General features: G+C 37.5%; 2 protein-coding genes and 2 long non-coding RNA genes across 4 annotated transcripts; all 4 read left to right on the top strand.

The window, feature by feature from the left end:
• The first annotated feature begins 21,065 nt into the window (after window positions 1-21,065).
• On the top strand, window positions 21,066-24,135 carry LOC140145262 (uncharacterized). The gene is made up of 2 exons (XM_072167028.1): window positions 21,066-21,210; window positions 23,372-24,135. Exons 1-2 carry the CDS (start codon window positions 21,066-21,068, stop codon window positions 24,133-24,135), a joined length of 909 nt encoding a protein of 302 aa, XP_072023129.1.
• Window positions 24,136-31,094: 6,959 nt separating this feature from the next.
• Window positions 31,095-111,874, top strand: LOC140145260 (bactericidal permeability-increasing protein-like). Its single transcript, XM_072167027.1, has 7 exons — window positions 31,095-31,144; window positions 32,218-32,385; window positions 32,499-32,566; window positions 33,400-33,442; window positions 34,297-34,360; window positions 107,629-107,705; window positions 109,969-111,874. Exons 2-7 carry the CDS (start codon window positions 32,239-32,241, stop codon window positions 110,017-110,019), a joined length of 450 nt encoding a protein of 149 aa, XP_072023128.1. The 5' UTR covers window positions 31,095-31,144; window positions 32,218-32,238; the 3' UTR covers window positions 110,020-111,874.
• On the top strand, window positions 42,680-50,153 carry LOC140145264 (uncharacterized). Its single transcript, XR_011858013.1, has 3 exons — window positions 42,680-42,816; window positions 46,274-46,584; window positions 50,119-50,153. It is a non-coding gene; the product is annotated as an uncharacterized lncRNA (long non-coding RNA).
• On the top strand, window positions 71,664-87,380 carry LOC140145263 (uncharacterized). Its single transcript, XR_011858012.1, has 3 exons — window positions 71,664-71,748; window positions 77,206-77,511; window positions 78,803-87,380. It is a non-coding gene; the product is annotated as an uncharacterized lncRNA (long non-coding RNA).
• Window positions 111,875-124,277: the final 12,403 nt, after the last annotated feature.

Raw genomic sequence — 124,277 nt, 5'->3', positions numbered from 1 at the left:
TGGTATCACAATATTGATAAGAACAACACTTATTATAAATTGTATTGCAACATTTATTTGGGAAAGCTTCCTTCGTTGTGTTATTGAAGACACGTAATGATTATTTCCGATTACCAGGCGTGTAGATGGAGTGTATGATATTCAAATTTTAATTCAAAGTAGAAATCACCCTGAAGAGGGGAATAGTCCAAATTTGACATGCTTTCGTTTCCATTGGGGAAATACAGTTGCATCGTTTCAAATGAGGTATCAAAACACGCAGAGCAAAATTATCCATCTAATGACTACTTTATTTGGTAATTTAGGTTAAGTGTCTTTAAGATATTGCAAGTGTTCGTACGCAGCACATTATTATGAAGCTATGAATAAATATAGTTGCAATCTACTGCAGATATGATAGCTATAATAATTAATATAGTTGTTATCTATTGCAGATAGGATAGCTATTATAAGAATAATAAATAATACACTAAGCCTAAAACGAAACTTATAATTTTTCACAAGGTCATAGCTTAAAATCCTGCCCATCAAAATGAACCAAAATTACACACAGGAACAGCTTCATGGACCACATTCACAGCCCAATAATTGGCACCCAACATAAGAAATCTGTATGTGGAATATTGTGGAACAGTACCTGTTCCTTGAAGAAAGTGTGTGAAACGCAGAAATCAGCCCCGTTCCACACTATTCCACTTACGCTTTGGAAATTATCACCTGTGTAAGGAACTTGTACGCATGTTCATAGATTTCTTTTGCTGGGTGCCAATTATTCGCCTGTGAATGTGGTCCGGGAAGTTGTTCCATATCAGTGCATTTTGCTGTTGTATCAGTTGGACAACAGCTTGGTTACTGACATGTGTTTAGATTAGAGTATTTAGGCAATCCTGTGTGTAATTTTGGTTAATTTTGATGGGCAGGATTTTAAGATATGACTTTGTGAAAAATTATAAGTTTCTTTTTTTGGCTTAGTGTAGTTGCTATCTACTGGAGATAGGATAGTTATAATATAAGTCGAGTTTGACATTGCCAAATACTTACACATCTTCAACCCAATTATAGTCAAAATAATTGGTCTTTTTGAGCGTTGTAATGAAGTATAATGATTTGCGTTTTGTAGCCATTGTTATTAAGTAATTACAAGTATGAACAATAGAAATTTTGCATTTGTACCCCATGACTTACAAAATTTCTGTTAAATTTTACATAAAATTATTAATCTAATCCAAAATGTCTTTAGTGGTGTTAAGTACTGGAACGCTTTTTTCCAGTCTCTCTTAAAGACCCGTTCAGTGATCACAGCGAAAGTGTAAAAAAAATGTTATTTGGTATTTTTGAACTGAAACATTTGGCAAAATACAAAGACAACAGCAGTACATGTAGCTCATTTATATACGGTCAGTATATAAATTACAGATTCATGTAAAATGTCTTTTGTCTTAAATACACGGCTTTCGGCTGAACTACTAGCAGGCTATGTTAGCACATCTATATGACAATAACAAAGGTACCGAATTTTGATGATTTTTATGATCGTCCGGGTGAGCAAATCACTGAATGGGCCGTTTATTCTAGCTCATGTGTTAATTTTCCTCGTACATTATAAAATAAAATTAATTTTCTTGAGCACATTTATATATATTTTAAAAAACCCCACACAAATCAAAATTAAATTAAAAAAAAAACCACCAAAAACCAAAAAAACCCCCAAAAACCCCACCAGACTACAACTATTGTATTTTACTACAATCGCGTGCCTGTTGTCTTTGTCACCTTTCATTTCTTCCCTATATTTTGTTCTTATTCTAATAAGCCAAATCTGCAATAGAAGTTTGCAATGCATTGTGGGACAGTTTTTGCAGTTTTGGGACACTTTGCCCTCTGACCTATTGGGAAAATTCAGAAAAATGGCTTTTTGTGCGTACAAAATAATTATAATCTAAAATGTTTTACAAGAATAAAAACAAACCCAAAAAACATCATTAATAAAAAAGTAATTATTTGAATATTTTTAATAATAACATTTTGACATTTTACAAATTAATTAATAACAATTACATCAATTTCCCCGATATGTCAGAGGTTAAAGTGTCCCAAAAACCGGAAGTTAGGATGGCGATTGTGCTTATTCTTAATGTTTCTTTGGTTTCTATCTTTACAGGTGCCCTTTATGACGCTACGGGTAACTACACCTATTCTTTCTACTCGGCTGGGTTTGCTCTGTGCCTTGGTGCTATTCTGATGCTGGTTGAACCGTGTATGAGAAGACTTTGCGCTAAGATTAAGAGTCTCCACCACCAGGAGCAACCAGCTTGGTGCTGAGAAGCAAAATCCAATAGCTGCATATACTGCATATCGTCACCCTGCTACGACAATAGACCTTTTCAAATCAAGATCGAAAAAGATCGGAAAACCGCAGTATTTATTCAGTAAGCTAGAGGGTCAAATTGGTGCACAATGAATCAAGCCGAATCACGTACCCTTTTGAGTGAAAATACAACGTATTTAGCCAAAATCAACATGAGTCACCACAGAGAAATATTTTCTAAAGGTATTGAACTAACACTTCCACTTGGCACTTCACAATGTGACAGTAAAAGAAAGAAAATGCAATCTTCGTGTGGTCTTCGCTATATATAAATATCAATCTCTTACACACAAACCATACACAACGCTTGACCGTGTCTTTCACGCAGATTTGTGTTCAGGGGCGCAACACTAAATAAGCGTCCCATAGGATAACGTGTGATTTTGGCCTACTTCGAGCGCCATTCCTGGCGTCCCTGCAATACTTTGTAAAATAAATTTGGTATCAAATTAAAGCTCTGTTTCTGTAGATTCCAAAACTTTTGTCGGCATATATCGATGACCGTTGACTTTTTTCGCTATTTCGCGGTGCAAAAAATATGGCCTAAAAATATACTAAATTCACCACTCACATTTCAAAATCGGAAGTTGTCTTCATCCGCCACAGAGAATTGCTTTTGAGATAAAATGTCCGGTTTTTTTCTGCATGTTATCATTGAAGACACTTGTCGAATTCATATGAGCTGATATTGAGTGATTTAAAGTGAACATGTCGGTAGATATGGTCGCTACAATCTCATACTCACTATGGACTATATTAGCCGAATTTCGTTCTTACATAAAATGCGTAGTGATTTAGTGTTGCGCCCCTTATAAGGATTTAAAAGTTTTCAAAATCCACATTTGTCACTTATTAATTAAATTAGAGAAAATTTGTAGCTCAACACCGAAAATTTCATGTCTCTGCGGCATTTCGTTCAAGAGAAATGTTGTTTTAAAGATCAGTGCCGAAACGCGGAAAATCGCATATTTCGACTTTTCCTCCAATATGCGAGAGTTTGCACAAAACTCACTAAACTAGTGACAGACAACAATTTAAGCACGTCTTTGAACCAAGTTTAATTTCTTTTCTAGATTATCAGTCTTGCCATTTTGTTTTGGAAAGCACTTGTTAATGAGTATGAAGTACAAACCCCCCACCCCCCCTGTTTCAGTAGTAACAATTATGATCTTTTTGCATAGGCCTACTGAATATGCAGCAAAACGGCTTCATGCAGATTAATAATGCCTATTAACTTTAAAACCCATTTTTGAGCCTTTTTGAAGATTTTTGGATACAATTTCTAGACTTTGCAGGCGCCTGCTCGCCCAATAAAGCATTTTTCCCAATAATAATTCATCAGGGTGACTTTTCGTAATCCTTGTTTATCATCATGATTAAAATAGAACACATTTCATGACGCGCATTTCTTATTTTACGCGAAGAATGTAAAAGGAACGCGTTCATAGCGACGGCCGTTACAAGGGGCGCAACACTAAATAAGCGTCCCATAGGATAACGTGTGATTTTGGCCTACTTCGAGCGCCATTCCTGGCGTCCCTGCAATACTTGGCAAAATAAATTTGGTATCAAATTAAAGCTCTGTTTCTGTAGATTCCAAAACTTTTGTCGGCATATATCGATGACCGTTGACTTTTTTCGCTATTTCGCGGTGCAAAAAATATGGCCTAAAAATATACTAAATTCACCACTCACATTTCAAAATCGGAAGTTGTCTTCATCCGCCACAGAGAATTGCTTTTGAGATAAAATGTCCGGTTTTTTTCTGCATGTTATCATTGAAGACACTTGTCGAATTCATATGAGCTGATATTGAGTGATTTAAAGTGAACATGTCGGTAGATATGGTCGCTACAATCTCATACTCACTATGGACTATATTAGCCGAATTTCGTTCTTACATAAAATGCGTAGTGATTTAGTGTTGCGCCCCCTTCAGACGTAATAGTTGCGTTTGCGTTGTCGTCGATGACCCGGAATTGTAAACGGGTTCATCCATAACAAACTTCGGAAAACTTCGATTTGAAAAGGTCTAGTCTATTGCCTTACTTACAGTGAGTAGGCCTAATACGTGAACCGTGTCCATTCAACCTAGACAACTCGGCTGTCCTACTTTTGCCTTACTCACAGTGAGTAGGCCTAATATGTGAACCCTGTCCATTCAACCCAGACAAAGGTCTAGTCTATTGCCTTACTCACAGTGAGTAGGCCTAATATGTGAACCGTGTCCATTCAACCTAGACAACTCGGCTGTCCTACTATTGCCTTACTCACAGTGAGTAGGCCTAATATGTGATGCGATCAAGCAAAATCAGTCGGAACTCGGAAATATTGATTTTGAGATATAGGCATACAAAGGAAACATTTCCTTTTGTTTCCTGTTGTTTTGGAAACTCTTTAATTGCTTATATCTTTGGAACTGGTTGTTCAATTTGGATGGTGTTCTCTGCAAAATCCAGATTTGTAAATGCTTTTTACTATCCTATAAAAAACTGAAAAATTAATATTTCCGAGTTCCGACTGATTTTGCTTGATTATGTGAACCGTGTCCATTCAACCTAGACAACTCGGCTGTCCTACTATTGCCTTACTCACAGTGAGTAGGCCTAATATGTGAACCGTGTCCATTCAACCTAGACAACTCGGCTGTCCTACTTTTGAGACAATGGCCTTTAAACGTGTTAAAATATACATATTGTATCATGTGTAAATTCGTATTTTTATTTTATGTTAATGATTTCATTTTATGCGTAGTCATATTTGGATTCATTGAATTCGTTGTAGAAGGTACAACGCTATAAAAAAAAATAAGCAAAATCAGTTTTTGAGTTTTACATTGATTAAAACAATTAATTTCAAAAGATCACTGGTTTCAAACCGAACAGTATGTACATATGGGCGTTGTATCTTATTTCATGCAATAGTTGCAATCTAAAAATATTACAATACTATTGAAGTTTATTTCTTCCAGTTGTTAATTAAGATGTCGTCGTGAATACCGCATTCGGACGAAGCTGAATTTATACTCCATCGCTGAGCGACGAGCGATTGGTTTCTAGCAAATGGGGTATCGCGTTTTTCGTTGCGTTGGGAAAAGCGCGCTACCTATGACGTCACTGGTCAAACGTCGCTCAGCGATGGAGTATAAATTCAGTTTTAAGCAACGGTTTATATGGTTACAGGTGCCCGTTTATACAGTTGCAAGTCTCCGTTTATACGATTACATGTCACTGTTTATATACGGTTACGGGTAACCGTTTATACGGTGTATAGAATAATATATTTTCGTAATTTGAAATTATATTTTTAATAATGCTCTACATTGTATATAAAAAGGGTTTCGAGAAAACGAGAAAATAAATTGGGCTTCCAGCATCTTATTTGTAAATAATGAGTTTTGCAGTTTTGTTTATTTGTATGTGACAATTTTTGCGAAATTAACTTTTGCATTATTTAGGATCCTATAGCAAAGATGATTGAATTGTGTTAAATACCATAAGCCAATCAGAAAGCTTTCATTACAAAACCTTGTATGTTGAATAACATACACTAGTTTCAAAACCAAATTATGTTCATCCCGGCGTACATACGAGATTTATCATAGCCTGGAGTGTGACCACATATTTATAAGGAATCCGCTGTGAATGAAAACGTCATTGGAAAGAGCAATTAAAAAACAAAACAAACTAGACTTAGCTGTGGTCTAAGACCACGAACACAGCCGTGTTGTGACCCTTAATGACCTTTGACCCCAAAATCTACGAAAACCCCACAGGCGTTGCGTTATTTCAATGCATGTGTGCACATAGTATCACTTTGCAATGTTATTTGTGACAGAAGGGACATTTTGAATTTTTTCGTCTAGGACCGGAAGTGACCCCTTAATGACCTTTGACCCAAAATAAAAAACTACCGCATATACAATAGGTAAACATAATTCATGTGTGCACATACCGTCACTCTCCTATATTTTTCTCAGCTAATAAAATTTTTTGCAGAAATTTGGTTTTATACCGGAAGTGGCCCCTTAATGACCTTTGACCAAATGTAATGGTAGGCAGAAAGAAAGAAGAAAGAATCTGTAAGAAAAAAGACACAGCCGTGACTAACGTCACGGCTGTGTAAAGAAGAAAGAAGATCCTGTAAGAAAAAAGACACAGCCGTATGTCACGGCTGTGTAAAGAAGAAGAAGATCCTGTAAGAAAAAAGACACAGCCGTATGTCACGGCTGTGTAACAATACGTGTACTGTGCTGCGCACAATACATAATCGATTTTGACTGCATCGTTATATCTGTCCGAGCAATGTATAGGGAGCCTGACATTTTTCTTGTAGGCCTATAGTTCCCGGGGTGTAGACGTTGGATTCCACCTTTTATTCAAGATTTTTGCATAGAACCGCCAAGATTAGTAAAGAAGAAGAAGAAGATCCTGTAAGAAAAAAGACACAGCCGTATGTCACGGCTGTGTAACAATACGTGTACTGCTGCGCACAATACATAATCGATTTTGACTGCATCGTTATATCTGTCCGAGCAATGTATAGGGAGCCTGACATTTTTCTTGTAGGCCTATAGTTCCCGGGGTGTAGACGTTGGATTCCACCTTTTATTCAAGATTTTTTCAAAGAACCGCCAAGATTATTTAAGAAAATGGAAGATAAGATTATCATAAAAACAAAACAGTAATCTTTGTCGGGGTTTTATGTAAAATAGTGGCGGCACCAGGAATTTTGCAAAATTGCCGGTGGAAATTGTTTTTTTTTTTTGCCTCAAAAATGTGTGTGCGTGTGGTAGGAATCGAGAAACGTATGATCGACATCGATTAACCCCCTATTCGCCGTTGTGACGTAATAATCGGATTAACTACTATAGCAATGGATGAATACAATTTTTGAATATATCGCCCTGCACTACACGCAGCTTGCACTCATCACATGTGTATGTCTGTGATTATAGATTGAATACAATACCGCTCTTTTCAAAGATACTAATCTTGCACTGAGGTGCGAGTGATTAGCATGATATGAATATTCTTGAGAATTACAATCCAGGTCTTTATCCCTGTTCCTTGACATCTATGGTTCAATGCAGAGGTACCCTGCATGCACTAGTGTTGTGCGATATATTCAAACATTGTTTAAACCTATTGCTATGGTAGTTAACCCTGTTACATCATCACTTCTAAGGCGAAAAGTGCAGCATACGGGGGCTTAACGTGCATCCCTGGGACTTTACCAAACCAACCTTTTTCGGTTCCTTTTAAGTCACATCCAATTTAAATAAACAGACTCCAACACATAATGGCATCATATTCATAGTTTTAATTCTACAAGAATCTTTAATTTTTAAAAGGTTTACATGGTTATTATAATACTGGTATTATAATATAATAACCAGGGTGTATCTCAAAAAAATGTTACAATTTTAAATTACTGGCATAGAGAAAATTTTAAATTATTTGTGTCGGCTAGAAGAAAAGGATTATTTTTTCATTGGTGGTGTGTAACATGATGTCGCCGACACTGGTAGTGGCATGTGCAGCATAATGTTGGCCAAGTATTTTTTCTGTGTGGTTTAGAGCTTTCGTTTTAAAGTGACAGTCAATTTAATTAGGCATGCTCAAGTTCCTCTTGTATAATTTATATAGGCCTACATTAGGCCTACATTGAGCCATTTAATATAGAGCTTACACCTTCTAAGTATTATGAAGACTTCACAAAAAACAAGCTTTAGAACTATCAATCGTATTCACAATTATATTTTAACATAGAGAAAAGGGTGGTTTATGTACGACCATTTTGATACCCCATATTTCAAATTTCGTTCAATATCAACAACACAGCAATTTTGTTTAAAATTGCAGTAAATCGTAATGCAATTCCGGCAGCGCGAAGATAATAGCGGGTTTTACAGGTCAAAATGCTCGTACATGTTGTTACGAGTCGTACTTGACTCAAGGCCAAAATCACCTTTTACCCGAAATGCACAACACAAATACACTGTTCGTTTAAGCTAACAAAATCTAAGTCTTTAATTGAAAGCAAGTTTCGTTTGGTACAATATAATGACTACAAATGCACATATACATTAATCAAATATAATCACTCTTTATCTATTTTGTACTTAGCCAGCATTCTTCTTCTTGGTGATCATAAAGTTCTTGTAATGTTCTGGACGACTGATGTAATATATCCCTATTCAAAGTCCTGCGACAATCAGCGAAGTCCTTTGTACACTTGCATTGATAACTCCTTGCGTATAAAATCCTTACACGAAAATGGTGTTCTCCAAACACATTTACAACTCCTTGCGCAATTCTCCTATACTAAACTCCTTGCGCCGTCCTCCTATGCTAAACTCCTTGCGCCGTTCTCCTATGCTAAACTCCTTGCGCAGTTCTCCAAATTTAACTCCTTGCGCTGCTTTCTCCAAACTTGGTGCTATTTCCACCTTTCACACAATATCTTCAGGAAGCAGGACTGCGATGCAGTTGTCCCCACTTATTTTGACAGTTGCGTTGAATCAAAATACCAGACTTCAGCAAGTCGACAGAAGAATATATTTCCTTTCTTGGAAGAATAACGTTCTTTGACGTATTCTAGATCTTCTCCGACAACACTGGTAAATAGTAGCACTTTGACTACATAAAATATTTCTGGTTTGTAATTTCCTTTTCAAGGAATTGGACTGTAAGCATAGCCCAGATCAACACTATCAACTGTGAATCATTGTTTACATTTTCTTATTATATACCAAGCTTGGGAAAAACCCCATTCTATTCTGGGCCATTTACTGCCTTCACATTATGCTCAATCTGGGGAATTCCAAAGTCTTAATTATAACATAAACCTTTCACATGACATCACTTCCTGAGGGGAAATCCCATTACATCACTTCCTGAGGGGAAATCCCATTACATCACTTCCTGAGGGGAAATCCCATTACATCATTTTCAGGGGGTTTCCAAATATTCCAAATTAGATATGATTCAGCTTGTTTTGCTCAATTTGAGAGGGAATTCCCTAAAATGTCATCACTCATGTAACTTTGTAAACAAAGATAAATCATCAAATTAAATTACTCAGGGCACATCACACCTCCCCTTAAAAGAAGAAAGTTTGAATGTAATGAAAACTTTCTTAATTGTTTTCTTCTTTTACATCAACTTCAACTTAATGTTAACATTGAGTGCTTAACTCAACATACACAGTGACTACTTGTCACACAAGTTCCTTCTTAAAGGAATTTTTGTTTGTCAGTTTTTATGCAATTCTGGACAAGGCATCAGCCATTACATTGTCTTTTCCCTTAATATGTTTGATGTCCAGATTGTACTCTTGCAAGGTCAAACTCCACCTCACCAGTCTTTGGTTTTTGTTCTTCATCCTGTTGATGAAGGTGAGGGATTGTGATCTGTGAAAACAAGCACAGGGTATACTGTGGTACCCAAATACACATCAAAATGTAGCAGTGCTAATAGCAAAGCTAGACACTCCTTCTCAATTGTGGAGTAATTTCTCTGGTGCTTGTTGAATTTCCTTGAAAAGAAACAAATGGGGTGATCTATTTGATCTTCACCCTCTTGCATCACAACACCTCCACAGCCTATGTCACTGGCATCAACAGTCAACTTGAACTGCTTCTGAAAATCAGGTGCAGTAAGTACTGGTGAACTCATGAGTATTGATTTGACTTTGTGAAAAGCATTTTCACACTGTTCTGACCAAATGAATTTTGCATCTTTCTTCAACAAATCAGTCAAAGGACTTGCTATCTCTGAAAAGTTTGGACAGAACTTTCTATAATAGCCAACCATTCCTAGAAATCTCATGAGTGCCTTCTTGTTTACAGGTGTGGGGTATTGCTCAATTGCTTCAACTTTGGCTTTGATAGGTTTCACCTGACCTTGACCTACAACATATCCTAAGTATGTGACTGTGGCATGGCAAAACTCACTTTTTACCAGATTGACTGTCAATTGTACTTCAGACAGCTTCTTAAACAATTGTTGGAGTTGTTCCATGTGTTGTTCCCAAGTTTGACTGTAAACAATCAAATCATCTACATACGCTTCACATCCCTCTATGTCTGCCACAATTTGATTTACCATTCTCTGAAATGTTGCAGGTGCGTTTTTCAACCCGAATGGCATAACCAAATGGTGTACAAAAAGCAGAAATCTCTTTGGCACGGTCTGTGAGTGGAACCTGCCAGTACCCTTTCAATAGATCAAATTTGCTAACAAATTTTACATTCCCAATTTTGTCTATGCAATCATCAATTCTTGGAATTGGGTACGAGTCTGTCTTTGAATGAACATTTGCAGCTCTCATGTCTGCGACCAATCGGTATGAACCATCAGGCTTGGGAACAAGAATACATGGTGAACTCCATTCACTACTACTTGGTTCTATGATATCATTGTCTAGCATATAATTAATCTCATTTTTGAGATGTTCCATTTTCAATGGATTGACTCTGTAAGGATGCTGCTTGATTGGTTTTGTATCACCAACATCTACATCATGAAATGCAGCATTTGTTCTACTTGGCGTATCAGGAAATATATTGTCAAATTTGTGAATCAAATTTGCAATTTGACTTTGTTGATCTTGAGAAAGATGACCTAACTTTGAGTCCAAATTAGTGAGCACATCAGAATTGTTCAATTTTACATTATACTCTTTGTGCTCCAGCTCTTTATCCTGGTCAAATGTGACATCAGAATTGTCATCTTTACTCTTGTCTACATTGGCGATTTTGTATACATCGGCATGTTTGTCTACATTATCAGTATGTTTTACTGTACACACAGGTTTTGGAATGCCACTGTCACTTCTTTCAACATACTCTTTGAGCATATTTATGTGGCATAACTGCCTGCTCTTGCGTCTACCAGGAGTCTTGATAATATAATCTACTTCACCCACTTTTGACTCTACCTCACATGGGCCATGATATCTGGCTTGTAATGGGTGTCCTGGAATTGGAAACAGTACTAGAACTTTGTCACCTGGTTTGAACACTCTCTCTTTGGCATGTTGATCATACCATTGTTTCATTTTGGCCTGACCCTGTTTCAAGTTTTCTTTGGCGATATCAGTTGCTCTGTTAAGCCTATGCTTAAAATTGGAGACATAATCCAATAAATTGATATCTGATTTCTCATTGAGCCACTTTTCTTTCAACAACTTTAAGGGTCCGCGTACTGTGTGTCCAAACACTAACTCAAAAGGACTAAATCCTAAAGTTTCCTGAACAGCTTCCCTTGCAGCAAACAACAACAAGTGTACTCCCTCATCCCAGTCCCTCTGAAATTCCAAACAGTATGTCCTGATCATGTTTTTCAATGTTTGGTGGAACCTTTCTAGTGCACCTTGTGATTCTGGATGGTATGCACTTGAGGTATACTGTTCTATACCTAATTGATACATGACCTGCTGAAATACTCCAGAAGTAAAGTTTGACCCCTGGTCTGACTGTATGGACTTGGGGAGCCCCACAAATGTGAAGAACTTAGTTAAAGCTTTCACTATAGTCACTGCTTTAATATTTCTCAAGGGTATGGCTTCAGGAAAGCGTGTTGACGCGCACATAATTGTCAGGAGGTACTGATTACCTAACTTAGTCTTTGGTAGGGGGCCTACACAATCAATAATAACCCTACTAAATGGTTCATCAAAGGCTGGAATTGGCTTTAATGGAGCAGGAGGTATTTTCTGATTGGACTTCCCTACTACTTGGCATATGTGACATGTTTTGCAATATTCAGAAACATCTTTTCTGAGAGTGGGCCACCAGAAATGTCTCAGAATTCTTTCATGAGTTTTCTTAACACCCAAATGCCCTGCCATGGGACTATCATGTGCTATGTTAATAACTTCAGTGTGGTAGACTTTTGGTACCACAATTTGGTGCACTACCTTCCACTCTTCATCGGCAGGTGCATCAGGAGGGCGCCACTTTCTCATTAGCACATCATCTTGTTTGTAAAAACAGACAGAATTTTGTTCTGCTTCTTCTAGGGTCAATGCCCTTTGATTGATCTCTTTGAGTTCTGGGTCATTTTGTTGCTCCAGAATTAGCTTGTCATGACTTAATGGGTCTCTCAATGTTTCCCCAATTTGTTCATGCTCAGAGGCTGTGTCATTTTGAGGGGTCTTTTTATCCCCTGGAGAAGGAAGTTTATCTTCTTTCTCATTCAACTTTGACACAAATGTGTCTTCCAAACTGTAGCCTATGTCATCAATTTGGTTGTCCTCAATGGTTTCTAATGAGGCTCTCTTACTCATTGCCCGTGTCACTGCACATGCAGGAAATATCTCCTTTTCCTCACTATTATCATCCTGTAAACAGGGCTTATCTGTGACTATTGGGTCAGGAAAAACCTTCCCCCTGCCAAATCATTTCCTAGCAACATGGACACTCCCTTGACTGGCAATTCATGTCTAACTCCTATGGTTACAGGACCAGAAACCAAGTCAGATGTCAAGTTAATTTTGTGGAGAGGTACATTAAGTATTTCCATCCCAATACCCTGGATCAAAGCATTACCAGCTGAACTATCCTCATTAAAGGGCAAAGTTCCTTCCAGAATCATAGACCGTGCACAACATGTGTCTCGCACTATCTTAATGGGCTTTGGACTACCATTATCACCTAGTGATACTACTCCCTCTAACACAAATGGTTCAAATTCTTCACACACCTTGTCTGTCTCACCTCCCTTTTGTGGGAATTCTTGTTTTTTGATTTGACTGACTTGTTTCTTTGACTCAAGTGACACTGCACATCCTACAGTATTACTAGCAGTTTGCTGCTGTTTTTGTGCATCTTGTTTGGCTTTTAAGCTCCGACACATGGTCACTGTATGCCCTGGTTTCTTACAGAAATTGCAAACTAATTGGGATTTAAATTCAGTCCCACCTGTTGGTCTGGTACCTGAACTCCATGGGGTCCCTCTACCACCAGCACTATGCTGTGAATTAGACCAGGATCTGTGATTAGACTGAGATCTCCCTTCCTGTGTACCACCCTGATTTGCTCTAGGTTGGTTATGGCTGAACCTGTTTGAATAACTTCTGTTATGACTAAATCTACTCGCATTCAATTTGTGAGTTAAGCCATAGTCGTCCGCCATTGTCGCCGCGTCACTTAGCGTTTAAATTTTGCTAGCGCTTTCATCCAAGTGGGTTTTAATGTCAGCGTGGACACATTTTTTGAACTCTTCTATAAGAACCAATTGCTTAAGTTGGCCGAAATCATCTTTGACTTCTTTTGAACCAAGCCACCTGTCAAACATGTGTTCTTTTACTCTAGCAAATTCTACATGGGTTTGATCTGCTTGCTTTCTTGAATCTCTGAACTTTTGTCTGTATGCTTCAGGCACCAGTTCATAGGCCTTAAGGACTGCCTGTTTGACTTCTTCATAATTGTTACACTTCTCTATTGGTAGAGCTGAGTAAGTTTCCTGGCCTTCCCACAAAACTACTTTGTAACAGTATGGTCCAATGCTCTGGAGGCCATTTCAAATTTGTAGCTAGCTTTTCAAAATGTTGGAAATACTCGTCAACATCTTTCTCTTTGAATTTAGGCACAAGCTTTACATACTTTGTAACATCAAACCCTGACTTTGAGGAGAAACTTGATGAGTATTTGTCACCTAGCTTTGCCAACTTCTCTTGTTCAAACTTGTACTTTTCTTCAATTTCTTTTTGTTTCAAATTTTCTTCCATTTCCAACTTTTGTTTTTCAAGTTCCAATTTTGCTACCTTTTCCTTTTCTTCTGTTTCTAATTTGTGGTGCTCAAGCGCCATCTTTTCTTGGCGTGCTTTTCTTCCATTTCTAATTTCTTGTTTTCCATGTCTAATCTTTCTTGTTTTTCTTTATTTTGCATATCTAGCTTTTGCATGTCCAACTGCAATTGCATTTTCATTTTTTCCATTTCCACCTGAACTTCTAGTTCTTTCAACTTTACCCGATTTCAGTTTTGACCTCTTTTCTCTTCTCCAAAATGGATTCTTCAAAATACTCTTCATCAACCAAAACTTCAATCAAGGCATTTTTGATTATTTGTTTTCTGTTGGCTTGCTTTACATCCAATTTGTAGTATTTTGCAAATGCTACTAAATCAGGTTTCTTCAACTTATCAAACTTCTCCCAATCTATAGTTTCAAGAAACTCTTCTGCTTTGAACTGTCATACTGTACTTTCACTTTCAAGACTCAGTATAATAATGTCAACTTTTTTACAGTGTATATCCCGGACGACGAGCCCCCAATTTTGTTACGAGTCGTACTTGACTCAAGGCCAAAATCACCTTTTACCCGAAATGCACAACACAAATACACTGTTCGTTTAAGCTAACAAAATCTAAGTCTTTAATTGAAAGCAAGTTTCGTTTGGTACAATATAATGACTACAAATGCACATATACATTAATCAAATATAATCACTCTTTATCTATTTTGTACTTAGCCAGCATTCTTCTTCTTGGTGATCATAAAGTTCTTGTAATGTTCTGGACGACTGATGTAATATATCCCTATTCACTTGTCCTGCGACAATCAGCGAAGTCCTTTGTACACTTGCATTGATAACTCCTTGCGTATAAAATCCTTACACGAAAATGGTGTTCTCCAAACACATGTACAACTCCTTGCGCAATTCTCCTATACTAAACTCCTTGCGCCGTCCTCCTATGCTAAACTCCTTGCGCCGTTCTCCTATGCTAAACTCCTTGCGCAGTTCTCCAAATTTAACTCCTTGCGCTGCTTTCTCCAAACTTGGTGCTATTTCCACCTTTCACACAATATCTTCAGGAAGCAGGACTGCGATGCAGTTGTCCCCACTTATTTTGACAGTTGCGTTGAATCAAAATACCAGACTTCAGCAAGTCGACAGAAGAATATATTTCCTTTCTTGGAAGAATAACGTTCTTTGACGTATTCTAGATCTTCTCCGACAACACTGGTAAATAGTAGCACTTTGACTACATAAAATATTTCTGGTTTGTAATTTCCTTTTCAAGGAATTGGACTGTAAGCATAGCCCAGATCAACACTATCAACTGTGAATCATTGTTTACATTTTCTTATTATATACCAAGCTTGGGAAAACCCCCATTCTATTCTGGGCCATTTACTGCCTTCACATTATGCTCAATCTGGGGAATTCCAAAGTCTTAATTATAACATAAACCTTTCACATGACATCACTTCCTGAGGGAAATCCCATTACATCACTTCCTGAGGGAAATCCCATTACATCATTTTCAGGGGTTTCCAAATATTCCAAATTAGATATGATTCAGCTTGTTTTGCTCAATTTGAGAGGGGAGTTCCCCTAAAATGTCATCACTCATGTAACTTTGTAAACAAAGATAAATCATCAAATTAAATTACTCAGGGCACATCACAATGTTAAAATAAACATATCAAAAAAAGTAACTAAACCCCCTTAAATAATGACCATTATTCAAAAACGGGTGATTGTATTACAAATCTTTAAAATGTGTTGGAAGCAGAATTTATTTCTGCACATTTTGACACCTCATTTGTAGCAATTGACTAAATATTTTGACGTCACATCGTACATTTAAATCAATGTAGCCCAAGATTTGAAAGTTGCAATAAATTCTATTGATTTTGCATTCAGTGCAATGGAAGGAAATCTGTGTAATGATATCTAAGTGTTTTTGTATTGTAAAAATTTGTATGTAAGTGCAACTTTCAAATCTGGACCTCACTACATTAAATTGACCGGTGATTTATTGTTTTCTGGGCTATCGTATCAAATGAGGTGTCAAAATGCGCAGAAATAAATTCTGCTTCCAACACATTTTACAGATTTGTAATACAATAGCCCCTTTTTGAATAATGGCCAATATTTAAGGGGGGTTAGTAACTTATTTTGATATGTTTATTATGAATACGACATGGTTCTAAAGTGCTTATAGGCGTAATTGTTACGAAAACAAATAAAGGCAGCGGAAAATCAGGGGACAATATGCGAAATATGGACTTTTCCGTTGCCTTTATAAACACGTTCATTTGTTACGTTACGGCTGTGTTACTTTTTGTGAAATCTTTATAGGGATAAAATAGACCAACCAGATTTTTGGATGAATATGCTAAATGAGATGGATATAAGCCATTATTGTGTTGGGTTATTATTTTGTTTGAGTAAACAAAAAGGGCCTTGTATTTTTACTTTTTTTTTTTTTTTTTGATTAATATAACATTTTTGAGATACACCATTTACATCCCATAATATACATACTGTCCATAATATTGGGATCACCAAGATAGACGTTTCCTGATAAGGCGATCGGAGGGGGACATGACCTAGCCATGTTGCACTCAATATCAAGACAAATAAAGCTGACACACACACACAGGAATTTTATGAATGAACACAGGGTTCTATAAAATAGATCCCAAGGCTTGATATAAGCCCAGATGTATGATTTTTTTCGGAATGGGAAAAGGCTCTTTTTGTTTCGATATATTATTGGCTTAATTCACGAACCGCAAGGCCTATGAAATTATAAATGCAATTATTGGCTTGCTCGATTTATTTCCTAGTAGGCCTACTTAGTAATAGTATAAAAGAAGGCAAAGCAAGAGTCTTGCTAAGATTACGAGACTGGAAAAGACTGAAAATCGTAATCTGCAATTAGCATGCACCTGGCTACAACAAATACAACAACAGATAGGCCTACCAAATTTGTATAGCGCTTGAACTCGATCTCTTTGTTTAAGAGTCTATGCTCAGCTCATCTTGTATTGTCCAATGACGTGGTTGAAGTCTCGTAATCATGGTAATCTTTTGCACTCCTTCCTTCCTTCCCCCCACCCGAAGGTTTTCCTCCGGCAACCACTTCTATGTTTAAATGAAAACCTCTATTTTGAAGATGTTGCAATATTACGGTCAGTATGTGTAGAAGACTTTATTATTAAATTGTACTACTTTTAAACGTAAACATGGTAAACGAGGTGCGTTGTCGCTCCTGCTTTTAGCTGTCCGTGGATGAATGGCGCCGTGGTTCCACCGTGTCACGTCACTCACCTGAAATTTAAATTTGACACAAACATTACAGTGAAGACAAACCACAAAATAAATAAAAATAAACATAATATTATTGAATAGATAAGCATATAAACAAGAACATAAGGTCACATGTCACTGGAGAAAATGTCCGAAGTTGCCGAAATCGACAAAACTTTATTAAAATTTTACAAAATTGGAGCGATTGCCGAATAGGGTGCAACTATACTCTAGTCTTATTACAAGACTGCCCTACCCCAACCCTAAACCCCAACCCTAAACTCCGTAAACGAGTACTGGACTCAAGTCTAGCAAGTTTCACTTTTTATTTGCTTTTTTTATTTCATTTTGTTGTAGCCAATTACCACCTTTTTTTTCGAACGACATTTTTTAGCCCCCCCCCCCCCCCGGGCCAGCCATAGCAACCAATCTTACGCTACCTTTTGATGAGAGATTTGACACCAAAAAGAGTATCATCGTGTATGAAATATAATAAATCAAACAATTCAGACGAGCATGAGTATAATTATCCGCAGATACTCGGAGTGCCGAGGCGTAATTACTTTCTGCAACCATGGGCCGCAACAGCTTAAACTGCACGTATGAGTCATATATATTTACATATATCGGTCCATTTTGGTTGCAGAAAGAAATTACGCGTGCCGGAACAGGGCTTTTAAATAATAGGGCCTACCAACCATAATTGACAGCTGACCATAACCTGTGTACTTACCAATTTTAGAAGGCATTACATAGTGCAATGGACCCCTGCTTCACCAACACAGTTTTCAGATGTACCATCATGTGTGCATTCATCTAAACTATTTTCTGTACCTGCACACTGTATTACCATCAAGGATCCATGGGCCGTGCTCCACTGCATACCCCACGCATCACTAAGTAAGGTGTGTCCAAGTTGACGACAAACTACTACTGCTTCATTATAATCCCAGGTGTCACTACACACTCTACCCCAAGCTCCATTGCAAAATACTTCCACTACGCCGGAATCGGTTGGGTCACCACCAGCAAGGCGGACTGAAAGAGGTCCATAATAAGACATGTAGAAGGAGCAAGATGACATATTTTGGAAAATAATAGACTAGATAGGGTTATGTTGGTCTCATATTAGGCGCGCCGTTGATTGGGGGAGAATAGAAGAGAAATGGAGAAAAATAGAACAGAAAAATAAATAGAATAGAAAAATACATATCCGTTCCGGCCCAGTGGCCGCTCTGCCCAGAGAAAAAGCATTTTTTTTATGGATAGCTAACTGTTGGATCAGAACAGAATTGGTGGCCTTATAAGCTTTCCATGGTTAGAGGGATGATATTACAAGTAGTTATGTTGGTATGACGTGACCGGCGCAGCGGGATCGGGAATAATTTTGCGAGTGGGCCTATTTTGTATGTTTTGACCCATGTGGCCAGCATGTTCCACCTCTGACCAGAAACTCCAGGCAGAAACTAGAGATGAAAATTTGGTGTCAATTGAAAAAATAATTGCCACAGTCAGCGAAGAAATATACAGTCCACAACTTAAAAGTTCCCTCCTAATACTTTTTAAAATAAGTCGAAAAATATTTTACGAAATATAAAAATGTAAAAAGATATGTATAGCCCTATTTGTTTTACCCCTGTAGACCAATTTATAGCGTCACATATGATTGCGTTCAGTCACAATGACTAATTGTGTAAGAAAAAGAGGCCGTTTTAAAAGTTGCACCTGAGTCCATAGCAGTCAGGTTTTCTTTATTAAACACATGAATAGGCCTGACCTACTGTATTGTTTGAGATCTGACTCCTATGGACTCAGATGCCACTTTTAAGGGTACTTGCCCATCAATTTCATTCAGGGGCGTGTTTGGAAAACGGCACAGCGCATTAGTAAAAAGAATAAAAAATACTAAAATTTTCACCGGGGTTCGAACCACTGCCAATTGCACTATGAATGCTAAAGATGCCTACTGTGCCACGGTGACTGTGGTTAACATTCGGTGATTTTCAAAGATATACATATCAACCATGTCAACACGTTTCTAGTGTATTGAAAATCAGATGTTGGCAGGAATACGGTCATAGAAAGACATATGACTCTACTTGTCTGTTTGTTTTTATTTAATACAAATTAATTTTGATGAATTGAACTGGTACGACTCTTAGGACTCGTGATAAACGACGATTAATTTAGTAATAATAAAATGAAAACGCTGGGTCATTCACGACATCATTTGTAATTCATGTCAAAACCTGGGGAGGACCACACACATCCGTGTTGCATGTATACGTGCGCAATCGATACTCAATGATCCAGACAATAGCGTTTGAATATACCGCCCTTATGTATGCACGGCTTGACACATCTTGTCACTTGCGGGAAGATATACTATAGGCCTACCCTAATAGCTTACAATAGATACCCCACCGTAAATAGCTCTCTTTATTACCTCGCTGTGCCAGTATACACGCGTAGAGTACGCACTTTTGAACCATATTTTGTTCAAAAATGATAGGAAGGGACTGTTTTCAGCTAAAATGTTGGTTATCAGCAAATGCTTAATGATACCGGGAAGTGTTGCAGAAAGGTAAGCGTACTCTTTATTTATTCAAAATATCACATGTCAATGAATTTAAATTGGAAATCCAAAACGGAAATGTCAGGTCAAAATTCTCACCTTAGAATTATTGTGAAATAAGGGACCGATCGTTATTTACGGCAGGGGGGGGGGAATGGGTGTTTTCGCAAAAATATCGACCAAAAATTTCGCGTTCCCCCCTCGCGTCTGCTCAAAATTTTCGCGTTCCCCCTTGTTTTCCCAATTTTCTCCATTTAAAATTTAACAATCTCCCCTCCTGGTTCAACTAAAAATTTCAGGTTCCCCCCCTCAAGACCACAAAAAAATTTCGTGTTCCCCCCTAAATTTACCCATTCCCCCCCCCCCTGCCATAAATAACGATCGCTCCCTAAAATCAAACCAAATTTAGGCTCCGCAAACAACGTCCAATTATCCCCATTGGTGTTTGATACACGTGCATATAATAAATTATGATTTGGGGCTAATTTGAGAAGAGTTAATGCCTCGAGTTTCAAAATACACCAAGTGATGTTTTTTGATCAAAAACATCGACAATTCAAGACTCTGTAAAAAGAAATCAAGAATTATCTGGGATAATTGCAACTAAGTATAGGCCTAATGAAAGTTATGATCTAAGCTACTAGATGCATCATTAATTTCCTGACTATGATATTTAGTTGTGGGAAAAGATTACTTTAATGTTTTGGCGGGATTATTTCCCGCCAAAAATTTCAACCAAAAAGAGCATGTAGCCTTAACACTGTTTAAAACAGTCTCTTTTTTACATAATGAACCATTGTGACTGAACGCAATGGCATGACGTGTGACGCTATAATTTGGTCCATATGTGTAAAACATATAATGTAAAGGCTACTTATATCTTTTTACACGTTTGCATTTCGTCTAATATTTTTCGATTTATTTTAAAAAGTATTTAAAGGGAACTTATAAGTTGCGGACCCTATATTTTAGCTTCGATCTGGTATTAGAATTTTGTGCGCATTTGTTCGTATAAAGTTATTTTGGGAGCGCGATTGAAATATGGATAGCCTATTACAACACCCTCGGCCCCAATGTTAAAAAAATCTACGCCACTAACAAGTATCCCCACAAGTGGCCATGGGCACGGTAGTTGCCTCAGTGTCGCTGCTGCCGCTGCTGCTGCCGCTGCTACTGCCGCTGCTACTGCTGCTGCCTCTTCTACCGCTGACCTCGCAGGTGAAGACAAGCACAAGGCAAAGCACTAGATGCCACAGTAATGTGTTTTACCAAACACGAATATCTATGCCCGTGACCACACCTAACCCCCTTCCCCTATTCACAAACGAAAACTTGGTGAGCACCATGTGAAAGCACTTGTTTTAAGCTTTCATTTGATATACACGTAATGCTCATAACACTGGACTGGCCCACACTCTCTCTAATAACCTACCAAGCCTTCACTCTCTTTTATACCCCCATCAGACCATCACTCTCTGTAAAACACCACCAGACTGGACCATACTCTCTCTTATACCCCAACAGACCCTCACTCTCTTATACTCCACCAGACCATCACTCCATCAGACACTCACTCGCTCTAAAACATCACCAGACTGACCCATACTCTCTCTAATACCCCACCAAGCCTTCACTCTCTCTTATACTCCACCAGACACTCACTCGCTATAAAACACCACTAGACTGGCACGCACTCTCTCTTATACCCTACCAAGCCTTCACTCTCTCTTATACCCCATCAGACCCTCACTCTCTCTAAAACACCACCAGACTGAACCACACTCTCTCTAATACCCCACCCCTTAACCAACCACACCCCTTGTCCCATCATGACAACCTTTTGAGGTGGTCCAAGGAACCAAAATCAAAATGCCTAAACATTCCCTTTTAAGGGAGTTTTTGTCAAGTGACCAGTTTCCTTGACGTATGATTCAGACCTTTATCATTGCAAACACAGGGAGCTAACAAAGTACTACCTATTAAGCTACATTGTGTTAATAGGTCGTACCTATTTTGCTTTTTAAAGCCTTTAGACTTTGACCTCTGGGGATGCGGCTAATATGGAATACATCAAGGGTCATGGGTCATCATTGTATCAAGTGAGAACCCTGAGGAAGCTGTAGTTCATGAGCTAGAGCTGTTTGAAATTTTACACATATTGCTCATTGTAGCCCATGACCTTTGATCTCTGGGGTCGATGTTACTACAGGAAATATCTAAAGGTCATGGGTCATCATTGTACCAAGCAAGTACCTTGAGGGTGCTATAGTTCTTGAGCTAAAGTGGTTTTTAAAATTTACACATATTGCCCCCTGTAGCCTGTGACCTTTGACCTCTGGGGTCGTGGCTACCATAAGTTACTTATTGGGGTCATGGGCCATCATTATACTAAGTATGAACCCTGAGGGCGCTATAGTTCTTGGACTAGAGGTGCTTCAATTTTACACATATTGCCCCCTGTAGCCCATGACCTTTGACCTCTGGGGTCGGGGCTACCCTAGGAAATTTTTCGGGGTCATGGGCCATCATTATACCAAGTATGGGCCCCGAGGCTACTTCAGTTCTTGAGCTAGAGGAGTGCAAAGGAAGCGTGAGAAGAAGGAGAAGGAGAAGTCGAAGACTAAACACAACAAATACAATATCTATGCCCCGTTACACGGGCATAGATAATGATACGCATAACGTCCATCTGGAAAATAATCATAAAGAAAAGTATTTCACACAAAGCACTAAACGGGGTACAGTGGCAGCACCATGGGGGAGGGGAAGTGGCGCCTGAGCCAAGGGGGTGGGAAGCTGCCCCCTGTAAGAAGCCTTGCCCCTTTCTACCCGCTGTGGGATTTTTTTCTGTACTTTTACTTAGCCCATTTGTGACCATTTTTGTCAAAGTTTTCCCCCTACGCCACTATATAGAAGGGGAGGGTCAAAATGAATGCATAGGATCTGATCAAATTTAACGTCTTTGCCCAAAATGCTGGAATTATCAGTGATTTTTTGTTTTAACTAGTGGAGCACCCAAGTTTGGGGTGGGCTGGGAACCCACTGCATGATTTTAATGTGCTCTTGCAAACGGATGCTTGTACATACTATGTCTTTCTTGTGGAAAATATTAGGGATAGGCCTAAATAAAATATTGTTTCTTTTTTTGTAACATGCCGCAATGCCAACAGAAGTGACCGGTCGCCTTATTTTGTTGTTGTTGTTGTTGTTGTTGTTGTTGTTGTTGTTGTTGTAAAACTGACGTGTGTCTAGGTAAATTAGGTATTAATGTTTCGGCTGTGGTCTAAGAAGCAAAGAACTGCAAATGCTATGCATAATCAGTAGTGGATTGTCAAAAAATGAATCAATGAAAATATCATATCCCTGTTATGTTTTGAAGGGAAAAAAATACAGTCGGGTCGAGAACTATCTTTTGTGCTCCGTGCATCATCAGACACATTACCAACAGAGGTGAACCTTCGCAGGTGGAAGATCCAAACTTCAGCTGTTTGCTGCCTCTGTAGTCAACCCAACCCAACAACTTTTCATGTTCTGAATGGCTGCCAGGAAGCACTTCAACAGGGTAGATTCACCTGGAGACATGACTGTGTCTTGTCATCAATTGTTCAATTCTTGAAAGACAATGTCCAAGATGGCAGCACAATATATGCTGACATCCCTGGCTTCCAAGCAACTAGTAACCCTCCTTCCACGGTTCCTCCTGACATTTCGTTAACCTCGGCAAGACCGGACATTGTGGTCATCAATCGCAATAAGAATCGTGTGACTCTGGGAGAACTAACTGTTCCCCACAACTCTAAGCAAAGTATGTGCAATGCCAAGGACAGAAAAGCAAACAAGCCAAACTATCTGACTCTTATCCAAGAACTGGGTGAACAGTTTGATAATGTGCAATATGTGACCATTGAAGTTGGATCTCTTGGTCATACAATCCAAAGTGACTTCCATGCTAGTCTGAAGTATCTGTGTAATGCCAATGTCTCCAAGCAGTCTCTGAGAGTCATCATGCAAGATGTTTGCAAAACCGCCATCACCTGCTCGCAGTCAATGTTCAGTAGGCGCAAGTTGTCTGTCTGGTCTTCTCCACCTCTCTCCTTCTATTCCCATGGCAAGTTTACCTCTCGGGTTTACAACCCTCCATAATCATGTGTGCCTGATGGCTCCCAGAGACTAGTTGCTTCTTCCAACTGACTTGATTCAAATGTGACTTTTCCAATGTTGTATACTTGTATTTATTTATGATGTGCAATACGACCATGATTTTGTGCATTTGCTTTGTTATGCAGTTATAGGAGTGTGTGGGGGTGAGTGTGTAGATTTGTGTTGTGAATGAGTGTAGTCAGGAGCAGGAGTGTGTAAGTGTTTAGTTGAGGTGTATGTGCAAGGGAGTAGATGAAGCATTAGTGGGTTGAGTATGTAAGTGTGGGTATAGGTGTGTTTGGGTAGATGCTGAAGAATGAGTTTTCACCATTGGTTTTGGGAATTTATTAACCTTTTGCTTTCTTAAATTTTAAAGTTACCTTGCCTTGCCCCCTGCTGGACAGGGTAAGCAAGTTGTCCTAGGTTTAATATCTCTGTTGTGTAATTAATATTTTTATTCTTGTGTATTTCATGTATTTTTGATGTTTCGCAAATGTTAATAAATGCGGTTTGATATATATATTGTTTTTGAGGGATTTTGTGGTCATTTTTTTCAGCCCCCCCCCCCTTAGGAGGGTCAAAAAATTTCAGGGCCCCCTTTTTTTGCATCAGGCCCCCCTAACAAGTGTTTGTGAACGGTCCCTTGGTATAGTGATGAGTACCGCCTCCTCCCGGGCTCTGAATAATGTAAAACCATATATCAACTGGTGTTGTTTCCTCGATGTTTTACAAATCCTGTTTATACTAAACAAAGACAAATATGTCACCAGCAGCCACGACCTGTACCTTTTAAGGATACGATACATGATTTACCGACAAGTGACCCATTTCGGAATGCGATCATGAATTTTGAAGAAAAAAAAGTTTCCACAGGCTTCGTTGGGACTCGAACCAGCGATTCTAAACTTCCTTCGATTACGCGTCTAGCGCTTTACCACTCGGCCACCGTGGCAGTTGAGCGGATTAGTGTAATGATAAAAGATAAATCTCATAATGCCATCTTTAGCCTTTCGTTTACTAAAAAAAGACGCGTTTTGTAAAGATAGATTAGCCGTTTTATGCATAAATAGCACGAACGTTTGGGAAAGGTTTCAAACAAATAATAAAGACACTGATGTGATGATGAAATTGCGTAAGTCGGGAATTATCTGCGTCGCAATGTTTTGTTTTTGTTTTGGTTTTAGGAATTTGACCTTAAAATTTACGACTTCGTGACATTATCATTCGAAATCAACAAAAGATATTTCAACACTATATGTCCTCATTCTTTCTCTAGAATGTTTTGTACATGTATGTGAAATAGCTTCAACAATGGTTCGCTGCATAATGGTAAAAATAGCATTGAACTAAAAAAGGGCGAGAGGTACCATATTTACGGATTCAGGCTAAATTTAAAATTGATATAAAACGTTTGTTTTTTGATCGATTACAAAAATAAATTTTTGTCGTATAAAGAAATTGTATCTGGCGTGAATTACACTACAATTTTTATTCCTAGGGCTCTTTGACTTCAAATAATTTTTTTAATGATAGAGTGAATCCCCTGGCCCTCTATAATTACGCACAAAAGATCGACCCCCCTTAAGTCGGATTTAAGACCTCATTTGTTGAAATCGATTTAAGAAATAGTGATCGAAACCCAAGGAATGATAAATTCCAAAGTTGCACTTTAGTGTTGTTATCAATGGAAAGTACGGCACTCGTTCTCTTGTTCGGCAATACACTGTGGTTCGAGAACGCGTTGTGTACAAATCAATATTCGCCGTCGATTCGCAATAAATGAATAAAATTTTTGAATAGATCGCCCTATACTACAAGCAGATTGCACTAATCACCTGTGTATGTCAGCAAACATAGATTGAATACAATACCGCTCTTTTCAAAGATACTAATCTTACAGGTGCGAGTGATTAGCCTTTCTTTGACATATGGTTCAATGCAAGTACCGCGTGAACATTGTAGTGCAGGGCGATATAGTCACAAATGTATTCTATTGCTATGGTAGTTAATCCGATTAACTGCGTCACTGCGACGGCGAATAGGCATCAATGGGGCAAACTGCACCTTTCTTGGGAATTTACCTTTTTTACATTTGCACCTTTCTTGGGATTTTGGATAATTTTCTGACAGATTCAACGAATCAGGTCTTAGATCCGACACCTAAAGGATGCACCTATTGACTGCTGGATCTAATTATGATTTATCTTGATTTATTTAGGCTATATAAGCAGGGGTGAACCACAGATGGGTGAACATAGTCCGAATAATCAGTCCCAGAACAAAATATTCATTTACTGACATGATCGTGTTCTGGGTCTGAACTGTTTGCATTCAAAATCGTGATGGCAAACTGGCCAATAGAAGCACATGGTACCACTTTCCAGCTTTTTAATCCCTGTTGCGTGAATCACTCTACTGTGGACCATCCTTCTGATACTTGATTGTTGACAGATTTGACAGGCCCTTTATCTACCTCTCTGTTTGTAAACAGACAAGGATGTAAAAATTGGCAACCTCTACGAATAGGAAAGGGAACAGCGTTAGTACGGGACTGAGGTGAATTATTTTGCAGTCTGTACAATATGCCCCTATATCCGTACATCCAAGTAGAAAAACACTGAAATGCTAATTGCACAAAAACATTGTAAATTGAACAAGTATAAAACAACAATAAAAGGCGTATAGTTGAAAAATGTATAGGGCTGAAGCTGTGTGCGACACGTTCGTTCTTGCATTGCGTGCCTAATTAAAACAATAAAATACAACAGCAATTGTACCCTTCTTTTACCAAAATCTCATTATCATTATTATAGCTAATGCATACACTACTATAAATAACTTCAAATACCATATTCAAATGCGATTAGTGGGAACCATATGCCCTAATGTATTAGATATTTCTGTATAATTTATTATCATCAAACCAAGATATAATATACTTGATAACATCACAAATACTCACCGTTTGCAATTTAAAAAACAATGGTATATAATATTTGGGAGAAAACACACTATTTTTGTAATTTAGGTCCATTTTTGAGCACACAAGTTAATTTCACATTGTTTAGAAAAGTATACAATGTATTGCAAAGGCTAAATGTAAAATTGATATAAAACGTTTGTTTTTTGATCGATTACAAAAATTAATTTTTGTCATATAAAGAAATTGTGTCTGGCGTGAATTACACTACAGCTTTTATTCTTAGGGCTCTTTGACTTCTTCAAATGATTTTTTTAATGATAGAGTGAATCCCCTGGCCCTCTATAATTACGCACAAAAGATCGAGTCCCCTTAAATAAAGAAAGAATGCCTACTACTTTGATATGAGTAGGACTAACATGACAAATAATTATCCAAAACAGGTTTGATACTGCACGTTGGAAACAGCTCGCTAAATTAATGACTAAATCGGTAAATTTTATGGCGATAAAAAGTTATCTATATAAATCTGTCGGGGTGTCTGTCAGTGTGTCTATCTGTCTGTCAGCCTATTTTCACGGAGATTAGGGGTCGCGCGTTCCTCAAACTAGGTGGGTAGGTGCGACTTGGTCCGAGCCAGACCAAGTTTGCATATGTTAGTGGATTACTACCCCGGGGACCCCATTCTGGTGTCTTCTCTTTTACTCCCGATAGGTTACCATGAACACACGAAATTTGGTGGGAACGGCCAACGATGCCAGACAAAAAAATGTCAAGGTCATTTTGGGGTAATTTGGGGTCATATCGCCATAAATTGTCGTAGGTTCATGAAATTTGGTGAGAACGACCAACGATGCAAGTCAAAAATGTCAAGGTCATTTGGGGTCATCCAGGGTCAAATCGCCATTGCTTGTCGCAGGTTCATGAAATTTGGTGGGATTGACCACCGATACAAGACCAAAAATGCCAAGGTCATTTTTCGGTCATTCGGATTTATCCGAGGTCAAATCGCCATATATTCTCGCAGGTCATTTTGGTGAAAACGACCAACGATGCCAGACAAAAATGTCAAGGTCATTTTTGGGTCAAATTGCTATAGATTGTAACAGGTTCATGAAATTTGGTGGCATTGACCTCTGATGAGAGAAAATGCCAAGGTCATTTCGGGTTTGCTATTAATTAATATTCAACCAAGTCCACGACTGTACTATAGTTTGTAGGGATACCAATTCAAGTATTTACGAACGATCCGGCAGAAGCTTGATTGGGGGATGTTGGGTAAGAGATTGAGCTGATCTTGCTGTAACGCATGTCTAACTCTAGCAATGTTCACTTGTGATCTAGCAGTTCGTGGTCTGCCTGAAGCTTCCGGCTGTCTGTTCCTTAGTGTTCCATGCACATTGAGCTTAGTTGCTGCTTTTGTTTTAAGTGTTCGGATACTTTTAGTGCCCATCATATTTTAAAAGCCATCTCTGCTTACCATTTGCTGATATTAATTTCGCCTTTAGATGGTTTGAATAATCCACCAGGAAATATACCAAGTCTACCAGTTTTAAACTCTCTGAAACATTCAAAAACAAAGTAAATAACTAGTGTCTAATAATAATAACAGCATACCAAACTTTATTCAACTTGACCTGAAGTAAATGTTTAGAAGAGAACAGTTTAAATTAACTTTTTATTATTAGAGATATTAAAAAGATGTGATTAAATGTCAAGAGGGAGGTTTTTTTTATTCATACTGCAGTTACTGTCCGTTTTCCTATACACAATACACAGTGCTCTCACCATTGACGCGCGACCTTTACAAATAGTGTATATTAGAAGTATATTGCATTTGCCCAGTTAACATCACTGTGTGAAAAATAACCGGCCAATATTTAAAGTATTCTCCAAACTTCTAGCAAATATATTTCTCTAACATGACCTAAAATTACAGCTAGGTTAGATGTTCAGAAATAGTCGCACTTTCGTAGAATATGAGTGAGGGCAAGGCATAGCTAGCTCATAGCTAGCCAACTCCCCGTGTTAATTGAATGGAGATTTGACCGAAAATATTGAGCTATATTGGTAACGGACCGCTCCGTTCTGAAGGATGCCACAAAAAACGGTACAAGCTATACATTTAAAGTATTCTACGAAATTCTAGAAAATATAGTTTTGTAACATGTCCTAATTTTTTAGCTAATTTAGGTGTTTGGAAATAGTCGCACTTTTGTGTTTTAGGAAGGATATGTAAACGACAGATAACACCAAAAATATGAAGAAATTATTTCCAAACCGTGTTAAGTCAACAATCATTATGTTGCTCATTTTCAAGAATGCTGGTTAACAAAAAGCAGGCCATTGTCTCATTTCGTGAACAAAGGTCCACATACCATTGTTTCCTTGCGTATCCTTTATAATCGGTTACCGAACTGAAGCTGTATTATAAGCAGCTCATTGCGATACCGCACATATAAAACAGACACATGTGCACAGCCAGAGAAGATCCGATTTAATCAGTTGAGCTGTTTCAATGAGTGTTATCTTGGTTTAATAGCTTTTAATGGGGTTTAAGTCCTGCAAAGGTCGAGGTGAATTCTACTGTAGACATGACTGCATCATGTCCTATTGGAAAAACTTACAGTGTTAGTATGAATGGAAAATTCAACGATCCCGGCTCAATATGGTCAAGTTCTTCGGAAGAGAGGTACCTTTCGATGGAAATTAAACATGTCGATTAGATAAAGAATTTTATTTCGTGTATTAAATATACAGCCAGCACAATAAATGAGGTAGCAGTTAATGAATACATAACCATAGTGACCGCAATGATGTTTTCTTTAATATTAGTTATGAAACTAAAACTGATAGAAGGTACAAATTCATACGTTTCTAAATTAAAATCAATGATTTTCATTGTACCACCCCCCCCCCCACCCCTTCGTGTATTCGTGTAACAAAATAAAAGTTGATCTAGGGTTAACCAGCACTAGTATACAGGAATAATAATGTTCATATCAAATATCATATTATATATTACTAGTAGATATCAACAGTGTTAAGGTGAGGGCTAGCGAAACCTTAAGGGTGACGGGCTGTCTCTTCTAGGTGACGGACTGTCCATACCGAAAATTACAATTTCATACTTTCAATCTTTTTTTTTTACTTTTACCCCATAATTTCCCTCATTCTTCAGACCCTGCCCTCTATCGGTGGCTAATTTATAGTTTAAACTTGTTTGCTATTGATTCTTTGTAAGCCTGCGGCGCAACTTTGAACAGCCAGCCCCATACCTCATTTCAGTTTTTCACTCACCAAAATTCTGCTTTTTATATTCTATAGCGTCACATATAGGCCTAAACTCAAATATTTATTAACTCCGTAATAATGAAACGCCGGAGTCTTGATTTTTGCAGGGTATATTGGTTTAATAAATTACAATTTAATCGTGTAAAAAAAGAATTTTAAAAATTCAGTCCTCCTCAGTAAATGTTATAATATGGCTTTAATAAGCGACATGTTATTTTGCATATACTTACAATTCCACAGTATTTGGGGGAATGTCTGTTGGCAGGTCCTGGTCCTTAAGTTGTCGAGAAGAGCAATTGATGTACGCACTTTCTGCAATACAGCTACAGTTGCACACACCACTGTCTATGACCTGACACATTGTTTTATTGTTGCTGCCAGCAGATAGCCTTTGCTGTGTCACATTCACGAAAATCAGAAGTGTTACCAATAAACCTGGTGTAGCCCTATACTTGACGTTTACTTGCGTGGTCATTTTGATACCGTGGTCACTATGCCAAACTCTTTTAAAATTAATTAATACTCCGTTTATGACTATGTGATATTGCGAATCAAATTATCAATTTACGCTCCAGCTCCATTAACAACCTTGTTCATGTTGTCAACTGAAACACGACGTTGAGATAGTACAATCGTAACTTAACCTTTTATATATTCCTCCGCGTGTGAGGATATGGTTATACGCAAACTTAGTTCCTTATTTGCCCAATTATGACTAATGAAATTACTTTAATACTCCCAGGTAAAGAGCTTAGCCTAAACACCTCATCATTTTTGGTCCAACATACCATTTCAGAGGTAAGCTGAATAAAAATCTAAGAATTTATCGAAATTAATAAATGATGTTGATTAGCAAAAGATCTGCGGCATCGATATATTTTGCAACCACTGAAATATATCAAAATCGTTTCGCTTCTTCATGTATTGTTCAAGGTCCAGTGGCGTAGCGAGGTGGGCGGGGAGGGTGTGGGGTTGGTCCCACGTGCCATGGGCGCCACCCCGAATTGACCAATTCAGCATTGATTCTGCGCCCCTCCAAGTGATGAAAGTCAAAATACATCGCGCGCGTTTCAGCACAAATAGTCATTTGATAGATCAATTTAAGATCGAAATTCAACTTCATTATAACCAAAACTAATTAGCGGTGTTTGTGCAAATTTTATTTCAAGAATGGGGCATTATGAATCCTTGTCCCAGGGCACCACAACGCCTATCTACGCCACTGTCAAGGTCTGTAAGGGCCCAACACCGATCCCCACCAAGCCAAAAGATTATCTCCCAACAGCTCCTCACTACATCTTGGTGGTGTGACACAAGAGATTTAAAGCTACTTGTCCAAGTATAGGTAGCAGCATCATCGGCGCAAGTTGATGCCTCACGAGCTGAAACTACATTATAATAAACCAAATCAGTTGCTTCTTCGTCCCCTTCTCTCGGTAAAATTTGTACAAAATGTACAAAATTATTATACATTACAGTCTTCTCATGCGCAACCATTTCTTCTGCGTATGTAGTGCGTACTGCAGCAACTGCTCAACGCAATGCTATTCCTCCCCGCCATTATCATTCCCCTCGTTCATTCCAACGATACTCTCACTTGTGCAAGGTTTCGGCTTGCACAATTAGACAAGCTTAGGCTCCAACCTCCCGTGGCGATTCCCCGGACGAGCCCCCAGCATGTAGCCAATTCAGCAGCATGGTCCATTTGTCCCACAAACGGAACGTCTTTTATATTTTTGTACGCGATAAGGTAGATTCTTAGGCTTGTGTGGGTTGCTCCATAACTTACCGTTATCTTGTTATATTCTAAAAATAATTTTAAAATTAATTACTTCCACATCATACCATCCTTGCGATTTTATCGTTTAAAGTTGAACAAGCTGTTTCCATACATGCTGTTGCAAGTCAACGTCAAAGCCAGTCGCTCTCCTGAAGTCATCATGAACCAAGACGCTCTTAATGGTACAGCGCAAATGGATGCCAAATTCTTTGTCCAGCTACCCAATAAGACACTGCACTATATCTGCACGATGCAATATGTAAGTATATATAGAAACAAAACTAATAGTCTTTTGACTGTTATTGGATTGCATTGGTAAAATGACTGACAAAAAAAGTACCTATTATTTTGTCATACTTACTTCAATTGCAGACTGCGCATGCTTCTGCCATTCTTGGTTTCCAAGGTAATAACCTCACATGGCACGCCACATATATCGGGTAAGTGAAGAGGTTTTCAAACCGAAGCATTTTGTGTCATTAGGACTTTTAATACAGTGCACTTTTGTTGCTAACATTTAATATCCATCTTACAAGATAAAAAACGTATCAAAAACTCTCAGACATGCATGTAGTAAAAGTGCCATCATTTTGTAATTATTCACGCAAAAGACATATAAAAGTATACATTTTCGTAACGGCAAGACATCATGTCAAGGAATCTTAATATAAACACAGATTTGGTTTAAAAACAACAATTATGAAGAAACTACAAAAGAGGTTTTTTTTGGCATTTTTTATTGGTACATCATAACTGAAAAAAAACACTCTTTCCAATTTTTTTTTTTAAATCTTGAGACTCCAGTCCAGAAACGTTTTTTTTTAAAATATTTTTTTGACATTGGCCTCTTTTTTGATATATTGACCATATAAGGCATTATTAAAATGAACTTTTTAAAATTCACATAGGCCTACGCAAATCTGCACAAAATGATGCCTAAAATCCGAAATATATCAAAATATACACAAATGAGAAAACCTTTTCTTGAGCCGATCTTGCTTTTTGCGATGAGTAGATTTGCTTACCTATAGATGCTCAGTGAATTTATAGAGTTATCGTACCAAAATTGGAGTTTTGATGATTTTTACGATCGTCCGGATGAGCAAATCACTGAATGGTCCTCTAAATACGGATTTTTTTTATTTACAAGCTAATATCCTATGTTAATAAAAATAACTCTAAATGAGTTCTCATTTGTGGATACTTTTGACACATATTATGACATCCAAACCAAAATAAAAATTACACTCTTCCTTATTATTTCAATTTTAAGCGTGGACGTGAAACTGGTGGAATCCAACATTGGGAAGATAGATGTAAGTAACTTTGCAAAGATACTGCGCTGATCAAAATTTCTCAACATAATGCCAAATTTATTATCTATTAAACTCTAGACTTTAGCTCTTCGTCGCCTTGAATCTTACACTGTATTACTGTAACATGGGCGATGTCATTTTACTCTTATTTGTTGCTATGCTTTTGCAGCCTTTGAATACACGGTACAAATGCTAAAATCATTAATAATCATAATATTCAAACAAATATCTGTTCGGTAAGATCACCATGCCAAATCGTTTATGGATTAAGGACTCTGATAGTGATAGCGATGTTTCCACGTTGTTGTTTTTTTTTTTTTGGGGGGGCTGAGAGCATTTTGAATACGAAGAATGTCCTTCTGATATCAATTTGTTTTTAATTCGCGATATAATACGCATTTTAAAGCAAATTATTACAAATTGATATTTTTGAAATTTAACAGTCTTCGAAATAAATTGTATAAATCTAATGATATGCACTTTAAGTTTATGTAGCTGGAATGAAAAGCGTCCATCATATGAAAATTTTCGTTCCCACGAAACACCAAAAAAATTTAGGTCTTTTTGGGAAAAAATATATATCTTCAATATGAAAGGTTAAAATTTTCAATTGATGATCGGCTTTTCATCCCAGCTACATACACTTGAATTACATATCAATTATAAACTGTGCAAAACGTTACTATCCGACTCCTTCAGGGATTATGAATTTGGTAATACATAATGTATTTTTTAAACCCGATTCATAATTATGTGTGTACAATTGGTCGCCTGATTGATGATATTATATTCTGAATTGTATAGAATTAAAGTAATATGAGCTGGTAATAGCAACTGAAATTTTGCATTTACAGATGAAATTCATGAGAGGCGGCGTTGACGTTGCTATATCAAGAAAACTTATGCCATGGCTAAATGGTAAGCGTTTTATATCATAATTATATTTTGAACTAAACTGTAGTTACACAGCCGTGACGTTAGTCACGGCTGTGTCTTTTTTCTTACAGGTTCTTTCTTTCTTCTTCTTCTTTCTTCTGTCAACCATTACATTTGCTCTAGCACTCACATGCTTACATCGATTTTGACCTAACTTGGTCACAATGATCATTGACCGTGCCCCTACATGTCACATGAAACTTGTGGGGTCAAAGGTCATGCAGAAGTCACAGGGGTCAAAACGTGATTTCAACTAAAATGCATCTTCTCCCACAACTTATGTTGGACAGTGACCCCGCTTGCACACATGCATTGTTATTACCTGGTGTGGGGTTGGTCCCACGTGCCATGGGCGCCACCCCGAATTGACCAATTCAGCATTGATTCTGCGCCCCTCCAAGTGATGAAAGTCAAAATACATCGCGCGCGTTTCAGCACAAATAGTCATTTGATAGATCAATTTAAGATCGAAATTCAACTTCATTATAACCAAAACTAATTAGCGGTGTTTGTGCAAATTTTATCACGTCATGCAGGGGTCACAGGGGTCAAAAACGTGATTTCAACTAAAAATGCATCTTCTCCCACAACTTATGTTGGACAGTGACCCCGCTTGCACACATGCATTGTTATTACCTAGTGTCTATGTGGTGTACACAGATTTGGGGTCAAAGGTCATTACGGGGTCATTTCCGGTATAAAACGAAAAACCTTCAAAATTTTTTATTAGCTAAGTAAAACATAGCACAGTGACGGTATGTTCACATATGATCTGCAGTCACCCAATGTATATGTGGTATTTTTTTTATTTGGGGTCAAAGCTCATTAAGGGTCACTTCCGGTATAAAAAGAAATACCTTTAAAATGCATCTTCTTCCACAGATTATGTATGACAGTGACGCCTCTTGCACACATGCATTGTTATTACCCAGTGTCTATGGGGTGTACACAGATTTGGGGTCAAAGGTCATTAAGGGGTCACTTCCGGTATAAAACGAAAAACCTTCAAAATTTTTTATTAGCTAAGTAAAACATGGGACAGTAACGGTATGTTCACACATGATCTGCAGCCACTCAATGTATATGTGGTATTTTTTTATTTGGGGTCAAATCTCATTAAGGGGTCACTTCCGGTATAAAACGAAATACCTTTAAAATGCATCTTCTTCCACAGATTATGTAGGACAGTAACGCCACTTGCACACATGCATTGTTATTACCCAGTGTCTATGGGGTGTACACAGATTTGGGGTCAAAGGTCATTAAGGGGTCACTTCCGGTATAAAACGAAAAACCTTCAAATTTTTTTATTTGCTAAGAAAAACATAGGACAGTGACGGTATGTTCACACATGAATTGTTGTTACCCAATTCATATGTGGTATTTTTTGATTTGGGGTCAAATGTCATTAAGGGGTCACTTCCGGTCTGAGACGAAAAACCTTCAAAATTCCCCTTCTGCCACAAGTAACATAGCAAAGTGGTGCCACGTGCACCAATGCATTGACATTAGCCAATGTCTATTGGCGTTTTCATATATTTTGGGGTCAAAGGTCATTTAAGGGGCCACAACACGGCTGTGTTCGTGGTCTTAGACCACAGCTAATTCTTTACACAGCCGTGACGTTAGTCACGGCTGTGTCTTTTTTCTTACAGGTTCTTTCTTCTTCTTCTTTCTTCTGCCGACCACTACATTTGCTCTAGCACTTACATGCTTGCACCGATTTTGGCCTAACTTGGTCACAATGATCATTGACCATGCCCCTACATGTCACATGAAACTCGTGGGGTCAAACGTCAAACAGGGGTCATAGGGGTCAAAAACGTGATTTCAACTCAAAATGCTTCTTCTCTCACAGATTACGTAGGAGAGTGACACCACTTGCACACATGCATTGTTATTAGCCAGTGTCTATGGGGTCCTCACAGATTTGGGGTCAAAAGGTCATTAAGGGGTCACTTCCGGTATAAAACGAAAAACCTTCAAAAATTTTATTTGCTAAGAAAAACATAGGACAGTAACGGTATGTTCACAAATAAACTGTAGTTACTCTGTGCATTTGTGGTATTTTTTTCATTTAGGGTCAAAGGTCATTAAGGGCTACTTCCGGTATAAAACGAAATTCCTTTAAAATGCTTCTTCTTCCACAAATTACGTATGACAGTGACGCCACTTGCACACATGCATTGTTATTACCCAGTGTCTATGGGGTCCTCACAAATTTGGAACAAAAGGTCATTAAGGGGTCACTTCCGGTATAAAACGAAAAACCTTCAAAATTTTTTATTTGCTAAGAAAAACATTGGAGGGTGATGGTATATTCACACGTAAATTGTGTTTACCTATTGTACATGTGGTATTTTTTCATTTGGGGTCAAAGGTCATTAAGGGGTCACTTCCGGTCTGAGACGAAAAACCTTCAAAATGCCCCTTTCTGCCACAAATAACATAGCAAAGTGGTGCCACTTGCACCCATACATTGACATTAGCCAATGTCTATGGGCGTTTTATATATTTTGAGGTCAAAGGTCATTAAGGCGTCAAAACACGGCTGTGTTCGTGGTCTTAGACCACAGCTAAGTCTAGTGTTCTTCTCTCTCGTATCGCGCGTCTCTCTCTCTCCTCTCTCTATCTTCCTCACCCCACCTCTACCAGTGTCTATTCGTAATTCGCTCAAAACTCAAGCCTTTCATTCTCATTACAAGCCGTCGTTAAAGTTATTGAAATGATTACATACTTACTGTGGCGTATACTTATCTATAACTTTGATTTAATTACCATGATTACTACAAATTTTTAAATAAAATCTGACAAAGTATTTTTATTTAATTTATCTTCTTTATGTCATCAAATCGTTCCAGTTCTTTTAAAATTAAACTGGCACTGTATAAATGTTTATGATTGAAACGTTTCACTGATTACTTGCTAAAATAAACTTTCGAATTAATATTGAACATTGAATCAATACATACACACTGTTTGTCCACAGAATATCTGTCATCACGGTTAAAACTAAATATTTAGTAAGCTGAAAGTTAATCTTTAAAACAATTGAACTGTATTCTTTTGATTCGAAAGATTTACATTTTCATTATTGTCATAACAAAAAGCTTCATGATAATAAGAACATTTGTGTTAAATCCGAACTTTGGTTACACATGGGCAAAATTGAAAAATAAAACAAATGCTGGTCATCTCTTCCTTGTTGTTGTAGATATCAAAAGTTTTGGAAAATTATATTTGGATATGAAGTTTAATGGATAATAAACATGTATCAAATAATAAAGCAATTTCACCTAATATTGGTCGATTGGTCATAATCACCACATAACGTGAATACTATATTACTGCCATCCCAAGAAAAAACTTGAAGACAGTGTATGCTTTGTTAATTAGTAGCTTATAGTGCCTTTACTTTGGGAGCACAATGATCACAAAGACATACCATATGCCCCATGTAAATGCAGGTTTGACTTTATGATAGTGATTTAAACAATACCTTCCTCCGATGTAAAAAAAATACAGCATCTGCTTCAGATTCGGCTTTAAGGGGTCGAGCAGTCTTGTTTCAAATATCTCCGAAATGAGAGAAATTTGCCATGTTTGCTGTGAATTTTTGCCTAGCAATATTGATCATAGGTTCAAAATTGATGGTGCATATCAATGACCAAACTCTCTAGTTATATATTTGAGCCTGATCACTTGTGTAAGGTCTTAGGAAATTATGTAAATAGGCGTGTATATTTGATGTTACATTATTGCTCACGCACTTTCTAGTGGCAACGAAGATTTCATGAATTTGCTTTTCGTCGATTTCGCCAGAAGTTCGCCTTAATATGTTGGACACTCTATATAAATAATTACGGTACTTACTTTCAACTTGAGGGAAAGGCATGTGCCTTAATTGGTATCGTTTGTACTTGTGCACACAATTCATCGTGATTTTGCAAGCTTGGAAACGCCTATTTACACAGCCGTGACGTTAGTCACGGCTGTGTCTTTTTTCTTACAGGTTCTTTCTTTCTTTCTTCTTTACACAGCCGTGACGTTAGTCACGGCTGTGTCTTTTTTCTTACAGGTTCTTTCTTTCTTTACACAGCCGTGACGTTAGTCACGGCTGTGTCTTTTTTCTTACAGGTTCTTCTTCTTCTTCTGTCAACCATTACATTTGCTCTAGCACTCACATGCTTCCATCGATTTTGACCTAACTTAGTCACAATGATCATTGACCATGCCCCTACATGTCACATGAAACTCGCGGGGTCAAAGGTCACGCAGGGGTCACAGGGGTCAAAAACGTGATTTCAACTAAAAATGCATCTTCTCCCACAACTTACGTAGGACAGCGACCCCACTTATTGCACACATGCATTATTATTACCCAATGTCTATGTGGTGTACACAGATTTGGGGTCAAAGGTCATTAAGGGGTCACTTCCGGTATAAAATGAAATACCTTCAAAAATTTTTATTAGCTAAGTAAAACATGGGAAAGTAACGGTATGTTCACATGATCTGCAGTCACCCAATGTATATGTGGTATTTTTTCATTTGGGGTCAAATCTCATTAAGGGGTCACTTCCGGTATAAAACAAAATACCTTTAAAATGCATCTTCTTCCACAGATTCTGTAGGACAGTGACGCCACTTGTACACATGCATTGCTATTACCCAGTGTCTATGTGGTGTACACAGATTTGGGGTCAAAGGTCATTAAGGGGTCACTTCCGGTATAAAACGAAATACCTTCAAAAATTTCTATTAGCTAAGTAAAACATGGGACAGTAACGGTATGTTCACACATGATCTGCAGTCACCCAATGTATATGTGGTATTTACACAGCCGTGACGTTAGTCACGGCTGTGTCTTTTTTCTTACAGGTTCTTTCTTCTTCTTCTTTCTTCTGTCAAATTTTACATTGCTCTAGCACTCACATGCTTACATCGATTTTGACCTAACTTAGTCACAATGATCATTCACCGTGCACCTACAAGTTACATGAAACTCATGGGGTCAAAGGTCACGCAGAGGTCATAGGGGTCAAAAACGTGATTTCAACTAAAAATGCATCTTCTCCCACAACTTACGTAGGACAGCGACGCCACTAGCACACATGCATTGATATTACCCAGTGTCTATGTGGTGTACACAGATTTGGGGTCAAAGGTCATTAAGGGGTCACTTCCGGTATAAAACGAAATACCTTCAAAAAATTTTATTAGCTAAACAAACTATAGGGCAGTAACGGTATGTTCACATCTAAGTTGCAGTTACCTAATGTATATGTGATATTTTTTTATATGGGTCAAAGGTCATGAAGGGGTCACTTCCGGTATAAAACGAAATAACCTTTAAAATGCATGTTCTCCCACAAATTACGTAGGACAGTGACGCCACTTGCACACATGTATTGTAATTACCTAGTGTCTATAGGGTGTACACAGATTTGGGGTCAAAGGTCATTAAGGGGTCACTTCCGGTATAAAACGAAATACCTTCAAAAAATTTTATTAGCTAAGAAAAACGTAGGACAGTAACGGTATATGCACACAGAAATTGTGGTTGCCCAGTGTATATGTGGTATTTTTTAATTTGGGGTCAAAGGTCATTAAGGGGTCACTTCCGGTATAAAACGAAATACTTATAAAATGCATCTTCTTCCACAAATTACGTAGGACAATGATACCACTTGCACACATGCATTGGTGTTACCCAGTGTATATGGGGTGTACACAGATTTGGGGTCAAAGGTCATTAAGGGGTCACTTCCGGTATAAAACGAAATATCTTCAAAAAATTTTATTAGCTAAGAAAAACAAAGGACAGTAACGGTATGTTCATATATGAATTGTGGCTACCCAGTGTATATGTGGTATTTTTTTATTTTGGGTCAAAGGTCATCAAGGGGTCACTTCCGGTCTGAGACGAAAAACCTTCAAAATGCCCCTACTGCCACAAGTAACATGGCATAGTGATGCCACATGCAAATGTACATTGACACTAGCCAATGTCTATGGGACTTTCATATATTTTGGGGTCAAAGGTTAAAAAGGGTCACAGCACGGCTGTGTTCGTGGTCTTAGACCACAGCTAAGTCTAGTTCTTTCTTTACACAGCCGTGACGTTAGTCACAGCTGTGTCTTTCTTCTTACAGGTTCTTTCTTTCTTTCTTTCTTCTTTCTTCTGTCAACCATTACATTTGCTCTAGCACTCACATGCTTACATCGATTTTGACCTAACTTGGTCACAATGATCATTGACCGTGCCCTACATGTCACATGAAACTTGTGGGGTCAAAGGTCACGCAGAAGTCTGAGGGTCAAAAACGTGATTTCAACTCAAAATGCATCTTCTCCTACAAATTACGTAGGACAGTGACGCCACTTGCACACATGCATTGTAATTATCCAGTGTCTATGTTGTGTACACAGATTTGGGGTCAAAAGGTCATTAAGGGGTCACTTCCGGTATAAAACGAAAAACCTTCAAAAATTTTATTAGCTAAGTAAAACATAGCACAGTAACGGTATGTTCACATATGATCCGCAGTCACCCAATGTATATGTGGTATTTTTTTTTATTTGGGGTCAAAGCTCATTAAGGGGTCACTTCCGGTATAAAACGAAATACCTTTAAAATGCATCTTCTTCCACAGATTCTGTAGGACAGTGACGCCACTTGCACACATGCATTGTCATTACCCAGTGTCTATGGGGTGTACACAGATTTGGGGTCAAAGGTCATTAAGGGGTCACTTCCGGTATAAAATGAAAAACCTTCAAAAATTTTTATTTGTTAAGAAAAACATAGGACAGTAACCGTATGTTCACACATGAATTGTGGTTACCCAGTTTATATGTAGTATTATTTTATTTGGGGTCAAAGGTCATTAAGGGTCACTTCCGGTATAAAACGAAATACCTTTAAAATGCTTCTTCTTCCACAAATTACGTAGGACAGTGACGCCACTTGCACACATGCATTGTTATAACACAGTGTCTATATGGTGTACACACATTTGGGGTCAAAAGGTCAGTAAGGGGTCACTTCCGGTATAAAACGATATACCTTCAAAATGCCCTTCTGCCACAAAAAGCATAGCAAAGTGATGCCACATGGACACGTGCATTGACATTAGCCAATGTCTATGGGGTTTTCATATATTTTGGGGTCAAAGGTGATTAAAGGGTCATAACACGGCTGTGTTCGTGGTCTTAGACCACAGCTAAGTCTAGTTCTTTCTTTCTTCTGTCAACCATTACATTTGCTCTAGCACTCACATGCTTATATAGATTTTGACCTAACTTGGTCACAATGATCATTGTCCGTGCCCCTACATGTCACATGAATCTCGTGGGGTCAAAGGTCACGCAGGGGTCACAGGGGTCAAAAACGTGATTTCAACTAAAAATGCATCTTCTCCCACAATTTACGTAGGACAGCGACCCCACTTGCACACATGCATTGTTATTACACAGTATCTATGTGGTGTACACAGATTTGGGGTCAAAGGTCATTAAGGGGTCACTTCCGGTATAAAACGAAAAACCTTCAAACATTTTTATTAGCTAAGTAAAACATAGCACAGTAACGGTATGTTCACATATGATCTGCAGTCATCCAATGTATATGTGGTATTTTTTTTAATTTGGGGTCAAAGCTTATTAAGGGGTCACTTCCGGTATAAAAAGAAATACCTTTAAAATGCATCTTCTTCCACAAATTATGTGGGACAGAGACGCCACTACCACACATGCATTGTTATTACCCAGTGTCTATGGGGTGTACACATATTTGGGGTCAAAGGTCATTAAGGGGTCACTTCCGGTATAAAACGAAAAACCTTCAAAAAATGTTATTAGCTAAGTAAAACATGGGACAGTAACGGTATGTTCACACATGATCTGCAGTCATCCAATGTATATGTGGTATTTTTTATTTGGGGGTCAAATCTCATTAAGGGGTCGCTTCCGGTATAAAACGAAATACCTTTAAAATGCATCTTCTCCCACAAATTACGTAGGACAGTGACGCCACTTGCACACATGTATTGTTATTACACAGTGTCAATGTGGTGTACACAGATTTGGGGTCAAAGGTCATTAAGGGGTCATTTCCGGTATAAATCGAAATGTCTTCAAACATTTTTATTAGCTAATAAAACAATAGGAGAATGATGTTATGTTCACACAGGAATTGTTATACCCAATGTATCATGTGGTATTTTTTTATAGGGTTAAAGGTAATTTAGGAGTCACTTCCGGTATAAAATGATGATAGACATGTAACGCCATTTCACCTACCACAGGGGTGCTCCTCTTTAAAACGGGCTCTCCTTCAAGCACATGATACAATGACAGCCTACGTGGAAAGTACGTACCGAGAATCGCGACGTGTTTGGAAGGTATAAACATTGTTAAAGGACCCAAGCCTGGTGGTGAGTGTTGACTAAAACACATTAGTAAAATTTTAAGGTCACATACATGTATAATATTGAGAACCGATTGCTAATTGTAGAGGTTTATACATACATGTAGACGCGTACCGGTATTAAAAGTTAGCAATGTGAATCGCATGCAGTGCATGCGGTAAGCGTTGGATTCCTGCACTTCGAAGGAGGTCATGAATATTTATGTTATGACGTTTTCAATAACTTTGGAAAATTTAGGGGTGGTGCAATAATTATGTGTACCCCTGGGGGGGTGAATTCTCAAAATGGTCTGCCAAAAATGCTTGCCCCCCTTTGGCCATGCCAAAAATCTTTGCCCCCTTTCGACATGCCAAAAACCTTTGCCCCCCTTTTGACGTGGCAAAAATCTTGCCCCCCCTTACACATGCAAGATTTTGGGGAACCCGAATTTAAAACCTTAAATTGTCTTATCATATAATGCAGCGCAGTGACAGGAAATTTTGCATATTTGAATGTGTTCCTAACGTTTTCCTATGCCTTTTTAGGGCGTAATGTACATGTAGAAATGGTACCCAAAATATCTGTGCCAAAAATTGCTTGCCCCACCCCTTTCCACCTGCCAAAAATCGCTTGACCCCCCTTTTGACCTGCCAAAAATGCTTGCCCCCCTTCTGGCCTGCCAAAAAATCTTTGCCCCCCCTATAATTCACCCCCCCCGGGGTACACATAATTATTGCACCACCCCTTAGCTCAACTTAAAGCCATATGTGACCGTCCACGGCGAATGAGCCGTAAATTCCTCCCCCGGTCAATTTTGTTTTATTTTGTGTTAAAAAAATAAACATCATAAACTTAAAAATGGTAGGGGCCTATATCATTTGACTTCAAACAATATCCAGAAGCGAGGTTATGGTTTGTTAAACTTTGCTCCTTCAACAAAATATATATCAAACAGTCATAATTGGCGGTCATTTCAAATCATTTACTAGGTATGACAGGGAAACCTCAGTTAATGCTGGTTTCATACTACCCTGCCGCTTGCCGCTGAGCAGCGTGGCATACGCGTATTGCAGACAAACGGACACAATCAAGGCATGTCATTGGTTGAAACGCAAACAAAAGTATGCTGGAGGCTTAACCAGGGCTGTCAACTTTTTGGAATTGCTTGGCGTGAGACAGAGGCATACCGGGATTTGCCAACTCAAAGGCAATGTTCATTTTGTACCATGATTACTTGAGCCACGGCACTCGAGAATGTGAAAACCGGGGGGTAGGAGCAACAAATTATTCATGACGATGCGTGAGATTTTACATTTTTACATTTTCGAGCTTTTTGCGTGAGATTTACTACCTAGGCGTGAGATTATACTACCTTGGCGTGAGAAAGTGACCCAATGCGTGAGACTAGCGGGCAATGTGTGAGAGTTGACAGCCCTGGGCTTAACACATTTGCTAGTCAGCCAAAATGGCCAAAACAGGCAATACAAATTTACATTGAAATTTAAAAGAACCGCTTGCTCAAGGAAACCTTCATAAATATGTTGTCTATACTTCACTTGACCCAAATATATGATTTATTTTGCTGATGAGAGACTCGCACATGGAATTTCAGAGGGATTTTGATAGCAGTTCAATTAAAAAAAGCTGCTATCGTCATGAGACTAAGATCTAGAAACACCCCCGTAATGCTGTTTTTGGGAATTTTGCTAGCAGAATCTTTTTGATGAAAGTCAATCTTTGACTAGAGCCTAACTTTGCTACGGAAAGTGCTATGACAAAAAGGTTTTCAGTGTTGGCTTAATTTCTTTTATACTCAAGGGCTTTAATTTGATATATATAAAATGATGCAGTTTGATGGCAAATTTGAATTCACCTGGCATACATGTACCTACATTTACTGTCAGATATCACTGAGATATGCATGTCCCTTTGAGCCGAACAAGTGAGGTAAAGCAAAGAAAATTGGAATTTACTACTAGCGCCAATGCATGTTACTCCGGTGGTGAATATGGTACGATGATACCGATCCTCTGGCATGTGTGTGTGTCCCGCACGCCGTGTACATTGTACGTAGGGGTGTGTTGACATCGAATACACTTCGGTTCGAGTAATATTTCCATCGTGGTTTATTCAAAATCTCGGATATGATTTTGACAAAACTACAGCACCTGAAGTCTTTTTTGCAGACAATCTTTGTTTACTAAAGTACATTACAATTGTGCAAAAACCTGAATTAATATTTTTTTGAGGGTGTTCTTCCCAGCAAATGTTATAATATGGGTTTAACTAAATCTTAACTAAACCTACAAAAGTCTTGACAAAATTGTGGCCTCTGTTATAATTATATAAATATCATCAGACCACCCCCACCCCTACAAATTACTCATCATACAGAAATGTTTGCAGCCGATGCTCAGAACCAGGACAGTGACGTAGTGTATCAATATTCATTACCTCCTTCTAAGCGCAGGAATCCAACGCTTACCTGTGCATGCAGCATGTACATGTAGGTATGCCAGGCAAACCTTACCACATGCTAGTCAGCCAAATTCGCCTAGAACACACCTGGGGGCACATCAAAAAAATGTTCTCCCCGGAAATTTGAGGTGGTGGGTCTTTTGGAGCTGCGAGCAGTCAAAATCTAGGGTCTTTCTTGGCTTCGTATAATATGACGGGCAAACCTTAGTAGTTAATACATTCGCTATCTTGTATTTGTAAGATATTTGAAAAAATAAAAAAATTCTGGTCAAACTCAAAAGTGTTAGCACAGCCTTAGACATGTTGTTAAGACTAATACTATTAAATTTGTGTACATCGTGGAACATTCAACTATGCTTGTAACTCCGCGACTAATCATGCTAAGTACATGCGCTTACAGCCGTACAACGCTACTCTACGCGTCCATATAGCGAGGCTATCTGCGTATAACTGCTTACTATGCACAGCAAAGAGTATGTTCCACGATTTGCATCATCAAAGATCACATTTTTCCCCTTGGTTTTTGTGATGTAATCATTTGGTACTTCAAAAAATGCAAAATGCAGGTTGGGATGATGATGGCTCACAATGTTATACATGTACATTATGCACCTCCAAAGTTTATCATTAAATTTGTAAGTAAGGCTCAGAGAGGCTGAGATTTCATGATTTTTTTAAGGTGAATGAGGGCGCTGTGCACGCTCATACTGTATAATGTATGTGAGTTGTTGGTGTTAATATTTAACAAAATAATTTTAAACTTTTTTGTATCACAGATCCGTACATAATAAGTAAGATTGGCCCTTAAAAACTTATGAAATGTATCTTCCGTTCGTGAACTTCATGCACATTTAATATGCGATCTTTAGTATGTGAACTTACGTGGTGATTACATGTGCTTGTTTGCGTGTTAAGAAACGGGACGCATAAGCGGATTATTTATGTGAGTGATTGGAACAATCACATTTAAATTGTAATTTAATTTTTATTTTCCCTTCATTCACAGGCTAAAATATGTCTGGGCTCCTTCAGCATCAGCAAAATTTGTAAAAGGTGTGTAGGATGTGTGGCAGAGATTTTCGTAGGCCTGGATCAAAGTTGGCTGGAACAAGTTTTGACAGTAAGGGTGTGGATAAGTTATCAAACATCACTTGGAATACAAAACTGACATTGCAATACAGCAATGTTGACATTACACATAACAACATTCACCCACCACGGTTTTGTCATAACTGCGTCGATTTATGAGAACCTGTGAAAAGAAGGAAGCATGTAGACAGACGTGGATATCAAGTCGCACATCATCAGGCTATAATGGTGAGTTGCTTGATAAGCCTACCTTCAAATACCAGTTGGCTATATCGAAGCCAAAATGACTTTTTGGTTATTTCTTGTTTCTAAACAGTTTTTTTTTGTCCTATATAATCTATCTCAACATGAAATGACAAAATTTTTGGCCTCGTGTCCGAGAAAAAAGTGTGCAGCGCCCTCTTGTGTCACCATACCTCATCAAGACCCAAGATAACAATATCATTAAAATCCAAATTTAAACATGAACAGGGTATTTAACATATATGCGTAATGCATTGCAAAAAATCGCAATACTGATCTACCGAAAAACGATAGCTTTGGACTCTAGTCAAAACTATTGTGTGCAATTTTGAAGCTGGAGTTCTCGAGTAAGGTGAGTGTCTGCCATGTAAACGTCACACTGCAGGCACATAGCACAAAGAAAGAATTTAAACTGGGCGCCCATAACGGTCACGGATATCTGGTTTAGCAATATGCACAAGCATGTATGATGTAGTCAATGGTTCCAAAAAACTAAGTCCCCTGACATATTTGGGCATAACTAAAAAAACTGTTAGGCCCCTTAAGTTGATTTAAAGTGTGAAATGTAGCCTGATTAGTTACACATTACATGTGAGTTACTTTTTTGTTCAACATTTTGTCGTTCATCAGAAAATACAGCCATTTATGAAATTTGAGGCCCAAAAAAGCTACATTTTTTACATTGGGATTTCAAGTAGGCCTACTCACATCTATGCATTTCCCTTAAACAACTTTAATGACAAGAATGTTGAAAGCAAACAAATTTGATGAAATTGCTATCATTATGGTTTAAAATCATGGCTGAGTGGTTATTGTCAATTGAATGTGATTAACCAGGTTTCGAATGCACTGCCGGTCCAGGTGATTCCATGAAGGAATTGAATGAGTGACTGGAGTGCACTGCCAAACCCCATTGGACATCTTTGAGACCATCTGAAGCAAGCTGGAAACAAGAATGTAAATTACATGACAACACAACACTGCAAGGGTTGCTGAGAATACTGTAACGTGCATGGAGTCACCTGCACAGCAATGCATTCGAAACCTGGTCAATAGAATGCATAATCGTTGCAATGAATTTGGTGAGAATGAAGGTGGACTAACACATTACTAATAAAAATTCCCTTTAAAAGGGAAAGCCAGCCTCAATGTAGAAGAGGTCTTGTAATAATTAGTTTTGGTCAATGTGAAAGGCATTTTTAGGATCACGCTTACATCTACATGACAGTCCACCAAACCATCAACGATGAGAACATGCACACCAGACAGGGTCTAATTCTGCATAAAACCGGGCAACGTTATTTCTATAGATCTGCTGCGCATTCAAATTGCATTGTATTGCATCGTAATTTCATTTGTGTCTATGCTAATTATGTTTACACAACATGAACTCACGTGTTTTCAAGCAAATTCGCCGATAATAGGTGATCAAAAGCGATCGGAATGTTACAAAAGTACAGATCGCATTCAGCTTACTTCATATGAGATGATCTTTGGAAAAATACGGCATAATTTGTCTTGGTGTTTGCGGAATTCCATGCAGTAAAATATTAATACGTTGCGGCAATTCATGATTGACAACTAACAATCGGCGTGTCCTTCGTATCCTCCACTGTCAATTTCTTATCCACTCACTAATCCTCACAAAAGCTTTGTGTTGATTACGTAATGTGTGGAGGCAAATTGCAATAAGTACAATGAAATAATGAGTAGGGCGGGCTCCGAGGCGGGTTTCTTTTTCATCTTACGTAACAGTATTGTTCTCCCAAAAAACCCGGAAGCTTGTCGTTTGGAGCTCTAGCTGAAATACAGCAAGATAATGTAAGATAGTAAATGTAAACCTGTATTTTAGCTAGAGTATCTCGAGCTAATGCACACTGAAACAGTAGAAAACATTAATTCCTAATCTCATGTCAACTCTTTTAATTCATTACTCCAAATTGTTCTGGTCTGGTTTTTGTTGTTGTTGTTGTTGCTGCTGTTTTTTTTTTTTTTTGTCTTTTCAGCTTTTTACCCATGATATCTCAATTTCCAATTTTGTATTACCAGAACTTACGAACTCAATATCTTCGCTTAGGAATGTCCGATTTCACTGCTTTCGATATACCACTTCACAAATACACTGCCGGTTTGAGTTAACTTACATGTACATTTTATTTTAAAATAACTTAATTAATTCGCAATGTATAGTTTAAGCCTACTATATTATAATAGATAGTGGCCAGCACATTTATAAAGGACTGGTTACTCACTACAATCTTCACTCTTAAACTGTGTTTTTCTGAATGTGCTGATCATGTTGATTGCTAGTCGGAAACTCCTGCGAAGCTATGGACATGGCATCTTACCTACTCCATTCTATAATAGTCTGCCTAGTGCCTTGTGTGTTTTCTCTTCAATCATTTTGTTGAATGTAATTTTATGAATCAAATAGTTATGTGTCATTTTATTTATAATAAAGAAGTTATTAAATTAATAAAGTAAGACAATTTATTTATCTATAAGTACATGTCAAATGGGGTACATTGTTCAATACTATAGGCCTACATGCATAAATTATGCCCATATTATAGCTAGGCCCTAAAAACTTTATTTTGCATCGGATTTTTCCCGTTGAAAAGACAAAACTAATATTTATGATAGCAACCATTACATCAATAACATTTTGAGTCATTTTTATCCATAAAACGACACAGGATATGATAGATAACTACTTTCACATCAATATGGTCCATATGATCACAGATTGTTGAGAATCTGTGATATGATCCGGGATATGATGAAGATTTTGATTCTATAGATCTGTTATCAACATGATATCACGCTGTTCAGTGGTCAAGGAGTAAGGACCCCCGGTCAAGGACACTGATATGACATCATAGGTGATGTCAGATTTTCTTCTGCTGACCATATGATGCTGTATATTAACTATTATTGTTACATTTAGGCCTATACCTAGAACTTTTAAAGTCATAATTAGTTCAAACATAACTTTGGTAATACTCACTCGTTTTCATTCGTTGAAACGGCAAAACATACTTACTTTTCCTTACAAATCGAATAACAATAATTTTAAAACATTCCACCTCAAAAAGTAAAATAAAATAATTCTTACCAATACCAATAAAGTTAATCTCTTGAGCATACAAACCCAATCTCAGAAATAGATACCAGCCCGCGTATGGGCTGGCGAAAAGGAAAACAAAACTTTCACATTGCACAAGTCACTTTGAACCTTTGTCATCTTTCACATCCAGGGTCAGAGTTTTGTTTCACAGCGCGAGAATCAATCTTGATTCTGGCAGAATAAATTTGCGGTAATCATTTGATTCTTGCAAATCAACTTCTGTGTAAACTACAAAAGTTTGTGAGAATTTACTTTGATTCATGCAAATCTGTTTGCCAGAATGTTTCCGAGAATCGATTCTCGCCAAAATTCTGACCCTAATTTCCCACTTCTGAATATGATGTTTGTGTTTTGTTCATAATGTAGTATTATTATCTTTTGTTTTTACACAGACTGCCCAAGTTGACCAGACAAACCAGGACACTAGTTTCTATTATATTATGTTACTCAGGAACCATTCAGACATTCAGAAAAATACTTTCTAGCATCCAACATTCCATATGAAGCAGATTATGTTCTGTGCATGGATTTGGTAATAGCATTTGCCAATATTGTTGATCAAAGAGGCAGCAAGATTCCAAAGGATCACAGCTGCTGTGTTGTGTTCACCTTTTTATAGTGAAACTGAACTGTTTGGATTTTAGATTTATTCTCTCAGTAAGCAGCATCTATAGAGAATAGAGATTGATATTTTGATCGCATTATTAAAGAAGCAACAGGATTCTCAAGGATGTCATCTCTTTGTGAAACTGAACTGTTTGGATTTTAGATTTATTCACTCAATAGCATGTACAGAGATTGCACCACCTTTGCCAGGCAATGGATCATGTAAAATAGCACAGAATATCTAGATAGAGATGCTATAATATAGCAGGCCGTTGCAGCACATGCCTGCACCCTCAAACTATGCCTATGAAAGCTTGCTAACATGAATGAATTACATCAACAAAACAAATTAAGAACTTAGTTCATTAAGGGGGTACTACACCCCTGGCCCAGGGCCTAGATTTCGCTCCTGTTTGCGAGAATCAAAAGCCATCAGAGTCGCTTCACTTACTGCATGATTCAATGAAAGAAATTGATTCTCGCACCAAATGTTAGGAGAATCATTAGGAGAATCGATTCGGTGATTCTCGTCGAATCTGAGGCCCTGTGGCCAATTTTGTGCCTATTTTTGCATTTTTATCAAAAATTATAGTGCATTGGTGACAAGTAAGATATGTATATTATAGGGGCAAGGACTACAACTACTGCACTGAAAAATCAGCAACTCAAGTCAAGTAGTTATTGATTTATTGATCAAATATTGGTTTTCCCTCATTTTTGACTGTTTTCTGTGCTGACTGCTGAAATAAAATTTCCAGTGCAGTAGTTGTAGTCCTTGCCCCTATAATATACATATCTTACTTGTCACCAATACGCTATAATTTTTCAGAAAAATGCAAAAATAGGCACAAAATTTGGCACAGATATAGTACTGCCTTAAGTATCTGCTAGCCCATTCATCATGTGATGCATTCAAAACCAGTAGTAACTAGTACTACATTTCAAACAAAGCAGTTGCTGCTGCTTACTCCAATAGTACTTTCAATATAGATTATCAGCACAATTTGCTGAGCAATGAAATTTACAAGAAACTGAATGAATTCCGAATTTAAATAAGACTAAAATCATCAGAAGATATATGTCTGGCTTTAAGTGGCGACATCAGTACATTAAAGTCAGGCTTTCACTTTAGAATCAGGTACATGAACCATGAAAGTACATACCTAAGCCATCGGTCACAAATACAATTAGTTATTTGTTGATGATCACACAGTTGAAAAGAGTAATGTGTTCTGTTAACCATGATTGTCATAACCTGGCCTCTATATTCACAATCTTAAGATCAGGCTGCACTCATGGATGAATTGAAGTAATTCTGATTTTCAATCAACAGCATCACTTTATTAGACGTCCATACATAAAAAGGCACATAATATCGAATGAATGCTTCGCCCATTGTGTTTTACCATGTACACCGCTCTGTTAGAACTTAGAAGACATAATAACGTCCCATGATGGTATAGAGCTGATGTTCTACGCTGATGATACACAACTGTTACATGATCTTCAATCAGTCAGAGACTTCAACTGCCATCTCCAATCTGGAACACTGCATCCATGATGTGAAAAACTGGATGTGTGCAGACAATTAGATGAAACTGAATAGAAGCAAGACCGAATTCCTGCATATTATTTCCAAGTTCTTACGTAAAAGTAATACCATTCCACGTCTTCATATTCTCTCGGAATCTGTTCATGCAGTTTCTTCAGCACAGAACCTTAGTGATTAGTGTGACCATTGATAAACACCTTAGTATATATCCGCTCATGTGCATAAAATCTGCAAAGCATCTAACTTCGCTCTACGCTAAATTGGTCAAGTTCGAAAGTACCTCGATCATGCATGCACTGAGAAACTCTTCCATGCCTTCGTGAGTTCACTCTTAGACAGCTGCTGCAATAGCATAATTCTTTATGGACTACCGCATTATGAAATCGGTAACTACAGGAAGTGCAGAACACTGCAGCTAGGATGGTACCTCGTGTGAGAAATTATGAACATATAACACTGGTTCTGCAACAGCTTCTTTGGTTACCAGTACGGAAGCGTATTATTATTAAGATCTTACTAATAACTTACAAATCACTATGGGTTTGCACCAGACTATATCTCTTAGTTGATTGTGGAATACAAGCCCACTCGCTCGCTCAGGTCCGGTGCCAAATACTTACTCCAGTGAAGACATTGAAATTGTATGGAAGCTGGTATTTTGCTGCTACAGCACTAACGCTATGGAATTAACTGCCTTTACAAATCAAATGTTCTATGTCAGTGACTAGTTTTAAAGCATCTTTAAATTAAAAACATACTTTCATTTTAATTATAAATGTGTTTCAGTGTTTTTACCTGCTGCATGTATGTATTGCCTATTGAACTGTGCTGTTTTATATGATTGTTTTACTTGCTGAGTTGTTGTATCACTAATTGGGACCTTTTCATGTTATGCTTTTTATTACTCGTGTACCGAAATGTTATGCGAGGCCCACTGACTGGCTCCCTGGAATCATGTTAGTGGGTCCTAAGCTTCCCCTGATGCTACTGATTGTGTGTGCTTGAGAGAGGTCTCACTTTGTGCAATGTTTTAATATAAAGAATGTATTATGTGTTACTTTGTATGTGAGGTACACCGACTGTCCCATCATCAGTGCTCAGTCGGTGCTCACTCGGTGGGCTTTTCATACATGATCATATTTTTTATTGCCATTTATAAGAAATATTTCCTTATAAATGTCTTAATTGCTATATTGTGTATTAATTTACTCGATTTGGTCCTGCGCCATGAGTTGGGATACCTAATTTGACGTTGGAATAACACTTTTCCAGTGATGATTATGTCATATTTTCCATAATACTAGTTATACAATAATAAAGTTTGTGTCATTTTAAAGAGTAATCTATACTCTTTCCATCGCAATAAATAAATGCTTAGGAAAACAAGCCTCATCAAGTAAGATGTTAAGCCATTGTAATGTTCAAAATTTCCCATGTGTTACCGAAAGGGGTCCCAACTTATGACACATGACCATTTATTAATTTTGTAATTATTGTTTGATGAATGGGGGCTATGCGAGGTGCACTGTTCCTGCTTTCTTGGAGTTGTGATAGTGCCCGGTGATAGTGGGCCTCTCATTTCATGATTGTTGGACTCACACAATTACTTCCTAGCAGCTATGTTGGGAAATGGTTGTGTGAACTTAGAATTGTTTCTGCTCTGTGCTGAAGTTGTGTTTTTATTTGTTTCTCACATTTTGTAATTGTTGTTGCACTTATCTATTGATTGTTATTATATGTACACATGTTGTGTGGGATGCATGGCTGTAGCTCTCAGGAGCCATATCTGTGCATCTACACTGTAGAACTCATGGTATGGTGTTTGGGGGTACGTATGCGCGGTTGTATACTGTCGTGTCCCAGCCCTTTGTTTGGATACGGTCGTGTGCATTTCACCACTCTGTTATGATCATTGATATGATTGTATGTTTTGTCTATAATTGATCTGGTTTGAATGACTTTGTAATGCTTATTTATTATTAATATGAACAAGGCCATAAGACAACTACATCATTTGCAATTTCGTATTATTAGATGTCAAATTCATGTAAGTTTTTGACATCAAATTTGTCTTGGGGTGTTTTATATTAAAATTATAATTTGGTCATATCCTTACTATGTCAAATGAATGGAGAATATCTGTAACAATTTCTGCATGTACATGTAGATTTATACCCGCATATCACAAAAAATGGCATTTTGAGAAAATTACATTTGGAAATTTTCCCATTTATGTAGATTCGCTGGAAATCACTAAAATCAGCGTCAATCCAACATTGACCGAACTCTTAGTCCAAAAAAAAAAGAAAAAAGTTTGTCTCCGGACCACACGCGCATAGCTTTTAAAATGAGATTTAGCACAATGCGCCAGTGCATTTTTTTTAAATGATAAAATCATTGAAGTTTTCAAGAAAAATAACATTTTGGGCACAAAACAATTTCCAATCATTTCAGACAAAATGTCAAAAATAAATACTCCAAAAACTGTATCAGAATATCGCTCTGAATATCGATCTATTGAAAGAGCATACAAGTCTTGGCTCTGTGATCGAAATAGCGGGAGAATCAACTCTACTTATAATAGATCTCCGCCTTGTATAACACCATCAATTTTTTACTGCTCGATTGATATTGGTAGAGGAAAGATCACCTTTTCACTCATTTTCATGTCATGCCGAGTAAATATTAGGGTTTCCTCAACACATAAAAGGCAACTTTTTGTACTCCTACCTCGGTAATGTTTTAATATAGAATAAAATAACAGTAAATTAGTGTCGCACATCAACATTTGGGGTGCTTAATTTTGTACCATTGACATTACATTGTCACATTGTGTGATCTTGATTTTTCAGAACTTTGCAAGTTTTTAAGGGTTTGAATTATTAAATGTTTGAATTATTTAGCAGATGTGTAGTTTTAGGTCAGGGTTACAGTTTAGTGAGCATAGGTTTGGGGTTTAGAAGTGACAGTTAGAATAGGCAAACTACATTTTCGTAGTAAGGCATGTGTTCTGCTTCTTGCTAAACAAAAAGCCCTAAAACAGGATTGCAAAAAAAAAAAAAAAAATCACAAAGGACAGCTTTTTAGCCAAAAGGTCAAGACAAACTTTTTTTGGCCTAATACAGATGTAATGTGTGGGCCAACATTATTAATCCATCCATTGACCCGAGTTGATCCAACCGTTAGCCAACGTTGACCCAACCATTAGCAAACCAGCTCAATGAGACAAAAATCTTTTTTTAAATGAGTTATTAGTGTATACTATGCTTACATTTAGTCTTATATTCTCTATTTTACAACGAAGACAAATTGATTACCGTACCTTAATTTTACACAAGTCATTGAGCTAATGGGGTGTTTATAGTTGAAGAAGTGTTTTTAATATAAGATATATTTTAATGACTATTAACCACCCAAGTCCATCTTTTTAGGGATATTGATCAAAGTTTCTGTAAATATTGGTAACATTTACTATAAATGTTGATTTTTTTTCTTAAAAAGTAATATAAAATAGAATTCTCATTTTAAGGTTGGCACAACAACGTTAGTACATGTATGCCGACTGTCATTTTAAGATTGGCTGGCTACATTGGCTCGATATAATGAGCATACTGACCATCATCTAAGGTTGGCACAACAACGTTGGCATGCCAACTGTCATGTTAAGATTGGCTGACTATGTTGGCATACCGACCATATTATAAGGTTAGCATAACAACATTGACCCAACGTTGGCCAGATGTTCCCAATCTAGTCATTATTTAAGGTTGGCATGTCAACGTTGGTTTAACATAGGCTTGGCATCGGCTTACCGACTGACCATACCGACCATTGTCAACGTTGGGCCAATGTTGTCTTGATATCAAACTTGAATTGATGCTGACCGTCAGTGGCGTAGTGTGGGGGCACAAGCTGTGTCTTGGCAATTTTCCTATGGGATTTTCTAAATTTTGCAATCGATGGGGGGGGGGGGGCACTTGCCCCTATGACACTATATCACTGCTGACCGTCATTTTGGGATGGCTGCTTGACGTTAACATACCGACCATAATGTAAGGTTGGAATAACAACGTTGACCCAATGTTAGGCTGACGTTCCCATTGCAACCATAATTTAACAATGGTCTAACATTGTCTTGGTGTCAGCTTACCGACCGTGACCATGCTGAACATTGTTAACGTTGTCTTGCTATCTTGGGAGTTGCCTATTGTTCCTGAATTGTAGATAATCTCTTTGACAAGGGAGTTCCGTCGGAGGGGGGGGGGGGCACTCAACTTTGGAAGTGACGGTGATGTCCGGATAGGTTTTAGAAAAAAAAAGGGTCTTTCGGTGAGAGCCTAGGCACCGAAAAAGTGGGTGGAGTCTTTCATTGGCAAGGTTTCAAAAATGGGAGTCTTTCCATGAGACTGGAAATTTGTGATAAATATGACCAAAACAGGAGGTTAATCAGTGAGACTACTTTGGGACATGATTCATGTATATAAAATTATATACAAAATTTTCAGAAATTCATCAAAATTTGAAAAAGTTGCTGGGACATGATTCATGTATATAAAATTATATACAAAATTTTCAGAAATTCATCAAAATTTGAAAAAGTTGCTGGGACAGCATTCAAACTTTGACTTACTTTTGGCGGACACACTTGTGAAAAAATATTTCGGGGTGAAAACAATCAAAAGTATTGATTACCTGGTACTTAAATGTTTCTAGGGGTAAAATGTCACATATTTTCAGATTTTGGCACTTAAATCCCCTTATTTTCACTGATTTTGAGAAAAAAAATCATTTTTTGGTCCAATTTTGGCCGAAAATGGCCGATTTAGGGTGAAAAAAATGTTCACATGCTAATTTCTTGTGAGTGTATGAACATGAAAACTACTGAGTAGTGCCTAATTGTTTATGCTAATTATGTGACAAGGGCACATTTGTGATATTCAAATCATTAAATGGAATAAATCAATTTCTTTATTTTTGTAACAGGGTTAGAAAGTTGGGAGTCAGGGTGACCATTGATTTGAGAAAAAAATGCAATTTTCGCCTAGTTTTGAGCTTGAAAAAGCCATAACTCCTCAATGGTATGAGCTATTGAAATGATTTTTGTGTCTTTTTGTTCAGTATTTCAATAGTTAAATAGTGGTATAAAACTTGACTCGGTTAAATGTACTGACAAAAATAAATTAGTAATATGTTACTACCCCTAACATTTCGGCGGGTGTGAACAAAATAAAGGCCTTCGCAAAAAAAAAAGAAGAAAAAAGCCCTTCAAAACTGTGAGGTTTAAAGCTAAACAAATATAAACTTGCTATAGCCAAGACCTCCTCTAGAGCAAGTTTATATTGGTTTAGCCCTGAGAGTCCCAGTTTTGAAGGACTTATTTTTTTTGCATCAAGTTTCGCTCAAATTTGAGGACTTCGGGCAGAAAAATGTCTGTACAGTGCTATGGGGAAAATTTTCAAGTTGATAATTATGCATTTTTTTTTATGTCAGATTCAGTTTCTACACAAAATTTCACCCTAGAAAATGTTCCTTTAAGAAGGATATCTTTCACTTCAAGTTCCCACCATTCAGATCACCAAACGTAAGTCAAAAGCTTGAATGCTGTCCTAGATCAGCGACAATTTCATTCATGTTATGTTTGTGTTTGTTATTGTTATATGTGACATGGTTAACTGCAGGCCATTGTGTTGTTTTTGTCCTCGTTATATGTCACGATTGCAGACGAACCACAGAGTTACCTATTGTTCTTGAATTGTAGGTAATCTCTTCGACAAGGGAGTTCTGGGGTCCGTCGGACTAGAGCTGGAACTGGACCTTGCACCCAACATAGATATACACGAATTGAGACTAAATGAGACGAATTGAGACTAAATGAGACGAATTGACACGAATTGAATTGAAGTGAAATGAAATCGAAGCGCATTGAATTGAAATGAAACATGAGTTGAACTGAATTGATAATGAACATGGCGAATGGAACTACCCAATTTATTCCATTACAATGTAAGTACATGTAATTTTAAATTACAATGATGTACCAAAGCATCATCAGGTAGGCAAACAAATGGACAAATACCGTAATTAGCAAAGCACAGTCAATCATAGGTCTACCATGTATAGCCAAAAATACCCAAGTAAGGCCTCGTAAATATTTATTATTAACATATTGATAATTTGAATTTCGTAATTTTTACATGGGACAGTTACCAAACACATAATGAATATGAAAAATTAAACGTAAACTAGCTTTTTGATTGCATAACAATATTTAAGTATAATTTAATTACAGTATTACAGATTAAGCATAGGCCTACCCAAGCAATCTAGTAATTCTTACATTCATGAAACATTAACCAAAAACCTAATAATCAACATGGACAATGAAACAATATAAGTACATGTAAATATTAATAACAATGATATACCAAAGCGTCGCCAAAGAATCAGGTTGGCCTAAACAAATTCAAGGAAAGGAAAATATATAGCAAAGCACAGTCAGTCATAGGACTATCCATACATAGCTAAAAATACGCAAGTGAAGCCCCGTTATGGGTAACATTGATCATTTGCCTCTCGTAATTCTTACATGGGATAGTTACCAAAAACCTAATGAATATAGATACTAAGTAATTAAAAGTAAACTAGTTTTTTTAGGATAGTAAATCATAGTCGAAGATGATTAAGTATAGGCGTACCCAAGCAATACACAATAACCTCGTTAATATACATTATTATAATTCTAATGCATCTTGTGACTCTTTCATGCTTACACCAATGGATATGGATTATTAGTCATGTAATACCAGATTTAATTTACTAAAATGCGTAGTTATATATTCTGTACACATTTATTGTTTATTATCAGATGTACATCATGATGTGTTTTCAAATATTAATTGTATGTATTTGATCTAATTTGTTGTACCAGCAATTAAAAAAATAAATTCTCATCCAGAACGTCTCTTTTGCCTCTCGTGAGATTATCTTAAGTGTGAGTACATCGTGATGCAGGGAAAACAACGTCACTAAGTTTATTAAAGTTGCGGGGGCAGAATCAGTTGTTTCAAATCAATACGGCATGATAGAAAACAATCAATGCATATGCTCGAGCTCGTTTTGTAACAAGTCAATCGGGACTTTGATAAATACAAATGGCGTTATTGAAGAATTCAAGCACCCTGGAAGTAGATTTGATTAGCAAAACGAATAACATTAGGATTCGTAACGTACTATCTGCTACTATGTATTATACATGTGTTTCGCTTGACAAAGTTGACCCTAGATTGAAAATATCGGCCGAGTTATTTTACAGTGCACCAAATTCGATTATACTCAATTATCATTGATTCAGAGCTTATGCAACAATATTTCACATCTGCAGAAAGGTAAGACATCGCCGTTCATATTTCAAGAATTGCTTACTAATTTACCGAACGCATGTATATAAGGCACATGGCATAAATTAGTTAATTGAGATATATTTACAGTTTCATAATTATAAAGCAGTAAGTGTGGATTAAAATGATACCTTTGGAATATGTAGTTACAAAGTTATTATCAGTCAAAGGTCATGGAACTTGAATACAAAATACAGAGAAACAAGTTGCAGCATATGTAGAAAAAAAACATTCTCTGTTTTGAACATGTTAACGTGGATTTCAGAAGGTAAAACATGGTTTGAAAGAGATATCAAGGTATTTTCGGCCAAAAAAATGAATTTTTGAACACCTTAATGACGATTTATGGAAGTACAGTAAATTTTACATTTGCCAACATCAGCCTCAACCACTGGTGTTCAGACACAGTATCTTCGACTGGAATAACAATGTTAAACTTTTTCTTCAAAAAAAAAAAAAAAGATCAATGAGCATAATTATTATAGAATTAACGTTCTGTATTGGGAGTTAAAACCGAATTTGAAATGTGACTTTGAGAATAAACCAAAACCCAGGCCTAATTATGAAATTATTTTAAAACAAATGCAAGTACAACAATAATGTGAACAACACGGTTCTATTTATTGTCTATGGGGTCTGTAGATTGGTTCCGTATGATATAAAACAACGTTTAATAAGCGTACAACCGACCCTGGGTAATGCTAAAATCTACATTCGTACTTGACACGGAAATTGAATATCTATATAATACTAAACGTTAACTAGCGTTCTGTCTAAACTAGTGTTCTGTTCAAAGATAAAAGTAGCAATTAACGGATAGACCTTTTCTTGAGTCTTGACTCTTCGTGCAGTCCCGTTAAAGTAAGAATTTTACAGAATCATAAACGTTAACGACACGAATACGAATCTCTTTTGTAGAGCCGAATTACTTCAAAACCAGTAGCTCAAAGTATATGTTGGACAATTTAAATTGTTTCATCATAAAGTAGTCCGATATTTCGGAATTTCCTTTTGTATATCAGTTTAACCGTTAAGCGTTATTAACAATTCCTCGTTTTTATAGTGTTCTATTTATTATATACATAAACTTGTTTGTTTAAAAGTTACCTTTCATTGTTAAAATTGTTGTATTCTTGTAGTTATAATTTTCTACTTTTAACGTATTTTAATAGATATCGTAAATATTTTTGCCGTTATATAGTATTAAAAGTTTCATTGTTTGTGTTTATTAAACTTACACTAATTAGCCTAAACGCTATTTATCACTTTTTATTGAATCATATTACTTCTTTGAAAATGCCTAAGCGTTCTAATAAAGCACGTGCCAAATTGGCATTTCACCAGAAATTACAGGATGATAATAATCATGATAATCCAGAAAGTAAAATCAAATGCAGCAAATCTGTGAGCTCAATTGACAAAAAGCCGGATGTAACGAAGCCTACTGGTGGCATTAGATTAACACGTGCTAAATTGGCATTACACAAGAAATTACAGGATGACAATAATCATGATAATCCAGAAAGTAAAATCAAATGCAGCAAATCTGTTACCTCAGTTGACAAAAACCGGATGTAACGAAGCCTACTGGTGGCATTAGATTAACACGTGCTAAATTGGCATTACACAAGAAATTACAGGATGACAATAATCATGATAATCCAGAAAGTAAAATCAAATGCAGCAAATCTGTGACCTCAATTGACAAAAAACCGGATGTAACGAAGCCTACTGGTGGCATTAGATTAACACGTGCTAAATTGGCATTACACAAGAAATTACAGGATGATAATAATCATGATAATCCAGAAAGTAAAATCAAATGCAGCAAATCTGTTAGCTCAGTTGACAAAAAACCGGATGTAACGAAGCCTACTGGTGGCATTAGATTAACCTATACAAACAGAGTTTTGGCAACCTTTAATCAAGGAGATGTCCAATTCAGCGAAGAGTCAAGAGCTGTACAATGTTCATGTAATGCATTAGTAATGTTATGCTACATACCGATTATTTCCCACAAATTGACATCCGATGATTTAGACCAAATTCTGATATATGGCGATGAATTGTACAAGATTACATCTCGGGAACTAAATGCAAATGGCCAACTTGATCGTAACAAGTATCTAGATAGTGAACAATTGCCGACGATTTGTACCTTTGGCAAGTCATCTTTCCCGATTCAATATCTGGTTCAAAGATGTGGAAGATTAGACGCTACTCCAGACAGTGCGTTAGGACCACTTGATGTTGAATTACAGGACGCATTCCATGTATCAAATTTTAACATTTTGATATTTGAACCTTACATGATGGCGATTTATAAGGACATTACATCAGGACAATATGTATTTTTTGATTCTCATTCTCGAGATGAATTCGGTTTTCCAACATCAGAAGGAACTGCTGTGGCATTGTATTTTGAAAACTTCGAAAACCTTCACCAATTCCTGGTTTTATTGGCTGAGAAATTGAATCTAAGATACAAAACGTTTGTCATTCAACCATTATCCATAAAAATCGATATATCTGTGACTGAAACCTACATTAGAGATACCAAGACTGTTAAAGTTGGCGTGGAAAATGAACCAGGATGTTCGACATGGACTGAACAAAATATCAAACCATGTACAAGTAGCCACGATAGTTCCAGTTTGCCCAAACCAAGACAAAAACTAACAAAACATCAAAAATGGTTACAAAATCAACCAATAGAAGTACAAAATGAAATTCGTGCACAAAAAAGGAAAAGATCAAAGGAGCAGTACTCATCACCTGAATACGCCGAAAGAAAACGACAAAAAGCGTGGGAGCAATATCAAAACCCTGAAAAGGCCGACATAAAACGACAACAAGCACAACTCCAATCTCGACTTCAGTATGAAGACCCTGAAAAGGCCAACATAAAACGACAACAAGCACGACTTCAGTCTCGACTTCAGTATGAAGACCCTGAAAAGGCTGACATAAAACGACAACAAGCACGACTTCAGTCTCGACTTCAGTATGAAGACCCTGAAAAGGCTGACATAAAACGACAACAAGCACGACTTCAGTCTCGACTTCAGTATGAAGACCCTGAAAAGGCTGACAAAAAACGACAAGAAGCACGACTTCAGTCTCGACTTCAGTATGAAGACCCTGAAAAGGCTGACATAAAACGACAACAAGCACGACTTCAGTCTCGACTTCAGTATGAAGACCCTGAAAAGGCTGACATAAAACGACAACAAGCACGACTTCAGTCTCGACTTCAGTATGAAGACCCTGAAAAGGCCAACATAAAGCGACAACGTGTTCAGTCTAATAGATTAAAGAAGTCATCAGATATCGATACTGTTATTGCAAATTTCAAAAGATCGTGCAAAGAAGACCAACAACTGATATACATATGTCAAATATGCCAGCGAATCCTTTTCAAGCAACAGGTTAGAACATTATATCGAGACAAATATAATGAACGCATCATACTCAAGAGTATACCAGCAAATGTTGCAATTGCAGAATTACCTCTTACAACAGATAATGATAACCAAAACAAATGGATCTGTGAAGCCTGTCATAGAAATATGCTATCAAATTCTGTTCCTAGATTAGCAACAGTAAATAAGCTTAGCTTACATGAGCAGCCACCTGAACTGTCTCAGTTAAATATGCTGGAAAGACATCTCATTTCGCCTGCCATACTATTCATGAAGATGATTTCACTTATAAAGGGTGCTCAAAAAGGAATCAATGGACAGGTTCTAAGCGTCAAAGCTAATGTCGATAATACTGCTCGATGTTTACCAAGACTACCAACGGAACAAAGTCTGATCAGAGTCAAACTGAAAAAGAAATTAGAGTACAAAGGACATCACATGTGTCAGGACGTAAATCCAACAAAAGTAAGGCAGGCTCTTGTCTGGTTAAAACGAAACAATCCAGAGTATGAAAGTATAGATATAAATTTCGACGAGTTTGACACTATGTTAGACGATCAGTTACTTCGCAATGAAGAACACCAGGCACAAAACGATGCGTTGGAAAAAACAATGTCGGAATCAAGTCCCCACACAAATGCTTCTGATGAATTTTTCCATGAAACATCGAAGAACGATGATGAGTCATTGATACAAAGTACCGACTATGACGGAAGTTCTAGTGAATGTTACGATGACCACGTTATTAATGAGAACAGTGATCATGACTTCCATGATGATGATCTGGCCATTAGATTAACCTATGCAAACAGAATTTTCGCAAATTTTCATCAAGGAGATGTCCAATTCAGCGAAGAATCAAGAGCTGTACAATGTTCGTGTAATGCATTAGTAATGTTATGCTATATAGCGAATATTTCCCACAAATTGACATCCGATGATTTAGACCAAATTCTGATATATGGCGATGAATTGTACAAGACAACATCTCAGGAACTAAATGCAAATGGCCAACTCGATCGTAGCAAGTATCTAGATAGTGAACAATTGCCGACGACTTGTACCTTTGGCAATTCATCTTTCCCGATTCGATATCTGATTCAAAGATGTGGAAGATTAGACGCTACTCCAGACAGTGCGTTAAGACCACTTGATGTTGAATTACAGGACGCATTCCATGTATCAAATTTTAACATTTTGATATTTGAGCCTTACATGATGGCGATTTATAAGGACATTACATCAGGACAATATATATTTTTTGATTCTCATTCACGAGATGAATTCGGTTTTCCAACATCAGAAGGAACTGCAGTTGCATTGTATTTTGAAAACTTTGAAAACCTTCACGACTATCTGCTTCTCTTGTCTGAGGAATTGCATCTAAGATACAAAACGTTTGTCATTCAACCACTAGCCATTGAAGTCGATACATATATATCTGTGAGTGAAACAACAAACATTGGGTCTACCGATGTCAACCAAAATGAATCAGAATGTTCCAGTCATCTGGCCAGTGACAATATGAGTAATGTTGAAGATCAACACAAAGATGATATTGCAAATAAAGATAGCCAAGCTACTAAAGACAATTCTGATATACATCCTATGATGATAGATGAGCCTTCCGAATATAACCCTCCAGATGCATCAGAAAATAATGCGGAAACTGACTATGTTACAAATACCTCAGCACCACTTTTTTCGTTTCTACATCCAGTAGATTTTGCTCAATATGTTGCAGACAAACATGATGAATCAATAATGTGTCTTGCTCCTGGCGAAGGAAATATACCTGAAAAGGTTTTGGAAATGGAATCAAAGAGTTTTCCAACTGAATTTCCTGATGGCAAAAATACCTACATGGAAAAGAGAGAAAAAGATATCACCTTCACGATACTTTAATGCTCGCTTATTTTCAATGGACAACAGATTTGTCAGGAATCCGGAATATATATTTTTTGCTTTGTATGCAACAGAGGTTCACCAAATTCACTCCGGTATTTCTATCGCAATTAGAGTAGGTAATACTAAGACAGCAGGAGGTAGAAAGATAACTGCATCTATGTTGCGAGACAAGGAACAAGTAAAAAACCTAATCAAAAGGGACGAAGGATATAGATTCCTGACACAAATAAGAGGAACACCTGCTTATTGGGAAAGATCAAAGCGAGATCTGTTTGCAATGATACGTCAGTTAGGAATCCCAACATTTTTCATGTCATTTAGTGCTGCAGACAGACGCTGGATCGAAATAACCAATGGTATTCTAATATCACAAGGCAAACCACCAATGACTGAAGAGCAACATAAGAACATGACATGGGAAGATCACTGTACTATCATCATGTCTAATCCTGCAGCAGCAGCCAGAATGTTTGAACGAAGAGTGCACACTTTAATTAAAGATGTAATGTGCTCATCAGCTAACCCAATTGGTAAAGTTGAGGACTATTACTACAGGACAGAGTTCCAACAAAGAGGTTGGCCACACATTCACATGATGGTATGGGTTAAAGATGCACCGAAGTTTGATGAAGATTCTGATGAAGATATTACAGAGTTTGTTGACAAGTATATATCTTGTGAACAGCAACCTGAGACTGATGAAGAATTACATGAACTAGTGACCAATGTGCAACTACACAGTAAAAGTCATTCAAAATCATGTCGGAAAACTGGAAAAGTATGTCGGTTTAATTTTCCAAAACCACCATCCAACAGAACATTTATCTCCAGACCAGTTGAAGGGATAGAAGGAAATGAAGAAGATCTCGAATATCAAGAAGCTCTTGAACATAGAAAAGAAGATGAGACAAAGGCAAAGGAAACTTTAAAGAAGATGTGGGAACTTGTCGAAGGTAACACTGACGCAGATTTTGAACAAATACTCCGTACCGCACAAGTTACACAATCTGAATTTGAAGAGTACTTAGCATTGGTTACAAGAAAAAACACAATAAACCTGAAACGACGTATCCAAGATCAATGGATTAACAATTACAACCCACACTTGATTCGATGCTGGAATGGAAATATGGACATACAGTTCGTGTTAGATCCATTTGGTGCCGCCATGTACATGCTTTCCTACATTACCAAATCTGAAAGAGAAATGGGTGATTTGTTAAGAAATGCACAGAGAGAAGCAAGGGAATTGGGAAATGATGATGCTGTTTCGCAATTGAGAAAACTTGGTAGTGTTTATTTGCAACATAGAGAAATCAGTGTCATGGGCGCCATTTACCTAATCTGTAGCATGCCTCTACGAAATAGTACCAGAAAGGTCATCTTTGTTCAAACTGATTTGGACGGACACAAAATATCATTGCCATTGAAAGAGGTACAAGCAAACGCAGGGAAATCTGAACAAGTTTGGAAAACATCCCAAATTGAAAAGTATATAGGTAGACCAAGAACCTTAAAGTATAATAACATGTGCATGGCTAAATTTTTCTCCAGTCATTATCAAGTATCAGGCAAATCAGATAATATCAATGCCAGTCCAGATGAATTAATTGATGACGAAACAGACAATGAAGAAGATAACGAAACAGATGCTGGAGATATTGAGCAAACTGAACCCGAGAATGAACAAGATGTACGTAATGACGAAACAAACAATGAAGCAGATAACGAAACAGATGTTGAGCAAACTGAATCAGAGAATGAACAAGATCTAGGTGATGAACCAAGTAATGAGAAACAAGCAAAATCTTGCCAACGAAATAAACCAATCGAACTGCAAAATTGCTCCATCAAGATGAAAGAACGTACAAGAGGAAAGCCAGCTGTTATTCGTTACCCAAGAGTATCAGTTAAGAAAGATAGTGAGCGTTATCATATGAACATGCTACGCTTATATTTGCCACACAGAAATGAACAAATCAAGCCAAATGCCTTTACCAAATATGAAGATTATCATATGAAGGGTAATGTGAATATCAATGGCAAAAGAGCACGAGTCAAAGATATAGTTAAAGAAAATATGCAAGAGTTTGAACCAGCAACTGATCAACTAGATGAAGCATGGGATGCGATTCAACATGTTGCAGACCTTCAAGATGCATGGGCAGCAATCAATCCACAAGGTGAACAACAACGTCTGGATGACCAATTAGACCGCAATTTAGTTCAAGATTCAGATGATGAATTTGCCGAAATTGAAGTTCCTGAACTGCAGTCACGACAAAAAATATACATCAGGAGATCAACCTAGATGTGCGATTGAAACATGCGATCCTGAAATAACCGAAGAACTAGCACAACACATGATGCGCCAACTGAACGAAAAGCAACGTCAGGTATTTAATCATGTTTCAAAATGGTGTGACGATAAAGCAAGAGATCAGAGTATCGACCCATTTCAAATGTTTGTTACTGGAGGTGCAGGAACCGGAAAGTCGCATGTTATCAAATGCATTCAGTACTATGCAAAAAAAGTATTTGCACGCATGACAGAATCCGCCGAAGATATGACAGTCTTGTCACTTGCTCACCTTGGAACAGCTGCATTCAATATTTGTGGTCAAACAATCTGCTCCGGATTAAAAATTAATCCTAAATCTCAAAAAGAATACAAACCACTTGGTGAAGAATCACTAAACACTTTACGAGTCAAATATCGGCATTTGCAATTAGTAATTATAGACGAAATTTCAATGGTTAGTACAACTCAGCTGACATATATATTCGGTCGGTTGCAGCAGATTAAAGGAACATATACTGACTTTGGCAATGTGTCAATCCTAGCAGTGGGAGATTTCTATCAATTGCCACCGATTAGCCCACCTACACCATTATGCTTTCCACACGACGAAATTTTGAAAGATATATGGAACCCACTCTTTCAAATAGTTGAGCTCAAAGAAATCATGCGCCAAAAAGATGATGCTATCTTTGCTCAAATGCTTAATCGGCTACGTGAACGGAAAAAGAAGCAACCACTGCAAAAGACAGACAAAGAATTGCTCGAATCACGAAGAGTTGAGGAAAATAATCTAACAGCGCCTCCTGATGCATTGCATTTGTTTTACCTTAACAAAGATGTCGATAGCCACAATGAAAGAAAACTTGCGTCACTGAACACTGAAATGTTCACCATTAAAGCTAATGACGTTGACCAAAGAGGTGGACGAATTATCCAAGTGCATGAAACGCCACATAGAACAACACGTGCAGATGATACTTCTTTAGCATCTTACCTGAAATTAGCAGTAGATGCTCGAGTTATGCTCATAGCAAATGTAAATGTTTCAGATGGACTATGTAACGGAGTTCCTGGTATAGTGAAAGGAATCGAGTTCTGCAATTCTCAAAATATGCCAATTGTTGTATATGTCAAATTTGACAGTGATCGAGTTGGAGCAAAAACACGAACTACCCAGTTTATTCCACCACACTATGCAGGATGTGTACCAATAAAGCCACGTAAAGAATCGTTCCAGGTTCGAGGTAGAACATTCACTACGACAAGAGAACAGATGCCATTGAAACTTGCATGGGCTGTTACTGTTCATAAAGTGCAGGGCCAAACGACAGATCAGGCAGTGATTTCTATGAAAGGTCTAAGAAAATCGATGGCTTACGTGGCACTCAGTCGAGTCACTCATCTTGAAGGAATGTATTTGATGGATTATGATGAATCCCGCATCTTTTGTAATGAAGATATCGAAGCAAACGTCGCCAAAATGCCTACATGTGATCTTTCCAAAGCAAACCCTTTGACAGAAATCGACCACAACACAAATTTTGTAATCGCTCATCACAACATACAGAGTTTACATCGACACATAGATGATCTCAAAAAGAACCCAGAAATAAGAAAGGCCCATGTGATCTGTTTGTCTGAAACATGGCTTACCGACGACAGTAACCTCGACTCTGTTTCAATTGAAGGATACACATTGGAAGTAGTTAACTCTGGAAATGGTAGAGGTGTCGCTATGTATATTCAGAACGGCATCCGTTATACAGTAGTACCACTTTTCAGTAATGAATGTGATATACTTGCCATAAGAACAAGTGGAAAAACAAACTTGCTGGTTGCGACAATATACAAGCCTATGGCAACAAGTACAAGCACGTTTAGCACAGAAATGAACAATATCACAGCCCAAATGGAAGTACTAGATACAGATTACAAAGTACTCGTCGGAGATTTCAATCGCAACTTGTTCAAAGAAACCATTTTACCCGCTTTCAGACAATACCATCAGGTCATCTCCAATTCTACCACCGCTAAAGGAACTCTGCTAGATCACATTTATGTCAAGCCCAAGCCCAAGCAATACCAAGCATCTGTAATGACAACATATTACAGCTACCATCAGCCAACATTTATTGCCATAACGTATTAGCAATTCTTTTCAGGTAAACCATTTAGATTTACAAACAAAGACGATTTCCTTGTACTGAAACAAAACAATAAAGGTGAAATGTTTGATTATATGCAAAAGCAAGTTTAAGAGCAGGATAACTGTTAACTTATGTCAAAATTAATATAAACCATGCACTTAGTAATGTCTTGCATCAGAATCTAAATTTTATATATCTTTTTTAAAAAGAATTGAGCTCAGTGAAACATCTTTATGTTAATCCAAGTATTTTGTTATACGCAATAATTGTGACAGCAGATGTTAATTAATATCTATATAACATTGTTTAATTGTACAATGATCTATGAATGTTTCATGAATCGGATTATTTAAATATTGTGTTTTTCCTGCATATTTTATACTCGTCTTTAACAGTTTCAATACCTCATTTATCAAAAATAACATACACGAATCATGTCAATCAATTACCGAATTTCATCATACTATAACTTATATAATATAACGAACATCGTCATTCCATTGAACTACTTTTCAACATGTTCATATTCAAAGTATAAAAAAATGCATTTTCATAATTTGTTAATGGTTCAGAGAATTGGTACACATATATGCCTCTATCTTAGTATAACTTTTAGAAAATGCAACGGAGCCTACAATAAAAAATGATAAGCCTGCGTATTTCTGTGACATAACCTCGATAATTATGTTGTAATTCTATTTTATGCTTTCACATTGTCCGGCCTATTATACATGACATCACTATATCAGATAATATTGTAGTCGCTTTTTATTCACTTTTTTGTAAATTATATATACCTTCACTTTGTGCAATATCAATAAAATATTATGTTTATATTTTAATAATGTATTAATGTCACTCTGTATATAGCCTACATAAAATAATTTGTCATGAATCATAATAAATTATTTGCAATTATTGTATATACTATATGCTAACCAATAATTATAATTGAGTCTTAGTTAAGACTCGTATGCCCAGGGTAGGGCAATTTGTGCGTAAGTTAGAAATGGGGCAACTTTGTCTTCTCTGCAGACAAAGTACACTGTTCTGGACCCCTTTCTATCTACAACAAAAATTGCACTAGTCAGAAACGAGTCTTAGTCTTCTACTTTGTCTTCTCTTGATTTGACAAAGTACAGTCTTGCGGGTCCTGGGCACTGAGGACGAATCCGCAAATTTCTTGCTGCTTCAAATTGTTTAGGAATATCATCATTTGCATAGCTGAACCACGTGGATTCAGCAGAGTTGTGTTCGACAAAACACGAACATCTATGCCCGTGACCCTATACTTATCTCCTTTCCCTGCACACAAACACAAATTTGGTAACCAACATGCCCCTTCTGCCACAAATAACATGGCAAAGTGATGCCACGTGCATCATACTGGGTTTTCATATATTTTGGGGTCAAAGGTCATTAAAGGGCCACAACACGGCTGTGTTCGTGGTCTTAGACCACAGCTAAGTCTAGTTCTTCTTCTTTCTTCTGTCAACCATTACATTTGCTCTAGCACTCACATGCTTACATCGATTTTCACCTAACTTGGTCATAATAATCATTGACCGTGCCCCTACATGTCACATGAAACTCGTGGGGTCAAAGGTCACCCACGGGTCATAGGGGTCAAAAACGTGAATTTAACTCAAAATGCATATTCTTCTATAAATTACATAGGACAGTGATGCCACTTGCACATGTGTATTGCAATTACCCAGTGTCTATAGGGTGTACACAGATTTGGGGTCAAAGGTCATTAAGGGGTCACTTTTGGTATAAAACGAAATACCTTCAAATTTTTTTATTAGCTAAGGAAAACATAGGACAGTAACGGTATATTCACATATGAGTTGCAGTTACCCAGTGTATATGTGGTATTTTTTTATTTGGGGTCAAAGTTCATTAAGGGGTCACTTCCGGTATAAAACTAAATACCTTTAAAATGCATCTTCTCCCACAAATTACGTAGGACAGTGACGCCACTTGCACACATGTATTGTTATTACACAGTGCCAATGTGGTGTACACAGATTTGGGGTCAAAGGTCATTAAGGGGTCATTTCCGGTATAAATCGAAATGTCTTCGAAAAATTTTATTAGCTAAGAAAAACATATGAGAGTGATGGTATGTTCACACATGAATTGTGTTTACCCAATGTATCTATGGTATTTTGTTATTTGGGGTCAGAGGTCATTAAGGGGTCATTTCCGGTATAAAACGAAATACCTTTAAAATGCATCTTCTCCCACAAATTACGTAGGACAGTGATGCCACTTGCACACATGCATTGTTATTACACAGTGTCAATGTGGTGTACACAGATTTGGGGTCAAAGGTCATTAAGGGGTCATTTCCGGTATAAATCGAAATTTCTTCAAAAATGTTTATTAGCTAAGAAAAAAATAGGAGAATGATGTTATGTTCACACATGAATTGTTATACCCAATGTATCATGTGGTATTTTTTTTATAGGGTTAAACTAAGGTAATTTAGGAGTCACTTCCGGTATAAAATGATGATAGACATGTTACGCCATTTCATCTACCACAGTGGTGCTCCTCTTGAAAACGGGCTCTCCTTCAAGCACATGATACAATGGCAGCAGTGGCAGCCTACTTGGAAAGTACGTACCGAGAATCGCGACATGTTTGAAGGTATAAACATTGTTAAAGGACCCAAGCCTGGTGGTGAGTGTTGACTAAAACACATTAGTAATATTTTAAGGTCACATACATGTATAATATTGAGAACAGATTGCTAATTGTAGAGGTTTATACATGTATAGACGCGTAAAAAAGTTGGCAATGTGAATCACAATTATTCACACGCAGTGCATGCGGTAAGCGATGGATTCCTGCACTTAGAAAGAGGTCATGAATATTTCTTTTTCTTTTGGTTAAGTCGGTAATTAAGGTGCACAATGTGCATATCACACCAACTGAAATGACCTGGTGACTCGCGTGAAGATTTAGTGACTTGCGAAATGCTTTGTTGCATTAGAAGGCTTCCACTGTTTATAGGTATGCCAGGCAAACACATTTGCTAGTCAGCCAAATTCGCCGACAATGTCAATGCATTTTTACATAGAAATTTATATAATTTAGAAAAATATATGATTTTTAATGGTGATAAGTCACTCGCACATGGAATTTTAGAGGGATTTTGATAGCAGTTCCATTAAAAAAAGCTGCTATCATCATGAGACTAAAATCTAGAAACACCCCCGAAATGTCGTTTTGGGGAATTTTGCTAGCTGAATCTTTTTGACATTGTTTGATGAAAGTCAATCTTTGACAAGATGTAACTTTGCTACGGAAAGTGCTATGAAAAAAAGGTTTTCATTTTTGGCTTTGTTTACTCAAGGGCTTTAATTTGATATATAAAATGATGCAGTTTGATGGCAAATTTGAATTCACCTAGCATACCTACTGTTTATGTTATGACGTTTTCAATAACTTTGGAAAACTTAAGCTTAGCTCAACTTAAAGCCATATTATAACATTTCTTTAAAAATAAATTAGTATTCATTTTCAATAAAATGTTAGCATTTACTGTCAGATATCACTGAGATATGTCGACCCCTTTTAATTTTGAGCCGAACAAGTGAGGTAAAGCAAAGAAAATCGGAATTTAGTACTACTAGCGCCAATGCATGTTACTCCGGCGGTTGTAATATGGTACGATCCTCTGGCATGTGTGTGTGTCCCGCATGCCGTGTACGTAGGGGTGTGTTGACATCGAATACACGTTCGATTTGAGTAATATTTCCATCGTGGTTTATTCATAATCTCGGATTTTGACAAAACTACAGCACCTGCATGTGAAGTCTTTTTTGCAGAGAATCTTTGTTTACTAAAGTACATTACAATCGTGCAAAAACAAACCTGAATTTAAAATTTTTTGAGGGCGTTCTTCTCTGCAAATGTTATAATAATATGGCTTTAACTAAATCTTAAATAAATCTTCAAAAGTCTTGACAAAATTGTGGCCTCTTATAATTATATAAATATCATATCAGCCCACCCCCACCCCCACAAATTACTCATCATACAGAAATGTTTGCAGCCGATGCTCAGAACCAGGACAGCTCGACAGTGATGTTAAACTGATGTAGTGTATATTCATTACCTCCTTCTAAGTGCAGGAATCCAACGCTTACCTGTGCATGCAGCATGTATGTAGGTATGCCAGGCAAACCTTACCACATGCTACATGTAGTCAGCCAAATTCGCCTAGAACACCTGGGGGGGGGGGCACATCAAAAATTTTTGGTGGGTATGCTCCCCCGGATATTTGAGGTGGTGGGTCTTGGGAGCTGACGCTTTTGAAGCTGTGAGCAGTCAAAATCTAGGGTCTTTCTTGGCCAAGTTAACAGGGTTCGTTTTTTGCCGAACTGTTTTTGCCTGGTTTAAACCGGCAAAAACTTATGTATAGTCACTCAAATGTTAATAAGTACGGTATACAGAAAGCTCATAAACAGTAAACATACAACTTTTAATGAATCATTCAACATAATATTTTGTCTCATCAAGTCCTTAAAATGAAAAAGTTTTGAATTTGATATGCCAGATGTCAGTTAAATGCACTAAGTGAGCAATGAAAATGCATGCCTTTAATTTCTTTATATGTTATTTTTAATTACAAAATCTGGCCTTGTTACACTCCGGAAAATAATTTTTTAATTTAATAATTCATTATGAGATCAAAAATCTGAACTTTAAATAACTTTTTTAGTTTTTGCCATTTTTGCCGGCAAAAACTGTTTTTGCCAAGCGGTTAAAACCGTGGTTAAAACCGCGGTTTTTTCCACCTGCGGTAAAAACCTGCGAACCCTGGCTATGTATAATATGACGGGCAAACCTTAGTACATGTAGTTAATACATTCCTATCTTATCTTATATTTTTAAGATATTTGAAAAAATAAAAGTACACACGCGTACAGCCATACAAGGCTACTCTACGCGTCCATATAGCGAGGCTATCTGCGTACAACTGCTTACTACCTATGTTCCACGATGTACACAAACTTGATAATTTTTCTATAGTACATGTATGTACGGTAATATTAGACTCATCATGATTTACACTTTGCTAATTCCAAAGTTCAATATTATTTAAAACCCCATTTCTTTTCAATTTTGCCTCATTTTAGGCAGTTACTTGGGTCCACCAAAATGGTTCGCGACCTTTTCACAAATCAAGTGGGACGGTCCATTCTCAACTTATTCAGCAAAAAAAATCTGTCCTGCCATTTCAATTGTTATACCATTCCGTTTTTTGTTGCACGAAATTAGGTTAAGCTCCGTGAGGTGTGTGCGATTACGTTTTAGGCCGTGTAAAATTAATATTTTGGTTCTCGTCCCTCCCTCCTCAATTTCTGGGATTTGTCATATTTTTATTTTTTTTAGATTTTTCAATTTTTTAGACTTTGGAATGATTTATGAAATCTTCATACATATAAATAAGTTTATTAGAGAACAAGCATCCCTTCCAATTCTTTTTTTTGTTATTTTAGGGGGATTATGCGTCAGCATCTCACATAAAAAAAAAAAAAAAGGGCCTCATCGTTTCCTCGAGCACTGTTGGAGAAGACCGAAAACTACTGACAATGCTAATTTTACATTGGGAAAAAAAAAAAAAGAAAAAAAAAAACACCTCCCTCCCTCATCAATTCATGAAAATCCTCTGGACGAGAACCACAACATTAATTTTATACGGCCTTACATTATTCCGAGCATTATTTGTATTTTTTCCTAAACAATGACATTAAAATTATGGATTTCGATCTTATTTCAACTGCTTTCATCGATACAATGTAATTGAGTTTTGTTTAGGGACCGTTCACAAACACTAAGGGGGCATGATGCAAAAAAATTAATTGCGAAAAATTTTTGCCCCCCCCTTTTTGAGATCTCAAAATTTCAGGTCCCCACCCCCCTTTCTGACATGAAAATTATGGGTCAACCCCATAGAAAAGTATATAAACTCAATTTTTTGCCCCCCCTCCTCTTTTGAGATCTCAAAATTTCAGGCCCCCTTTCTGACATGAAAATTATGGGTCAACCCCATAGAAAAGTATATAAACTCAATTTTTCCCAGGAAAATTTGGTCATTTTTTTCTGGCCCGCCTCTTAGGAGGGTCAAAAATTTTCAGGGCCCCCCTTTTTGCATCAGGCCCCCCTAACAAGTGTTTGCGAACGGTCCCTTAATACCACCATTCTTTCCCAAGAATATCAGGATTTGCTTGACATTTTCAGATAAAGTGACTTTACAAGAATTGTTTTCAGTTACCTAAGGGAGTGTTCATAAATACTTAGGTGGGGGTTGTTGGGAAACTTGGAACCTTGGACAACAAACATTTTTGGAATGAATTTGCGCGAAGTACAACAAATTTGGCACTTTTTAGGTTTAAAAAATGGCCAAATTGCCCAAATCAGGGTTAATTTGGTCAGAAACCCATATAGGCCTACAGGCATCAACATTGGGGGATGATTGTATGGACCACCCCCCTCTTTCAAAATATTGGGTGGGAATTTATCCCCCCCCCCAGTATCTACGCCTATATGGTCATTAACTTATTAGCTAAAAATTACAATTTGAAGTTATTACTCATTGCAGTCATAGTGATAATTACACCAAAATTGTAAAGTGTACACGTACACATTTTGTTGATTTGAAGCTTGAGAGTAGGCCCCTACACAATTGAATGAATACTTAACAATAATGCACGAGGAGCGCACAAAAAATTTAGAATGCACGCATGCCTTCTACCTGATTAGATTTTCAGGTCATTTTGGGGTCATCCAGGGTCATCTGAGGTCAAATTACTAATAACTGTTGTATGGGCATGAAATTTGGTGGGTAGGCCTACAGTCAACATTTAGAGTCAAATTTTTGGAAGGTCATTTTGGGGTCATCCAGGGGTCAGATGAGGTCAAATTAATAAAAACAATTGTATATACATGAAACTTTGTGGATTCAGCCAAGATTTACATGTAGAGCCAAATTTTTGGAAGGTCATTTAGATGTCGATCTTCATGGGTTGTTGCAGGTTCATTTACTTAAAAGTTATCGCGAAAGCAGGCGGTCACAAAAGCAGGCGAGAATCATGGTTCGAGAACCGCCTTGTTTCAGTTCTTGCAGAGAATTACATCTTCTTTGATGAGATGCTATTTAGAATCAGGTGACGTTGGGGTGTGGAAATGTAGGCATGTAAAAAGTTGAGAAAATAGGAAAATTTGAGCTTTGACCTCTGCTAACAGTATGCCATCAAAATCCCAAAAACTTGTTGCTGCAAAATTAAACTTATCCCAAGTCCAGGCCCGTACGCAGGCGGGGTGCGGGGGGTGCGACCGCACCTCCCCAAATTTGCAAAATTATACAAAAAGTCCCAAAATATAAGAATTTGCGAGAGTAGCAAGCAAAAAAATCAGTTTTTTTACGTTAAATTTGGAGAAGAAAGTCCACTTTTCACAAAATCGCCCACCCCCCAAAAAAAATCCTGCGTACGGGCCTGCCCAAGTCTGAACAAGTTTGAAATTAAAGACCTCCATGGTTATGATGCTTAGAAGTTTGCACGAGGGCACTTTTGATCAAAACATTGGATTTGCTGGGATTTTTGCACTATCAAAGGTCCCATTTTTTTCCCCTTGGTTTTTGTGATGTACCGGTAATCATTTGGTACTTCAAAAAATGCAAAATGCAGGTTGGGATGATGATGGCTCACAATGTTATACATGTACATTATGCACCTCCAAAGTTTATCATTTGTAAGTAAGGCTCAGAGAGGCTGAGATTTCATGATTTTTTTAAGGTGAATGAGGGCGCTGTGCACGCTCATACTGTATATAATGTATGTGAGTTGTTGGTGTTAATATTTACCAAAATAATTTTAAACTTTTTTGTATCACAGATGCGTACATAATAAGTAAGATTGGCTCTTAAAATCTTATGAAATGTATCTTCCGTTCGTGAACTTCATGCACACATTTAATATGCGATCTTTAGTATGTGAACTTACGTGGTGATTACATGTGCTTGTTTGCGTGTTACGAAACGGGACGCATAAGCGGATTATTTATGTGAGTGATTGGAACAATCACGTTTAAATTGTAATTTAATTTTTATTTTCCCTTCATTCACAGGCTAAAATATGTCTTTCCTTCAGCATCAGCAAAATTTGCAAAAGGTGTTTATGATGTGTGGCAGAGATTTCCGTAGGCCTGGATCAAAGTTGCCTGGAACAAGTTTTGACAGTAAGGGTGTGGATAAGTTATCAAACATCACTTGGAATACAAAACTGTTGCAATACTGCAATGTTGACATTACACATAACAACATTCACCCACCACGGTTTTGTCATAACTGCCATCGATTTATGAGAACCTGTGAAAAGAAGGAAGCATGTAGAGAGACGTGGATATCAAGTCGCACATCATCAGCCTATAATGGTGAGTTGCTTGATAAGCCTACCTTCAAATACCAGTGGGCTATATCGAAGCCAAAATGACTTTTTTGGTTATTTTTGTTTCTATTTAAAACAGTTTTTTTTGTCCTAAAAATAATCTATCTTAACATGAAATGACAAAATTTTTGGCCTCGTGTCGAGAAAAAAGTGTGCAGCGCCCTCTTGTGTCACCATACCTCATCAAGGCCCAAGATTACAAAATCATTAAAATCCAAATGTAAACATGAACAGGGTATTTAACATATTTGCGTAATGCATTGCAAAAAATCGCAATACTGATCTACCGAAAAACGATAGCTTTGGACTCTAGTCAAAACTATTGTGTGCAATTTTTAAGCTGGAGTTCTCGAGTAAGGTGAGTGTCTGCCATGTAAACGTCACACTGCAGGCACATAGCACAAAGAAAAATTTAAACTGGGCGCCCATAACGGTCACGGATATCTGGTTTAGCAATATGCACAAGCATGTATGATGTAGTAAATGATTCCAAAAAATTTAATCCCCCCTGACATATTTGGGCATAACTAAAAAACTGTTAGGCCCCTTAAATTGATTTAAAGTGTGAAATGTAGCCTGATTAGTTACACATTACATGTGCGGTACTTTTTTGTTCAACATTTTGTCATTATGGTTTAAATCATGGCTGAGTGGTTATTGTCAATTGAATGTGATTAGCCAGGTTTCGAATGCACTGCTGGTCCAGGTGATTCCATGGAGGAATTGAACGAGTGACTGTAGTGCACTGCCAAGCCCCAGACTGTAACCCCATTGGACATCTCTGAGACCATCTGAAGCAAGCTGGAAACAAGAATGTAAATGACAACACAACACTGCAAGGGTTGCTGAGAATACTGCAACGTGCATGGAGTCACCTGCACAGCAATGCATTCGAAACCTGGTCAATAGAATGTAGAATCGTTGCAATGAAGGTGGACCAACACATTACTTAAAAGGAAAACAAAACTTTCACATTGCACAAGTCACTTTGAACCTTTGTAATCTTTCACATCCAGGGTCAGAATTTTGTTTCACAGTGCGAGAATCAATCTTGATTCTTGCAGAATAAATTTGCGGTAATCATTTGACTCTTGCAAATCAACTTCTGTGTAAGCTACAAAAGTTTGTGAGAATTTACTTTGATTCATGCAAATCTGTTTGCCAGAATGTTTCCGAGAATCAATTCTCGCCAAAATTCTGACCCTGATTTCCCACTTCTGAATATGATGTTTGTGTTTGTTCATAATGTAGTATTATTATCTTTTGTTTTTATACAGACTGCCCAAGTTGACCAGACAAACCAGGACACTACATGTAGTCTCTATTATATTATGATACTCAGGAACCATTCTGACGTTCAGAAAAATACTTTCCAGCATCAAACATTCCATATGAAGCAGATTATGTTTTGTGCATGGATTTGGTAATAGCATTTGCCAATATTGTTGATCAAAGAGGCAGCAGGATTCCAAAGGATCACAGCTGCTGTGTTGTGTTCACCTTTTAGTGAAACTGAACTGTTTGGATTTTAGATTTATTCTCTTAGTAAGCAGCATCTATAGAGAGTAGAGATTGATATTTTTGATCGCATTATTAAAGAAGCAACAGGATTCTCAAGGATGTCATCCCTTTGTGAAACTGAACTGTTTGGATTTTAGATTTATTCACTCAATAGCATGTACAGAGATTGCACCACCTTTGCCAGTCAATGGATCATGTAAAATATCTAGATAGAGATGCTGTAGTGTAGCAGGCCATTGCAGCACATGCCTGCACCCTCAAACTATGCCTATGAAGGCTAGCTGACATGAATGAATTACATCAACAAAACAAATTAAGAACTTAAATCAAAAGTGTCTGCTAGCTCATTCATCATGTGCTGCATTCAAAACCAGTAGTAACTACATTTCAAACAAAGCAGTTGCTGCTGCTTACTCCAATAGTACTTTCAATATAGATTATCAGCACAATTTGCTGAGCAATGAAGTTTACAAGAAACTGAATGAATTCCAAATTTAAATTAGACTAAAATCATCAGAAGATAAATGTCTGTCTTTAAGTGGTGACATCAATACATTAAAGTCAGGCTTTCACTTTACTTATGGTACATTTAGAATCAGGTACATGAACCATGAAAGTACATACCTAAGCCATCGGTCATAAATACAATTAGTTATTTGTAGATGATCACACAGTTGAAAAGAGTAATGTGTTAACCATGATTGTCATAATCCGGCCTCTATTCACAATCTTAAGATCAGGCTGCACTCATGGATGAATTGAAGTGATTCTGATTTTCAATCAACAGCATCACTTTATTAGACGTCCATACATAAAAAGGCACATAATATCGAATGAATGAATGAATGCTTCGCCCGTTGTATTTTACCATGTACACCGCTCTGTTAGAACTTAGAAGACATAATAACGTCCCATGATGGTATAGAGCTGATGTTCTACGCTGATGATACACAACTGTTACATGATCTTCAATCAGTCAGAGACTTCAACTGCCATCTCCAATCTGGAACACTGCATCCATGATGTGAAAAACTGGATGTATGCAGACAATTAGATGAAACTGAGAAGCAAGACCGAATTCCTTCATATTACTTCCAAGTTCTTACGTAAAAGTAATACTATTCCAAGCGGCATTCATATTCTCTCGGAATCTGTTCATGTAGTTTCTTCAGCACAGAACCTTAGTGTGACCATTGATAAACACCTTAGTATATCCGTTCATGTGCATAAAATCTGCAAAGCATCTAACTTCGCTCTACGCTAAATTGGTCAAGTTCGAAAGTACCTCGATCATGCATCCACTGAGAAACTCTTCCATGCCTTCGTGAGTTCACTCTTAGACAGCAGCTGTAATAGCATAATTCTTTATGGACTACCGCATTATGAAATCGGTAACTACAGGAAGTGCAGAACACTGCAGCTAGGATGGTACCTCGTGTGAGAAAGTATGAACATATAACACTGGTTCTGCAACAGCTTCTTTGGTTACCAGTACGGAAGCGTATTATTATACATAAGATCTTGCTAATAACTTACAAATCACTAAATGGGTTTGCACCGGACTATATCTGTTAGTTGAGTGTGGAATACAAGTCCACTCGTTCGCTCAGGTCCGGTGCCAAATTCTTACTCCAGTGAAGACATTTAAATTGTATGGAAGCTGGTATTTCGCTGCTACAGCACAGCACTAATGCTGTGGAATGAACTGCCTTTACAAATCAAATGTTCTATGTCAGTGACTAGTTTTAAAGCATCTTTAAATTAAAAACATACTTGTTTTCATTTTAATTATGTGTTTCAGTGTTTTTACCTGCTATGTATTGGCTATTGAACTGTGCTGTTTTATATGATTGTTTTACTTGCTGAGTTGTTGTATTTTTCATGTTATGCTTTTTATTACTCATGTACCGGAATGTTATGCAAGGCCCACTGACTGGCTCCCTGGAATCATGTCAGTCCTAAGCTTCCCCTGATGCTACTGATTGTGTGTGCTTGAGAGAGGTCACACTTTGTGCAATGTTTTTGTATTTAAAGAATGTATTATGTGTTACTTTGTATGTGAGGTACATTGACTGTCCCATCATCAGTGCTCAGTCGGTGGGCTTCTCATACATGATCATATTTTTACTGCCCTTTATAAGAAATATTTCCTTATAAATGTCTTAATTGCTATATTGTGTATAAATTTACTCGATTTGGTCCTGCGCTATGAGTTGGGATACCTAATTTGGCGGTGGAATAACACTTTTCCACTTTAGGTGATGATTATGTCATATTTTCCATAATACTAGTTATACAATAATAAAGTTTGTGTCATTTTTTTTAAAGAGTAATCTATACTCTTTCCATAGCAATAAATAAATGCTTAAGAAAACAAGCCTCATCAAGCCATTGTAATGTTCAAAATTTCCCATGTGTTACCGAAAGGGGTCCCAACTTATGACACATGACCATTTATTAATTTTGTAATTATTGTTTGATGAATGGGGGCTATGCGAGGTGCACTGTTCCTGCTTTCTTGGAGTTGTGATAGTGGGCCTCTCATTTCATGATTGTTGGACTCACACAATTACTTCCTAGCAGCTATGTTGGGAAATGGTTGTGTGAACTCAGAATTGTTTCTGCTCTGTGCTGAAGTAATGTTTTTATTTGTTTCTCACATTTTGTAATTGTTGTTGCACTTATCTATTGATTGTTATTATTTGTACACATGTTGTGTGGGATGCATAGCTGTTATAGCTCTCAGGAGCCATATCTGTGCATCTAGCACTCATGGTATGGTGTTTGGGGGTATGTATGCGCGGTTGTATGCTGTCGTGTCCCAGCCCTTTGTTTGGATACGGTCGTGTGCATTTCACCACTCTGTTATGATCATTGATATGATTGTATGTTTTGTGTATAATTGATCTGGTTTGAATGACTTTGTAATGCTTATTTATTATTATTAATGAACAAGGCCATATAAGACAACTGCAATTGCAATTTGCAATTTCATATTATTAGATGTCAAATTCATGTAAGTTTTTGACATCAAATTTGTCTTGGGGTGTTTTACATTAAAATTATAATTGGTCATATCTTTACTTTGTCAAATGAATGGAGAATATCTGTAACAATTTCTGCATGTACATGTAGATTTATACCCGCATATCACAAAAAACAGCATTTTGAGAAAATTGCATTTGGAAATTTTCCCATTTATGTAGATTCACTGGAAATCACTAAAATCAACACCAATCCAACATTGACCGAACTCTTAGTCCAAAAAAAAAAGTTTGTCTCCGGACCACACGCGTATAGCTTTTAAAATGATAAAATCATTGAAGTTTCCAAGAAAATTAACATTTTGGGCACAAAACAATTTCCAATCATTTCAGACAAAATGTCAAAAATAAATACTCCAAAAACTGTATCATCGTTCGCTCTGAATATCGATCTATTGAGAGAGCATACAAGTCTTGGCTCTGTGAACGAAATAGCGGAAGAATCAACTCTACTTATAATAGATCTCCGCCTTGTATAACACCATCAATTTTTTACTGCTCGATTGATATTGGTATACCAGAGGAAAGATCACCTTTTCACTCATTTTCATGTCATGCCGAGTAAATATTAGGGTTTCCTCAACACATAAAATGCAACTTTTTGTACTCCTACTTCGGTAATGTTTTAATATAGAATAAAATAACAGTAAATTAGTGTCGCACATCAACATTTGGGGTGCTAAATTTTGCACCATTGACATTACATTGTCACGTTGTGTGATCTTGATTTTTCAGAACTTTGCAAGTTTTTAAGGGTTTGAATGATTAAATGTTTGAATTATTTAGCAGATGTGTAGTTTTAGGTCAGAGTTACAGTTTAGTGAGCATAGGTTTGGAGTTTAGAAGTTACAGTTAGAATAGGCAAACTACATTTTCGTAGTAAGGCATGTGTTCTGCTTCTTGCTAAACAAAAAGCCCTAAAACAGGATTGCAAAAAAAAAAATCACATAGGACAGCTTTTTAGCCAAAAGGTTGAGACAAACTTTTTTTGGCCTAATACATAATTTGTGGGCCAACATTATTAATCCATCCATTGACCCGAGTTGATCCAACCGTTAGCCAACGTTGACCCAACCATTAGCAAACCAGCTCAATGAGACAAAAATCTTTTTTTTTAAATGAGTTATTAGTGTATACTATGCTTACATTTAGTCTTATATTACCTGGTTCTCTATTTTACAACGAAGACAAATTATTGATTACCGTACCTTAATTTTATACAAGTCATTGAGCTAATGGGGTGTTTATAGTTGGAGAAGTGTTTTTAATATAAGATATATTTTAATGACTATTAACCACCCAAGTCCATCTTTTTAGGGATATTGATCAAAGTTTCTGTAAATATTGGTAACATTTACTATAAATGTTGATTTTTTTAATATAAAATAGAATTCTCATTTTAAGGTTGGCACAACAACGTTAGTATGCCGACTGTCATTTTAAAATTGGCTGGCTGCATTGGCTCGATGTAATGGGCATACTGACCATCATCTAAGGTTGGCACAACAACGTTGGCATGCCAACTGTCATGTTAAGATTGGCTGACTATGTTGGCATACCGACCATATTATAAGGTTAGCATAACAACATTGACCCAACGTTGGCCAGATGTTCCCAATCTAGTCATTATTTAAGGTTGGCATGTCAACGTTGGTTTAACATAGGCTTGGCATCGGCTTACCGACTGTGACCATACCGACCATTGGGCCAATGTTGTCTTGATATCAAACTTGAATTGATGCTGACCGTCAGTGGCGTAGTGTGGGGGCACAAGCTGTGTCTTGGCAATTTTCCTATGGGATTTTCTAAATTTTGCAATCGATGGGGGGGGGGGCACTTGCCCCTATGACGCTACATCACTGCTGACCGTCATTTTAAGGATGGCTGCTTGACGTTAACATACCGACCATAATGTAAGGTTGGAATAATAACGTTGACCAATGTTAGGCTGACGTTCCCATTGCAACCATAATTTAACAATGGTCTAACATTGTCTTGGTGTCAGCTTACCGACCGTGACCATGCTGAACATTGTTAACGTTTGTCTTGCTATCTTGGGAGTTGCCTATTGTTCCTGAATTGTAGATAATCTATTTGACAAGGGAGTTCCATCGGAGGGGGGCACTCAACTTTGGAAGTGACGGTGATGTCCGGATAGGTTTTAGAAAAAAAAGGGTCTTTCGGTGAGAGCCTAGACACCAAAAAAGTGGGTGGGGTCTTTCATTGGGAAGGTCCCAAAAATGGGTGTCTTTCCATGAGACTGGAAATTTGTGATAAATATGACCAAAACAGGAGGTTAATCAGTGAGACTAGGATAAACTTTGGGACATGATTCATGTATATAAAATTATATACAAAATTTTCAAAAATTCATCAAAATTTGAAAAAGTTGCTGGGACAGCATTCAAACTTTGACTTACTTTTGGCGGACACACGTGTGAAAAAAAAAATATTTCAGGGTGAAAACAGTCAAAATTATTGATTACCTGGTACTTAAATGTTTCTAGGGGTAAAATGTCACATATTTTCAGATTTTGGCACTTAAATCCCCTTATTTTAACTGATTTTGAGAAAAAAATCATTTCTTGGTCCAATTTTGGCCGAAAATGGCCGATTTAGGGTGAGAAAAATGTTCACATGCTAATTTCCTGTGAGTGTATGAACATGAAAACTACTGAGTAGTGCCTAATTGTTTATGCTAATTATGTGACAAGGGCACATTTGTGATATTCAAATCATTAAATGGAATAAATCAATTTCTTTATTTTTGTAACAGGGTTAGAAAGTTGGGGGTCAGGGTGACCATTGATTTGAGAAAAAATGCAATTTTCGCCTAATTTTGAGCTTGAAAAAGCTATAACTCAATGGTATGAGCTATTGAAATGCTTTTTGTGTCTTTTTGTTCAGTATTTCAATAGCTAAATAGTGGTATAAAACTTTGACTCGGTTAAATGTACTGACAAAAATAAATTAGTAATATGTTACTACCCCTAACATTTTGGCGGGTGTGAACAAAATAAAGGCCTTCGCAAAAAAAAATAAGCCCTTCAAAACTGTGAGGTTTAAAGCTAAACAAATATAAACTTGCTGTAGCCAAGACCTCCTCTAGAGCAAGTTTATATTTGTTTAGCCCTGAGAGTCCCAGTTTTGAAGGACTTATTTTTTTTGCGACAAGTTTCGCTCAAATTTGAGGACTTCGGGCAGAAATATGCCTGTACAGTGCTATGGGGAAAATTTTCAAGTTGATAATTATGCATTTTTTATGTCAGATTCAGTTTCTACACAAAATTTCACCCTAGAAAATGTTCCTTTAAGAAGGATATCTTTCACTTCAAGTTCCCACCATTCTGACCACCAAACGTAAGTCAAAAGCTTGAACGCTGTCCTAGATCAGCGACAATTTCATTCATGTTATGTTTGTGTTTGTTCTTATTATATGTGACATGGTTAACTGCAGGCCATTGTGTTGTTTTTGTCCTCGTTATATGTCACGATTGCAGACGAACCACAGAGTTGCCTATTGTTCTTGAATTGTAGGTAATCTCTTCGACAAGGGAGTTCTGGGGTCCGTCGGACTAGAGCTGGAACTGGACCTTGCACCCAACATAGATATACACGAATTGAGACTAATTGAGACTAATTGAGACAAATTGACACGAATTGAATTGAAGTGAAACGAAATCGAAGCGCATTGAATTGAAATGAAACATGAGTTGAACTGAATTGATAATGAACATGGCGAATGGAACTACCCAAATTATTCCATTACAATGTAAGTACATGTAATTTTAAATTACAATGATGTACCAAAGCATCATCTCAGGTAGGCAAACAAATAGACAAATAATTAGCAAAGCACAGTCAATCATAGGTCTACCATGTATAGCCAAAAATACCCAAGTAAGGCCTCGTAAACATTTATTATTAACATATTGATAATTTGAATTTCGTAATTTTTACATGGGACAGTTACCAAACACATAATGAATATGAAAAATTAAACGTAAACTAGCTTTTTGATTGCATAACAATAATATTTAAGTAGATTTTAATTACAGTATGATATAGCCAAGTCAAGGATAGTAAAATAGCTAAAGATGATTAAGCATAGGCCTACCCAAGCAAATCTCGTAATTCTTACATTCATGAAACATTAACCAAAAACCTAATAATCAACATGGACAATGAAACAATATAAGTACATGTAAATATTAATAACAATGATATACCAAAGCGTCGCCAAAGAATCAGGTTGGCCTAAACAAATTCAAGGAAAGGAAAATATATAGCAAAGCACAGTCAGTCATAGGACTATCCATACATAGCTAAAATACGCAAGTGAAGCCCCGTTATGAGTAACATTGATCATTTGCCTCTCGTAATTCTTACATGGGATAGTTACCAAAAACTTATGAATATAGATAATTAAACGTAAACTATTTTTTTTAGGATAGTAAATCATAGTCGAAGATGATTAAGTATAGGCGTACCCAAGCAATACACAATAACCCCGTTAATATACATTATTATAATTCTAATGCATCTTGTGATTCTTTCATGCTTACACCAATGGATATGGATTATTAGTCATGTAATACCAGATTTAATTAACTAAAATGCGTAGTTATATTTTCTGTACAAATTTATTGTTTATTATCAGATGTACATCATGGTGTGTTTTCAAATATTAATTGTATCTCATGTATTTGATCTAATTTGTTGTACCAGCAATTAAAAAAATAAATTCTCATCCAGAACGTCTCTTTTGCCTCTTGTGAGATTATCTTAAGTGTGAGTACATCGTGATACAGGGAAAACAACGCCACTAAGTTTATTAAAGTTGCGGGGGAAGAATCCGTTGTTTCAAATCAATACGGCATGATAGAAAACAATCCATGCACATGCTCGAGCTCGTTTTGTAACAAGTCAATCGGGACTTTGATAAATACAAATGGCGTTATTAAAGAATTCAAGCACCCTGGAAGTAGATTTGATTAGCAACACGAATAACATTAGGATTCGTAACGTACTATCTGCTACTATGTTTTATACATGTGTTTCGCTTGACAAAGTTGACCCTAGATTGAAAATATCGGCCGAGTTCTTTTACAGTGCACCAAATTCGATTATACTCAATTATCATTGATTCAGAGCTTATGCAACAATATTTCACATCTGCAGAAAGGTAAAAGACATTATCGCCGTTCATATTTCAAGAATTGCTTACTAATTTACCGAACGCATGTAAATAAGGCACATGGCATAAATTAGTTAATTGAGATATTTACAGTTTCATAATTATAAAGCAGTAGGCCTAAGTGTGGATTAAAATGATACCTTTGGGATATGTAGTTGCAAAGTTATTATCAGTCAAAGGTCATGGAACTTGAATACAAAATACAGAGAAACAAGCCTTTAAAGTTGCAGCATATGTAGAAAAAAAAAGACATTCTCTGTTTGAACATGTTAACGTGGATTTCAGAAGATAAAATATGGTTTGAAAGAGATATCAAGGTATTTTCGGCCAAAAAAAAGAATTTTTGAACACCTTAATGACGATTTATGGAAGTACAGTAAATTTTACATTTGCCAATATCAGCCTCAACCACTGGTGTTCAGACACACAGTATCTTCGACTGGAATAACAATGTTAAACTTTTTCTTCAAAAAAAAAAAAGATCAATGAACATAATTATTATAGAATTTACGTTCTGTATTGGGCGTTAAAACCGAATTTGAAATGTGACTTTGAGAATAAACCAAAACCCAGGCCTAATTATGAAATTATTTTAAAACAAATGCAAGTACAACAATAATGTGAACAACACGGTTCTATTTATTGTCTATGGGGTCTGTAGATTGGTTCCGTATGATATAAAACAATGTTTAATAAGCGTACAACCGACCCTGGGTAATGCTAAAATCTACATTCGTACTTGACACGGAAATTGAATATCTAATACTAAACGTTAACTAGCGTTCTGTCTAAACTAGTGTTCTGTTCAAAGATAAAAGTAGCAATTAACGGATAGACCTTTTCTTGAGTCTTGACTCTTCGTGCAGTCCCGTTAAAGTAAGAATTTTACAGAATCATAAACGTTAACGACACAAATACGAATCTCTTTTGTAGAGCCGAATTACTTCAAAAACCAGTAGCTCAAAGTATATGTTGGACAATTTAAATTGTTTCATCATAAAGTAGTCCGATATTTCGGAATTTCCTTTTGTATATCAGTTTAACCGTTAAGCGTTATTAACAATTCCTAGTTTTTATAGTGTTCTATTTATTATATACATAAACTTGTTTGTTTAAAAGTTACCTTTCATTGTTAAAATTGTTGTATTCTTGTAGTTATAATTTTCTACTTTTTACGTATTTTAATAGATATCGTAAATATTTTTGCCGTTATATAGTATTAAAAGTTTCATTGTTTGTGTTTATTAAACTTACACTAATTAGCCTAAACGCTATTTATCACTTTTTATTCAATCACATTACTTCTTTGAAAATGCCTAAGCGTTCTAATAAAGCACGTGCCAAATTGGCATTTCACCAGAAATTACAGGATGATAATAATCATGATAATCCAGAAAGTAAAATCAAATGCAGCAAATCTGTTAGCTCATTTGACAAAAAACCGGATGTAACGAAGCCTACTGATGGCATTAGATTAACACGTGCCAAATTGGCATTACACAAGAAATTACAGGATGATAATAATCATGATAATCCAGAAAGTAAAATCAAATGCAGCAAATCTGTTAGCTCAGTTGACAAAAAACCGGATGTAACGAAGCCTACTGATGGCATTAGATTAACACGTGCCAAATTGGCATTACACAAGAAATTACAGGATAATAATAAACATGATAATCCAGAAAGTAAAATCAAATGCAGCAAATCTGTTAGCTCAATTGACAAAAAACCGGATGTAACGAAGCCTACTGATGGCATTAGATTAACACGTGCCAAATTGGCATTACACAAGAAATTACAGGATGATAATAAACGTGATAATCCAGAAAGTAAAATCAAATGCAGCAAATCTGTTAGCTCAATTGACAAAATACCGGATGTAACGAAGCCTACTGATGGCATTAGATTAACACGTGCCAAATTGGCATTACACAAGAAATTACAGGATGATAATAAACGTGATAATCCAGAAAGTAAAATCAAATGCAGCAAATCTGTTAGCTCAATTGACAAAAAACCGGATGTAACGAAGCCTACTGGTGGCATTAGATTAACCTATACAAACAGAGTTTTGGCAAATTTTCATCAAGGAGATGTCCAATTCAGCGAAGAATCAAGGGCTGTACAATGTTCATGTAATGCATTAGTAATGTTATGCTACATACCGATTATTTCCCACAAATTGACATCCGATGATTTAGACCAAATTCTGATATATGGCGATGAATTGTACAAGATTACATCTCGGGAACTAAATGCAAATGGCCAACTTGATCGTAACAAGTATCTAGATAGTGAACAATTGCCGACGATTTGTACCTTTGCCAATTCATCTTTCCCGATTCGATATCTGATTCAAAGATGTGGAAGATTAGACGCTACTCCAGACAGTGCATTAGGACCACTTGATGTTGAATTACAGGACGCATTCAGTGTATCAAATTTTAACATTTTGATATTTGAACCTTACATGATGGCGATTTATAAGGACATTACATCCGGACAATATGTATTTTTTGATTCTCATTCTCGAGATGAATTCGGTTTTCCAACATCAGAAGGAACTGCGGTGGCATTGTATTTTGAAAACTTCGAAAACCTTCACAACTTCCTGGTTTTATTGGCTGAGAAATTGAATCTAAGATACAAAACGTTTGTCATTCAACCATTATCTATGAAAATCGATATATCTGTGACTGAAACCGACATTAGAGATACCAAGACTGTTAAAGTTGGCGTGGAAAATGAACCAGGATGTTCGACATGGACTGAACAAAATATCAAACCATGTAGAAGTAGCCACGATAGTTCCAGTTTGCCCAAACCAAGACAAAAACTAACGAAACATCAAAATGGTTACAAAATCAACCAATAGAAGTACAAAATGAAATTCGTGCAGAAAAAAGGAAAAGATCAAAGGACCAGTACTCATCACCTGAATACGCCGAAAGAAAACGACAAAAAGCGTGGGAGCAATATCAAAACCCTGAAAAGGCCGACATAAAACGACAACAAGCACAACTCCAGTCTCGACTTCAGTATGAAGACCCTGAAAAGGCCAACATAAAACGACAGCAAGCACGACTTCAGTATAAAGACCCTGAAAAGGCCAACATAAAACGACAACAAGCACGACTTCAGTATGAAGACCCTGAAAAGGCTGACATAAAACGACAACAAGCACGACTTCAGTCTAGACTTCAGTATGATGACCCTGAAAAGGCCAACATAAAACGACAACAAGCACGACTTCAGTATGAAGACCCTGAAAAGGCTGACATAAAACGACAACAAGCACGACTTCAGTCTCGACTTCAGTATGAAGACCCTGAAAAGGCCAACATAAAGCGACAACGTGTTCAGTCTAATAGATTAAAGAAGTCATCAGATATCGATACTGTTATTGCAAATTTCAAAAGATCGTGCAAAGAAGACCAACAACTGATATACATATGTCAAATATGCCAGCGAATCCTTTTCAAGCAACAGGTTAGAACATTATATCGAGACAAATAATAATGAACGTATTCTACTCAAGAGTATACCAGCAAGTGTTGCAATTGCAGAATTACCTCTTACAACAGATAATGATAAGCAAAACAAATGGATATGTGAAGCCTGTCATAGAAATATGTTATCAAATTCTGTTCCTAGATTAGCAACAGTAAATAAGCTTAGCTTAAATGACCAGCCACCTGAACTGTCTCAGTTAAATATGCTGGAAAGACATCTCATTTCGCCTGCCATACTATTCATGAAGATGATTTCACTTATAAAGGGTGCTCAAAAAGGAATCAATGGACAGGTTGTATGCGTCAAAGCTAATGTCGATAATACTGCTCGATGTTTACCAAGACTGCCAACGGAACAAAGTCTAATCAGAGTGAAACTGAAAAAGAAATTAGAGTACAAAGGACATCACATGTGTCAGGACGTAAATCCAACAAAAGTAAGGCAAGCTCTTGTCTGGTTAAAACAAAACAATCCAGAGTATGAAAGTATTGATATAAATTTCGACGAGTTTGACACTATGTTAAACGATCAATTACTTCGCAATGAAGAACATCAGGCACAAAACGATGAGTTGGAAGAAACAATGTCGGAATCAAGTCACCACACTGATGCTTCTGATGAACCTTTCCATGAAACGTCGCAGAATGATGATGATCCATTCATACAAAATACCAACTATGACGGAAGTTCTAGTGAATGTTACGATGACCACGTTATTAATGAGAACAGTGATCATGACTTCCATGATGATGATCTGGCCATTAGATTAACCTATGCAAACAGAATATTGGCAAATTTTCATCAAGGAGATGTCCAATTCAGCGAAGAATCAAGAGCTGTACAATGTTCGTGTAATGCATTAGTCATGTTATGCTATATACCGAGTATTTCCCACAAATTGACATCCGATGATTTAGACCAAATTCTGATATATGGCGATGAATTGTACAAGACAACATCTCAGGAACTAAATGCAAATGGCCAACTCGATCGTAGCAAGTATCTAGATAGTGAACAATTGCCGACGACTTGTTCCTTTGGCAATTCATCTTTCCCGATTCGATATTTGATTCAAAGATGTGGAAGATTAGACGCTACTCCAGACAGTGCGTTAAGACCACTTAATGTTGAATTACAGGACGCATTCCATGTATCAAATTTTAACATTTTGATATTTGAACCTTACATGATGGCGATTTATAAGGACATTACATCAGGACAATATGTATTGTTTGATTCTCATTCTCGAGATGAATTCGGTTTTCCAACATCAGAAGGAACTGCAGTTGCATTGTATTTTGAGAACTTTGAAAACCTTCACGACTATCTGCTTCTCTTATCTGAGGAATTGCATCTAAGATACAAAACGTTTGTCATTCAACCACTAGCCATAGAAGTCGATACATATATATCTGTGAGTGAAACAACAAACATTAGGTCTACCGATGTCAACCAAAATGAATCGGAATGTTCCAGTCATCTGGCCAGTGACAATATGAGTAATGTTGAAGATCAACACAAAGATGATATTGCTGATGATGCAATTAAAGATAGCCAAGCTACTAAAGACAATTCTGATATAGATCCTATGATGATAGATGAACCTTCCGAACACAACCCTCCAGATGCATCACAAAATAATGTACAAGCGGAAACTGACGATGTTACAAATACCTCAGCACCACTTTTTTCGTTTCTACATCCAGTAGATTTTGCTCAATATGTTGCAGACAAACATGATGAATCAATAATGTGTCTTGCTCCTGGCGAAGGAAATATACCTGAAAAGGTTTTGGAAATGGAATCAAAGAGTTTTCCAACTGAATTTCCTGATGGCAAAAACACCTACATGGAAAAGAGAGAGAAAAAGATATCACCTTCACGATACTTTAATGCTCGCTTATTTTCAATGGACAACAGATTTGTCAGGAATCCGGAATACATATTTTTTGCTTTGTATGCAACAGAGGTTCACCAAATTCACTCCGGTATTTCTATCGCAATTAGAGTAGGTAACACTAAGACAGCAGGAGGTAGAAAGATAACTGCATCTATGTTGCGAGACAAATAACAAGTAAAAACCTAATCAAAAGGGACGAAGGATATAGATTCCTGACACAAATAAGAGGAACACCTGCTTATTGGGAAAGATCAAAGCGAGATCTGTTTGCAATGATACGTCAATTAGGAATCCCAACATTTTTCATGTCATTTAGTGCTGCAGACAGACGCTGGATCGAAATAACCAATGGTATCCTAATATCACAAGGCAAACCACCAATGACTGAAGAGCAACATAAGAACATGACATGGGAAGATCACTGTACTATCATCATGTCTAATCCTGCAGCAGCAGCCAGAATGTTTGAACGAAGAGTGCACACTTTAATTAAAGATGTAATGTGCTCATCAGCTAGCCCAATTGGTAAAGTTGAGGACTATTACTACAGGACAGAGTTCCAACAAAGAGGTTGGCCACACATTCACATGATGGTATGGGTTAAAGATGCACCGAAGTTTGATGAAGATTCTGATGAAGATATTACAGAGTTTGTTGACAAGTATATATCTTGTGAACTGCCCCCTGAGACTGATGAAGAATTACATGAACTAGTGACCAATGTGCAACTACACAGTAAAAGTCATTCGAAATCATGTCGGAAAACTGGAAAAGTATGTCGGTTTAATTTTCCAAAACCACCATCCAACAGAACATTTATCTCCAGACCAGTTGAAGGGATAGAAGGAAATGAAGAAGATCTCGAATATCAAGTAGCTCTTGAACATAGAAAAGAAGATGAGACAAAGGCAAAGGAAACTTTAAAGAAGATTTGGGAACTTGTCGAAGGTAATACTGACGCAGATTTTGAACAAATACTCCGTACCGCACAAGTTACACAATCTGAATTTGAAGAGTACTTGGCATTGGTTACAAGAAAAAACACAATAAACCTGAAACGACGTATCCAAGATCAATGGATCAACAATTACAACCCACACTTGATTCGATGCTGGAATGGAAATATGGACATACAGTTCGTGTTAGATCCATTTGGTGCCGCCATGTACATGCTTTCCTACATTACCAAATCTGAAAGAGAAATGGGTGATTTGTTAAGAAATGCACAGAGAGAAGCAAGGGAATTGGGAAATGATGATGCTGTTTCGCAATTGAGAAAGCTTGGAAGTGTTTATTTGCAACATAGAGAAATCAGTGTCATGGGCGCCATCTACCTAATCTGTAGCATGCCTCTACGAAATAGTACCAGAAAGGTCATCTTTGTTCAAACTGATTTGGACGGACACAAAATATCATTGCCATTGAAAGAGGTACAAGCAAACGCAGGGAAATCTGAACAAGTTTGGAAAACATCCCAAATTGAAAAGTATATAGGTAGACCAAGAACCTCAAAGTACAATAACATGTGCATGGCTAAATTTTTCTCCAGTCAATATCAAGTATCAGGCAAATCAGATAATATCAATGCCAGTCCAGATGAATTAATTGATGACGAAACAGACAATGAAGAAGATAACGAAACAGATGCTGGAGATATTGAGCAAACTGAACCCGAGAATGAACAAGATGTACGTAATGACGAAACAAACAATGAAGCAGATAACGAAACAGATGTTGAGCAAACTGAATCAGAGAATGAACAAGATGTAGGTGATGAAGCAAGTAATGAGAAACAAGCAAAATCTTGCCAACGAAATAAACCTATCGAACTGCAAAATTGCTCCATCAAGATGAAAGAACGTACAAGAGGAAAGCCAGCTGTTATTCGTTATCCAAGAGTATCAGTTAAGAAAGATAGTGAGCGTTATCATATGAACATGCTACGCTTATATTTGCCACACAGAAATGAACAAATCAAGCCAAATGCCTTTACCAAATATGAAGATTATCATATGAAGGGTAATGTGAATATCAATGGCAAAAGAGCACGAGTCAAAGATATAGTTAAAGAAAATATGCAAGAGTTTGAACCAGCAACTGATCAACTAGATGAAGCATGGGATGCGATTCAACATGTTGCAGACCTTCAAGATGCATGGGCAGCAATCAATCCACAAGGTGAACAACAACGTCTGGATGACCAATTAGACCGCAATTTAGTTCAAGATTCAGATGATGAATTTGCCGAAATTGAAGTTCCTGAACTGCAGTCACGACAAAATATACATCAGGAGATCAACCTAGATGTGCGATTGAAACATGCGATCCTGAAATAACCGAAGAACAAGCACAACACATGATGCGCCAACTGAACGAAAAGCAACGTCAGGTATTTAATCATGTTTCAAAATGGTGTGACGATAAAGCAAGAGATCAGAGTGTCGACCCATTTCAAATGTTTGTTACTGGAGGTGCAGGAACCGTAAAGTCGCATGTTATCAAATGCATTCAGTACTATGCAAAAAAAGTATTTGCACGCATGACAGAATCAGCCGAAGATATGACAGTCTTGTCACTTGCTCACCTTGGAACAGCTGCATTCAATATTTGTGGTCAAACAATCTGCTCCGGATTAAAAATTAATCCTAAATCTCAAAAAGAATACAAACCACTTGGTGAAGAATCACTAAACACTTTACGAGTCAAATATCGGCATTTGCAATTAGTAATTATAGACGAAATTTCAATGGTTAGTACAACTCAGCTGACATATATATTCGGACGGTTGCAGCAGATTAAAGGAACATATACTGACTTTGGCAATGTGTCAATCCTAGCAGTGGGAGATTTCTATCAATTGCCACCAATTAGCCCACCTACACCATTATGCTTTCCACACGACGAAATTTTGAAAGATATATGGAACCCACTCTTTCAAATAGTTGAGCTCAAAGAAATCATGCGCCAAAAAGATGATCCTATCTTTGCTCAAATGCTTAATCGGCTACGTGCACGGAAAAAGAAGCAACCACTGCAAAAGACAGACAAAGAATTGCTCGAATCACGAAGAGTTGAGGAAAATAATCTAACAGCGCCTCCTGATGCATTGCATTTGTTTTACCTTAACAAAGATGTCGATAGCCACAATGAAAGAAAACTTGCGTCACTGAACACTGAAATGTTCACCATTAAAGCTAATGACGTTGACCAAAGAGGTGGACGAATTATCCAAGTGCATGAAACGCCACATAGAACAACACGTGCAGATGATACTTCTTTAGCATCTTACCTGAAATTAGCAGTAGATGCTCGAGTTATGCTCATAGCAAATGTAGATGTTTCAGATGGACTATGTAACGGAGTTCCTGGCATAGTGAAAGGAATCGAGTTCTGCAATTCTCAAAATATGCCAATTGTTGTATATGTCAAATTTGACAGTGATCGAGTTGGAGCAAAAACACGAACTACCCAGTTTATTCCACCACACTATGCAGGATGTATACCAATAAAGCCACGTAAAGAATCGTTCCAGGTCAAAGGTAGAACATTCACTACGACAAGAGAACAGATGCCATTGAAACTTGCATGGGCTGTTACTGTTCATAAAGTGCAGGGCCAAACGACAGATCAGGCAGTGATTTCTATGAAAGGTCTAAGAAAATCGATGGCTTACGTGGCACTCAGTCGAGTCACTCATCTTGAAGGAATGTATTTGATGGATTATGATGAATCCCGCATCTTTTGTAATGAAGATATCGAAGCAAACGTCGCCAAAATGCCTACATGTGATCTTTCCAAATCAAACCCTTTGACAGAAATCGACCACAACACAAATTTTGTAATCGCTCATCACAACATACAGAGTTTACATCGACACATAGATGATATCAAAAAGAACCCAGAAATAAGAAAGGCCCATGTGATCTGTTTGTCTGAAACATGGCTTACCGACGACAGTAACCTCGACTCTGTTTCAATTGAAGGATACACATTGGAAGTAGTTAACTCTGGAAATGGTAGAGGTGTCGCTATGTATATTCAGAACGGCATCCGTTATACAGTAGTACCACTTTTCAGTAATGAATGTGATATACTTGCCATAAGAACAAGTGGAAAAACAAACTTGCTGGTTGCGACAATATACAAGCCTATGGCAACAAGTACAAGCACGTTTAGCACAGAAATGAACAATATCACAGCCCAAATGGAAGTACTAGATACAGATTACAAAGTACTCGTCGGAGATTTCAATCGCAACTTGTTCAAAGAAACCATTTTACCCGCTTTCAGACAATACCATCAGGTCATCTCCAATTCTACCACCGCTAAAGGAACTCTGCTAGATCACATTTATGTCAAGCCCAAGCCCAAGCAATACCAAGCATCTGTAATGACAACATATTACAGCTACCATCAGCCAACATTTATTGCCATAACGTATTAGCCATTATTTTCAGTTAAACCATTTAGATTTACAAACAAAGACGATTCCCTTGTACTGAAACAAAACAATAAAGGTGAAAATAATGTTTGATTATATGCAAAAGCAAGTTTAAGAGCAGGATAACCGTTAACTTATGTCAAAATTAATATAAACCATGCACTTAGTAATGTCTTGCATGAGAATCTAAATTTATATCTTTTTAAAAAGAATTGAGCTCAGTGAAACATCTTTATGTTAATCCAAGTATTTTGTTATACGCAATAATTGTGACATAGCAGATAATTGTACAATGATCTGTGAATGTTTCATGAATCGGATTATTTAATATTGTGTTTTTCCTGCATATTTTATACTCGTCTTCAACAGTTTCAATACCTCATTTATCAAAAATAACATACATTAATCATGTCAATCAATTACCGATTTTCATCATACTATAACTTATATAATATAACGAACATCGTCATTCCATTGAACTATTTTTCAACATGTTCATAATTATTCAAAGTGTAAAAAATGCATTTTCATAATTCGTTAATGGTTCAGAGAATTGGTACACGTAGATGCCTCTATCTTAGTATTACTTTTAGAAAATGCAACGTACAATAAAGATTATAAGCCTGCGTATTTCTGTGACATATAAACCTCGATAATTATGTTGTAATTCTATTTATGCTTTCACATTGTCCAGCCTATTATACATGACATCATTATATCAAATAATATTGAATAGTCGCTTTTATTCACTTTTTTGTAAACTTCACTTTGTGCAATATCAATAAAATATTCTGTGTATTTTTTAATAATGTATTGATGTCACTCTGTATAGCCTACTTAAAATAATTTGTCATGAATCATAATAAATTATTTGCAATTATTGTATATACTATATGCTAAACAATAATTATAATGGAGTCTTAGTTAAGACTCGTATGCCCAGGGTAGGGCAATTTGTGCGTAAGTTAGAAATGGGGCAACTTTGTCTTCTCTGCAGACAAAGTACACTGTTCTGGACCCCTTTCTATCTACAACAAAAATTGCACTAGTCAGAAACGAGTCTTAGTCTCCTACTTTGTCTTCTCTTGATTTGACAAAGTACAGTCTTGCGGGTCCTGGGCACTGAGGACGAATCCGCAAATCTCTTGCTGCTTCAAATTGTTTAGGAATATCATCATTTGCATAGCTGAACCACGTGGTTGAGCAGAGTTGTGTTCGACAAAACACGAACATCTATGCCCGTGACCCTACTAATATTATCTCCTTTCCCTGCCCACAAACACAAATTTGGTAATTAACCAACATGCCCCTTCTGCCATACATTGACATTAGCCAATGCATATGGGGTTTTCATATATTTTGGGGTCAAAGGTCATTAAGGGGTCACAACACGGCTGTGTTCGTGGTCTTAGACCACAGCTAAGTCTAGTTCTTATTGCTATTTTGTCCATCAAAATCGTCCCACTTTTTTTTAACGAAAAAGACTTCTACACCCATACCGTTAGCGAAGAAACCCAAATTTGTGTGTATTTAGTACATGCATCCTATTCAAAACGTCCACTTTAGTGCTGAGTTTTGCCTTTATATGTCATATCTACAGAATTGATGTTATGGAATTTTTTAGCATAAATTCATTGAATTTAATCTATTTTACTCACCGCCTTTCCTCGAAATTTCACACATAAGAAGGCCAAACACAAGCGTTGCACAGTGGTTACTATGTTTCTTCCGATTGGTGTCTTGAATTAGTATAAATCCATATTTTCCTGGTAAAAGTCCATTGCAATACTTCATAACTAAAAACATGTGTCACTCTGAGCAGCTCTGGATTCAGTGTCGATATATTTATCATCATTTCAAGGGGTCTCAATGTAGGTTGTCAATATACGCTTAATGTATAAAACCGAACTTAGTCTCTGGCCGCGATACTGCCAAGATCATTTTTCTACTGCCAAAATATGTTCTAAAAGTCTTCTAAACATTGGTCGCTTCAGCTAACGACTAAAATTTACAGGGACCGGCTTATTCTATACACTGTTCAATAGCCTTATTGTGATCTGGAGCTAGCGTTTTTTTTCATAAAAATCGCTTCGAGCATCTATTGGATTATAAACCATTCGATAAAGTAGGCTGAACATCTATCGGAAAAAACGACAACCAATATTTCTATATTCGAACATGTATAATTATTTTTAGAGTAATTTAGTGTGAGTTATTAGTAGAATTTAATGTCGAGTTATTAGTAGAATTAGAGTTAGATCAGAATGAGGTATTTGGGGGTAGCCCGGGAGTAGGGGTGTGTTTGAAGTCGATGGAGTGTGGATTTATTGATGTGGGTGCTGTAGGGGGTGTGTGGGATGTGCGTGTGTGAGTATTAAGGGTTGCGAGGTGGAATGTGTGCATAGGTGAGGAGTTGGAAGTCAGAATTAGGATTCAGAGAGTCAGGGGTTAGATAAGGCTTGGGGCTAGGTTTAGGTTTAGGATTAAAACTTAGGTTACAGGTTAAGGCGACGTTTAGGGTTATGGTTGGGGTTAGGTTTAGGATATATTTGTGTCTTATCATTAATTGTGAACAAAAAGAAAGAAAGAAAAACAATAAAAAGATACATTTCAGCATATACCTTCATATTACATAAATGTTTCATTCAGTCAAACATTTTACCTCAATCACCCTAAGAAAATAGTACCACAAGGCAAGGGCAAAAATTAGGAAAATGTACATTTTCGGCAGGCATAATTGATGACGTTTTAACGTGAAATGTGTACAATATTTCAAAACCAAATTGTTTTGTATAGGACAACGGATCAATTTTTAATATGCCACAAATGGCCATATTAAAAGATAAGCGCACCCTAAAACAAGCAACCCGCCCTACACACCATCACATGTTACGCCACACTATAGGCCTACATGCTACCACACAGAGAATGCTGCAGTATTTTAAAACGTAGTTTAAAAACTCTGCAAAGTAAATCACAACTCGCCAATACTATATTCCACAAATAAGGACATTAATGTATTCGGATCACTGAGGTGTGTCCAATTTATACATTGGAACTGATTTCTATAAAGCTTAACAATATCAATTGTTATACCATTACGGTTAAGCTCGGTTGGTTTATTCAGGGATGAGACATGGGACAGCTTTAAGGTGATAGAGGCACAGGTGTGTAGTTCGATTCCAAAACCACTAACTACCATTCATACCTATCACCTGTTTTTATCTGTATTATCATTCGAATTGCCCGTGGTACCTTATACGATGTCAAAATTTTATATCGATGATGAGGTTGACATGAGTGACATTATATTGTTTACCCGTTGCTTTAGACTTGACCAAGTCTTTTGACATGGTTAGAACAGTAAAATTAATTTTCAGAGAAAATTCATGTAGGCTGTATAGGCCTATGCCTAAATTACAGTTATAAGAGGTGTGCGACATATTATCATTATCATTATCAAGATATCATAGGCCTATTATTTTGTATTTAACATAGGCCCTACTTTACAGTTAACATGGTACTTTATGAAGTAGTGTCAATGAATCACAAAATTCAAAATTAAATTCATGTAGGCCTATATACCAAAATGATTAACTTCAAAATCTTCTAAACAAGACATAAAAGGTATAATTTACGAGGACACTATTTTGGTGCTACACTCTACATGCATGTAATCTAAGACCAATTGTAGGATATTGAGTTTGGATCTATGATTTGGTCCATGATGCACTTATGGTCCATGGCAAGCCCGATTCGACCTTTGTGGCATTAAACCCAGTTAACAGGATATTAATCCAGTAAATCGATTCAGTAAAGCAAATAAGCTCATGCATTCGATCACTAACGACAACCAGCTTCGGTCGATTACCCCAGCTGCAGCGTGTGTAAACTCTAATTTGCATAGAGGCTGTACGTGAAATTATTGATTGGTTCCAAACAAAGGATTTGAACCGGTGCACCGTAATCATGTCGCAGTGCAGTCCATTCAATCTACTGTTGTCATCAATCTATTTGTTCGCAGTGCATTGTTATGTGTGTGAGACGAACTGTCGCGGTTGATTGCAATCAAACAAACGATGTCTTATGTATTACTTTGTTCCGTGATGAAAATCGTGATGTTTTATTTAAAAAATCAAGAAAAAAGTATTTCTTTTGTAGGCCTATTACTTTGTTTTGTGATGAAAATCGTGATGTTTTATTTCATCACGCTCTAAAACAAACGATTTCTTATGTATTACTTTGTTTCGTGATGAAAATCATGATGTTTTATTTCATCACTCACGAAAAATTGATTTCTTATGTATTACTTTGTTTCGTGATGAAAACCGTGATGTTTTATTTCATCATCACGCTCTAAAACAAACGATTTCTTATGCATTATATTTGTTTTGTGATGAAAATCGTGATGTTTTATTTCACCACGCTCTAAACAATAATTATAGTTAAATGCATTTTAAGAAAAAAATCTTATTAAAACAGTATGTTGTTTAGAAAAAATGTAGAAAGTGATGATGATGATGATGATGATGATGACAGATGATGATGATGATGATGATGATGATGATGATGTCTCCAAAAGTGTCCCGGGTTTTTTTCTTGCCCTAAATCGTGCGTATCTATTAATAAGGCACTTCAATGATCAATAATCAGTCCCCTGACGGCCTCCACTAACTAGCTACTAACTTGGGTTATGAGCGCTGAATTTCATGTTCACTGTCACTTACTCATCAGCGAAGTACGACCCTTCATAGGGCCTGCACTTTGGCTCGTTTTTTGCAGGTTTACATGGTCCAATAATCACAAGATGACTGACATGTGGTAACAAAGGAAGCAGTCACTGCAATTTGATTATGTCCCATATGATTGGCCATTCAACACACCCATGTGAATATACTATAGCGGCCTTTTCAAAATATAATACCTGTTTGCTTGATTGCATTGACAATACCCGGGAACAATAGGCCTACACACAGTATATGCATTGGACAAACTTTTTACAATAAGTGATGATGTGACCTCCAGATTTATACATCGTTCGTCTCGCACACTGACAACATTTGATTGAATGGACTGTAGGCTACTGCGCCGTGATTACGGTGAAGGACACTTTTCAAATCCTTTGTTTGGAGCCAATCAATAAAAGCATGCAGGGCCTCTATACCCATGTACAGTTTATCCCTTACATAACCTATGTCTTGAATACGCTGGCAAAGTTATGTAATAATCGGATTAATACTATATATATAGCAGTAGGTAAAAACAAGTTTTGAATAATCCGCGCTACAAAGTCCCATTCAGTGATCCCAGCGAAAGTGAAAAAAAAAATCAAATTGTTACGTTTATAAATTTTTTAATGAAAACAAATGGCAAAAAAACAAAACAGGAAAACGACAGTATTGACGAAGTTGAAGCCCCATTCAAATACATGTAGCTAATTTATATACTGTCAGTACCGGTATATAAATTACAGACTCACGTAAATGCATTATTTTTTGCCTTAGACACACGGCTTTCGGCTGAACCGCTTTGTTAGCACATCTATGACAATGACGAAAGGTACAAAATCAGCCATGTATAGCCTTTAGATAGCAGAAGACACCAAATGACCAAATTGGTGTTTTATGACCTTTGACATTCTTTTGTGGCGAGTGACATGGTCTTTCAATTCACGCCGAGTGTCCTTGACAGGTTTGACTATGCTTCAGTGGTCATGAAAGAATTCAAAAGATAACCTCTGCCCCAATAATCCCAAGCAATTGTCTGAAACTGCTCCTCGGATCATAAGAACTCAGTCCTCAAATGATAGTCATAGTAATGTCCAAAATATAGAAATTACTGACTATCATTGAAGTCCGAGTTCCGCAGTCTAGTATCCAAAATCTGAATTTTGATGATTTTTACGATCGTCGGGATGAAAAAAATCAAAAAATCACTGAATATTCCTTTAGTTCCCTCCTCTCCTTACCCTGGCAATATAAATCAAAGAAAAATAAATAAAACAAGAAAAGAAAAAAAAGACAAAGAAAATTAACCAAATTAAAGACTTAATGTACGATTTCCTTCAAATTTTAAATTGGTCATTATATACTCAAAATGCTGAAATAATACTAGTAATAATTATCGGGAATGGTTTCTGTTAATTTTGAGCTGAAATAATAAGGTAAAGTGAAAGAAACACTGCTAGTTATTTTGGCCGTTTAACACGCAGTTCTATGGGAGGACATTATGACTTTATGTCGAACTTTGCTCTATTTACCTACAAACACAAGCAATTTGGCTGATTCCATTTAGGTGCAAGTTGTAAACATTACAAATATGCTAAAAAATCAGGTTTGAAAAAATTAACCAATTCATATTATAATATCGTACATTATGACTTTAAGGGATCTGGAATGAGCGTTTTGAGCGTTTCGATAGTATTTTTTGTGGGACATGAGAGCACATCAGACATATCGAATTGCATTCTGAATACGAAGAATGTCTTTCTGATATCAAATAAATTTCATTGAAATTTATGATATAATACAAATTTTATGACAAATTATTAAAATTTGATATTTTTCACATTTTTGATATATAACAGTCCTCGAAGTAAATATCATAAATCTAATGATATATTCTTAAACAGTCCCTGGCATACCATACATGTATAGTAGTCCTATGTATAGTAATTTTGCTTTATCTGTTTTGTGCTGTTTAAACAAATAGTTAAACATAATTTCCATAAAATGTAAGCTTTTACTGTCAGATATGTCCCCTTTTAATTTTGAGCAGAACAAGTGAGGTAAAGCAAAGAAAATTAGAATTTACTATTACTACTACTAGCGCCAAAGAATGTTATACGATTGTAAAACGGTGCGATCCTTTGGGTGTGTGTGTGGGGGTGTGCGTATGTGTGTCCTGCACGCGTATTTTTTTCTGTAACTATAATGGGACGCAATACGATACCGGTATGTTATAAGAATCAAACTTACAAGAAAAATGGCTCTTGTCAAATCCTACAATTCTGTCAGAGAAAATATGCATATTTGCATTAAATTTTTAATTAATTGACATAATTGATTAATTAATAAATATTTTATTTAATGATTTACCATAATTCCAAACATGTCAAACAATGTGTCAAATTAAAGCTAATGAAATGCTTTATAAATTGGTCAAATAGAGCATATTTAGTATTTTAGTTACATGCCTCCAAACATTCTATTCCAATTTTTTGCTATACACGCATAGGAGCTGTACTTTTAAAATCCACGCCTAATCAATAATAATAGTCTTTCACTCCATTGTCAAACCATGGAAGTAAGAGACATGGAAGCTGGTCAAATACTACATCAAAGTGAGTATCATACTTGCCGCGATACTGAACAAAAGAATGATGTATATATCATGTCTATAGTACTTGACATTTAAGTAGTGAAAATCAATAAAACAGTCAATAAATCTTTTGTTTCCTATTGTTTATTGTTAAGCTCGATGGAGCATATCTCAATAATGGCACTGGCGACATCCGGGCTCAGTTGTGCCGAGGGGTCACATATTGTTCGAACTTTTCATATTTGTTTTTCTTTTATTGTTTCTTTTCTTTGTCTTTTTTTTTCTTGTTTTATTTATTTTTTTCTTTATTTTTCTTTGATTCATATTGTCAAGGTAAGGAGAGGAGGGAACTAACGGCCCATTCAGTGATTTTTTCATCCGGACGATCGTAAAAATCATCAAAATTCAGATTTTGTACTGCGGAACTCAGTCTTCAATGATATAGTAGTCAGTAATAATATTTTGGTCATTATATGACTATCATCATTTGACGACTGAGTTCTTATGATACATCATCCGAAAAGCAGTTTCAGACAATTGCTTGGGATTGTTGGGGCAGAGGTTATCTTTTGAATTCTTTCATGACCACAGAAGCAGAGTCAAACCTGTCAAGGACACTCGGCGTGAATTAAACTGATCATATCACTCGCCACAAAAGAATGTCAAAGGTCATAAAACATCAATTTGGTGTCTTCTGCTAGTGGTTCAGCCAAAAGCCGTGTAGGCCTATTTAAGACAAAAATAATGCATTTACGTGAATCTGTAATTACAGACAGTAATTAGCTACATGTAGGCATATTTGAATGGGGCTTCAACTTCGTCGATACTGCCGTTTTCTTGGGTTTTTTGCCAATTTTTTTCATTAAAATTTTTTATAAAAGTAACAATTTGATTTTTTTTTTTTCTTTCGCTGGGATCACTGAATTGGGCTTTGCAACGCGATAGGCCTATATTCAATACTTGTATTCACCTACTGTTATAGCATTAGTCCGATTATTACACAACTTCGCCAGCGTATTCAAGACATCCAATGCAAATAATCACCTAGATTATGACGTAGCATACCGTAAATATGGCGGAGTACTCAAATTCATTCAACAAAAGCATGATTAGGCCTACAAGCTATTGCAATCTACCGCGACAGCTCGTCTCACACACACATAACAAATTTAATGCACTATACGATCAAATAGGTTGACGACAACGTTTGATTGAATGCACTGCATTGCGCCATGATTACGGTAAAGGACACCGGTTCAAATCCTTTGTATGGAGCCAATCAATAATTTCACGCACATCCTCTATTATTGCCAAATTATTGCCCGGGATGATTGCACACTGTAAAAGAGCTATTGTTATAATGTTTGATGAAATCGTGTTTAACTATTTGCTTAAGAACGGCACAATACAGATAAAGCAGACAGATTTACTACATGTGGTACATGTATATACATAATAGGGAATGTGTGTGAGTCGAGTATTACCATACATAATAGGGAATGTGTGTGAGTCGAGTATTACCTAATTATAATAGGGGCGTATCCAAAAATGAATTCACGCCCCTTTCAAATGTCGAGCCAAAGTGCAGGCCCTATGTTTCAACCACCTACAGTACCCAATTTCGGCATACTATGTAAGAAACTCATCATGATGATCGAACAGAGAGTACTTTAAATGTAGCTTGTACCGTTTTCGTGTGGCATTCTTCAGAAGTGAGCGGTCCGTTTACCAAAATTTTCGGTCAAATCTCCATTCAATTAACACGGGACGTTGGCTAGCTATGTCTTGCCCTCACTCACTATTTTACCAAAGTACGAATATTTCTGAGCATCTAACCCAGCTGTAATTTTAGGTCATGTTAGAGGAATATATTTGCTAGAAGTTTTTGAGAGTACTTTTAATATTGGCCGGTTATTTTTCACACATTGACGTTAACTAGACAAATGCCTATTCTTCTAACATGGCACGATTTGTACAGGTCACAGCTTAATGGTGAGAGCACTGTGTATTGTGTATAGGAAAACGGACAGTAACTGCAGTATGCAGTTTCTTGTGAGTACACATTGGTCCTACATGTATGTAATCTAACAGTATGGAAAATGGTGCCAGGTGCAATGCTAGCCATTTACATGTAAACATTAAAGAAACCACCATGAGTTAATATCAGCACATTTATATTTATTGCAAGCTGAATTTGACCAGGGATATGAGACAACACAACGGGGGGGGGATAGGGGGGCATATAAAGCAATTGTTGAATAGGCCTATATTGTATGCTTTCCCACATGTGACTTATAGAACCAAAGCCTTGGGCCAAGGCTACTATAACTGCTTTAAGCAATGCATTATGTAAAGCCACAAAATTTATTATTCAAGGTCTGACTGTCTGTTAATGACCTGGCAACAGACACGCCTACGGTACAAATAGTTGTAGCTTGTAAACATGGTAAAAGATACTGTTTATCGCAAAAAACATTAAAAAATTATACTTTAAGGTATTGTTTTGTTAATTTTTGTATGGCACATCATACATACACATGTGCTGAGGTCAAAAAGGTAACAATTTTGTTTTTGACCCCTGACTCTCCTGTCATTCCAAACAACCCCTTAATCGATGGATAAATGGTTGAGGACTAACTGAATGAGGACGATATGGGTAAAGGACTAACTGGTTAAGGATGAAGTGGCATGTCCCCGTAATTATGTGGGGTGGTATGTGGGACGTATTTATGCCAATGCATATTATCATTACTACCGTAAAAACTCGATTCGAGCGCTTTTGAAAACACGAAATTGTACCAAAGTCCGCGGCGTTTTAACAACTGAGCTAATGCGGTTGAGACACAAATTTGCAGGTTTACTTGTTTGTATATAACTATGTAGATGGCCCGATAGTAAGCACATATGCCAACTATCGAGTTTTTACGGTATATCAACAAAAATTGAGTTATTACCAAATACTACTAAAATGGCACACGCCATTTGGACTAGTACCATTGGCGTGTGGGCGTGTGTAAAGGTCCAGCCCTGAATCTTATATGACCTTTTCAATAATTTGTTAACAAGGGGAGTGTAACTTTTTCGATGGTAATTCCTTGCTTTTTCATCATCATCAATGTTTTCATCATGTTTTTATATCATGACGTGTTTATATTATGTTTCTGTAGATGAAGGAAAGAAAGGCATACCGTTGCCATCTGTGGATGACGTGAGCTTTGAAAACCCTGTCCTGACACTGAAACAGGTACTGTGCACGCCTATCTTTATCATGCTTACTTGCTCGTGTATAGGCTACTTAGTAGAATCATCGGGTCGGGAGCATTAGTGTTCTTCTATCATATCTTTCATTAGAGAGATTGCGATGTTCCATACGTTTGGCGTAGACCATGCGTTTATACGGCGTTCAAAACGTGCGTACATATTGCTAGTCTTGGTTACAAGCTGGATTGTGCACGAAGGAGCACAAGGTGGCTGGAATAAAGACCAGCGTCTGGTCTGGTCACAAGAGGGCGAAATACTTTAAATTTAGTGGTCTAGGTCTTTTGTCTATGCAGCATGCTTTTTATTTTGACTAAAAACCAGGGTTAACATACTGATTAAAATGGGGTTCAAATACAGCTTGGCAGACAACATTTTTGAATTCAGCATACCCAAATTAACCAAAATAATTTAGTTGCTATAGCTTTTACGTGAACTTGCCGGCTTGATGCTTTAATAGCACATTTTCCACACTACATGCATATATCATGAATTTATTTTCAAAATGATACCATTTCCGTGGTGAAAATTAGTCGCGTTGCATGAACCGTCAAACGCCGTGCAAAATGTAAATTTCAACGTGACCCGCGCGTATATACCGTGCGTTTGTATCAAACTTGCAAATCGCAATCTCTTTTTTTATACGGCCGAGAATGGACAATCTGTACATGAACCGCGCATATGAATGAAGTCACATTTTCACACCTCACTGATGATTTATTATAATGATTTCTTACAAACAAAATGGGTCATATTAATAGCCCGGATTAATAGACTTTCCGTTATGTATATATTATGCTCATTATCCTTGATTGTCTATAATACTAGTGCACCTGTACCTGAGAGGCCCTATAGCTGTGGGAGCACCTGCAGCATAATAGCGATACTGTTTGACCCCTGATACAAAATTGTCATTTTGTGTATTGTCAGCAGTGTCTCCACGATCATTTCGTATCGGCGTGCAAAGAGTAATTTTGAATAGATAGATGGGCGTACGATCGCAACGTTTGGAAATCGCAACCTCTCAACGGAAACCAAAATGGTAAACAAAAATATTACCGCAATAAAGATGCAATAAAATATCGGATTGGATCGGATAGCGGCCGATATTCTGAAGTCAATATCGGATACCGGATCGGTGGACAAACCAATAAAGCTATTCCAGTTGAAAACCAAACACCCCAAATGGAAGATATGTCCTCAATATCCTACACAGGGAGTCTAGATTATTCCCTGTTCGGCCATATTCGGTTGGCATCCTTTTAATTCAGTACGATCGCGACGTTTGGAAATCGCAACCTCTCCGACGGAAACCACAATGGTAAACAAAAATATTACCGCAATAAAAATGTAATAAAATATCGGATTGGATCGGATAGCGGTCGATATTCTGAAGTCAATATCGGATGCCGGATCGGTGGACAAAGCAATAAAGCTATTCCATATTCCAATAAAGCTAGTTGAAAACCAAACACCCCCAATGGAAGATATGTCCTTAATACCCCACACAGGGGGTCTAGATTATTCCCTGTTCGGCCATATTCGGTTGGCATCCCTGTAATTTAGTAGCCTCTGAGCACTATTGGGCTTTGCCTGGCTTTGGCCGAAAGTTATAAATAACAATAAATATAAATATATAAAATAATAAATGATTTATGATTATTAATCCCATGGTAATAAATGCTTTCAGTAGTCAATGGAAGTGGACTGATTTGTCTTCATGGATTTAAGGAAAGATTTAAGGAAAAAGTTGCAAAGATCAGTCAGTGGGTAGAATTGGGTAGTTTATTTGAATATGATACCTGCATACTTTCGTTACCATTGGGAAAGGGGCTGCGCAATAATTAAGATCCCAGGGGAGGTAGAAAAGATTTGTTGGCAGGCGGGGGGGCAATTTTGGCACACATTTATGGGGCCACCTCTAAAAAGGCTTAGGAAAACATTGCAAAAACGTTCAAATATCTTAGGCAAAATTTCTTACTCGCTAGGCTCGCAGCATATATCTAGATCATTTAAAGTTTCCAAATTGGGAACTCAACAATTTGGCATATACAAGGGGGGGGGGGGCGAAGATTTATTGGCAGGCAGAGAGGGAGGGGCAAACAGTTTTTGGCAGGCTGAAAGAGGAAGAGCAATTTTTGGCACGCCATTTGAAAAGTTTACCCACCTGACTTCGCGTTTTAGTTAATATGTTAAATATCATTTTGAAGACCATTGGTAACATCTTTCATATTTGTGTTTCATTACAGGGTTACTTCAAGCTTGGTGTGGACGTTAGTTACAAAGGAGTAAAGAAATGATAGATTCTATACTAGCTCATACTGAAATTGTCATTTTGTTGACCAACACCAATACACAGTGGTAGAACAAGCAGCGATTTTGTTTTCTTGATCAGTTTTCATTGCAATGTAGTGAAAAATTGGGGTATGGTATATAATCGGGAAAAGAATAAATATATAAATATATAATGCAGTCAGTTCTCTTCGTCGTTTCACTTTGTGAAGCAATGTCGACATGTTAATATGCAAGACTCAGAGTTTTCAGACTGAGATGAGATGTATATAATTTTGGACTATTAAGAGTAATGTATCACCTTTGCGGTTGCGTTTTTATTATGAGGAGGAACAATTATTATATGTATTGTCATTAATTATAGGGGACAAATTGGAAAGCAAGTGATTTGAATCGACCTAAAAGTTAGGCCTGTCAGTGACAGTGCAATGGAAATGGAATGAACAGAGTTATAGGTATTGTTTAAAGCCATAATGTACGATCTTATCATTTGAATTGGTAAATGTTTTGCAAAACCTGATTTTTTGGCATATTTGTAATGTTACACATGTCCCAACTTAAACCTAAATGGAATCAGCCAAATTTGTTGTGTTTGTCGCGTAAACAAAGCAATTTTAATATTAAGTCATAATTATGACTTTAAGTCCCCCATAGAACTCCATGTTAAACGGCCAAAATAGCCAGTGGGGTTTGTTTTACCATATCTTGTTATTTTAGCTTAAAACGGACAGAAACCCTTCCAGGCCGTTATTACTAATAGTATTTCAGCATTTTGGGTAAAGAATGACGGAAAACGTGCATTACGGCTTTAAGTGTATTTCATTATGATATAATTACTTTTATACTATATACGTTATACGGTGCATGTTGTTGTAAAGTGTACAGCCTGTCTCCAAAAAAAAAGTGCAAGTGAAAAGCGCCCTCTTTGGCAATTAGAAAATACCGTTGTGACATGATGCTTACATCAACGTCAAGGGCGTAGTCTTATTGTATTTCTTACTGTACATAACTTTTGCAGCGCTGCTTCTATGTCATCCTACAGGATAAACTTAAACGATTGTATATATTATGAATACATTATAAAAATAATACTTAAAGTTAATGTCTTAACTGATATTGAGGTGTATAGGAAACAAATAATCGCATACATTCAGCCCCATGCAAAATGCTATAAGTCAGCCAACGAAAATGGCGTGAATTATGTGTGCCTTGGCTCACTTTTTATGCGTCCTTGCTTTTTCATTTTGTTCTGCCCGCTAAAAATGTACGGGGACAATTAGCCAACTGCATAGCGGGCAATCTGATTTCAAAAGGTTAAAATCTAAGATTAACTTCTTTTTCCGCTTTTAGTAATGCATGAAGAATTTATTCTTTTATCGATTTGATAAATTTCTGTATTAGTTAGAAACTGTAAATGTGTTATTTATTTTTTTTTAAAGAGAGAAAATAGGTTTCCGCATTTAAATTGAAAATTGGTGAGGGAGGGTTTCTTTTTTCAATGCAAAATTGCCATGACGAAAAGTGTTCTTAACGCCATATTTTTGTTATTCTTTGTTTTATCTATAGTTTTGAGAATAAAGTCAACAAAGGTTAAAAAAATGTATTTATTAATTTTATTGCAGCCCCGCAAAAAAGAAGGAATGGGAACATAAAAATATTTTTTATGTATTATACAGTATTGTTTTTCAACTTCATATTCCATTTTGTTTGGAGGAGTTTTAGAAGAGGCGCAACTCATTTCAAACAAGTGGTCAGCTTATCTTAAAAAGGACACTCTGTCTTTCAAATTCAATGTTATTTATTATGTACCCACCTTTAATAGCATGTTTTATACTGAATAAATATGAAGGTCTGAAATAAAAATCATGTTGTTGAATATTTGTCTCCTTTTCCGGGATAGTATACGCACAAAAAGTATCTTTACTTAATAGCTCATATAAAGTAAACAATGTTTAGGTAATTTTTGCTGTAGATGCAATATTTAATCCTGCGTATTTTGACACCTCTTTGGATCCACTGTGACTCTACAAGCAACGTTACAAGCATTTATGGACGAAGGTCCAAATTTAAATGACAAATTGGGCCTATTCAAACATCACAGACTAGATTTGTGGTTGAAGAGTCAAGGTGGTTAGGCGGATGGGTAATGTATGCGCGCATTTTTTAAAATCTTAAGTATACAACCAATTGCATGCCGTATGGTGCATTAATCGGTATAAAACAATGACGAGTTTGAGAGAGAGATTAACCTGTATAGAGTCTCCATCGTTTGGATAACTTACGGGACATCACGAGGAATATCAGTAACCATCTTGGTAGGTTTAGGTCGCATTCTTCTTAGGCAGTGGAACAAGACCTAATCAGCATGCGGAGACACTGTATAGTTGCTGTTGATAAATCATGGTAGCCACACAAAATAGCCTACTGATGGAAACAAAAACTCATTCATCAGAATCGGTATAGTAAACTGGTTAACAAAGTTCATTGTATCTGATCCAGAATGTTCACTTACTTGTGTACTTTTCCCTTCCCTTGGAGGAAAACCAACTGGCAGCTCCTTCCCCTCTCGGCTTGCCAAAAATCTTTGCCCCCAACCCAAATTTTACCCTCCCCAGGGCTCATATTTATTGCCCTGCCCCTAAGCGACACTGCCGGGGCGACACTTCTGATTTGCCCGTTTTTTATGTAAGCAAGTGTGACCTTCGCCCATTCGCAGCATATTCAAAGAGGTGTCAAAATTCGCAGGATAGGTAATTTCCAGGCGCGGATTTAAAAACCCCAAAACTAGAAGGCCTTATATTTGTACACAAATACGGCTATACCCGCATGTTATCGGTGTACCCAAACTTACAGTCCTTATTTGCTGAGGACTTAAAATAAACAAATTGTATAAAGTCGCCCAATTGGGTGGAAAATGTGTAAAAAGTGAAAGTCCAAGTCACAAGTTTTAATTTAATGCAGGTTGCACTCTCGTAGCACTTAAAATAAAGAAATTTTAAAAGGCCCCTCCTAGGGGAGTCGTCTCTCCATAGATTGCTGTTGTCAGTCTCTCTGATTCACAGTGAGGCTATGCAATATGATTAGGGGAAAACTATTCCAGAGGGAGTATGTAAATTAAATGGAACAGCCATTTCAGAGGGAGTATGTAAATTAAACGGAACAGCCTATTTTGGGGCCATTTCAGAGGGAGTGTGTAAACTAAATGGAACATTTATTATTATAATATAATACGGATATGTCTGTTTAGTCCTACGTGTGTGGGGTGGGTGGGTATGTGGGTGTTATGTAATTCTCAGGTGCTACTGTGTAGAAATTCTGAGCCCGGAAGCTGCTTGATTTGATGAGAAACGACCTGCTCTTTGTTATAACATTTGGGGCCCTGGGGCCCATAATATTTGACTTATGAGGCCCATGGACATATGTGGAAGTTTAATTCTCTAGTGCTATCAGTAGACTCAAGCTGGGCACTGTAGCTGCTTTATTTACAGAGTAACGGCTGGCCCTATGTTTTAGCGTTTGGGGCCCATATAATGTAATATATGGGGCTCACATGCACATATAACAGTGTAATTTTCAGGTGCAATCTGTGTACTAACTCTGAGCCTAAAGCTGTTTTATTTGTGTGGGGTGGGTGGGTATGTGGGTGTTATGTAATTCTCAGGTGCTACTGTGTAGAAATTCTGAGCCCGGAAGCTGCTTGATTTGATGAGAAACGACCTGCTCTTTGTTAACATTTGGGGCCCTGGGGCCCATAATATTTGACTTATGAAGCTCACGTACATATGTTGAAGTATAATTCTCTAGTTCTATCAGTAAACGCAAGCTGGGCATTGTAGCTGCTTTATTTACAGAGTAACGGCCGGCCCTATGTTTAAGCGTTTGGGGCACTGGGGCCCATATTATGTGACATATGGCATATATAATACTGAAGACCTATCTGTGTACCAAATCTGAGCACTGTAGCTACTTTATTTGCTGAGAAATGGCCGGCCCTTTGTTTTAACATTTGGGCCCCTGGGGCCCCTAGCATTGTACATCTGGGGTCAAAATGGGCAAAAGGCACATCTACAACTTAGGGCCCATACATATGCCACATATGTGCCCTAGTGATCATGTACTTTTAGAGCTAGGCTTGTCAATCTGTTGCACCATATTTTAATCTTTGGGCCCCTGGGGCCCACAATATATAACATATGGGGCTCTTGTATATTTGTAATCATAGAGTACCCCTGGGGCTATCAGTGTACCAACTCAACTTATATTTTTTGAATAAAGTTGAAGTATGTTATGCTTGGTCACAATTTTCTATTAAACAACTTTTCAATGAAGTTTCGAATCCACCTGTTGTTATTATTACACAATAATAAATGGAAATTCCCAAACTAAAATAATTAATACAGGTATAACTAGTACTAGCATTTTTAATCAAATCTGCTTGTGCAAATTGCAAACGTAATGGCTCTCCTTTCCTCTTTATACCCCCTCTTTATATCCTGTGGTTTCTTCTCCTTCTCCTTCTCCTTCTCCTCCTATCAAACACATCATTCTGTCAAGGCTGGCGCTAAAACTACAAAGGCCCTGGGGTCCATAATATATAACATATGGGGCTCTTGTATATTTGCAATCATAGAGTACCCCTGGGGCTATCGGTGTACCGACTCAGGGCCCTGAGGCTGCTTCATTTGATGAGAAATGGCATGCTTTGTATTTTCACATTTGGGCCCCTGGGGCCCGTGACCTTTGACCTCTGGGGCCAAGATGGGCAAAAGGCACTTCTACGGGGTACCACAAATGGGCCCCAGGGCCTTTGTAGTTTTAGCGCTAGCCTTGACAGAATGATGTGTTTGATAGGAGGAGAAGGAGAAGGAGGAGAAGCAGAACTAGATGGCACTGTTGTGTTTGAGAAAACACGAATATATATGCCTGTGATTCCCACCCTAACCACCAATGACCTTGATATGACCTTGACCATTATTGGCACTCGATGGTGATATCATCCACCAAGTTTAGTTACAATCCAACAATCTTTACTCTGATGACCTTGACATGACCTTATCCATTTTTGGCATTCGATGGTGATCCCATGCACCAAACTTGGTGACAATCCAACAATCTATACTCGGATGACCTTGATATGACCTTGACCAATATTGGCGCTCGATGGTGGTCTCATTCACCAAGTTTGGTTACAATCTAGTAATCTTTACTCTGATGACCTTGACATGACCTTGACCATTTTTGGCATTCGATGATGATCCCATGCACCAAGTTTGGTGGTAATCCAATAATCTATACTCGTATGACCTTGATATGACCTTGACCATTTTCGGCACTCGAGGGTGATCTCATCAACCAAGTTTGATGACAATCCAACAATTTTTGCTCTGATGACCTTGACATGACCTTGACAATAATTGGCACTCGATGGTGATCTCATCCACCAAGTTTGATGATAATCCAACAAACCATACTCGGATGACCTTGACATGACCTTGACCCTTTTCGGCATTCGATTGTGATCACATCCACCAAATATGATGACAATCCAACAATATATACTTAGACGACCTTGACATGACCTTGACCCTAAAAGGCACATCTTTGGGGTGGGGGCATTAAGTGTACCAAGTATGAGCCCTGGGGCCCTTGTAGTTTTGGAGCTAGCCCTGTTAATGTGAAGCGTGAGGAGGAAAAGGAGAAGGAGAAGACTAACTAGATGGCACTGTTGTATTTGAGCAAACACGAATATATATGCCTGTGATTCCCACCCTAACCCCCAATGACCTTGACATGACCTTGACCATTATTGGCACTCGATGGTGATATCATCCACCAAGTTTGGTTACAATCCAACAATCTTTACTCTGTTGACCTTGACATGACCTTATCCATTTTTGGTATTCGATGCTGATCCCATGCACCAAGTTTGGTGATAATCCAACAATCTATACTCGGATGACCTTGACATGACCTTGACCATTTTGGGCTTTCGATTATGATCCCATGCACCAAGTTTGGTGGCAATCCAATAATCTTTACTCTGATGACCTTGACATGACCTTGACCATTTTGGCATTCGATGGTGATCCCATGCACCAAGTTTGGTGGCAATCCAATAATCTTTACTCTGATGACCTTGACATGACCTTGACCATTTTCGGCACTCGATGGTGATCCCATGCACCAAGTTTGGTGGCAATCCAATAATCTATACTCGGATGACCTTGACATGACCTTGACCCTTTTCGGCATTCGATTGTGATCACATCCACCAAATATGATGACAATCCAACAATATATACTTAGACGACCTTGACATGACCTTGACCTCTAAAAGGCACATCTTTGGGGTGGGGCCATTAAGTGTGCCAAGTATGAGCCCTGGGGCCCTTGTAGTTTTGGAGCTAGCCTTGTTAATATGAAGCGTGAGAAGGAGAAGGAGAAGAAGAACTAGATGGCACTGTTGTGTTTGAGCAAACACGAATATATATGCCTGTGATTCCCACCTTAACCTCCAATGACCTTGACATGACCTTGACCATTATTGGCACTCGATGGTGATAGCATCCACCAAGTTTGGTTACAATCTAACAATCTTTACTCTGATGACCTTGACATGACCGTATCCATTTTTGGCATTCGATGGTGATCCCATGCACCAAGTTTCGTGACAATCCAACAATCTATACTCGGATGACCTTGACCAATATTGGCGCTCGACGGTGATCTCATTCACCAATTTTGGTTACAATCTAACAATCTTAACTCTGATGACCTTGACATGACCTTGACCATTTTTGCATTCGATTATGATCCCATGCACCAAGTTTGGTGGCAATCCAATAATCTTTACTCTGATGACCTTGACATGACCTTGACCAGTTTTGGCATTCGATGGTGCTCCCATGCACCAAGTATGGAGGCAATCCAATAATCTATACTCGGATGACCTTGATATGACCTTGACCATTTTCGGCACTCGATGGTGATCTCATCAACCAAGTTTGATGACAATCCAACAATTTTTGCTCTGATGACCTTGACATGACCTTGACAATAATTGGCACTCGATGGAGATCTCATCCACCAAGTTTGATGATAATCCAACAAACTATACTCGGATGACCTTGACATGACCTTGACCCTTTTCGGCATTCGATTGTGATCATATTCACCAAATATGATGACAATCCAACAATATATACTTAGACGACCTTGACATGACCTTGACCCCTAAAAGGCACATCTTAGGGGTGGGGCCATTAAGTGTGCCAAGCATGAGCCCTGGGGCCCTTGTAGTTTTGGAGCTAGCCCTGTTAATATGAAGCGTGAGAAGGAGAAGAAGAAGGAGAAGAAGAAGAAGAACTAGATGGCACTGTTGTGTTTGAGCAAACACGAATATATATGCCTGTGATTCCCACCCTAACCTCCAATGACCTTGACATCACCTTGACCATTATTGGCACTCGATGGTGATATCATCCACCAAGTTTGGTGGCAATTCAACAATCTATGCTCAGATGACCTTGACACGACCTTGACCATTATTGGCACTCGATTGTGATCACCTTCACCAGGTTTGGATACAATCTAACAATCTTTACTTTGATGACCTTGACATGACCTTGACCATTTTTCGCATTCGATTATGATCCCATGTACCAAGTTTGGTGGCAATCCAATAATCTTTACTCTGATGACCTTGATATGACCTTGACCATTTTTGGCATTAAATGGTGATCCCATGCACCAAGTTTGGTGGCAATCCAATAATCTATACTCGGATGACCTTGATATGACCTTGACCATTTTCGGCACTCGATGGTGATCTCATCAACCAAGTTTGATGACAATCCAACAATTTTGCCCTGATGACCTTGACATGACCTTGAACATAATTGGCACTCGATGGTGATCTCATCCACCAAGTTTGATGATAATCCAACAAACTATACTCGGATGACCTTGACATGACCTTGACCCTTTTCGGCATTCGATTGTGATCACATCCACCAAATATGATGACAATCCAACAATATATACTTAGATGACCTTGACATGACCTTGGCCCCTAAAAGGCACATCTTTGGGGTGGGGCCATTAAGTGTGCCAAGTATGAACCCCAGGGCCCTTGTAGTTTTGGAGATAGCCCTGTCATTATGAAGTGAGAGAAGGAGAAGAAGAAGAAGGAGAAGAAGAACTAGATGGCACTGTTGTGTTTGAGCAAACACGAATATATATGCCTGTGATTCCCACCCTAACCACCAATGACCTTGACATGACCTTGACCATTATTGGCACTCGATAGTGATCCCATGGACCAAACTTGGTGACAATCCAACTATCTATACTCGGATGACCTTGATATGACCTTAACCAATATTGGTGCTCGATGGTGATCTCATTCACCAAGTTTGGTTACAATCTAATAATCTTTACTCTGATGACCTTGACTTGACCTTGACCATTTGGGCATTCGATGACGATCCCATGCACCAAGTTTGGTGGCAATCCAATAATCTTCACTCTGATGACCTTGACATGACCTTGACCATTTTGGGCATTCGATGGTGATCCCATGCACCAAGTTTGGTGGCAATCCAATAATCTATACTCGTATGACCTTGATATGACCTTGACCATTTTTGGCACTCGATGGTGATCTCATCAACCAAGTTTGATGACAATCCAACAATTTTACTCTGATGACCTTGACATGACCTTGACCATTTTGGGCATTCGATGACGATCCCATGCACCAAGTTTGGTGGCAATCCAATAATCTTCACTCTGATGACCTTGACATGACCTTGACCATTTTTGGCATTCGCTGGTGATCCCATGCACCAAGTTTGGTGGCAATCCAATAATCTATACTCGGATGACCTTGATATGACCTTGACCATTTTCGGCACTCGATGGGGATCTCATCAACCAAGTTTGATGACAATCCAACCATTTTTACTCTGATGACCTTGACATGACCTTGACCATAATTGGCACTCGATGGTGATCTCATGCACCAAGTTTGATGATAATCCAACAAACTATACTCGGATGACCTTGACATGACCTTGACCCTTTTCGGCATTCGATTGTGATCACATCCGCCAAATATGATGACAATCCAACAATATATACTTAGATGACCTTGACATGACCTTGACCCCTAAAAGGCACATCTTTGGGGTGGGGCCATTTAGTGTGCCAAGCATGAGCCCTGGGGCCCTTGTAGTTTTGGAGCTAGCCCTGTTAATATGAAGCGCGAGAAGGAGAAGGAGAAGGAGAAGAAGAACTAGATGGCACTGTTGTGTTTGAGCAAACACGAATATATATGCCTGTGATTCCCACCCTAACCCCCAATGACCTTGACATGTCCTTGACCATTATTGGCACTCGATGGTGATATCATCCACCAAGTTTGGTTACAATCCAACAATCTTTACTCTGATGACCTTGACATGACCTTGACCATCTTTGGCATTCGATTATGACCCTATGCACCAAGTTTGGTAGCAATCCAATAATCTTTACTCTGATGACCTTGACATGACCTTGACCATTTTTGGCATTCGATGGTGGTCCCATGCACCAAGTTTGGTGGCAATCCAACAATTTATACTCGGATGACCTTGACATGACCTTGACCAATATTGGTGCTCGATGGTGATCTCATTCACCAAGTTTGGTTATAATCTAACAATCTTTACTCTGATGACCTTGATATGACCTTGACCATTTTTGGCATTCGATTATGATCCCATGCACCAAGTTTGGTAGCAATCCAATAATCTTTACTCTGATGACCTTGACATGACCTTGACCATTTTGGCTTTCGATGGTGATCCCATGCACCAAGTTTGGTAGCAATCCAATAATCTATACTCGGATGACCTTGATATGACCTTGACCATTTTCGGCACTCGATGGTGATCTCATCAACCAAGTTTGATGACAATCCAACAAACTTTGCTCTGATGACCTTGACATGACCTCGACCATAATTGGCACTCGATGGTGATCTCATCCACCAAGTTTGGTTACAATCCAACAAACTTTACTCTGATGACCTTGACATGACCTTGACCCTTTTCGGCATTCGATTGTGATCACATCCACCAAATATGATGACAATCCAACAATATATACTTAAGACGACCTTGACATGACCTTGACCCCTAAAAGGCACATCTGTTGGGTGGGGCCATTAAGTGTGCCAAGTATGAGCCCTGGGGCCCTTGTAGTTTTGGAGCTAGCCCTGTTAATATAAAGCATGAGAAGGAGAAGAAGAAGGAGAAGAAGAAGAAGAAGAAGAAGAAGGAGAAGACTAAAGGGAAACAGGAGAATATATATGCCCTGCTACACAGGCATATATAAGAAGAAGAAGAAGAAGAAGAAGAAGAAGAAGAAGAAGAAGAAGAAGAAGAAGAAGAAGAAGAAGAAGAAGAAGACTTGACTTGACCTTGACCATTTTTGGCATTCGATGACGATCCCATGCACCAAGTTTGGTGGCAATCCAATAATCTTCACTCTGATGACCTTGACATGACCTTGACCATTTTGGGCATTCGATGGTGATCCCATGCACCAAGTTTGGTGGCAATCCAATAATCTATACTCGTATGACCTTGATATGACCTTGACCATTTTGGCACTCGATGGTGATCTCATCAACCAAGTTTGATGACAATCCAACAATTTTACTCTGATGACCTTGACATGACCTTGACCATTTTGGGCATTCGATGACGATCCCATGCACCAAGTTTGGTGGCAATCCAATAATCTTCACTCTGATGACCTTGACATGACCTTGACCATTTTTGGCATTCGCTGGTGATCCCATGCACCAAGTTTGGTGGCAATCCAATAATCTATACTCGGATGACCTTGATATGACCTTGACCATTTTCGGCACTCGATGGTGATCTCATCAACCAAGTTTGATGACAATCCAACCATTTTTACTCTGATGACCTTGACATGACCTTGACCATGATTGGCACTCGATGGTGATCTCATGCACCAAGTTTGATGATAATCCAACAAACTATACTCGGATGACCTTGACATGACCTTGACCCTTTTCGGCATTCGATTGTGATCACATCCGCCAAATATGATGACAATCCAACAATATATACTTAGATGACCTTGACATGACCTTGACCCCTAAAAGGCACATCTTTGGGGTGGGGCCAATTAGTGTGCCAAGCATGAGCCCTGGGGCCCTTGTAGTTTTGGAGCTAGCCCTGTTAATATGAAGCGCGAGAAGGAGAAGGAGAAGGAGAAGAAGAACTAGATGGCACTGTTGTGTTTGAGCAAACACGAATATATATGCCTGTGATTCCCACCCTAACCCCCAATGACCTTGACATGTCCTTGACCATTATTGGCACTCGATGGTGATATCATCCACCAAGTTTGGTTACAATCCAACAATCTTTACTCTGATGACCTTGACATGACCTTGACCATTTTTGGCATTCGATTATGACCCTATGCACCAAGTTTGGTAGCAATCCAATAATCTTTACTCTGATGACCTTGACATGACCTTGACCATTTTTGGCATTCGATGGTGGTCCCATGCACCAAGTTTGGTGGCAATCCAACAATTTATACTCGGATGACCTTGACATGACCTTGACCAATATTGGTGCTCGATGGTGATCTCATTCACCAAGTTTGGTTATAATCTAACAATCTTTACTCTGATGACCTTGATATGACCTTGACCATTTTTGGCATTCGATTATGATCCCATGCACCAAGTTTGGTAGCAATCCAATAATCTTTACTCTGATGACCTTGACATGACCTTGACCATTTTGGCTTTCGATGGTGATCCCATGCACCAAGTTTGGTAGCAATCCAATAATCTATACTCGGATGACCTTGATATGACCTTGACCATTTTCGGCACTCGATGGTGATCTCATCAACCAAGTTTGATGACAATCCAACAATTTTTGCTCTGATGACCTTGACATGACCTCGACCATAATTGGCACTCGATGGTGATCTCATCCACCAAGTTTGGTTACAATCCAACAAACTTTACTCTGATGACCTTGACATGACCTTGACCCTTTTCGGCATTCGATTGTGATCACATCCACCAAATATGATGACAATCCAACAATATATACTTAAGACGACCTTGACATGACCTTGACCCCTGAAAGGCACATCTGTGGGGTGGGGCCATTAAGTGTGCCAAGTATGAGCCCTGGGGCCCTTGTAGTTTTGGAGCTAGCCCTGTTAATATAAAAAAGCATGAGAAGGAGAAGAAGAAGGAGAAGAAGAAGAAGAAGAAGAAGGAGAAGACTAAAGAGCATAAGGAGAATATATATGCCCTGCTACACAGGCATATATAAGGAGAAGACTAAAGAGCATAAGGAGAATATATATGCCCTGTTACACAGGCATATATAAGAAGGAGAAGACTAAAGAGCATAAGGAGAATATATATGCCCTGCTACACAGGCATATATAAGAAACCACAGGATAACAATATACCCGTCCATGCTTCGCATGCGGGTATAAAGAGGAAAGGAGTGAAGAGAAGAGAAAGAGGGAAAAAGGAGAAAAAAGAAGAGAAAAGGAGAAAAAGGGAAAAGTTAAATTGCATCAGTAGAGGCCTATAAGTAGGCCCATGCCTAAACCGCAGTTGGGTCAATCTATTATGAATACGGCAGACGGCCGAATCCGGATTCGTAAATTCATTTTACGCATGCATTACTTTTGAATTAGAGAACAGGGGATCAATGCTGTACATAATAGAGGGCAGCATATCGATTTTTTTAACGGAGATCAGATGATAACAGCATAATAAGTAATCAAAAGAGGGTGCCACACAGGGTTAGCTGATGGTGCATCGCAGTACGGTCACCGACGATAACCGTTAAAAAATCGATATGCTGCCCTCTATAGGTATAGCATTGATCCCTTGTTCTCTAATTCAAAAGTAATGCATGCGTAAAATGAATTTACCAAAAGCCGAATCCGGATTCGGCCGTCTGCCGTATTCATAACGATATATAGGCCTGTGAGAGTTTAAGCGTAGCTTGAAGGTTGGTCTTCTGCCCAAAAGCATGTGAGAACTACTGCGGGCCCGCCGATATGCAGGGCCCGTCAAGTTTCAGGCCTGTAAAGTGTCAGTGTAACATTTAAAATTTTGCAAATTGAGTTCGGGCCCTTTTTGTTTTAAAAAGCAATGATTTATAGTGTTTAAAAAAGTGCACCAAGTGGCTTCAATTGGACCTTAATTTTGCAAAATTTCCAAAGTTCTCAGCGGGAACATCCGCCTCAGATACCACTTGCGTATATAAACAACTGCCCGTTTTCGTTCTGTATTTAACACCCAGCACTTGATGTTTAAACCAATAATTCATACAATAACAGTGAAAATGGCTTCAATTGGCCTGTCATTTCGCAAATTTTCGGCTTTTTCAAACTAAAATTTAACACAATAATAGTGCAAAAATAATCCACCAAATGGCTTCGATTAGGTCTTCATTTTGCAAAAGTTTCTCACTTCTGTGTGTGTGTGTGTGGGCACATCCTCCCTCAGACACCCCTCCTCTTATTACTTGTAAAGCAATAATTCTTACAACTGACTTATGCCGTTCACTCCAACTAATGGGTTGAGTGGTGGCATCCGCACTCCGCCAAACTGTTCTGTCTTTTGCTCTATGGCTGGCATCAGTGGCGTATAGCGTGGGTCATCATATTGGGGGATTTGGGGAGGCACCGGGTCTGATATGGGGGGGCACAAGCCATTTTTCAGGCATTTTCCTATAGCATGTTCTATATTTTCAGATCGATGGGGGGAGGCACGTGCCCTTATGAAGCTACGCCACTTGCTGGCATTTAGTAACATGTTTACTATGGAGTTTAGGTTGGTTCTTTCGCAGTCAGCACACAGTCTCTTATCCGACTCCCTTGATGAGGCATTCAAAGGTCATCTTGGGAAGGCGTGAGGGATACATTATCTGCATGGATACACCCAAATAACGCAGCCTCTTCCGAGTTTATAGCCTGTAGAAAACTCAACACTCAGGTTTTCGGATGGTGTTGTTTCGGGGAAGGGGGACTGCTCTATAAATTAAAAAAGAGCAAAAATTAAATACAGATAAAATCATGCATTATAATATTCTAAAAAAATCGCAGAAGAGAAAGAAATTTATTACGCTATTCTGGGGAAAAGCAAGGTACGTATACACGTATCAAAAGCTCTCTATTGCATGTTGGCTCACACTGC

This window comes from Amphiura filiformis, unplaced genomic scaffold (genome assembly GCF_039555335.1).
Source record: "Amphiura filiformis unplaced genomic scaffold, Afil_fr2py scaffold_187, whole genome shotgun sequence".
Lineage (NCBI taxonomy): Eukaryota > Metazoa > Echinodermata > Ophiuroidea > Amphilepidida > Amphiuridae > Amphiura > Amphiura filiformis.
Note: the sequence above shows the minus strand (reverse complement) of the source record. Positions and strands in the feature narration are given on the sequence as shown.

Excerpts from the sequence above, each read along its gene's own strand:
- LOC140145260 (XM_072167027.1), top strand. The coding sequence starts at position 32,239 with ATGCTGTTGCAAGTCAACGTCAAAGCCAGTCGCTCTCCTGAAGTCATC. Across the intron at positions 32,567-33,399 it reads TGGCACGCCACATATATCGG|CGTGGACGTGAAACTGGTGG; the intron begins GTAAGTGAAGAG and ends TTCAATTTTAAG. Across the intron at positions 33,443-34,296 it reads CCAACATTGGGAAGATAGAT|ATGAAATTCATGAGAGGCGG; the intron begins GTAAGTAACTTT and ends TTGCATTTACAG.
- LOC140145262 (XM_072167028.1), top strand. The coding sequence starts at position 21,066 with ATGTTAAAAAAATCTACGCCACTAACAAGTATCCCCACAAGTGGCCAT. Across the intron at positions 21,211-23,371 it reads TTCTACCGCTGACCTCGCAG|GGAAAAAAATACAGTCGGGT; the intron begins GTGAAGACAAGC and ends TATGTTTTGAAG.